We start from the raw sequence: 128,443 nt of genomic DNA on the forward strand, positions 1-128,443 counted from the left end.
GTTTGCCGACCTCTTGAATGAGCCCGTCAAAGATTGAACCAATTAAACCATTTTTTGTTTCTTTATCCTACTTGTTTACTTTGTATATTCTAATTGGTTTACTTTCTTTCAATTCTTCCTTTCCTCTATCAAAAATCAATTAATAACAGAACAGATTCTGCCAATTAATAAACTAATTTAAACTTACGAAATGAAAAATAAAAAAGAAAAGAAGTCTCTCGTTATGATTTAACAAGAGGGTGGGAAATTATTTGTTTCTAATTGTTAAAAACTCGCTTTTTCTTTTTCTCTTTCTCTTTAATTGGCTGAGTAAAACCTCACAAATTTCGTGCTAAATTTTTGTGTCAATTGCATTAGTATGCCGATTGTTTCTTAGCTAGAAGCCTGATGACTTTATGCACGTCTCACTTCAATCAATTGTGCTTACCTTTTTCAATAGAAATATAAGCTACACGTAAATGAAGGGCAACCTTACATGCAATTTCTGCGAGGTTGTTTAAGTAATGGGTAATTTTTAAAAACCTCCCCTGAGGTTTGGGCTTGTTGCAAGTAGATGGCGAGAATTGATTTATTTGTAAAAAATCCCCTATCGTCAGTTAAGTTTAACATTGACCGTTAGTTGACCGTGCAAAGACAATATTACCCTTAACAATAGTTTATAAACGAAAATAACTAAAAAAAAAACCAAAATTATTAGCTATTTTACACTTTTTAAATTATTGATATTTTCTTAAAATTTCTATAAAAAAGTTAAAATTAAAAAATTAAAAAATTAAAAAATCCTCTTTAAATTATTGATATTTCTTTAAAATTCCTACAAGAAAGATAAAATTTAAAATTTAAAATTTAAAAATGAAATAGTCATAATCTTTAACTATGATATTGTAAATTTTTAGAATTGATAAGGATAAAATTATCAAAAAATAGGGTTTGTGCTTTTTGCACCAATAATTTTAGTTTTTTTTTAGTTATTTTCGTTTACAAACTATTGTTAAGGGTAATATTGTCTTTGCACGGTCAACTAACGGTCAATGTTAAACTTAACTGACGGTAGGGGGTTTTTTACAAATAAATCAATTCTCGCCATCTACTTGCAACAAGCCCAAACCTCAGGAGAGATTTTTAAAAATTACCCTTTAAGTAATTTTACTATAACAGGGGTTTGATAAGACATTTTCTGGGCGTGTTAAAGGACGTACTCTATTCAATCAGCGGGCCCAATACTCAAGATTTTACAGATTTTATAAAAGGACTATGATGTAGTGAATAGCGATCTACAGATATGGTCCATATATTAAGGTACCAAAAGATATATATATATATATATATATATGACTAAGTTACATGCATGTACCTTAGAACCCTCTCACATAAATAATAAATGATGTGGATTCACTCATTATTCATGTGAGAGGATTGTAAAGTACATGCATGTAACTTAGAGGGATCTTATATATATATATATATATATATATATATATATATATTTCATTTAAGCAGAAATACAAAAAATGAAGAGCAAATTGGCAACATGGCTGAAAGTGACGTCCCTTATCAATAATAATAAAATCTTTAAGCAATATGTTTATTATCGTTTTTTGTGGACATAGTATGAATACATGGCCGGCAGCTCACCATTTTGATAATGGTGGCGATTGAAAATATAGAATATTCAACTTAATCGGTTACGTTACCAACTAAATAATTCCCACCTAAACCAATAATGCCAAATTTTCAATAAAATTAAAAATCACCAATAATTCCAAAGCTAGCCCTAAACTCGTCGAATCATCATTAATTTTGTTGAATTCATCCTTGACAAGGAATAGTCAAGTTTTATTGCATCTCATGATCAAATACATACATCAAATACATGGTCAACAAATGGAATTTTCTCGAGAAAATGGCTGGGGGTTTAGGGTTTGCAGAAAAGGAAATTCACAGTGATATATGTGTATTATAAATATGCCACGTGCAAATAATCAAGCTTACTTAACACGAAAATAAATCACATAAGATTTTGAGAGAACCAAAGAAGAATCAGGCATTAATGAATCCATGAATAATGGAAAGAAAAGAAACCAAACACAAATCTTTTTAGTTCTCTAGTTCTTGATATACTACAACATATATATCCAATACAATACATTATGTAGATAAAACCCAAAAAAGGAAAAAAAAAAAAAAACATTTAAGGGGACACTCATGTAATAATTATGTTACAAAAATTGAAAAAAAACATTATGACCTAGTAGACTTACGCTTATGGGATTTTAGTTTATGGGCAGCAGCTGGTTTGCCAAAGAATCCACAGAAGCCACAACCGTAGAGTTTAGGAGAAGGTGGGTCCAAGGCGGACGGCGGCTCCTTCAACGCCCGGTGCATGCGGCCTACTCCTCCTCCTCCTCCGCCGCCGCCTTCTGATCGGCTCCGTTGCATCATTACCGCGGCGGCCTTCGGTTTATTGATACGATCACCGGCTTCTTTATTTTTCTTGAGACGGTTCAAGTCTCCGGATAAGAACTTGTCATCCCATACCAATCCTGAAGAGCCTTGTCTCCTAAACGACGTCGTAGACCTCGATAAACCTTCCATTATATATATATTATTATCAGCTCGATCGGCTGCTTGGTTCTCTCTGCCTGGCTTACTATTACGGGGTTTCCCTTTATTTGAATTTGGATTTGGAGGAGATGCAAATTTGTGGAGTCGAACAAATTATGGTGCTTTGAATGTTTATAACTTCAACTAAAAGGAAGAAGAGGGGGGGGGGGGGGGGGGGGGGAGGAAATGACAAATGAGGAATATGAAAAATAATTCATAAATTGGAATCTTACATGTTAAAGCATGCAAAAAATAATAATTAAATTCGTCATCATCCTCTTTGATTTGATGTCTTGTTATTAATTGGAGGTAATAGTAATTTTGAATATTATCACCTCTATTTTGTCAATATCTTAGGGATCATACCTAACCAAAGACCAGAACAGAAAGCCGTCCTGATCATGATTTGTAAATGTGTTTCCAAGCTCAGTAGTTTTGGTCTTCGCAGCCAAATTTTAATTTATGGCTGTCGCATATACATAATGTCTCAAAGGATTATGATACTTAACGAGGAGAGAGAGAGAGAGAGAGAGAAAAAAAGAAGAAACCTTCTGTGATAATCATTGGATGGTAATGCAGTGGTTTAGGCCTTGTTTGAAAATTCTGTTAAAATTAATGTTAAAAACTGATTAACAGAGGAAGTTTTCTGTAAAAATTGTTTGTTATCATGTACTCATAATTTTCTTTTTTTGTTTGTTATAACTTAATAACCCCTTGATGGTTTGAGAATATAGTGTATGTGCATCGGAAATTTAATCTCATGTGCCTCATGGTTGTTATATCATGGTCACAAAACTTTATTTATAATTTGTAAGACACAATAATACATAACTGTCGCTTAATTCAGTTTAAAAATGAGGTAGTTAGCTCAATTTATAGAACGTTTCTGAGTGGTAAAAAGAGGTTTGGGTTGCAAACCTCGTTACGTTGGTGACGACAGAATTGGATTGTTATTAAGTTATAATTAAAAATTTAAAAAAAATTTTAAAAAAAATTAAAAAAAATCATAAATCACTCTTATAATTATATTTACCAAATTTTATATATTCAATCTTTATTGAATTATGCCATGTAATTGTCTAAATTTTAGATTGAGTTTGTTAGTGAGATTACTTTATAAAGTGGAAATCTACCCCTTTAAACAAATGAAAAAATTTGTGATCGGCTAAGAAAGTCAATAATTAACAACGTTTGTTGGTTTCCCCAGACCATGCACGAATCATAACTCTCTACTGTTCTAATCAACCCAACATCAGACAAACCTCAAATTAAGATAATTTATCAGGCATTTGACCCTTGTCTACCCCCAAGAGACACGAAAATGATAAGGCATGGTAGAATAGAACTGTTCTTGCTGTGTTAATTACGTGATTAAAATTTGATTATCTTGCAACTGGCTTATTTTAACCGCCATCATCTCGGTAATTCTCGATCACGGGTTTGACTACTTCCTCTCAATCAGCAAAAGAATTAGCACCACACGGTCATCGGAATATAAAACACTAAGTTGTAATCCAAAACTGCTTAGCTAATTAAATTTTGCTTAAAATATCCCATTGACGATAGTAACCAGCTAAGGAGCTGAGGCAACATGCAATGACAAAGTCAAATGCCTACGAGCTAACAAGAATACACTAATGGCTTTGGAGGTCCTCAGCTTGGTTTTCATTGAATAATGGTTAACAGAGGGCGGTACTTTCATATTAGAGTTGAAACTTTAAACCATCTGGTCCATAATCACGCGGGAGCAATGAAAAGAGTGTGGCAGTTAAGGAAGGCTCAATACCCTTACAAGTAACAGAAATGAAAGGCAAACAGAAAACCTTCTCAAAGTCCTGAGAAATCGATCATTGTTATGCAGAGATAAGAGATCTCTGCTTGAAATTGTCATCCCAAACGCAGTGACCAGTATGTGCACCTATATACATGAAAAATGAGACAAGCTCAAGATATTAACAATGTTAATAAGGTTTCTTACAGACGGCTTGAGGCAGACACCTGCCAATTGCTGTTTCCTAGGATAAGATTCTCGTTCAGTAACCAACAGATCTGGGAACTACTTCTCCCGAGGTCCTCGCTAAACACTAATCATTATCTTCATCACTAAATGGATCGCAGCATATTAAAGGATCATAAGATGTGCTAAAAGTTCGTCTCAAGTCAAGTAAAATTCTTTTTCATCATCATTCTCTGCAAAATTTATCACCTTCTAAATGGCAATTCGTTTGGCCCCATTTTTCAACAGCTCCAAGTATCTGCATCACTCACAGTACCTGGCCTCCTCTTTTCCTTGAGTATTTCACTCAGAGGTTTTGGTCCCTGGAAGTCTGTCAATGTTCGGCTTAAATGTCCCACTTTCCCAAAGTGACCACCAGATTCTTCAGCCTTTTTCTTCTCTTCTCTAATCTCAGCAAGGGACTTGGGTCCTGTAAATGCAGTCTCAGTCTGACTAGATCTTCTCTCACTTGAAAATGGTTTCCTCGAGATGGCAGATAAATGAGACTTCCTTTTAAGCAGCCTTTTTCCTTTATGATGCTGCCTAAGTATATTAGATTTTGAATGCCTAGCCCACCCATGCTGGTTGGCACCATTTGGAAGAGTTCCCTTGTGTCCATGTGACTCAATATAGTTCTTTCCAAATTCTGATGCCAACCTACCATGCAACAGCAGACCTCGGTGCCTTCCCTGGATTCGACCCATCAAACGAGATGATTCATGCCTTCTGGTTGAATGAACAATTGAATGACCATCAACTACCCTGCGTTTCCTCAGATAATCTCGAAGATCTGCATTACAGTCATCTACAGAGACTTTCATTGGGAAGAGTTTTCTCTTTCGAGACAACATTGAATCCAATATCCTCTCTCTTGCACGGCCAGGGTATTCTCTGACCTTATCTAGAATATGCTCATTATCCAAATAATAATGAACATTGTATGTCTCGCCTTCATGTGGTTCTGATTCTGGATACATAGGGTCATACTCAATCGGACCTTCAAAATCATAACCCAAGAAATGACCATTCAGCTCTCTGTGCTCCCTATTAGTAGCAAGTAAGTACTCTGAATCATCCTCAAAACCCAAATTCTCCGCTCTATTTTCATTATCCACAAGAACATCAAATCCTGGGGATGATTCCAGTCGCTCCTCAGGTTCAACATGGTCATCCGCATGCTCATCAGAGCTCCAATCTGTATATAGATGAGATTTAGTTTTCATAAAGCCTTCTGCTGCTACCATGGAATCTGACTTGACAACGGCCACAGTTTCACCCTCAGATAGAGATATCTGAGGGGAGGCACGTCTCTCTGGGATTCTTTTGGGTGCTGATTGCAGTAGGTGACCCTTGGGCTGGACTCTCACATCCACTGCTAGTTTTAACGGAGCTTCAGATGGATTGGGACGTATTTCTGTTGGTGGTGACCCAGTGCCATCTCCTGCAGATGTCTTATTTTCTGATAGAAGGGCATCAGTAACTGCAGAAGCCGATTTTGAAGATTTCCCATTGGGTGCAATACCATCAGGGCCATGCAAAAAGGAGCATCTATCTCCTCTGCTGCAGAATCCATTGAAGTAAAAATAACATGGAATGCTAGTCTTGTTCACTGGTATAGAAGATTGACATGGCAATGAAACGGATTCTGATGGTGCTTCAGTCACATGCGCATCCAATGGCTGTGAAAACAACAAACAAATTTATTACCGGACTCATTGACATTGATGATAACATTAACAGTTTAAAAAACACAGCCACCAATCAGAAAATAATTCATAACTAAGGAACATAAAAGTTTGCCGCAAAGAAGTTTTCATGACACCTGAAAGGCAATGTATCATTGCGAAAGAAGGTATTAATTGTCTAACCTACTAATGAATAATAAAGGTTTCTAGCATACAACCAATCACAATTTTCTGAACCATTGTTAGAGTACAAACTAATTATTAAACATGGAAGAAAAATACCAATAACAAAATGTCTGAAAGCAAACTGAAATGTTTACAGCAAGCAACTAATGTGAAGCTCCAATGCGCTAATCAAACATTAGGTAGAAGCAAAGAATTTAATATATTTATGCGCTTACAGGATGTCTGAAACCACATCTGGGATTGATACAGTTACCAGCCAACCAGTACCAGCAATCCCTGGGGTTGAGCCTGGCAATTTCATTGTGACGATATTCACAATCAAGCCCCTGAAAAGAAGCGCAAGAAACACAGAACAACAAACTCAATTACTCAACGTATCAAAAGAAATCGTAGAATTTAGCTTTATAGAGTAAGCAAAGAGAGCACTGTTCAGTTGGAATGGAAACAACAATAGAACAATGTAATTATCGCAGTATTATTATCACATTCATAAATTAACGCTAGATCAAGCAAAATATTAAAATCAAAGGCTAGAGTAAGAAAGATCGTCAAAATGTAGGGTTAATTTCAAGAGTGGCAGGTTGTAGAACAGTGATGGAAGCCAAAAGTAAGATCATTTTCCATTTCTTGCGTTTGGAAAACAAAACAAAACCAGAAGACGATTAATGGAAATTAACAAGAAGATTAGTTAGTTAGCTCATAATCGATGATTACGATGACGAAACTTCACCTTCTTGCATGTGAGAGGAGAAGCGAGGAAATATACGCAATCTGTGTTACGCTTTTGAAGTTCTTCTTCCATTTTCAATTTTGCTGCAAGCAAAAAAAGAAGAAAAAAAGCGAGACTCAGAGCGAGAGAGAGAGAGTGATCAAGGAGCTTCCGTGAGACGAGATCACTGTTCGAAATTTTTACTTACATTGGCGAAGGTATCATTAGTTGGTAACTCGGCGATCGTCAAAACAGATCATGGCCCGCGTGCCGTAACTTTTAATCTATTGTTATCAGAGAAATTATCCGCGTGCGCTCGTTTTTTTAATTTTTTAAAAAATATATAATTCTTCTTTTTTTTTTCGCTCGAATTCAGCTGAAGCTACAATTTTTTTTTTTTTTACTTTTCTACTTCTATTTGGAGATAGTTAAAACAACTAATAGAATATTATATAAATAATTTTTTTATTCTCAAATATAAAAATTATCCGTAACTTTTAATCTATTGTTATCAGAGAAATTATCAGCGTGCGCTTGTTTTTTCTAATTTGTTTAAAATATATAATTTTTCTTTTTTTCGTTCGAATTCACCTGAAGTTACGTTTTTTTTTTTTTTTACTTTTTTACTTCTATTTGGAGATAGTTAAAACAACTAATAGAATATTGTATAAATAACTTTTTTACTCTCAAATATAAAAGATAAATTATCTACCAACCACTTATTTTTTTCATATTTTTTAAAATACAAAATTATTAATTTTTTTTTTGCTGAACTCCACTTAAAGTTATATTATTTTACACTTTTCCACCACTCTATCATTGTGAAATAATAATTTTACCCATATGATGTTAGTAAAGTTCTAACGGTATTACAACGAAAGTAAACCAATGAAAAAAATGTAACTTCAAGTGGAACACTGTAAAAAAAAATTGTGTATTTTTATAAAACGGTGAAAAAATGGATGGACGGTGGATAATTTCTCTTATTATTAAAAAAATTATTAATTATAGTGTGTAATAAATATAATTTTTAAATAATAATTTTAATAAAAATATTACGTAGCTTTACCAATCTTCTAAAAAAACTTCATTAATTAATTAGAGTTATTGTTCTGTCAAAGTTACCCTTAATTCATTCTTAGTGTACTGCATAATTCTTATTCTTCTTCCTCTTTCTCTCCAATTATAATCTCTTTTCTTCCTCTATTTAGCAATTAAATTGAAAAACATTAAAGAATCAACAAGTTTTGATTGTGCTTGTTGCCCTTGTATCAACTTCTTGAAATGATAAATTTTAGATTATTCTCTTATGAATTAATTATCTTTAAATTATCTCTCATTTTAAAAAATTAAAAGTTACCTCATTTTTATTCAAAAGATAAGAAAAAAAATGATAGTGACTTGATAATTTTTTTTAATCTTCTGAACAAAAATAAAAAATAAATTAAGATTTTTAAAAATAAAAAAAAATAATTTAAAAATAATCAATTCACGAAAATAATCCAAACTTAACCCTTCCAAACTATACCATTGAACAATCTTGCACCACTTTGTGGTTCATTTTGTTTATTCGATGGCCTCTCAGATTCATCTAAGAAAAATGACAAGTTTAATTAAAGAGCTCGATTATAATAACAATAATAATTAAGAAGATGAAGATGAAGTCAGTAAAGCAATTCTTTTACACAACCAAACATATCGTACAAATGCAAAATTCCCGTGGAAAAGCTAGGCGTTGCCATTTACTAAGAAACTGTAAGCTTCTTACAGAATGAAATCCAGAAAAGTGTAGTTTCTCTCATCATCAAAAGGTTTCTTTTGCATTCTGTACCATTCATCCCGTATTATTTGATATCTTGGGAGGATTTATGTCCATTTCGACAACGTTATTCAAGATCAATTTTATTACACAAAATTTTGGCTGAAAAAACATAGGATGTCGCAGCTGCTTCTATAATGTCCCTCCATCCATCAAAATTTGTAAACCATTTGCTCAGTGTATCCTAGATCTTTGAGTATCCCAGAAAGCTGCAACAAAACAGTCAATAAGCAGATTAACACAGGAACAATTTTTTTTTTTTTAATTCATTCTTCACCACCAATGGAAAACCCCAACATGCATTTTCCATACCTCTCCTTGTGAATAGTCTTTAGCCTTTTCACCAGATACATGTTTCATCATTCCAGGGGGTCCGCATACCTAAATAAGCACAAAGAGGTGATCAATGTTCAAAGTGAGTTAAATCTCTGAATTTGAGATGCAAAACAACGCGACCCACTTACCAGGATAAGAGCATCATCACTGGGGCTTGGCAAGCCTTTTAGGGCCGTATCCTTAGAGATGTATCCTACGCCTCCTTTCCAATTCTTTGTTGGATTGTCTACAGTGTAGAACACCTGACGTTTTTATCCCAAAGAATTAAATAAATAAGACTAATTCAAAGTTATCTATTTGTAACTACTACTGCAAAACTTTCATCAGAAGCAGTTTGTACCTTCAAATTTGGATGGCTAGCTGCTAGTATGTCAAGCTTCTGTTTGAGTAATATATCATCTGGGGATATATTGCCATACAGCAGTGACACCTGTTGACATGGAGGCCCCCATAAAATGTCAAATAGAGCAGAAAGTTTTAGTCAAGAACTTTCTTTTTAGTTAAAAATGATAAATAAAATGTATGTTACCTGAGTGTTGTCATCTGGATTCTTCAGTATAGCCTCAATTACCTGAAGCATAGGAGTTATACCTGTGCCACCAGCTATCTGGAAGAAGAAAAACACAGTCATGCAGATGACTTTTGACAATTTACATTATGACACACTTAGTGGATGGCATGGGTAAGAGGAACAAAAATTTCACGCAGCCTTATACCGAATTGTCATTACAAGAAAAGCATTTGTGCTTTATAAATCAATTGTCTGTTACTTTGACCTTGACAAATCAAATTTAGCATCTAGATACTATCTCTTACCATGCCAATGTGTTTCTTCATATTGGGAGAGTATCGGAGCTTTTCAATGGGTCTGCAATAAATAAATGCACTTGAACATGAAAACAGTGTAAAGCGTAAGCTCAGCAGATACCTGTGAATGAGAATAACCTACCCTTTCACTTCAACTACATCCCCTGGTTTTAAGCTAGCAAAATGCTGACTCATTTTACCCTCAGGATAAACCTGCATGAATTCTCGAAGGAATGAACAAAAGCCATTTGTAGAGGAGCATTACATTAATGGTGCAACGACGCAAGGACATCTAAAAGAAATAAGCTGAATAAATTAATGAGAAAACATGCATTTTTAACAACAAACCTTAATTAACAAGTCAAAGTGTCCCTTAGCTTCTGTATCTGATATAGGAGTATACCTGAACAAAGAAGTCCCCAAAATTGAAGAAGGTTCTTATCAAGTCAAATAAATATATAAATCATACAGATTGGTGGAACAAGTTCTGCATGGGCAATGCTAATAGAAACCATAAATATATTAAGGAACACCATTAGTCATTTCAGAATAAGCACAGCCGAATATATGGTATTCCGTAACATGTTTTCCCAGGTATTGAAGCCATAGAGGATCCTAAGTCAGTTGCTTCGACCACTTTTAACATAAGTAGATGTGGCAAGAAGGAGAGAGATGAATACAACTTGAGTAAGAATACAGATAAATTTTAATTAATATTGACTTGGCCAAGGCAATTCATCTATTTTACAACAACTTCAGGCAGCCCCACGCAACATATAAAATTAATATACATATAGTTGAAAGCAAACAAGTATCAAAATCAATAAACAAGTGCCACAAATAGAAAAAATGAATTCAAAAAAAAAAAAAAATTGACAGGAAGACTTACGGCCGTACAACATATTTTGTATTTCCTTCAGCATCTTGTCCTAATGGAGCCCTGCAATTATAACAAAACATAAGCAATGATTGCAAAGGCAAACTCCATTTAACTCCTATCCAGCACCCCCTCTGAATTCTGAAACTCAAATTCTTCTAGAAAATCCTTTGCAGTTCAACACCAAGCACCATCAATATAAACAGCGGAACATACCTTGTAAGGATGCATGAAGCAACATCCAAACCCAACTTGGCAGATGGATCAAATGAAAACCTGCCATTTTTGAGAAAATAAAGAATTCTGAATGAAAAGTATGAAATTTACCGAGGAAACATGGTAACATTCAAATGGATTCACTTTAAGAATTATAATGCAAGGAACTCCTCAAATCCTACAAAGATCTGACTGGTCCCAGATAGTAAAGCATTGAGATGAACATACTGTGTTGATAATAATGAGTTCTATTCAACTACCGTACAAAACAAAAAAAAAAACAATTGAGCCAAGAAGATATACCTGAACAAATGACTATTGTGGCTTACCCTTGCAGTGTCTTGCAACTTAAATCCAATCCACTTGTCCGGATTGAGAGCTGAAAATAAATGAAACATCCATTGAGCTCAAGTGTGTATTAACTTCATATTTAAATTGAAACATCTAGAGAAAAGTTCACCTCACTAAATCAATCGACAAAAGCTTTACCACTCAATCAAAGATCTAAATCAATTCTATAACACATTTTGGGAAGAGAGACTCACCAATTTTTGGATCCGTCTCTTCATTGATTTGATCTAGATGAACCTATAATTAAAAAAAAAAAAGTCACAAATATGGTTCACTATTTAGCATAACTCACTCATTGGTCCAAAAGAAAGCTACATATTCAGCTCACCGCACAATTCACAAACTAATACTTAAACTCAAAAAAAAAAAAGCAAATACTCTGGTAGTCCACATTGATAAGCGGTCAGATTAAAAGACTACCCAATGGGATTTTCAAGCGAAATTACCAAATTTGGGGATGAAAAGTAACAGTAATAGGAGACTCCACCAGCAACAGCAGCGATTGCTCCAAAGGGAAATCGAAATTTGTTGAAATCGGACTTGGGTTGCCCTCCAAATGCCTCGTTGAATGCAATTGGAGTAGCTTTAACCAGTCTTCTGAAGAAGGTCGTAGCCATTTTCTAATGTTGGAGAAGAAGCAAAGCAAAGAAAAGTATACCACTGAACCTGGTGTGAGGGTTTTTGAAATGGGTAATGTTTAAAACCTACATAGGGTTTGGGTTTGTTGTACAGACGGTGAGAATTTATTTATTTGTAAATAATTATCTATTGTTAGTTAATTTTAACATTGATCGTTAGTTAATTGTGTAAATATAATATTATCCTTAATAATAGTTTGTAGATTGACATAACTAAAAAAAATTAAAATTATTGGCGCGAAAAGTACAAATTTTATTTTTTAATAATTTTATCTTTTTTAATTCTAAAAATTTATAATATCATAAGTAAAGATTATGACTATTTCATTTTCAAGTTTTTAATTTTATCTTTCTTGTAGGAACTTTAAGGAAATATCAATAATTTAAAGATGATTTTTTAAGTTTTTAATTTTATCTTTTTTGTAGAAACTTTAACAAAATATCAATAATTTAAAAAGGATAAAATAGTCAATAATTTTTTTTTTTAGTTATTTCTGTCTAGAAACTATTGTTAAGGGTAATATTGTCTTTACACAGTCAACTAACGGTCAATATTAAAATTAACTGACAGTAAAAAAATTTTTATAAATAAATAAATTTTCACTATCTATTTACAACAAATCTAAACATCCGGAGAGATCTATTTACAACAAACCTAAACATGCGGAGAGGTTTTTAAAAATTACACTTTTTGAAATTCCCCTATTTTTAGGGAGAATTGGAGATGACATATGCTGCGGGCGACTTCTGTTTAACGGAATTGATTCTACTGAAGTGGAGGGGGACCATTGGCTGTGGGATGACATGTCATTACTCTTAGCCAGTATTATATTGCCACGTGAATCGATTCTGAGAGATTATGGAGGAACGTTCCTTGAGGTGGGTCCCTATTCATGGGTCCTATGTTATTGGGCATGCCGTGCAGGTCCACTTTTGAAGTGGGGCTCAATTGCAATTGGGCTGATCTAGTCGCCTCAATTTGGTATCCCGCATTTTGAAAATACCAAATCTTTTAATAGAATTTAATTATGTAGAAATTCTTACAATGAAAACTATTAGCCCCACACTAAGTTTGTGAATAAGTGTAATAAAAAAAAAAGTTTGTGAATAAGTGATTGTCTGTTAATGAGCAAGAAAAATTCGTCTTTCTGCTAAATAATATGTATTGAACTCATAATTTATGAAATACTTTTTATAAATGTTAAGTAAGTATCGTAAGTAAATTGTTCTTGATTATTCTATCATTTGATAATCAGAGTCATTATTTGATAAATGACATTATGAGCAAAACTTGATAGAATTTTATCAATCCTTTTTTCTATCATTAAGGTTAAGGTGGAGAACTGAATCAAGAATAATTTTTCTTTATCATAAATCACTGTTCGCGGCCCAACATTCTATTTTATCATCAATCCAACCACCGTTCCCTTTTTTTCTTTTTATGATCAATGAATAGATCTCTTTACTTATATGACTTAGATGTCTTCTATGTCTTCTATTTACTTGTATGACTTAGATGTCTTATATTTCTCGAAAAAAGTGATTTGGTCGATGGGATTTGGTAGAATACTTATGATTTTGGTGATATCAATGAGATAGATATTGAAATCTTTCGTCTTATAACGTATTAATTTAACCCTATTCATGGGATCGCCACCCCACAACATGTTGCCGCCAAAAGTAGAACCCTATATTTCGTCTAGAGAATCTCTTAATTGTTCCAGAGCAACTAAAAAGAAATTTTTTAACCATAAATAATTCAGTTCATATGGGATGCATATTCAGAAGTTTTCGCAATTGAATCATGTAAGGCGGAATCATCAAAGATTTGACTTTTTTGAACTCTATCTTCATTTTTTTCAATGCAGACATACTATTAAGCAACATGATTTAATAGAATCATTTTTTAATTACAAAACCATGTGGTTTAATAACGTGTCTCACCAGCTATATTAGACCATATGACTTAATAGCATGTCCGCGTGAAAAAAAATTTGAGAGTGTCCGCATAAGAGAATGACTATATGTATATATATATATATAAGCACGCACACATAACATTTTCAATGAGGGATCCCATATTTTATTAAAGTAAGAATTCCTTCAAAGAAAAAAAAGTACATACTCTAATATACTATATTGGACAAAATATGTTCCATTTGAATATATATTTTTCTTATCTTCTAGCTTATCATTTACTTTAAAAAAAGGGGTCCCATATTAGATAAATCTCATATTAGATAATGATTATATATATATATATATATATATATATATATATATATATATATATATATATATATATATATATATATATATATATATATATCCTAGATGCATGCGTCCTCATTTTTTTAGATGTTGACACCTTATTAAACCATATGGTTTAATAGTGTATCTGCACTGACTCTATTAAATTCTATGATTTAATATTATATTCATATGAAAAAAAAAATGAAGGCAACTACATAAGAGAATGACTATATATATTAGATAATGTTCCAATGAGGGATATCATCCTTTATTAAAGTAAGGGATATTATCATTTTCCCACCAAAAGTATTTTCACACATCATGTCAGTACTACGGTTTGGTAAAACCATCAATTTACCACCAAACGTTTAAATTGTTAGTATTTTCCCATCATTCCGTTAAAACTCAGTTAATATGTAACGAAAATTTCAAAAAAGGTTAATTTTACCCCTGGAGCGTAAAAAACCATGTAATTAACATTTTATGAATTTTGTAATTAAATCATCATTTGTTGTTCTTTCTTTTTAAAGGGCAAAAATTATCTTTTATGAATTTTGTAAAATTGACCTTTTAAAATACCATGTAATTAACATTTTATGAAGTTTGTAATTAAATCATCATTTGCTGTTCTTCCTTCTTAAAGGGCAAAATCGTCTTTTACGCTCCAAGGGTAATATTAACCTTTTATGAATTTTCTGTTACGTATTAACCGAGTTTTAACGGAATGGTGGGAAAATGCTAACAGTTTAAACGTTTGGTGGTAAATTGATGGTTTTACCAAACCGTGATACTGACATGATGTGTCAGAATACTTTTGGTGGGAAAATGATAATATCCCTTAAAGTAAAGGATCTCCTAAAAGATAAGAAAAATAAACACTCTAGCATAAGACAAAATATAGTATATTAGATTATGTGTTTTTCTTTTTGGTTTTTTAGTTCATCCCTTATTAGATAATGACTATATATATACACACATACATATTAATCATTCTCTTATAAGGATGCCCATATTATTTAAAATGTAAATTTAGGATTTCACAATGGTGTCAAATATTTTTACAATATTATAAGCTGCTGAAAAATTATTTTATAATGTTTTAAAAGTATTTGATACTATTGTGACACTCCAACTCTATATCTTAAAAATTACAGGCACATGCATATATCTTTGAATTTGTTAAAATCTGATAAACCTATTTAGTCATATGGTTTAACATTATAGTGTTTAGGAAACTTATCAGGCACTATACTATTAAACCATATGACTTAATATTTTTTCTAAACTTTAACAAAATCCAAAATCCTAAACAAGATCAATTATAGATATACATAAATATCAAACATTTTACTGTTATAGCTTTCATAGTTGTCTAACCAAAATAACAAATAGATTTTAAGATAATCAGATTACGAGAATTAATTACTTATTATTTAATATGAGTGATCCAGAATTTGCAGTCCATAAATATTTCAGTTATAACATTTTGGATAAAAATTGATATAACAACAATGTTATGATATCCCGAATTCCAATTCCCAACTGATATAGCAGTGGTAGTTGAAATCAAAACATTTTTCAGATGTTCGAACCATGGATACCCATAATCAGTCTTCCACCTCACGAGTTATATAATTTTTTTAATGACTTATGATTATTATTATTAGTTTTTTTTTTAAATCTCAGTTCTGGTAAATTTGTAAAAATATTTGTCATGTTGCATCGATAGCAGTTTATCAATATGATAGTCACCAATAACCACGTTATATTTTGGTTGGAAAAATCTCATATCAGTAGAGGTAGAGTTATCAATAAACCTAGGTGTTCCTCTCCCACATAATTTATGTTACCTACTTGACATTAGAGATGGGGTTCATTATTATTCATCATTTCTCTGGAAGAAAATTAGTTTAGACGCAAAGAAAATACATTAATTCTTCTTGTGAAAGTCTAATGAGACGGCTTGAGCCGACCTTCTAGTCATTGCTTGAAGATATTTACACACTAATTAATCTCTTGTTGAGTTACTAATCATTTTTGCATCGGCTTAATAAGACAAATTCGATTAGATGCCCCGATGATTAAGACGATTTGAGAAAGACATTTGAAGTCGTCACACTGCCTGTAAATGCATGCGTACGTGTCGTAGTGCCATAGACTGCTGGCCCTTTTCGTTGTCTAAGAAAGAAACATTTCTTTTCAATAATTTAGTACAGCGGATGGGTTACGGAAATTGAGGATAGAATTTGTCATCCACTGACCAGCTAGTCTATTTTGTTTATAATTCAAATAGCGACCCCTACGCTAGGAAATAAAAATATCGGAACATCAAACAACCCCACCTTACAATTATTTTAATACAAAGTTTTAGACACTGCCGTTTTTGTTAAGACAGACGTTAAGGTATGTTTAATGTAATTTGCGTCTCTCACAGTAATAATATAAATTAGGTCTTTTCTTTTATTAATGATAGTCATTACTTATAGATATATATGCATTTGAGGCTTAGCTCTGAAATATTCGGTATGATAATAATTGTATGTAGGAATTTTTTATTTTTTATTTTATTCTTTGAAAATGATGTAATAGCGTAATGAACCACTTTTCACAAGGGCTGTAACTTATCTAAGCGGCCATGTCTTTTTATCAGACCTTTTCTGATTAGCTCTCCCACTAACATCATGTCTCCTCATTGGATCAGCATATATATATCCCATCACAAGCTCTCCTTCCGAAACAAGGTGAGTTTTTATTGTCGTCTATATTACAAGCTGTTCATCATTTAAACCCGGACCGCAGATTTGAACTCCAACATGATAATACGGGCATAGAGCATGAATAATATGATTAAGTGCTGACCAACCTATGGACATTAATTTCTAGAGTCCAGTGCCAACTTTGTCATATTTACTAAGAGAAAAAAAAAAAGAAAGGAAAATGTTATTTGAACAACAGAAAGATCGCAAAAAAAACAGTATTATAATATGAATAGTATTATTATTTTATATATTACAGCGTCACTGGAATAAACAATACTCATATTTCTGTCTCTCTGTACAGTGCTCTAAATAAAATTTGATCCAGGTGAGGGATATATATGTCTTTACACTGAAAAACGGACATAATGCAAACGGCAATTGGCAGAAGCTGAATAATGGGGTGGTAAGTTTTGTAAATTCTTTCCACCAACTTAATTGTGATTGGTCATTCAGTGTGATATAGACTTATATTATATTGTATCTATAGCCTCTTCGGAGCTTGATGAGATACCTCCTGTTCCTTTCCTGTGTATGTATTGAAATTCGCTGGTTTATATTGTACAGAGCAACCAGCTTCATTCTCAGCAGCTAAAGTATGTTTGATGGAAGCATATCCATGTCTTTGCAAACACCAAATTGCCCACCCTTTTTCCTGAGTACTGTATATATTAACAAGACTCTCTCTAGAACAAGGCCAATTCTTTCTGCGGTTGTACAGTCATCTTCACTTTTGGGACAATCTCATGAGAGTGGAAGTCTACATGAATCCAGGAAGTTTCCAGGTTCAGCCGCAGCATCTCTATTGAGAAGTAAGTCGCCTGATTCTCTGCTCAACCAAGCAAATACTATTGGCATCATCGGAGGAGTGTCTGTTTCTTCTACTCTTAATTTCCTGGGAAAGCTTGTGTGGTATAGCGCAAAAGATGCTGAAGAATGCCCCCCTTTTGTCGTCTGCAATGACCCGGCATTAAATGAAGAACTGTTTCATGCTTCCGTTCACTCATTAAAGTCTAAAACTGTCCAACTAGATCATATCCGAGGTGCAGTTTCCCAGAATTTGCGGCACAAAAGGGCATTTCTTGAGCAAGCTGGTGCCCGTTGCATTGTTATGCCTTGCCATATTTCACATGCTTGGCATGGCGATGTATCCGAAGGATGTTCAATTCCTTTTCTACATGTTGGTGAGTGTGTTGCCAAGGAGCTCAAAGAAGCAAAGTTGAAACCATTAGAAGCTGGAAGCGGTGTGCGGATTGGGGTGCTTGCCACAGATGCCACCTTATCTGCTGGATTTTATCAAGAGAAACTACAGAATCAGGTATTGTGAAGCGCTTATTCCCTCGGTCAATTTAACATTTCATCAATGTTAAGTTATCTGATAATCCTCATAAAACTTGTATGTGCAGGGCTTTGAAGTTGTCTTGCCAGACAAGGCGACCATGGAACATGTTATAATTCCTACAATTGAAGCACTGAACCATAGGGACATGGAAGGGGCACGGAATCTATTAAGAATTGGGATTCAGCTTCTTCTGGTCAGGGCTGTAAATGCTGTGATCATTGGTTCAGATGAAATGCAAGGTGTTTTACCAAAAGATGATCCTCTTCTTAAGAAATGTATTGATCCCATGGATGCTTTGGCCAGGTCAACTGTAACATGGGCAAGATCTAACAAGAAGGTACGCAACACAACCTAAATGCAACAGTTTTGCCTATTATATAAAAGTGAACCCTCCTGTTTTATATGAATGTGTCAGTGAAGGACTCTTACTTCTTACAAGAAGAGGGTAACAAAACACTATGCAAACTTAATTTTGCGTAGCCTGATGTTTTAATTCAGAAGATCATACACGGCCGTCGGTTATAGCCCCGCATATTACATTTTCTTAGTTCACTTGAAAGCCTAAGCCAGTAGAAATCATATTGCATATTTTCAATGAAGATTAAATTTTAAGCACCACCAATGGTTTATTTTAGAACATTGGAATTCAGGTAACAACAAAACGCCCAACAGCTCTAATTACATTTCTGGAAGTTGTTAAACAATGACAACAGGAAAATAATAAGTGTTACACTAGCATTTCCGCAGAATTAACCACAAACTACCTTTTACCACCGAAGGAACAAAAATGATTACAAACATAACAGATATCATAAGGTAACAATCTTTTTTTTTTTGGGGGGGGGGGGGGGGGGGGGGGGGGGGATAAAGAACAAAAACTCTAGATTTATAACTGCTTTAGGGCAAAACCAGGCACAGCTACAAATTTGACATAGAAGTGCTAGATGGTGCTGTTTGAACTTGGACGCCATCTGGCGCATCCTTATAAACCCAGGAGGAGATCAGGTGGTGGGCAATTGCAAAAGGTCCAGGTATAAATATTGGAGCGAGTTCCCCACTTTCTACATTAAAATCGGCTGCTAAGCTCTGTCCTCTCTCAACTCCCTTGCACATCTGCTCTACTTTTGCAGCTGCTGTTCTTTGTGCCTTAATGTATTCAGCAAACGTCAATGCCTTTTTTACATCTTCTCTAGAGTGCCACCGAGCATCTTAGCAAACAAAGAAGTTCTTAGTTAATGAAACCAAAGTGAATGATTACTGGGGTGCTGAGCTAATTTTTAATCCTCTTAAGTCAAAAATTTATGTACCTTCTAACTCTTCTTTATCCACATTTATCTCAAACGATTTTGCATATGCGTAAAACCCCACCATTAACTGGCATGGCATGCTATTTGGGCCGACTGAAAACAAATCAAATAGGATCAGTAAGTTGATTCACACAGAGAAAGAGAGACACAGCAAAACATGGAAATTTGGATGACAAAGTATGTCATAAGGATATGAAGTAGACTGTGTAACACATGTTTCATTTAAGACACAGATATTCTTGCTTTTGAACACAAGTACTACTCTTTTTTCCCTTATGATAAATAAAATACAAGATGTAACCATAAAAGCAATCTTTTACATTGTTCAACTTCTATGCTTCCAGAACAAAATAGAGGCCAAATAATAATCTGAGAGTTGGCAACAATCTAATCAGCCATGACCTTAAAGGATTGATACTGTCAAAGAAAATTTTGTGAATATTCAGCTAAAATTGCTTAATAACATATAATGAACAGTTTTGTAGATAAGGAATGGTATGTTCAAAGTAAGAGGATTTCAGGGATACTGTCCTCGAAAAGCTTTGTGAATATTCAGCTAAAATTGTTTAATGAAAAAAAAAAGGAATAATTTTGTAGATAAGGAACGGTGTGTTCAAGTAAGAGGATTTCAGAGCCGAGGAAAGACCAAAAGGGACATCAATTGACAACTTCAAGGGGCAAAAATGATTGCACATGTTCAGAAGACAAGCTCACCCTACATCGTCTAAGGCTATAAAATAAAGTTTGTACAACAAAACATGTTTAATTTTATCATATAAAGAACTGCCAATATTACATATTCTACATGTATACAAATTAATTATCAAGGCTACTTCAGACTTCACATTTATCACTCTCCAAACTATAAGATGAAAAAAAAAAAACTTTTAGGCCATTACACAATATGTACAAAACTGATACCTGGCCATGGTTGAGAAGTATGATAGACAACTTCCCCAACTTCAATGCCAGTCTCTTCCCATGTTTCTCTCCTCACTGCTTCTTCTAAGCTTTCTCCAGGCTATGGACAAGAACAGAATTTAAACTGATGAAAAGTTTCAACACAGGTACGAGTGAACTTTTGAAGTAGAGAATAGATAAGAGTCTAATGGCATAATGTTAGCCTTTTCTACTAAATTATATATATATTCGTTTTAAAAAGGCTGATTTTCAGTCTTCTCATCTTCATAATTTCATAAATAACAAAATAAATTTTTTCATTGAGATTCTAGGGCATAAATAGACATGGCTTCTAGATATGGTTTAAGAAATAAAAGACAAAAGGCTCTCGGTGACGGGTCTAAAAGGGGACCCTTAAATAAATTGAAAAATACATGACAATCATATTCTCAGTGACTGCCACCACCCTTTTTTTTTTTTTCAAATAAAGCATTGTCTACCACTGTCTAACAAACTTAAAATTGGCAGGATTTATACCTCTATAAAACCAGCTATGCAGCTCCACATTCGTGGGACAAATCTTGATTGTCTGCTTAAAAGTACACGATCATTCTCTCTGTCAATGACCAACATAATGACCACCTGTTGCAAGGAAAACGAGCCAGAAAAAGCAATGTGCGGTCAGTATTCTAGAATGGGAATTCCAAAAGTAGAATTAGTTGAAAGGAAATGCGAGAAGTGAAAAAAACAGTAATAATCACCATACTGGATCAACACGAGGGTAAATCCTCTTTTTGCACGATGCATTTGAGCACTGCTTCAGTTTCCCAGCTTCCTTAGGGATTGTTTTTTCCCCACAATGTCCACAAAACCGTGATACATTATGCCACTCTAGTAATGCCCTGGCCTGATTAAATGCCACAACCCAATGTAAATATATCCTCAGAAATTAAAAATTGCAAATCCAATGGAATAACAAATTAGCTGTATTCTGAAAGGCGAAGGCACACAGCAGCAATCATATAAACTTTCTTATTTTTTTTTATAGGAGCGTTCAAACAACTTGAATGAGAACTTGTGAAGTAATAGGGAAGAGAAGATTACAAGGTCTGTTGGTAACATAGCCTAACAGAGATAACAAGAACCTCATTCTAGTTGAGTCAACGAAAAGCTCGATATGTGCCAATGCCCTAAAAACATGCAATTATTAAACATAATTGAATCACCTCGCAAGTTAAACTATTGCTCCTCCTTCATATACCCTACCTCACAAGCTTAAAACATATCCGATGGTAACCTAAACATCCCCAACACGTAAGCCCCCCTTTTATCCAATAATGGCACCATAACAGCATCCATTATATAATTTAAACAAAAGCTCATAGTTACTTAAATCATATTCTTATCCTCAACTGGTTGATTGACTGATAGAAAACTTGGTTCAAGGATATTATCTTTCCGATAAACCAAAGTTATAACAATCAAACTCTTACGCAGACAAAATTCACCCATCAATTGCGACAAGCCAAACTCTTACGAAACATATACACTAAATCAACAGTAAAGAACACAGCATTGCTATAAGAACAAACACCATGGGAACTTACATGACCGGCAATAGCCAAATCAGCCATAGCCCGCTGATCAGCCCAATCAGTAGCCACCATAAGCGTCCTCAGCTCCACAAAGCATAATTGTTTACTACCGAATTCAGAAGCCAAGCTATCCCCGTCAGACACATCAATTGCCCAATAAACCACATCATCCGCAGACCGAGAACCCAGATAAACCAAAGCCTCTTCCTTCAACTCAATCCCAGAATTCGCCAAGAAAATCTTGCAATCACCCAAACTGATCCAACCCAGATGCCAAACCGGCGCCGTCTCACCAGGGCCAGAATAAGTCAAAGGCCTGCCCTTTCTGAAAGGCAAGACCTTGAAATCAGGAGAAGAAGAAGAAGATGATGATAATGATGAATGGTGTTTTTGTGGTTGGCAGTGAAGGGTATTGTCTAAAAGTCTTGTTTTGAGTGATTCAAGAGCCGAAGTTGGGGAAAATGGGTCAGTCGATTTAGGGGTCTTGGATCTTATAGGGTTGCCTGCAAAGGCCTGGGTTTGCAAATTTGTGGACATGGTTGCTGAAAATCTGGTGACGTAACAAAGAGTCCTGGTTAAAGTGAGAGGTCTTGGGAGGAATAAGAGCATGGCTCGCTTGTTCCATTGGGTGGTTGATTGGGCTTAAAGGGACAGCGGCTTTTTTAAATAATAAAATCAGCACCGTTGGATCCAAATTCAAAGGGCGGTTAGTTGGTGACTGTTGACTAAGGATTAAGGAAGCTTCACATAGCGACATGTGTCTTTGATTCTATTATTTACCCGCCACCATAAGTTAAGCTATATCCTACTTGGAGTTCTCCAGGCCACGGCTTTATTATTTTAAACGCTCGTGCGTCAGTCACAAGATACTTTCTCTGTGAAGTCTGCGAGCAGATCAACCAACGGCATGTCACCAAGCAAACAAAATATCTCAATTCTCATCTACTATTTCAGTTCCTACACTCTTAACTCCACCACACGCCCTAATACACAAACACAAATTAAGAGATATATTGTTAAAATTGTCAATCTAACCACCTACTTGTTCTTCTTTTACATCTTTTCTCATATTGTATAGAATTTATTGCAATGGATAGCTGTATTTCGGAGAGAACACGACATGCGAACCTGTGGAAATTTTAAAAGTTGGTCACATATTCTGGATGATCTTTCCAAACTAGTAAAATTCAGAACTGTTGAATTGAAATTTCCTCTATAAATATTGCACGAAATGATAGATGATATATTCTTGGCCTTTTGGATGACCAAGATTTTGGGCTAAATTTTTGATAGACTGGCCTGACTCCATGATTGCCGAGACTCCTGCTATCATTGTGTCACATTTATGAGAGGTTGTTGACAGTTCAATTATTTGGCTAGCTAATGTTCATCAGAAAAATGGATTCTACTTATGCTGACCCCTCCGTTGATCTTTTACATGTAAATTGTAATAATTTTTGTTCTTATGATTTCTTACAGAAAAATGGGATTGTTAATTAACTTGGTGTTATCAATTCTTCTTTCTCCAGTTAACATTGCTCTTGGATTCTCAGAGTTCCGCAAAACAGTGTCCTCGTGAACAAAGTTCTGCATTGCTGCAGTTTAAACAACTCTGGAAGATTCTTTTTTCAGTTGTGGTGGAGAGGATCATTCCTACCCAAAGATGATGCCCTGGAAAAAGGCTTCCGATTGCTGCTCATGGGATGGAGTAACATCTGATGTGGCTCAGGTAATGTCATTGGCTGGACCTTAGTTGCAGTTGTCTTCAGGGCAGTATCCCTTTCCAACAGTATCAAGGCCTTGGATAATCCACAAGAAGCACCTGAAGCAATAGTCAAAGAGGCTTCATCAAGAAAAGGCCTTCATGATACTTCATGTGTACAGAAAATGTCGAATAAGTCCTTGAGTTCAGCCTAAGAAACAACGTACCATACCTTTATTTGGTTGTTTGGAAATCAATCTGTCAAAATCTCTCCCTTTTGTCTTTTCCATTTGTGCTAGTAGTAGCGCTGTTGAGGCTATTTTTATTTTATTTTATTTGTTAGTATTTCCAAGAGCTTATAATATCTGTGTTCCCTCATCTGACCACGAGGATAGTCAGGAATTACTTGAAAGAATGGAGGAAACGTAAAAGCCAATTGGTCTTCAAAGCCTATATAGCACTTGAATGACAAGATTCCATCATGCTACGGCAGATAAAACTCCAACAGTGATGGCACAATTGACAACCCCATGAATTTTGCAGGAAATTGAAATAAGAGAGCAGACATCCGAAAAATTGGGGTATAGATATATGGTTGTTGGAGGGTTAATAGTTTATCATCTCATATTGAGGAAACTTGTCTGGCTGCAATATCCTGTAGTCTGAGAGTTATCGCTCTCTTGTGGGCTTCTAACCCTTCAATTTCCGCCATGGTTGCCAATGATTGCACTGTCACGTATTTCAAGAAGGAATCAAGAGACACACCCCCATACATCCGTGCCTACCCATATGTGGGAAGGACATGATTTGTCCCACTTGTGTAATCTCCCACACTCTCTGGAGTCCATTCTCCAAAAAGCATCGAGCCTGCAATGGCAGTTGAGCACGGTTATTTTTTATTAATACTTTTTTAGAGTTACATTTAGATGACAAAATGCCCATTGAGGTCTCAACTACACTTTTTGATACCAGATCATAATATATAGTCAGAGTACTTCAATTAATGATGGCGAGGAAACATAAAATAAGGCTCATTAAAAACAAGGATAGATGAAAGGAAGAACTTCAGAATTGTACCTGCATTCTCGATGATGGACTCCCATTTTTCAGTATCCTTTGCGCTGACAATTAGATGCTCAGGTGCATATAAATTTGAGAAGGTGATCGCCTAAAAGAACCAATAACAATGGTACGTTTGAAAGTAATATAATTTCAAAGACCCACCGCATGTTAACATGTATGATTTAAGATTTTCACCTTTTCGGAATTCTTCAAAATGATACCAGACGTCTCTGTTATCGTATTTAGCACTAATCTTTTGAGGTTGAGTTCTTTGTTGAAGACTGTTTTCAGATACAATACTGATATTTGGTTCCAGATAACTAAATTAAAACATACAAAATTTCTTCAAGTAAAACCCAAAAGACAAAAAGAGCAGTCTCATCAACAGGAAGCAGGCATGGGTAGTACAATATTTATTAGCCAGTTTACATATAATAATAAGGTACTACAATATTTACTTATTAGTGCAGGAAGAGCATTCTATTCTACCTACACTGGGATTCCTCAATCCTAAGCTCTTTACAAAAAGAGTGAAAATAACAAGAATTATGCTAATTAACTTCATCTAAGTTTGAAAGTACAAACACAAAGAAGGAAATTCTTGACTAACCCGCATTATCTCACGAGCAAAAACCATGAAACTGTGGCCCAGTGCTTTTGAAGCCAGCTCTCACTTTGGAAGGCTCTGGCACTGCATCCTGATTTCTTCCTCAATAGCTTTTATATCTACTCCATCCCCAACAATTACTAGGACGCCTTGACTGTCAGGTCCACGCTCAGCCAAAGTGAAGAAGAGACATCAAGTTACATAAACTATTGAAACTAATATAAAAGTTGAGAAACTCATTTCTTATTCATGCATATGTTATGCAACTAGAGTTTGTAATTTGAGAAATTGAATTCTAACAAGGAAGCAGTATGAGAGGGGTGACAAAATCAGCATACAAAAGAAAAACTGGTCAACATCTTTCAGTGAAGTGAGTTGTAGATTCCTAAGATCATGATATCCTCTTCCTTTCAAGTGAAAAGAGTGACTCCTAGCTCTATAAAGACAACAATATTGCATCAGCACTAGTGTAAACCACACCAATTTCTTCTTTCAAGAAAACTTTGTTCATTATTGAGAAAATAATAATTTCAAAATTATATAATTTCCCTTGTTGCTTAACTATGGCACCGTTAATGCAATAGTTCTTGCAATGATAAAAAAAGTCTAAAAGTCACAAAGCTTTTCTAAATGCCTCGACAACATAGAAGGCAAAACTGTGGTCACTTCATGCTTAATAATCAGGGTGAAATAATAAATAATTCCATCTAAAAACTATAAGAAAGACTAGAAATCAAATACCTGAGAAAGCAAATCTGCAGCTACATGAAGAGGACTGGGATATCTATCAGCAATGACCAAGACTTCTGAAGGCCAGCAGGCATGTCAATTGAAATCATTGCTTCACTGTTCTGTTGAGCAGATTATGCCATATAATGAGCCATGTTAAATTGGAAAGAGACGGGCAGTTTGTACTTTATCATGACTTTTCTTTAATATGGCTGGAAAGAACTGTAGCTATATAAGCAATAACAAAGACATTCGTACTTGGAGAATCATTTTTGCAGCTGTAACATACTTATTTCCAGGCCCAAAAATCTTCTCAGCCTCCAATTTAATGATGGAAAAAAAAAAAAAAAACACTTCCGTATTGGAGATTAAATGAACAAATATATAAAAAGACAATAATATTGTACACTTAATAAACGACTACTTATTAAATAGTTTGCATCTGAGCATGTCCTTTTCTACAGCATAGTTATTAGCACAAGCTTGCATCATTTTATGGGATTGAAGCACTAGAATGAAAAAGCATATCAAAAGCATAAATAGTATGTTAAACAAAATAGCTGATATAGCCTGTCAAACAAAAAATTGACAAACTTTATGCATTATACAATCTAAACCAAAAAAAAAAAGGTAACTGGGAGAGAACCGCATTCCCAAATGCATGAGCGCATGGTAAGAATTGTTTACAGTATTCGTACCTGAGCTCCTCCAGCCTTGAGACATGAGTGACACCGGCCTTCTCGGTGCAATACAGTACTTCCTGTAGTGAAACATTGAAGTGTTGTGCATGGAATGCGAAATCAAGCGCACCAAATAATTATAAAAAAAATAAATGACACAAGAATTACGTGGTTCGGTAATTAAACCTACATTCACAGAGATAAGAAAGAATAATTGTTTATTTAACAATTAATAGAGTACAATATTTGAGTAATGAATCTCACTTTCCAGAAATCTAAATATACCCAGTACTCTCACACTCTGCAGGAAAGATAAATTCCCCAGACACACTTCTCTCACTTCTCTCAAAAGCTTAGAAACTTATAAGCTTAACAATTTTGGGATGATATCAAATTAATGAAATCCTTAGCTATTTATAGGAGAAATGAATTACTATACAAAGAATAAAATAATTAAAAATATAATTTTTAATTATTATAATTTTTCAAATTCATCCCTTTTGTCAATTCTTTCTTTTCGGCTACAAAATCAATTTTGATTTTGCTTCTCTACAATTGTTGGTGCAACCAACAATTTGTTGACTTCAATAAATCTCCATCTCGGTGAAAATTTTTCAAATCTGAGCCGACTACCAACGAGCCATCATCCCCAAAATGGCTGCATCTTTATGACTGCCTACGTATCCAAAATTTGAGATCAAGCCAACTATAGTTCAAAATTCTCGAATGACATATCTTAACACAATCGAAGGATTTGAATTAGTTTCAAGCAATGTTGAAACTTAACTCCAGAAACTACATTCGTCAACATATCTGATGGATTATCTTTGGTATCAATCTTTCTTAACAACACAACACCGCTCTCGATAATCTATCTCACATAATGATATTTCACATCTATGTGCTTCGTCCGAGCTTGATATGTTTGATTCTTCGCAAGGAATATCGCACTTTGATTATCACAAAAGACCGCAATGTTCTCCTGGATTACTCTCAAATCACTTAACAAGCCTTTCAACTAGATAGCTTCTTTTACAGCCTTAGTTGCTGCCATATACTCTGCTTCCATAGTGGACAAAGTAATTGTTGATTGTAGAATCGACCTCCAGCTAACCGGACCTCCACCTAATGTGAATACGTAGTCCGTTGTTGATCTTCGCTTGTCAAGGTCTCCAGCGAAATCAGAATCACAATACCTAACACATTGTTGACCACAATCCTTTTTTAACAATAACCCAACATCAACTGTCCCATACAAATATCGGAGAATCTACTTTACCGCAAGCCATTGATTTTTACCCGGATTGTGCATGTATCTACTAACCATGCTCACTGGTTGAGATATATCGGGCCTTGTGCATACCATAGCATACATAAGACTACCCACAACACTAGCATATAGAACACGAGCCATGTAATCATGCTCCTCTTGAGATCTAGGACATGAAGAAGAGCTTAATTTAAAATGAGCTAGAAGTATACATACCGGTTTTGTTTTGTCGTCCATATAGAATCTTTCTAGCACTTTCTTCAAATAAGACTTTTAAGTCAACCATACGCTCTCATTCTTCTTGTCTCTACGAATCTCCATTCCAAGTATTCTCTGTGCATCACCCAAGTCTTTCATCTCGAACTCAGAAGCCAGTTGCTTTTTTAATCTTTCGATCTCATCTCTATTCTTCGAAGCTATAAGCATATCGTCGACATAGAATAACAAATAGATGAAAACTTTATCTGGTAGTCTTCTAAAGTAAACACAATGATCGTGTTCACTTCTGGTGAATTTCCGCCCTTGTATAAATTGATCAAATCTTTTGTATCACTGCCTTGGCGATTGCTTCAGTCCGTACAAAGATTTAATCAACCTACACACATGATTTTCCTTTCCAGCAACTCTGAAACCACAAGGCTGAATCATATAGATTTCCTCCTCCAAATCTCCATGTAAGAATGCCGTCTTAACATCCAATTGAGCCAACTTTAACTCATATTCTGCAACTAAGGTAAGTAGGATACGAATGTAAGTATGTTTTACAATTGGAGAGAAAATTTCATTGTAGTCAATACCTTCCTTTTGAGCAAAACCTTTTGCCACGAGCCTTACCTTGTATCGAGGAGTTTTTTGATTCGGAGATCCTTGCTTTTTGGTGTAGACCCATTTATTGCCAATAACCCTTTTCCCCTTTGGTAACTTTACAAGTTCATAAGTCTGGTTTTGATAGAGAGTTTTCATCTCTTCCTTCATGGCTAACTTCTACTGATCACTTTCACTGCTGCCTAATACTTCACCAAAAGTGTTGGGGATGTCATCATCAATAACTGGAAGTGCATAGACTACCACCATATCTTTAGTAAGCCATCTGAGTTTCTTTATCTCTCTTCTTGGCCTCCTTGTTGCTATAAAATCATCATTATCTACATTATCAATTGTTTCTTCATTTTGTGGGACATCAGAAGAAACAACATCTTCTTCAACTCTAAGTGTTACCTCCATAATTGAACCATTCTTTGATGTATAACTTACTGGTACATATGAAGTTACATCAAACTCCACCTGCTGCAATACCTCTTTGGTCTTGTTCTCTACCTGCTGAGAACTTGAAGATTTCATCATTGAAGCTTCATTAAATATGACATCTCTGCTACACACAAACTTTTTGTCTTCGAGATCCCAAAACTTAAAACTCTTTACTCCACCTTTGAATTCCACAAAGATAGCTTTTCTAGCACGAGGATCCAGTTTACCATATTTGACATGATAATAAGCTAGACACCCGAATATACGAAGGGAATTATAGTCTTGTGCATGCTTTTCAGACCACATTTCCATAGGAGTTTTACCTCCAATTGCAGTAGAAGGCAACCGGTTTACCAAGTGACTTGTGTAGCTCACAGCTTCAGCCCAAAACTTTTTATCTAAACCAACATTAGATAACATACATCATACTTTCTCTAATAAAGTACGATTCATACGCTCAGCCACACCGTTCTGTTGCGAAGTATGTTTCACCGTGAAATATTTTTTAATACCCTCGTTCTAGCATACTTGTAAGAATGGATCAGAAGTATATTCACCCCTATTATCGAATCATAGTACTTTAATCTTTCTGCCAGTTTGAGTCTCCACCAATTTCTTCCATTTCACGAAAATCTCTAGAATCTCATCATTTGCTCGCATGGTGTACACCCACACACGTCTAGAGAAATCATCAACAAATATAACAAAATAATGGCTTCCACCAATTGATGCAGTCTTGGTTGGTCCTCATACATCACTATGAACATATTCAAGGATCTCACGAGTATCGTGATTAACTGTACCAAACTTGACCCTTGTTTTCTTTCCTATTACACAATGCTCACATAAATTTAATTTACAGGTTTTGGTACTTTTTAAGAGTCCATGCCTCATCAGAGTTTGCAAAGACTTCTCTCCAGCATGTCTCAGTCGTACATGCCATAGCTTGGTGGTGTCACTATGCGCCTCAACAACATTTGCTTCATTAGTTGTACCTCCCTTCAAATAGTACAGATTGTGACGCCAAACCCCTTGCAGAATCACCATAGCCCTATGTGTAAACTTCATTATACCATCTTCAATGGTAATCTTGTAGCCTTTAGCTTTTAAAGTACCCACATAAATTAGATTTTTCTTTAAAGTTGGAACAAATCTAACTTCTTTGAGTTCTCTGACCATTCTATCAAACATTTTGAGCCGAATTGTTCCTATCCCCATTGTGCGACAAGGTTGATTATTCCCCATCACAACTGCACCGGATTCCAAATTATGAAAATCCGTAAACTATTCTTTAATAGGGCGCAAATGATAGGTTGCTTCAGTATCAAATGATAGGTTGCTCCAGTACCAAGTATCCACTCGCTCGAACTAGCCACGTATGCTGCAGGAGTAATACTTAGTGAATAATCAAAGTCTTCATCTTTCCGTGCCATGTTTGCTGCTGCTGGTTCCTTCACATCTCTCTTTTGAGCCTTTGGACAATCTTTCCTCCAATGGCCCTTTTCATGACAAAAGACACACTCGTCTCGCGCTATATTTCTGCTTCTTGATTTGGATCGAGAATTCTTTCCACCACGCTTCTTCTGTTTCTCCATCGCCCAATCTCTGATCACCAAAGCTTCAGACGATGCTCGTTCAGAATTTTTATCATTATTCCGAATCTCTAAGCTAGTCATTGTTGTGCAAACATATTTAAAGACGATCACACTCTTCCCATATATCAAAGCAGTCATAAAATGGCTATATTCCTCTGGTAGTGAGTGTAACAGAATCATAGCCTTGACTTCATCCTTAATATCTTCATCAAAATTCTTCAAATTAGCAAGTAACTTTTCAAATCTTGAGATATTATTGTGCATTGACACTCCAGGCTTCATTCGAAAACCATATACTTGGCTCATTGCATGAAGGTGATTTTCAGGACTTTTCACCAAGTACTTTTCCTCCAATGTACGCCATAAAGTCACCGCACACTATTCATCTTTCACTAAGTATTTCACCTCATTGGTCAAATAAGATCTGATTTGACCACAAGCTTTCTCGTTCATACAATCCCAAATTTCTTCATCATACAAGTGTCTTTTATTTTTCAGAACAACATTGAGATCGATTTGAATAAGGGCATCCATAACTTCGCGCCTCCACATGCCGAAGTTGATTTCCCATCAAACTTTTCAACATCGATTTTTTAGCCTCTTATAACAGGTGCTGAATAGCGATTTGACAAATCCCGCCTCCCACCTGAAATGTCTCCTAAAATAGTCTCATTAGATCTCTCCCCAATTCTAGAAGTTTTACCTTCTACCATTTTCTCAACGAACTATTTCCACTTGAAAAACAGTCTCTATGATGTTAATTTCGCGTGAATAAATGCACCTGAAAAGTTCCCAGGAGACTGGACGGGAACTCGGTCCCAATTAAAAATCAGAATTCTTAGACTCTTATTGCCTTTGTTGACAGAACTTTCCTATACATGCAAAAATACACACTACTTACAATAGATTGTCTCCCAAGTACAAATGGTCGTCTCCACCGTATTCGTAAATAGTACCATATGTGAACAGTACCGTATACGTGAACAATACCGTATCCCTCCAAGTACGAACTGTCGGCTCTGATACCACTTGTTGTGCGTGGAATGCGGAATCAAGCGCACCAAATAATTATAGAAAAAATAAAGGACACAAGAATTATGTGGTTCAGTAATTAAACCTATATCCACGGAGACAAGAAAGAATAATTGTTTATTTAACAATTAATAGAGTACAATATTTGAGTAACGAATCTCACTTCCCAGAAACTAAAATATACCCAGTACTCTCACACTCTGCAGAAAAGATAAATTTTCCAGATACACTTCTCTCAAAAGCTTAGAAACTTATAAGCTTAACAATTTTGGGATGATATCAAATGAATGAAATCCTTAGCTATTTATAGGAGAAATGAATTACTATGCAAAGAATAAAATAATTAAAAATATAATTTTTTTTTTATTTTTCAAATTCATCCCCTTTGTCAATTCTTTCTTTTCGGCTACAAAATCAATTTTAATTTTGCTTCTCTATAATTGTTGGTGCAACCAACAATTTGTTAACTTTAACATGAAGAGCACTCAGCAAGTAATATTCATAGTATGGTTCAATACGTCTGAGAGGAAACCTTACACATGCTGCCATGCCAATATGCCATCTTGACTTGATGGGGTTGCAAGGACAACCGTTTTACATCCAACAATCTGTGCAGGCTGACAAACAGATAAACTAAAATCAAATCCAGTCACCATCAACAATAATGGTCAATGATATGGATGGTAAACCAGGAAAAGAAATTGATATAATACATCTCTTCAACTTACTACTCAAGGCATCAGAGCTGTTGAAAGTAAAACAGCAGTTTCCTCTGGTACATAAAAGACCTATAGAACCGATGCTCCTTGCCACTCTTTTGCATCTAACAGCCTGACAAATTTATAATACAAAAAGGTTCATACATAACGCAAAAACAGCAAGCATATATGTTGTCGTACGCCGCATCAAATGCTTCTTTAACAGCTGCATCAAGCTGTGGAACGAAAGTTGCTAGGATAAGAGAGAATAATTCATGGGGTAGAGGAAGCAAATTGCATGTAGATGTTTTTGGATATAAAATAAGCAATCTATAAGCTAATAGAGATAAACAAAACGAGAGACCTCCCGGGCAGGAGGAGGCTTAGAGACATTTTCAACTATTTTTTCCAGTTTAACTTTGTCAGATCTTCCACTACAATCGCAAAAGAAATATATAATGATGGTCAAGTGTCATCATGAAAGAAACGAGAGAGCTTTAACTCCAATGTTCAAAACAGGTGCACAAATTATCAAGAAAATAGAAGGAATCAACAAAACGCAAACTATTTAACTGAAGCATCTCCTCTATTGCGAACATCAGTGACGATTGGATGGACCTGACACACAGTGGATAATTCAAATTATCAAAGTACTTAGCATGTTATATGTACATACGAAGTGAGAAACAGATTCTTCACACAAAGGGCTAAGAAAAACAAAATAAAGACTGATCATGCTGCAAATATAAGAGATATCAATACGAGGACGAGCCTTCAAGCTTTGCACCTCGGCATGAGTTAGTTCTGATAGTTTATGCGACTTCATTGAACTCCTATTATAATACCGTCACTAGTGTTAAAAAGTTACAGAATAATATATAGTAATAAATTAACAAAATTTTCATAATTTCATAGTTATTTCTTTCACAGTCATACTTGTTCTTTTTTATTATTATTATATTAAATCTTTAAAATATTTCACCCTTCTCTATCAATCATGCTCTTCATCGTCTTAATTCGCTATAAGTATTCGGATAGTCTATGCACAGGGCGCCTGTACTTTTGTCACATTTTCCATTGTTGGTAACAAGTAGCAGAAATCTTAGTTTGTCTCTTTGTCTTCGAATTGTAAGGACCATTAACCGATGCAAACAATTGATATTTTTATGGTCTAATAGATGGCGAATGATCGTAAATGAGCCATTTTATCAAATTTCATTAAAAACTTCAAACACAGAGTTAGGTTCGGGAGGCCTTTGTGCCTATTTCACAATTCTTCCCAGAGATACATAGGCAAACTTCAGTGGACGCCGAAGTTTCAAACAAAAAATATGCACAATCCTCGAGTATATATCTCTGCAAATACAAACTGGAAAGTTGCTACCATAAAATAGACTATTGCTTTCAACGACTATTTTATTTGATATTTCAACAAGAATGACCAAACAATGGCGAATTCCAGAACTGTTACATATCTTTAACATGAACAATATTACTCTCAGAAAAGAAAACCAGAAGACAACTAACGGTACGGCATCAAGCAAAGAAAATCTCTCATCTACTGTTTTCTCTAAAGAATTAAAATCCCTTGATCGGAAGGCAAAAATGATTCTGACGTAACATGAACTCAGCTCTCTACTTGGCTCGGCAAGTTGTGCGCTAATGGCATATCGTCAAGCCAATCTGCATAGATCCTATTGATTTTCTTGGGTCCCTTCCATTTGAATAGGCACTGCTTGCCCTGCCCTTCTTTATTCAAAGTAGGCAACACAGCTGTGGGAGATGAATCATTAGCAGGGACCAATTGAGGCTTTACCGAAATGAAACTTGGATTCCCTGCTTCCCCTTCAGTTCGTCCACCAATTACCTGTAATTCTGATTACAGAAAAAAGGCCAAGATCAGTAACAATAAATAGCAAAGACACAAGTTCAGTCAACATTGCAACAAAATTGTTTATATGTAACAATGTCATCCAAGCAAGAAATACACAATACAATTCAGACACACTCTCTCAACCACAATACAATTCCCAATATACAGCTTTTGTTGGAACTTACATCAAAATATTAATATGTTAAAGAAAAAAAATCCAGTGGAAACATGTCTCAAAAGCTTTACTATTGCTTTCATTCAATTTTTATTTCTTTATTTACTGTTTTTATATATGTAGAGATGGCTAAGCTTTCTTTGCACAAGCAAATAATGTAAAACAACTTAATTATCATAGTAACACAACTCATAAATCATCCGTTAACAATTTATTATGGAATCCAGTTTTCAATAAGCTCGTTCTGGCATGAACTTCATAATTATTGTTGGCCCAATACCATTTCTCTCTAATGAAAGAAATTATAGAATTTTGGGGAAGCATTCAAAAGTTCTAACTTCCTGAAGATTATTCTACTCCTAGGGAATAATAAAATCAACATACAAATTGTGCTAAGAGAAAGATCTACACAAGAACTGATTCCACAATCATGCAAAGTGGAAATAAGGTGGGCGCACCTACAAATTAACGCATCCAATTCCAAAGGAAATTAAGGTTCCTCAAATCACACTAAGAGAGGGTCACTTTTTCCCACTCTATAACAATTCTTTAGTCACTTCTGCATTCAATATAATACCTATTGTCAATGTAAGAGGAAAAGTCTTCAAGTAATCCCATAATAAGCCAATCTCCAATAAAAAGTACAAATTAAAAGAAAATCCTAAACTTGCACAAAGAAACCATAGTCAGTGTAGCAAAATATAATGATCTAAGCAACATAATATACCTGATTGCCCATGAGCAAAGTGACATTTTTCTCCAAAGGGACATTGACCTTGCGTCCACTTGATGCACAACTTTGTCTTCCAATAGACTGGTTTAACACAGTTGCTGCCCACTGGCCTATTACCTTCCGCTTGATTAGAACAGCTTCCTGTTACCACCGGTGGTCCTGTAGTACCAATGCTTATAGCTGAGCTCTCTCTGTACCTACCTGAATCATCCCTAAACTTCGCTGGATCTTCATGAAGAAAATTACATCTATCACCATAAGGGCATTCTTCTCCATTATAAAACTTCTTGCACAGCTTCATCTTGTGAATGATCTTCTGATCATCATCCCAATTACCACCAGATGATCGATCCTCCTCAGCACGGCCACCTCCTACAAGTTCTTGCCAGTTGGGAGGAGGCTGCCTCAAGTCCTCCATACCATGTGCAAAGTTACAATTCTCACCATTTCTACATGCACCATGCTTGAATTTTGCACATAAACGGGTCTTGAAGAAAATGTTGGTAATTCCTTTATTGATCGGGAGGTTCATTGACGGGTTCATCCTAGGATTCATTGGTGGGTATGTTGCAGAGTTTGATTCGTTATCCTCATAATTTCTAGGTCTCTTAAACGGAGGTTGTTGATCATATTGTGAAAGTCTGTCATATTGTTGTTCATCGCTCATTGAAAATTGAGGCCAGACACCAATGGCATCACTGCCTGCAGAATAAGACTGTAGCTCTTGCGCCAAGAAAGGAGAGCTAGAATTGGGGAAACTCATTCTCGTCAATTTAGGGGCTTGCAATTGAGATAAATGCTTCTGTAACTATACCTAGTAATCAAATGAATCAAGATATGCACTTTGGCTTCAAACTGAAAGAATCAACAAATATTGTGAAACCCAGATGATGATCAAAGAATATCAAAGTAAAATCAAGCAACTCTAATGAACGTATCTGAAAATTTTCAATCTTTTGGAAAAAAAATCAATAAGCCCAGATAAAAAATTGATTGATACTGACCAAAATTCAGAGAAAAATCAAGACTTTATATACGGACAACCGAAAAAAAAAATGCCAAACAAAATGAAAGGATGATCCAAACCTAAACGAGCATTCGTTCTATAATGAATCTGAAGGAAGAATAGAAAAAAAATCAAACCTCAAACTCTAACTTTGAATGAAAAAAAAAATAAAAATTGATCAAAAGTAGAGAACTTTAAGGCTTATATCTCATAAAAAGGAAACTTGAGACCTGTATTTTGGAAAGAATATATAGAGTGAGAGTAAAAAAATACCCTAGCCGCCCACAACAAGCCCTAAATTGAAAAAGGAGAAAATTTTGTGAAACCTAAAGTCCCAAACCAAAGAGGACTAGGATCCGAAACGGCTAAACCCCTCGCACATCACAAAACCCTATTGTTGTTTTACTCAATGGCGGTTTGTTTTTGTTTCCCCCAGTTACGGTTCCCAATCTAAAATAAACAGTAATTAATTCACCGGGTCGGGCCTACAGTTAGGTACCAATATTTTGTGCAACTGCGCTCAAAAAGTTGGTCATGGGCCCAATAGATTCCCCAATAACTTCATCCTCTTTCACCCACTACCGGGTCGGCCCAATAGTCATTCTGTTGCCCAGCCTGGCTATTAGCTAATAGATTTCTAATGATTCGGCCTCACTTTGTGTGTCAAATTCTAACAATCATGTGCGAGTGCAATTTCCTCGTTGACGTTTGTGTTCCTTTATTGTTGAGCTTGAGGTTGAGGGTCTTTTAAAGAAGATTTTGTTATTAAGCTTTAAATGGGTACCATCAGATTATTGATCTGGATTTCAGTAGGCTGCATCAAGGCAAATCCCCTTCTTCACGGAAGATTTCTCGAGTAGGCTCTAAATATGCTGCATAAGATTTCAAGTTAAGCTTCAAATGAGTTGAGATCAAGACAAGTTGTATGCTTAAAGCACTTGTAATATATTTTCTCTAGTGGACTTTAACTGGGCTGTTACACATTTCAAGTCTACGCTTAAGATAGGCATTAAGGTAAGTTTTCTTTTCCTTATATCATATTTTTCCGAGTGACCTTCAAGTGTACTACATCAGATTTTTTCTGTTAAACTTTAAATGAGCTTCAACTCGAATAAGAATTCTGTTGTGCGAGTCTTGACAACAAATAAATATAATATGCTATGCTTCTTATTTCGGCACCCCATTCTTGGGTAACTAAGAAACCAAATGAAAGGGAAAGTTGACTGAAAGTAGAAAACGTCATTCATTATGGGCAGCTATACCTATATTCTTGCAGCAGTCTGGACCCTGAATGATGTGCTAAGGAAACTAGTTCACTACTTGCTCAACATCTCTCTACATGCAAAGAGTTAACATAAAGATAGCTGATGGGAAGCCATGAAAAGATTCTCTTAAAAGCTAGGTAATGGAGTCTTGGGAGGAGACAATAACATACGAGTGGTTAGTTTGTCTTTTGACAATAATGTTTATTTATGCACGTATTCAGCTTGCCCATTAAGTCAATGACAGTAACATAAAAGTGTTTTTGAAGCTGAAAGCTCAATTTTTAAGTACTTCCATTAAATTTTAGCTTTTGTTTATCAAACTTCATTGTAAACCAGTTTAAAATGAAAGGGAAAAGCAAGGACGGATGAGAAAATTCTATTTGACTCACTTTGAACTCGGGCATTGCATCTATGGTTTTAAAGCAGAGAGCGCATCTGGTTCTTTATCTTCATAATTATGTACATTTCTATGAGATTTGATGCTTAAAGGGATTGTAAATTATTGCTGTGAGAATGCTTTTCTTTTGAAGTGAACTAGTCATTGTGATGATTCCTTGAATCTTATATCTGAGTTTCTGCATGCACTTTGTCAATCTTCTCCTCCACCACCCCCCCCCCCCCCCCCACCGAATAATTTCATTTTGCATTGATTGAATTCAAAGCTCTAGCTAGTGGCGGTCCATGATTAAGACTTTGATTTCTCTATTGATTTTGGCAACCACAGCCTGTCATTCGTTGGACCACTTTATATATAAATTGCTGTTGAATTATAGATGTTTCCCACACTACACACCCGAGGTGTGGACACACAGAGATGGAGATAGGAAGATGACTTTTCATGAGGTGCTAGAAAACATAGTGTCTTCATTAATTAAGCGGAAAAAGAAAATTACAAAAGAGAAGAGAAATTTCAAAAGCTTCATGTTAGAACAACAACATGCACCATACGATAAAGCCAGAAACCCTTAAATTCTTCCACTGCATGTAGATTTCATGACATGCTTGTGAAAAAGGACAGACCTTCAAGCCATGATTAACTTAATAGCCTACATTGCACCACCTGAAAAGTACAAGGGGCAAAAAATTTAAGATTCAGAGCTAAATATTACATACAACTCAACTCAAAGATATTAAGTTATGATTTATAGTATATGAGGATTCGCTTCTTACTTTATTCCCTTGGTGTTTTGCATTTGTAGCACACCATCCTGCTAGCATAATTGTGAACTCCACATCCCATTCTGCTTAACAAATTAAGATGCATACATATTACTTTTAATTTATGGTAGTCATATCTGATTTAAAAACCCAGACATAAATGATTCTAAATGTACATCCATTTAATTAATCATGCATGTGTTATCATCATCATAATCATTTGAGACAATGCTGCCCAATGAGAATATGAATGCAACAGTTAATGTGCCATCTTGAAACAATGCAGACTGGTATCTGGCCTTGTTACTTATTTAGGAACTAGGAGTATGAACTCTACAATTATTGGATTTGTATACTATATATCATATAACAATTAGTCTAGGCATGCATAATTTCTTGAAATAAAATGTCATTGTGATTCACCTATTGCAAATCCAGTCACCCGATTTCCATCCTGGGGGGACACTGCCATCAGTTCCATAAGCCATCATGTTAGCACAAGCATAATCAGTCTTCGCAGCCCCACACCTATAGCAGTTTGGTCGGCTGGCATAATTGTGAGCTCCACAGTTCATGGCGGTGCAATACCAGTCTCCGGCTAGGACCTCTGTCCTGTTACACAAGTAGGTTGATACATCGGGGCCCCCATACTTTGGGTACCCGCAACGCTGGCATGCTTCTCGCTTCTTGAAATTCTGGTGTTGGCATGCAGCACACATCCAATCTCCTCCTGGCAAGCTCATTTTTTTATCCTGACATATGACACGTGCAAATTTGGACATATTAAGCAGCAGTTAATAAACAACTAATCACTTTCAATATGTGCTTGTACTCTTATATATGAAACTTTACAGCAAGCTACTTCCACCAATTCAAGAAAAGATTTCTTTAAGTCATACTCTTGGTATCAGTGCTCTTCTAACTATAAGCATAAACAATTAAACAAACCACGACTAGCTGTTTGATATACAACTTGCTGAATTTTCAGTAGAAAATTAACAAAGCACGGAATGGAGAAGCTCACCTTAATTCAGAAAGGCTTTGAAACAAAAATCTAGTGCTGATGAGCAGTAGCTGTTTGTGACAAATGGTCAATGCAGTTGGTATTTTGGTGTTTGGGTGGGGGCGCTATATATACTTGCCAGGGCCTCATGTGTGGGGCCATGAATGGTGCTCTATCATTTTTATAACTTTTTCAGATGGTTCTTTTTTTTTTTTCAATGTTGTGATGCACAAGTGGAAATATTTCTGAGAGATTTAGATAAACCTCTTCTTTTCTGCTGTTTCTTTCACTGTTCTTTGGGAAGAACAGGCTTGTAAAGAGGAGAAATAGTAAGCCTATGAACATACATTTTTCCTACAAAATTCCAAACTTACCCTCTCTTTATATGATTCCCTTCAGCATTATTGCAAAAGAAAATACTTTGAAGTATTCTCCATATCTATTTCCAGTAAGGTGGGTGGTATTGGGGAAGATGTTATTTGAAAGCTGGCTAGCTGATACAACATTTTCCCTCCTATCTCTTAGTAGGATTGCTCCCACGTGCAAAAGTAGACGTGGATTAAGGATGGCAATGGGGAGGGGAGGGGAGGGGAGGGGACCAGTATCCCTGCATCCATCCCTGCACCCATCCTTGATATTCTATATATATCCCCGTTCTCTCTCCGTCCCCATTAGAATTGCCTAAGGTGATCTCCGTCCCCTCCTCGAATAATAAGAGGGGATCCCCGAAAGATCTTCAATTTCTGAATAACTGATACATTTTTAAATTTAAATTCTGAACTTGATTTAATCATATTAAAATAAAAATTTAAACCAAAATAAGGTTTGACAATATATCTTACACTAACATTAATCCATTACAAAAATCACACTACAAAATACAAATCATCAGAATAATTATCTTAGTCAATCTTCATGATCTTATAATAAAAAGAAATTATTTTTATATTAATAATGAAATAAATGAAATGGGTATAGATACTAAAATTAATATTTTTAATAAAAGCATTTATTCTTACACCTCATGCTCCTCATGTTTTTCCTAGAAGAATGTGACAAATTGAGAGAACATTAGGTTTCAAATCTAAAACAATAAAAATAATATAAGTAATATGACTCATAATTTAAAACATTTTTGGGCCAAGGCCTTTAGAATAAGGTTTGGTCAAATAGTAATTCAAGACTACAACTAGTTAAGTAGGCTCAAAATTTTTATAGTAAATTTATATAAATATTTTGATATTTGTTATTTATACTAATATTTAATATAATTTAAATTTCATTATTCATTTATTAATAATTCTAAAAAATAAAAATAAAATTAAAAATTAATACGAGGAAATAGGTAGGGGATGGAGATTCTACCTCATCTTCGTCTCTTCCCCAAATAAGAAATTTGGTAAAAAATTATTCCTGTCTCTTTCTTGAATAAGCAATTGGTTATAAAATCATCCGCATACCCTCCCCGAATAGAGAAAATCCCTGAGGGTCTCCGTCCCCGTCGGAATTTTTGCCATCTCCCTACCGTGGATGCCCATGTTTGTGCAAACGTCGTACGCATACGTGGAACTGTCCAACTTGCAAATACACTTTCCTGGAGGAGGTTTATATAGTCCCGGTGCACATGGGACAGTAAAAAAGCTCAAACAACTCTGAAACATTTCACTTGGAATCAATTCCTTATGATGCACAACCATTGCCAAATTCTTTTCTTTCCTTGTTTCGATTCCTTTTCTGCAATAATTCAAAAGCTATTTGAAGATTCATATCCCTTTGCTCTCCAGCTCCCATTTGTTAATGTGTGTATGCACGTCTATATTCCAATGTGACTTGACCAAAGCCTCTTTTGCTCGTGATTGAATTCTTAAAAACATGTGTGCATAAACCACAGACTTAAAACTTTCTCTGGCTCCTGCCAAATGTGGACACGTCAGGTTCAAAGTTTAGCAGTCAAATGGCTGGCAAAATTTTAATCAACTTCCATTTAAGGTTTTACTAAAAAGCGAATGTTCTCAGTTGTTTAACTGGAATAATAAGATTGCGGCGGCTTGACGCTGTCAAGAATGGGCTTGAGAACCTGGTATGCTAGTTATCTGAAAAGTGGTACATTGCAGGTGGGCTCCTTTTGAACAATACTGAATAATTTTGCAATACTGTAAACAAAGATTGAATGCAAGAATCATATTCTTTCTTAACTATAAAATAGTGTTAACATATATTTTCTTGCTTGTCAGCACTCATCTAGAGGCATGCCAATTGCCAAAGGCATTGAACAAGACTCTGTTCATAAGCATGCATATTCACATACATGTCTCATCGGCTTAAATCAATTCTTCCTGCACCATGCCTTGCTAGTTGACAGTGGCCTGATTGGTCACCACTTTTAGTTTAGCCCCTTCTGTGAACATGACACCGAATATTATTATATTTTATTAGCTCCTAATTAAGTAAAAAGTTATTGTGGTAAAGTACCCATTAATTTTTCTGCCCCATCTCTCCAATGTGGGCACAGCAGGAAATAAAGGTAAGAATAGCATATTATTATTTTTTTTGCAATTGCTAGTAGTAACTTCCTTCAGAATATACTCAATTGGGGCTTCTTCACAAAATAAAACCATAAGAGGACCTTCTGACTATGGGATGTAGGGTCACTTTTGCTGACATGGCGACATATTCAATCCCACGTTGGCATAGATGGTTGCGTGTTGACCTAGGGTTCGATAAGGAGGAATCCTAATCACCAGTATTGTACCAGACACAGTGCATATTCCACAACACATAAAAAACCTTAGACAATGCATCAACTTCTTTATTCTCAATTTGTGATGGTTTTTTGAAATGGGGCCATCTCTCCTCAATAATACTTGCAGAATCCACATCCATAAGGGGATTACCCATGAAAATAGCCGTTGCTTTTGAATTTTTGAATATTCTCCCCTTCCTGCCACATGATTGAACAGGGGCACTTAAACCTTATTATACAGTAATCATTGTCGGCTTGTCGCATCAATCTTGCACATTTCAGATGCCTTAACAGATATTGTAGCTATTAATTTTATCATACTCAGCTCACCCATCAAACTTGATTGGAGAATGACTAAGAACAACTAAAGCCACTTTATGAACTTTACATAGCAATTTTGGATTGGTGGGTGACTCTTCTATGGGTGACAGATATTATCATCATAAAAGCTTCTGAAACTTGGTATTCTTTTTTCTTTCTTTCTTTCTTTTTGCTATTATCCTAATGACCATGAAAGCAAGAAAATAACCGGTGCATCTTTTAAAATGGGTCAATGATTGGACCAAAATGTCAATCCATCTAGTGCTATAAAGAATTGGGATTTATTTTCTTTTGTTTTAACCCGATATAACAAAATGCTCTCTGGATAAGGCTGCTTTCTTTAATTCCAATGATAAAGCTTCATCAGGACAGCATTTGCTTGTTGGAAAAATATAATAATAAGTTGCTATTTGAAAGCATAATTTTGACTGGGACTTATTTAGTGTAAGTAGAAGGTTAAGGATGATTTGAAATTTTCTATATCAGTACTTTAAAATGATGTATTTATCTACTGAGATAAATGAGAAATCGATGCTTAAAGCACACCTGCTGACTGCATGGAATAAAAGTAAGAGTTATAGAGATTGTAGCAGCTAGTTAAACTAATTATGTAATCAATTTCAAAATTTATTATTTATAATTACTAATTAAATTCAGAATTTATTCTCAAATTGTAACGGTCAATTAAACTTGGATTTTAGTATGAATTAAATCTAGAATTTAATGTGTAGTTAATGAGATTATGGTTATACTTTGAATTAAATTCAAGATTAAATAAAATGTTTAATAAGCAGTACTTACACCTTTAATTAGAAATTAAAAGCAGTGATTACAAGTGCATTTGATAAGAAATTAAATGCGTTAGCTACAGAATTTATAATATTCAAATTTATGGAAGAAAATGTCCCTTATTGAATTCTATAAATTGACATTTTTCTTCATTTCAAGGAAGTGACAAGGAGAGAAAGAGACATATTAAATGTCCAAAAAGAAATAATATATGAAAGAATAGAAGATGATAATCTTTAATTCCTCATTTATCATCTATTTTGATATAGTTCAGACAAAATGGAAGTTCGTTATAGAATACTTGGTGTTGCACTAGAGGTATCTATTACCATTATATGCTAGAAAATAGATGTCGTTTGAATCTTAAAGCACCCAGAGTAGGAGGCGAATTTATTTTAAAGAAACTATGGTATCATACAAGCCTTGGTTTACACTCTATTCTTTTGTCTTATTTTATGTTATTATTTTGTCACAATAATTTCTGTAAAGTCCTAATTTGTGATTTGTATTTTCAAAATCTATTCCTCCTACATCGTGTATATCATGTGTTTTCCCAATAGTGTTAAGTGAATAATATCAGTGTGTCCAATAAGGATGTAATATATTTGTTGAACTAAGATTATATTTTTTTATTCTAATCCCCCAAGATTACACTCCACACACTGATCTTTATATCAAGAATGATTAACAAACCAAATCAGAAACTAGGGATGACATATTTTTCTAGACACGGTCCGAACCTGGACAAATTTAGATTATTCGGGTCGGATTTAACCCTTACTAGATGCATTAATAATGCATATTCGGATTCATTTTTTAAAATCCGGACGTATCTAGGTTTGATTCTAGGTTTGGCTCAACCCAAATTTCTGAAACCTGAACCCGAATTATAGCGATTTATAATTAATTAATTAATTAATTATTATTAAATATAAATATAAAAGCAAAAAGTTAGGGGAGGGGGGAAAAAGCAAAGTAAACTCTAAAGCCTTACAGAGCCGTTACCTCTATTTTCTTTATAAAGCCTTACACCAGCTACCACCTCTCTATCTTCCTCATCCTCAACATCAATTCAATATTTCATGATTTCATTTTCATCAATACATCATCAGTTTAAATCATCATCATTTCATCGTTCATCATCATCAAGAGTATCTATGACGCCGTCAAATTTGATCTCACCTCTCGCCAAAGATCAAACTTTGGTGGTAGCTACTAATACTGTCTCGCTGGACCTCTCATTTCTCATTAGACTTAACCACCCATTGCCACTTTGGCTACCACTTAATCAATCAAAGTAATTTTTTTTTCACCTTTTCTGCTTTTCTTTTTTGCTTCTGTTTAATTTTTGGTAACTAAAGTTTTGCTGTTGTGAATAGCCAAATGCAACATTTTAACACAGAACATCAATATAATTATAAAATTTATTCTTGAAGCAAACAAATTTAATTGAGATCCCATGAATTTGCTCTGCTTTTTACTGTTTCTATAAATTCGAAAGAGCTAAAAGTGTCTTACATGAAGACTTTATCGCTCCGGCCTTCAGCCAACTATCCAAGTTCAAAACCCGCAATTTAGATACCCAATTTTTTTTTTATTAAACTCAGATGGACCTAAAGTTTAAAAATCTGAGTTTTTATTTGGGTGCAGTAAGATAAATTGTCATTCAGGTCTGGAACTGGAAAGGCCAAACCCAAATCCGGACCTGCATTTAGCCATCCTTATCATAAATATAAACGAAATAAATTGTCAGAAAATAAGAGTAAGAAAAGTAAATAGATGGGTTTTAAAGGTTTAATTATAGTGGCCCACGTCCTCTCAAGAAATATAGCAATGGCTTCTTTATTGACTCATATAAGATTACAAGCTTAATAAGAATGTTACAAGGAACCAATTAAAACAAATCACAGCCTCTAAAACCTTATATATAACTCTAGAATGATCTCATGATTTGGATAAAAGGCTAGCTTTCCCGCCTTTTTTAACCGTCATCAACAGATTTCATCATGTTCATGACATATGAAAAATATAAGTGAGTGAAACAACAATCTTCCATATAGTAAAGTGTTAACAAAGTGCTCATGAGAGGATGACAATGAGGATAACATGATAATTGTTTTATCCTTATCTCTACCTTCATGTTTATGTCTTCAAGATCTAAAATGATATTATTGAAGGCATTAACATGAACAAATAATGAACTGCCTTTTTCCATTTGGAGGGTGTAGAGTCTTTTTTTTTTTTTGTACTCAATCTCTCAGTGAGAGTTTTTTTGTGTATAAGTCCTCAAATTTCTTCCAAAAACCTGCAGCTGTAGTCAGATCTCCCACCTCTTTGAGTACTCCATCACTAAGATCAGGGGTGGCTTTAGGTATAGGCGAACAAGGCAGTTGCCTAAGGCCTCATATTTTAAGAAGGCCTCATATTTTTAGTATTTCTTTAATAATTCTTTAATTAATAAAAAATTTTAATATGCATTTTAAAAAATCAAAAAGTTTATTAAATATCTATCTATTCTTAATTATCCTACAATTAAGAAATATTTTTGATAAAAAAAATCTATATTTGGGAACCTTAATTTTAAAGAAATATAATTAATAATATGATTTAACCATTAGTTCATGCATTATTAATATTTCCAAAAAATTATTTACCTTTTTAATTATGCAATGTTAAAATCTTGACTTTTAGTATTTCTTTTAATTTTTATTAAAAACCTTATAATCTCAAGAATTAGTAAATGAAAAAAATTTATTGTTCTTTTATCTACAAAGAAAATTATTATATTCATTGGTTAAATTAAAATAATTAGTTTCTTAAAATATAAAGTCCGTTTTTATTTTTGAACATCAATTTATCATTTTAAATTTTTATATTCTATCATTCTAAATATTCTATTTGAAAATAATATTGTCTTTATTTATTTGTTTGTTTGTTTTTAACGGTTTTAATGGAATACAAAAATATATCTTCTTGACTATTTTTTAGGTTCTATTTTAAAAATTTTTTTATCATTTTTTAATTATTGTTGAAATTCAAGAATAAAAGATGAAATAAATTTTGATCCTTTTTATATATCTTTGAATATTGAAATTTTAAAATAAATAAAAGCCTCATAAACAAATTTCGCCTAAGGCCCCTGTGACTCTAAAGCCAGCCCTGACCAAGACTTACGATTATGGTGCTGTGTGCTTTGTCCATGGCATCTTGCATATTCTTATGTTTGATCTTGTTGATTTTCTTTGAGCTTTGTGCATCCCTGATGACTTTTTTAATTCCCTGATGAACTAATAATGCCCTTATCTCAAGTCTCCAAAGATGAAAATCATTTTCCCCAATGAATTTCTCCACGCCCAGCTTCTGTGTTACCATTCTTAATACAAGAATCAGATATGTGAGCTTTGTTACCAATTTGTTGAAGTAAGATTAGATTTCTTTAATCTAATCCCCTAAAATTACACTCCACTCACTGATCTTTATACGAAGAATGATTAACAAACCAAATCAAAAACACAAACGAAACAAATTGTCAGCGAAGAACAGTAAGAAAACTAAATAGACAAGGTATAAAGGTTCAGCTATGGTGGATTACGTCCTTTCGAGAAATAGAGCAATGGCTTCTTTATTGACTCAGATCAGATTACAAACTTAATGAGAATGTTAGAAGGAACCAATTAAAATGAATCGCAACCTCTAAAACCTTATATATAGCTCTAGAATGATCTCAAAATTTGGATAAAAGGCCAGCTTGAGTTCTGGGTTTGCTGGAAAAAACCCAAAATTTTCCCGGCCTTTTTAACCGTCACCAACAGCTTCCATCAGTGCATGACATGTGAAAAATATAAGTGAGTGAAACGATCCCTGTCATTTTGAGCTTCTTATGGTCATAAGGCATGTGATACACACATGCTTAACTAGCTTCATTTGTATGACATGAACTGGATGTTATACGCTCAGTTAAAGCTCATAACCAACAAGTCGTTCCACACCTACTGAATCAACCGACAGTGTCATTCACGCTAGAACTTTGATTTCGGTTCATTCTACAATAAAATTTATTTCATTTATTTGCAAATATCTAAATACTAAGATAATAATCTTTAAAACGTTTATCTATAACACAAAATAGTTAAGACTGGTAGCTTGTAACTCCTTTACGACTTGTAACAGAAAAAATTAAAGTTTGGTTTGCTTTCAAGGTGATATTTACATAATATGATAAAATCTCAGGTGCTCCCAGTATATACAACCTATTGAGTTATATTCTTATTAGCGCATACCTTTCAAATTACGTAAAAATAAATACTTGTATGACAAAGATCCAACAAATGGACGAGTATGCAGCAAGAGCCCTAAGATTTTTTTTTTGTCCCTTCATAATTTCTATTGTTTTGAGCCTTCTAATAAACCAAAAAAGACACCTTGCATTAGTCATTCCAACATAGGACATTAGAACAACTCCTCCAGGTTTTCTTCGTTGCATCTTAACTTTTAAATCATCAAGATTTTCTTTAAGCGGGGTAAACAGAATGGCCCAAGAATTTCTCTCTAGAGAATTATAACAAAACGCCCAACATTTTATTGCTTCAATTGAATGTTTTACAAATACTTTTGTTAATTGCTAATATTTATCCGTTAAAAATCTGTCCTATTTTCCCTCCGAAATGCAGGAACATACAGGACGATTAGCAGCATTGACTTTTCAAAATTGTTCAAAACTGTCACATTTCCAAGTTCCAACCAATCAGGCAATCATATCGGTCAAGGCTAATGGGTTCGATAGGTTTGATGGCACCAATCAATTAACCGTTGCAAAACATGTTAAATTAATTAGTAATCCCTCGGCAGATATTTTTGGCGGGTGATGCAAAGCATTAACTGCCAGCCAACTATATTTCAAAATTCTCCATATCCTTATCCTTCGCTTCATCAATCTTGTATCGCCTTGGAACGACTATGGCGCTGCCTCCATCTTCACTTACTCTTTCACCTTCCATTCTCCATTTCCCTCCGTCTTCAGACCCTCCATACAAGCTCCTCCAAAACCAACCGTCTCTGGCTCTCCTCTCTAAATGCACGAACATGCAAAATATCAAACAAGTCCATTCCCAGATCATCAAAACCGGTCTCCACAATACCCAGTTCGCGCTAAGCAAGCTCATCGAGATTTGCGCTGTTTCTCCTTTTGGAGATCTTTCTTATGCCCTTTTAGTTTTTGAAACAATTCGAGAACCCAATCAAGTGATTTGGAATAATATAATCCGGGGACATTCATTGAGCTCATCGCCTGTTGTAGCTATAAAGTTCTATGTTCGCATGATTTTATCTGGGTTTGTGCCAAATACTTATACATTTCCTTTTATCTTGAAATCTTGTGCAAAAATTTCGGCTATAAGTGAAGGGAAACAGATACATGCCCATGTTTTGAAGCTAGGGCTTGAGTCTGATCCATTTGTGCATACTTCACTTATTAACATGTATGCACAAAATGGTGAGTTGGAAAGTGCTAGATTAGTTTTCAATAAGAGTAGTCTTCGCGATGCTGTTTCATATACGGCTTTGATCACTGGTTATGCTTCAAGGGGTTATTTGGATGATGCTAGGCAGCTGTTTGATGAAATGCCCGTGAGAGATGTGGTTTCTTGGAATGCTATGATTGCTGGCTATGCTCAAAGTGGTCGATATGAAGAGGCATTGGCAATCTTTCAAAAGATTCGAGAAGAAAACTTTGTGCCTAACGAGAGTACAGTGGTTACTGTCCTTTCGGCTTGTGCTCATATGGGTTCTCTTGAACTGGGCAACTGGGTTTGTTCTTTGATTGAAGGACATGGACTTGGTAGTAATCTTCATGTTACTAATGCACTAATTGATATGTACTCAAAGTGTGGTGATTTGGTCAAGGCTCGTGACTTGTTTGAGAGTATCGAGAAAAGGGATGTTATTTCATGGAATGTTATGATTGGTGGTTACACTCATACGAGTGACTATAAAGAAGCCTTAATGCTATTTCGGCAAATGCTGCAATCAAATATAGAGCCTAATGATGTTACATTTTTAAGTGTTCTTCCGGCTTGTGCTTATTTAGGTGCTCTTGATCTGGGAAAATGGATCCATGCTTATATAGACAAGAACCATCAGAAACTAAACAATGTCTCACTCTGGACGAGTCTTATAGACATGTATGCTAAATGTGGAAATATAAAGGCAGCAGAACAAGTTTTTGATGGTATGGGTTATAAAACCTTGGCTTCTTGGAATGCGATGATATCTGGGTTAGCCATGCATGGGAAAGCAGATAAGGCTCTCAGCCTTTTCTCAAGAATGATCGGTGAAGGACTCCAGCCGGATGATATCACATTTGTTGGTGTCTTATCTGCTTGTAACCATGCTGGTTTGCTTGATATTGGACGCCAATATTTTAACGCAATGATCCAAGATTACAAAATTTCACCAAAACTGCAACACTATGGATGCATGGTGGATCTTTTAGGCCGTGCTGGATTGTTTGATGAAGCAGAGGCTTTACTCAAGACTATGGAAATGAAGCCAGATGCAGCAATTTGGACATCTCTCTTAGGTGCCTGTCGAGTCCATGGGCGTTTAGAGCTGGGTGAATCTGTAGCCAAGCACCTCCTTGAATTGGAGCCAGAAAACCCAGGAGCTTATGTGCTACTATCAAACATGTACGCAGGAGCTGGTAGATGGGATGATGTAGCCACAATAAGAACCAGGCTAAATGACAAGGGGATGAAGAAAGTTCCTGGCTGTAGCTCCATAGAAGTGGGTAGTGTTGTCCATGAGTTTCTCGTTGGCGACAAAGTACATCCCCAGAGCAAACACATATACGAAATGTTGGATGAAATAGATGCACTTTTAGAGAAATCTGGGTTTGTGCCCGATACATCTGAGGTGCTTTACGACATGGATGAAGAGTGGAAAGAAGGGGCTTTGAGTCATCACAGTGAGAAATTGGCAATTGCCTATGGTTTGATTAGTACAAAACCGGGAACAACAATTAGAATCGTGAAGAACCTTCGTGTTTGTGGCAATTGTCATTCAGCCACCAAGCTAATTTCAAAGATCTTCAACAGGGAAATTATTGCTAGAGATAGAAATCGTTTTCACCATTTCAAAGATGGTAATTGTTCATGCAACGACTATTGGTGAAACTCTTGTCACTTGAATTGTATAATATATACTTGCTCTGTGTTCATTACTCACTGTCTTAAGTTGATCTCTAGGGGGAAAAAAATTAAAAAAATAATAAAAAAGATACTCACTTGCTCTTGGAATGGAAACCCATCTTTTATTTATACGTAGATAACGGATATACATCCTAAGTTGGTTATTGGAATATGATGATAACGCAGTACAACATAAGCGAATCATATAATCATTTAATTAGCAATTCAAAACCTATGCTTCCATGTTAGAGGCTTGCTGGAAGGAGTTTTTTCGTGCTGTGGCCAGAACAGTCTTGTCAGCCACAATGAAATATGCCGCTCCAGCCACTACAAATATTGGATCAACAAGTTTCAGTAACAAACACAAATCACAAATAAACTGTATGATGGTATCAATAATAACAATGAAGATGACAACCTGTTGAGATAATAAGAGCTTGAGCAGTGTGATTGAGGTTGGCTCTAGCCCAAGGAAGCATCCTCACACTCGCGAGCTGCATGGTTAAGGGAAAAAATAAGCAAGAAATGCTGGAACTTAATGATAAAACCAACAGATGAAAGAGTTACCGTTGGAATGGCAGTAGCAACCGTAGCAACAACAGCTGCCTTAGCTCCCGCAATTACACCCTCTGTTCATTAATCAAAAGAAATAATTAAACAAAAATCATCTTATCATTCTTGTCAGTCAGTTATTCAAAATGCTTATAAAAAACAAAGAAAAAGAAAAAGAAAAAAACTCTATTTTGATATTAAAGTATTCAGGGTAAAAAGAAAAGAGCGCCGGAACCCATGATGAATCATGGTCCACTGGTCCACCACCATTAAAGGGGCCATGCAATCTTTGTATTCCAAAGAAAGAAAATCCTTTTTTTGAGCATGGAGACTATCATATGCTAAAATCTTTTTCAAATAATTAGGATATTCTAATCACTATGGCATCAAGAAACTTAACATGTTCAGCTCATGATAGCCTTGATGAAAAAACCCAGTTGCCAAAGAAAACATCAAAAAGCGAATGCTGAACCTTTAAAAAATGAAATAAAAATAAAATACCATGAGAGCAACGCTTAGCCATAGCCAGTTTATGGTCAAGTGAAACCAAGCTGGTCCTTTCAAGAGGAGACTGAGCTACATTCTTTGCCATTGTTTGAGAAAGTTAAAATGGAGAATATGTTAATAATGAGCTGAGGAAATTGACGAGGCTGTGTTATATTAGTTGATCAATTGAAGCTTAGAATGAGGAGACAGTGAGATTTGGTTTGACATTTTATAGGGAAGTTGGTGGGGTGGGTTGGCGAGAAAGAAAGAGCCCTACGTGTAGGGACAGTTGATGGTTTTGTAAGAATACTGAGGTCAGGAGTCGGTTGTTTTCACTTTTCACCTGGGTTTCTGTTAATTTGTCGGTTGATTCATGGGCTCTGTCCCCCGTATGCCCCTGGTTTTTCAATTTTCAGTGCCAGTAGATTTCGTTTTCATAGATAAATTAGTAGGAGCAAAAAGAAATCGATGCATTTTACTCTTTATAATATTTCTAAAACATTAAGAAAGAAAAAATCCATTGAATTTGTTGCAACTCTCGTTTATTAGACGTAAGGACACGGGTAAAGTAGCTTTTAGCAGTAAATTTTTCACCTTATTTTCAAGTACCGCACAGGCGCACACAATCTTCATTTATTACAGAAATCATGAATTCGTTCGACTTTTACTTATTTTCTCTAATTACGCAAAAGTAGTTGGCGTTGAGAGACCGACAATTTGAGCATTAACAATCAGAAATTCACCACAATCTCATTAATTAACTGTACATTTTGACTGGTCTTATTTAGGGCAAAGCTTATGTTACAGTAGCTGTATATTACAGCCATAAATTTTTAGATCCTTAGAAAAAATAATAATTACTGAAAAAGTTAATGAGTTTTAAGATTTTTCTTTAAACCCCAGGCTGCAGCTAGTCAACAGTACAACCAATAGCTCAATTTTTTTTTGAAGTTTTTCATTTATAGTTGTAGCAAATTTAATACCAAATTACTCAATAAATTTTTTATTTTATTTAATTAAATTTGTAACTTATTTAATATGATATCTATTGAGATTTTATTCATTATATTAATGATCTCTTATTTTAATATATCATGATCTTCAATGTTGAAGTCTTTTATTAATTATTTAACTTTATTAAATTCTTTACTCAGTTGATCTCTTAACTTTTTAATTTATTTTATATTTTCTTCATTCAAATTATTAATTTCTAATATATTTTTTTACACTTTCTATACTATATATAAATAAATTTGGATTTTCTAATTTATTTAATAACTATAGTGACATTCAATTTAATTGATTATTTCTCCATATCTAAAACATTGATCAGATCAAAAGATTGAAATCTTCCATAGAAAAATTCTTTTTGCCTATAGCTAGAAGGTGGTAACTTATTGATTTTTATGTTTTGTGAAATTATTAGAGGTTCGGGTAATTTATTCGTTGTATCATCTTTTTAATAATTCATTAGATTCATAACATATTTATCACATATAATATCTCTTATAATTCATGATACTAAATTTAAATTTTTGTGACAACTTGATGGTATGTATTTAGGATGGGAAAATAGATTGCATATGTGTGTGTGTGCACACACGCGTGTATATTAGAAGAAAAATCTAGTTTATGTCACAAGAGACACAAAATTATAAATGCAGGTGAAAAATACATTCAAAATTTGTGAATCTTTATGAATATGATAATCATTTAAATCTTTATAAAAATATGGTAAAAACTTTATAAAGCTTTAAAAATAGAAGTAGAAGAGATGGACAACAAAATCATTTAGTTATACAAAATCAATAAGGACTTATTTGAAAAACTAAGTAAATATGTGATTAAAAATAAAATTTTCTATAAATTACTATCACACCTGTATTTGGTTTTATGTTAAAATTATTTTTATCCATTGGATTTAAGAAATATCAAAATCAATGACGTATATTTATTGATTGTTTGTTACGTTATTTGTAACATAAGCTTTGCCCTTATTTAGTTGCCTACTTAAGTTTAAATTTGAAAAAAATAGAGCCGGGTATATTTATTTGAACTAGATAAAAAAATTTAAACGAAAACCAATTAACTCCAAAATGCGATTGATTCCTTTTTTTTTTTTCTTTTTTTTTTGAGAGGAACGTTATTGATTGATCTGAAATATATTTGATCTGAAATATGTTGAATATATATATATATATAAGGTATTATTATTTTACCATAGAATGTTTTTTAATATATCACTTAACTACTAATTTTTTTTGAAAATTACTTTTTTCTACTTAATGTTTTAATTTTTATAATTTTACCACCAAACAATTAATTCCATTAATAAATTGTTGATGTCACAATATTATTTTAAGAACTTCAGTATATTGAATATTTAAAGAATTTCATTATGGTGCAATATTTACAATTTATCAATTAATTCTTTTAGATATATACAATAATCAATTGATAAAAGGTATTATTTCTTTGTATAAAATTAATTTTATATTTTGTAATTTAAAGGATTAAATTTTAATTTCATAGATCAGGGGTAAAATATATTTATTATATATATATAGTGGCCTTATCCGTTCATGTGCTTCACGATGCTATAAAATTAATATAAAAAAAATCAATAACGTTTTTATTTTTCACATCAATCTTTTTCCTTTTCCAAATATCGGTGAAACGGGCAAATATAATAATATACGGCATCAGAGCTAGAAACCACCGGTTTAATGAGGCAAAGGTGACATAAAACCATGGGTGGGCATTCACGTGACCCGCACTAGTATATGAGATTTGAACGCGTGTCCCAAGCCAACGGCTTGGATCTTTCGGTTGCCTGCTGCTACAGACAGTGGTGGAGACTGCACATGTAATAATAGATTTTGGTTTTGCTCTAGTTGATGGTTTCTTGTTGAGTGGGTGGCTGCTGGATTTTAGTGGGACTGACTGTTGCAGTTTCATCCCTTTCAACTGTTTGTCGCCTTTACTTGATGTATGTTGCTTTCTAGCTGCAAGCAGCTGCCCAACTTCGCCAATATATAAGTGGTGTTTGGTACGAAAAAAAAAATTTTCTGGTCTAGTTTTTATATTTTAATTTAAATATATGTTTAATTCATATATTTAAAAAATATTTTAAAATATTTTAATAATTAAATAAAATATAATCTTATCCTTTTAATTTCTTTTTATAATAATACTCTTACAATAATATTCTTGACGTTATTTAATTTATCTACAAAAAAGTTAATAAACAAATTAACTAACAAATATCAATGTGAAAGAATTAGTATCTTTTGTGCCGTGTAATGATTTTATTAATAATTATTTTTAAATAAATTAATATCTGCCAACTTAAAGTAATATTTAATATTCTTACAACAATCTTACAAATAATTATTTTATAAACACCTAATTAATTCTAAAAATAAAATAGTAATAAAAATATTTATGTTATTTTTAAGGTTAATTTAATAAATTATTATTTTTTCATTAATATCCCCAAGAATATTATTGCCAAGTTATTACTGTAAAAGAAAAGAAAAAAAAAGTAATGGCACGAGTAATTATGGCCAATGGGTCGTGTCGGCCATCAATTGTCGGTCCACAAGGGCTCGTGGGCCGGCACGACCCACCAATTTGGTGGGCACGGCATAGCCCACCAAATTGGTGCTCGTGTCGTGCTGTGGGCTGTGCAAAAAAAAAACCCACTAATTTTTTGTTTTTTAGCGTGCTTTATTATTATTGGTGAGCTTAAAAAAGCACGTCAGGCATGTGGACTTTTTTAAGCCCACCAATAATAATAATAATAAATATGAAAAGTATTTCATTCACAAATGAAGCATATCTCTATTAAATATTAACTAAGTTATGATTTACTATTAATATGAAAAATATTTCATATAAAAAATATTTTATTATTAATGTTGTAAAATATTTTATTTTTTATTTATCATTTACAAATTTATGATATTTATAATTTTATTTATTAAAATCATGATATTTAGTTATTTACTTATTCATTTAATAAATTATAAACATAAATAAATATCATAAATAACATTATTCATTTAATAAATATCATAAATAAAATTATGATATTTATAATTTTATTTATTAAAATCATGATATTTACTTATTCATTTAATAAATTATAAACATAAAAAAATTAGAATATTTATTTAAACTAAGATTTAATGATTTAAATTAATTTTTAAAAGTCTATGCTAAAAAATATATTAAAACATTTAATTTCAAGATATTTTACTTTAATTTCATAATATTTGTATTTACTTTTTATTAAAAAATTTACTTAAATATATTTTGGCCCACGTGCTATTGATGGCCCATGGGCCGTGTGCTAGCCCACAAATAAACCGTGCTTATTACATGTTTTTTCGCGTGCCGTGCTATTAAGGCCCGCGTGCCTAAAATTCTAGGCCCGGTATGGTTCACGTGCGTGTTGTGCCGTGCCTCGTGCCCCACCGAAACGTGCTAGTGCCGTGCCGCGCCACGTGCCGCCCGACCCATTGGCCATCTCTAGGCACAAATATAACATATTTGGCAATGGTGGCACCTTGAGTTTTTTTTTTTAAAAAAAATTCTACGAACTAAATAGACATTGAACTCAAAATATAGAGATTAAACGAATATTTACCCGAGAGAAAATTATATAAATGTGAAGGTGTGTTTTTCTTTAGGTGGTATCATTTAAAATGGAAAACTTCTCCCTTTTGTACATGTTTGTTATTTGAGAAATTATCTCTACACCACCTTTATTTTGTCATATGTACATCTAATAATTATATAATTTTGATATTTTTTTGCACCATCTTTATTTTTAAACTTGTATCAATAACCACTTTGACACTACGAATTTAAATAAAATAACTATTTTACCCCTAAATGAATTAAAGATTAATTTATCCTATAATTTTTTTTTAAAAAAAAAATACCATATATCTGTTGATAAAATATTATTAAAAAATTGTGTGTGTGAGTGTCATTTAACTAATTGATAAAATATTATTGTTTTTTTAATTCATTTGACCTAAAAAATGTGTAATTCTCATCTCAAACACTTTTTTTATTTATTTTTACAATCACAATTATCAAATGATTTCTATTGTTTAAATTAATCACCAAAATAATAATAGTCTAAACCAACTTTGAATAAAAAAATTATAATTACAAAAATTATAATTTAAAAAATATAATTATGAAAATTAACATCTTGGATTTTGAGATTTATTTGTTTTATTAAATTAAGAGGTACTCTTATAATTATAATTTTTTTTATTTTTAAAAATTTTGTGGGATAAAATAATCTTTTAATTCATTTAGGGGTAAAATGATCATTTTATTTAAATTCTTAGGTTCCGTTTGCTACAACTTTTCAAGTAGAACTTAATTTAAGTAGAATTTTTATTAGTAGAGCTTTTACAAATAGAATTTTTATTTAAAAATTTTAATTGTTTGGTTGTCAATACGCTTTTACTAAAAATTCATAAAATTACCTGAATAGGTAAGTTTTTTAAAATTATGTTATGAAAAGAATAAAAGAAGATTGCCAAATAAGTAGAAAATATTTTAAATGTTTTAATATTTAAAAAAAATTCAACCTCTACTCCTAAAAGCCCAAAATATAAGTTTTTGCTAGTAGAGTCAAAATAACTTATTTAAGTTTCAAAAGCTCTATTGAAAAAAAAAAAATCAAACAACAACAAAAATTATGATAAGAGCTTATGAGATTAAATAAAGCAGTTATGACTATTAGATAAATTGTACTAAATAGATACTTAGTGTCAAAGTGGTTGATTGATACAAGTTTACAAACAAAGGAGTTGCAGAGAACATATAAAAATTTTGTGGTGGTTAGATTTACATATGGTAAAACAGAGGTGGTGCACATATAATTTCTCTTGTTATTTTGAAACAAACCATTATAATTATGAAGACACTCCAATGCTTAACTGAGATTTTAATATTTATTTGAGTATAGTGAATTTGGAGAGAATTTTATTGGGGTATATAAATTTCAAGATAAATGAATATTCTTATCTTTTGATCCATCACTTTTATGATGAAAAATTTATAATATCTTTATTATTTTTGTATTCACATTAATTATGTACACTTGATTAACTTTTAATACATACTTATGATTTTTTTTCTTAACAGTTGCAACTTAAATTAAAAGTACTTAATCTCAATACTAAACATGGCCTTAATTTAAAACGTAGTTGGAATTGATGAATTGTGGCCTAATTAGATCACAATTGTTGTGGATTGAAACACTAATGTCAAATTTATGTAGAGAGGGTGACAGATGAAAGATTAGTTCCCATGCACGTAAGAGTCGATGTTCCCAGAGTCAAGCTGAATCCTGCAGTTGCAAACATAGCTCTAACTAAAGGTGACACTCTGCCGCTGAGTTATGTCCCTTCCCTGCCCCCACCTCCGTTATGGCCGGAGTACTGTTGAGATCAAATCCTCTCTTCCTCTTATAGCATCAAAATTGCTAGCATTATTTAAATCAAGTAGCTAGCACTATCTTAGGATTTTGATGTCACTCCTTGACCACATCATTTAGAATCCAAATCTAGTATTTTATGGAGGAACTCTAGGGTGAAGGTTTTGGTTAATAAAAAAAAAAGGTAAGAGTAGGAGAGCAACCAAAGCCTAATTAACCCGTCAGAAACAATCATCTCCAAATATACTTAGAAACATCAGTACTATTCAAGTGTCATCGATAAATTTTTGAACCCATCTTCTTTTGGTTTCTTTTTGGGGTTGGTGGGATGGAAATTGGAGCTAATAAAGCAAAAACGTGCTTGCATCATGATGACTTAAAACCAGGCAGCCTCATATAAGAAATCAGAGAACATAAAGCCAGCAAGCCCTTTCTTAGATCCTTCTGACTTTTCCCTCTTTCGGATTCCCATATACAAGTTCAATATAAAATACAAAATGTTAAGCAACCAAATTCATGAATTAAGATCTCTTATTAAAAGAAAAAAGGAAAGAAAAAGTAGTAATCTTAAAGAAAGTTAAAGAAACATTCTCAAAATTAGAATATTTACCAATTCGATTCGATCATCGACATTTAAAGAAAAATAATAATAAAGTAAATATTTTACTTAGAATGCGGATGGAGCAAAATAATTTATACGCAGATTTTATTGCTTGTAACATAGATTGGGAATCCTGTCACTCTCTCCATGCAGCTGCAGAACCAAGTGGGGTGTTGAATGAAGAAACTCGCGTGCTACTGCAAGCTGACGCTTAAACGGTCCCAGTCAAAATATCCATCAATGGCTTTGGCAATTTGGTCTTCTCTCCAAATCCAAAGAAACCCATTTCATCCTACTGTATTGACCCTTCCTTTTTTACATTTTTAATGGGTTACTATTACTTAACTCCCTATTACTTGCAAAAAGTAAATCAGATTTTTTTAAACCGTATTATATAATAACCCCTTATTTTTAGATTTCATCATACAGGTCCTTTTTTTTTTTTTATGAGAATCACATAGGTCCTTTAATTGATCTTGTTGAGTGTTGACCGTCAATACTTTAAATTATAAATAAAGAAATTTTTAAACTTATTAAAAAGATGAAAGATAAATCATTAACAACCATAAACAATGACGAAATTTGGCATCACACAATAAATTGACACAAGGCCAAATTTTTTAATACTGGTAATTCATCTTAAAAATTTAGGTTCTAAAGTTGAGAATAAATCAATAGATCAGTGATATCTATAATTATTTCTGGGTGCCAATTAATTTCATTGATAAAATTTTTTAAATGAAAATAAGAGTTTGGAATTCAAACTTTGCTCGTATGAGTGGAAGAAAATTCAGTCATCACTAAGTTATAACTATAAAAAAAAAAAAGAGATAATTATTTGTATTCAAAATATCATCATTGTTCCTAGAATATAGGTTCTTAATAGTTGAAGGTATGAAGGCACTTTAAAGAAGGAATCTACAACTACGAAGGACTACGGAGATGGTTTCTTGAAACCTGAAGGTTTTGTCGCGTGTTTTACCAACAACAGGGATCTAGGTAGCAAATACTCTTTTTGTATTTAGACCGTTGACTGAATGACCTCCAAAGTTTGACTCAAACCATCAATTTTTTTTTTTTTTGTTAGGGACTCAAACCATCAATTTAGTAATAATAAAAATAACCAATGTGACAATTTTCTTGATTATGGTTTTACACACTTAATAATTATGCAATTCCTTTCAGAGTGGTCCAGACATATTACCATCATACCTATTTGTACGTAACCACACAATTTTTAATCCAATTTTCAATTAGTAGTAGGCAAAGGCCCTAAACCTAAGCACAGCTTTTATGTTAAATTATATCCTCCAATAGATTTTAATTAACTGTTTTATTTTACTGCAATTTTACTAAACAAAAGGAGAAATGAAAGATGGCGTTTTTTTTTTTTTTGTCTCCCTCTTCTTCTTCTTCCTTTATCGGGTTTGTATGTTTCTTTTGATTTGATCGGTGAAAAGTACATGGGATATCGTGGCTGTGAAAGTGCCCATTACGTGGAAAAGTAAGTTATATTAAAAAAAGCTATAGGATGGCTTTCATTTTTAATTTTATTATTTTTACCATCATCGCGAGTCATTATTGTCACCACATGTATTCAATAGACTGCTCATGAGAATCACATTGGAACCATTATGGAATACTCCCCTTTTACACGTAAGGGCAGATGCTAGTTACTAGAAATTTTTGCACAGTTAAAAAGAGAAATTGACTTGATAACTCCTAAACAATCATTAATCAACAGATAAAAAAACATTTAAATAAATAAAAACAGAAGAAAATTAGAAAACAGCTCTCAAACTTCTGCTTTCTCTATTTTATTTACATTTTACATCTAGAAGTAATCAAAATGATGAGTGGGTATCTGATATGGAGCATCTCGCTCTTGCTTGCTTAGTTTTGGTACGTAAACTTTCTTCTTAATCTTGCAATAAAGATCATTATTAGGAACTTCAGGTGGTTTAATGGACCTAATTAATGCCCAATTAATACCTTTGAAGAACTCATGCCGCTTAATTTCGACAGAACCCTTTAAGCTTCCGATTCTTTTCTTGGGATTCTTCACCAGAAGTTTGCTTATGAGATCTTGTAATTTGACCACTTCTTCAAACTCTTTACTGCTGCTAACTCCAATTCTTGGAAACGTTAATGGCTTTTTAAGGATGTTAATGAGCGTCTTCTCGTTGTTCTCGCCTTTGAACGGCGTCGTCCCGTAAAGCATTTCGTACAAGAACACACCTAGAGTCCACCAATCCACCGCACTTCCATGGCCTTGCCCTGAGATCACCTCCGGGGCCAAGTACTCGTGGGTCCCCACGAAGGACTTTGATCGAGCGTTAATTGGTTCGGCCACCACTTCTGGATCATCAAGTAATTCTTGATCATGATGATCACCATCAACTTGTTCTCTGATTGTTGTGACAGTAACTGCTTTCTTCTTATTCTTCTTCCCGTGCGATACTGATGAGAAACAAGAAAGCACCGGCTGCATGGGCGTAGCACATGAAGGAATTGAACACTTTTCGTACTTTTCAATAGCTTCAAAGCTGAGTTTCGGCCTCAGAAGCTTTGGAACGACGTCGCACTTGAAAGAAAGGTCAAAATCCGAAAGCATGATGTGCCCATCTTCTCTAACCAACACATTTTCTGGCTTCAGGTCTCTGTAAACAATACCCATCATGTGTAGATACTCTAGAGCTAAGAGGGTCTCCGCAGCATAAAACCTATAATTGAAAAATAATGTCACATCAGTGTGTACAAACCCTAAGTTATTATAAAAAAAGAAAAAAAGAGAAAAAAAACAAACTTAGCAGAGGAAATGCCGAAGCGCTTCCCAGGCTGACGTTGGCGAGCAGCGTACAAATCTCCTCCAGGGCAATACTCCATAACCAAGCAAGAGTAATGGGAAGCCTCAAACTCAGCGTACAAAGTGGGCAAAAACGGATGGTCAAGCATCGTAAGAATCACCTTCTCCATGTCAGCTCTATGTAGTTTCTTCCTTATAGCAAGTGCTTCTCTGTCAACCACTTTCATGGCATAAAAGCACTGTGGCAACCCCACCATAGGGTTTCTGATTTGACAAAGATAAACGTTCCCTATGTCTCCGCTGCCAAGGCGGCGGAGGAGGCGAAAATGGTCGAGCCCAACTCGACCCTGGGCTCTTCTAAGCCGCTTCATGGCTTCCCAAGCTGCTTGGTTGGCCTTGTGCGGCTTGTGGGAATTGTAAAGAGAGGTTTGATCGGCTGCTGATGAGGAGCACAGAGAGATGGAGCTACGGCGGCTACCGAAGCTGAGGTTGCTCATGAAGCTTCGACTCGAGTCTGGAACCGTTATTGAGGAGGAGCTGCTGTCGTAGTCTGATTCATTTGTTGCTGTTGCAGCTACCATTGTCGTTGCTTTTGTTGTTGTTTGTGGTGGCGCATGTAGTGATTAGCTTAGTGAGTGAGGAGGGCGATGGATTCTCTCTTTTGCTTTGTTTCAAGGCTTTTTATATACGGCTAGCTTAATGTGATGTGAGTTTAGAAAAGTTACAGAGTGTTACTTTTTTGCTAATAGTGTTAGAGAGAGAGAGCTTTCTTCAACAAAAGGAAATGAAAGTTCTTTGGTGGTACAATTTGATCTGCTTACAAATTTAAAATTTAATCGATGTAGCAAAAGAGTAAAGTAATAAATTGATGTGATCTTATAAAAATTTTTTAGGCATGGTAACTCTACTGACACAACCACTATGCTTTGTTTGTGTCAGAAGTGGGATACAGAGAGGAATGTTCATGCATGTAATTTTTTTTCCTCAGCTAATGTTCATATTTCGTATTATCTCATCTTCTATGAATTAATTAACCGAATACAGAAGATTTGTTTTAAGACAAAAAGGATATGACTTTGTGAGAGATGACGGTCAAAAGCTCTTGTTCTTTTATGCTAAAAAGCTTGTAACACCGATTTTGATGATCTGTTTCCCAAGAAACATATTAATTAACTAACTAATTAATTAACTAACTAATTAAAGGTAATCAAAGCAAAGAGATTTTGCTTATTCATGTTACAGCTAAACGACATCAATTGCCTATAATATCTTGACGGTCCTAATAAATCACGTACATGATTTACACAGCTAGCTTCTTGCTTTTGAATGGTAGTTGAAGTTTTCATATGGAGCTGTAGAAAGCTGGAGAATGCACGAAGCACCCGTGCCCCAAATTCATTTCCACCTCAAAGATAAAACCTTGTGGAGGTGGCGATCTTTTATATCTGTTTTCATAAAATTAATTAATGTTTATGATGTTCTTGTCATGCATGTGAACTTGCATATGTGTTTGGGGACCTGTGTTGGGTCCATTGTATTTCTATATTTGCCCGTGGCTTTACACGTTCCGATTTCAATTGGTTTGATTAATTTATTGCTAGAAAGAAACACCTCACGGTATCTCAATTATGTTTTGAATTGAACTTCATCTTCTGTTGTAAGTTGAATACATAAATCTTTCTTTGTTAGAGAAAGGTGAAAAGTTTATAATTCAGAATTTCGGATCATTGGCCGAGTAATAAAAACTCTTTCTCTTGTCATGAAAGAATGAGTTTAAATTCTCATAGACAACTCATTATCTTTGTAAGTACTTGCAAGTATGGATAAATCTCACCTGTATTCAGTGTAAAATTTAATTTACACTCGGTAGATCCCAGATTGCATTCTACTTCTGCGAATTTAAACTCTCACTGAGTCACTGTAGCCATGATTGCAATGTAGTCAATAATTATATTCACTCAATTTTATGGTGATGATGACGGTCATGTGCAACTATAATTTAGCACAAATTTTGGTCATCATTGATCATAAAAAACATCAATGAATCCCAAAAGAAAACTGGACGAGAGTGATATAACAAAGAGGGATTTAAATTGTAGTAGGTATTGGAGGCAGATCAAACCAAAATCTTTTCCACATTTGATGGGATTTAGGCTTTGTGAAAGATCTCCCAGATTTCCTCTTTGGTACTATTCAAATAAAATATTGCAATTCTATCCATTTTTTTTTCTTTTTTCCTTCATTCCTTTCATTGCTCCACTTTTCTCTGCAAGATCTTATCATTTTCACTTTTGGTTGCATTTCCTGGCAGCAGACCCAGCAAAACTTGCTATTCTGCTGAGTGACAAATATATAGGAATACTCGCTGCTCCATCACTTGCCCCATACATTCTTCTCCCCATTCCCACAATAACATTCATCAAAGTTAAATCTTTGTTGCTCCATTTTTTCACTAATGCATGAATTTTGAGTTGCTTCACATTTTGTCTAAACATCATTGTTAAAAATAGTTGGTGGCAGGGCAATCAAACAAGATAAAAGATGTGAGTAGAAACAACCAAATCGACAGGGGAACTCTTGCCCTTCAAACTTCAATAATAAGTGAAAATACACTGAGCAAACGTGGCCAACCTGACAACCCCACAACACATTATATACATATATATAAACCCTAAAGGTCAATAGAGAAACATTCAAAGCAAAAATTTCAGTGAAAGTGGACCAAATTCAGAAAGGGGATATGGATTCATATACTGAGGAATTGCATCTAATCTTTTTCTGTTCTTTTATATGGCGGTTGTCTCAGACAGATTATCATGGGCAGCTCCAACTCATGGGGTCCAAGACAAATATTTTGTTTTATTCTATAAGTTGCTCTGAAACTTTGAATAATGCTTAATCTTAATTGTAATCCTCCACCCATGTGCTCATATCTAAGAAAATAACTTTAAATAAAGTCGAAAATGTGCTCAGCATTTGATGCTACAGAGATAATCAATCACACCATGCAAGAATGAATTAACATTCACACATGGGCGAGAATAATTCTTCAATATTAAATAAATGTTAATATACATTATATATAATGTAACAATAATTTTCTTCCAATAATGATAATGATAAAGCTGATTGTACATGGTTCATTCTTGTTGTTAAGACTTTTCATTTTCCGAATAATTTCGTAGAATGCTTAATGCAGTTACCAGACTGTCTAGTTGGTTGAGGGACATGAAAAGTGCAGAGGAAAATTGGTCAACATAAACAATAGCAGGAAAGGAATTTAAATTAAAAGAACTAATTTCTTAATTTGAGTCAACCATGACTTCAACTAAAATCTAAAAGCTTAAGAGCAGAAGAAATTGAATTTTCTTTCACAAGCAATCAGACAACACACTTTTATACCGTTTATTTAATTATAATTGAAAATTTAATGATAATATCGAGTTAGATATCACATCAATTGATGCATAAAACCTTAACTGACTATCCTAATGCTAGAAGTGAAAGAAAATTGTAATCTGCATTATAATTTCTAATTTCAAGTGGCGATCAGTTCCTTGAGAAAATAAAATAAGTAAGAATTATACATGCTTTGGCAGTTGAAACTGACCTTATATTCCTTCATTTCTGAAACAGTTAAGAACAAATTTCTTTTGAACTGAAATCAATCATCTTTTCAATTTTACAACAGATCAAACCTTGTCTCTCTGACAAAGTGAATGATTCTAAAAGAAAATGGTTACAGTATACTTACACGTCAAGCCCAGCTGTACTACGTCAGGCCCACGTTATTTGAAACCTAACAGTTTCTTCTTAGTAGTTGAACCAACCGTAGCTGAAGCACAGCCCGAAAGTGATACAGGTGCTGGCTAGATTTTGAAAATCTATTGCAAAATATCAGAAGCCATTAACGATTCATAACTATACGTGGAGATATTTACATGACAAGGGTTTCAATGGGCTAAATAAAACTACAGTTATGGTAACTATGTATCATATAAAGGGTCGGTGTTAAAAAACCAAAATACAGGGAAGGTGAAATGTAATGCTTCACCAAGAAGAAAAGGTCAAAAGTATCGAAACTCACTTCAGGTCAGAATAAATATGAGAAAGCCTGGTTGAATTTTGCCTCCTTTATCATTTCCTCAAATCATTTCAAAGGAAATAAGAACAAGGTATTACTGTAAATTCCTTTCCAATAAACCAAGAGTATAATTAGTTCCCCCTATTCAGGGTCTCTGATGTTTCCAATCTACATGAAGTTACAAAGCAATTGCCCTCTCTCTCTTACTGTTCAGATATTTCATTTCAGATCCCAGACATTCTGCCATTCTATAAATCTCCTCAGATCGTGGGTGGGTATTGTCACCTGATGAAAACCCATGCAAACCATCAATATCACCCACATCCGCCCAACTAAATCCCACTTCCTTCCTCACTCCCTTTGACTTCATCCCTTTCCTAAGTATTGCAACCATTTCCCAGTCGCCCTTCTCAGCATACAAATTGGACATCAACACATATGAACCTGAACCTGCTGGCTCCATCTTCATCAAAGCATCAGCTATTCTCTCACCCATCTCCACATTCCCATGTATCCTACAAGCACCTAGCAAGCTTTGCAACACAGACAGTCCTGGCCCTCCAGGAATCTGACCCACCAACTCCTCCGCTTCCTCCAGTCTCCCAACACGGCCCAACATGTCTACCATACAAGAATAATGATCTGGAGAAGGCTCAATATGATAATCCTTCAACATTGAGTCAAAAAGCTGACGTCCTTTATGAATCATTCCGTTTCTACCACATACTGTTAACACAGAAAGGAAAGTAATTGAATCAGGTCTGACCCCTTTGTTCTCCATCTCCTTAAACTGATTCATCACGGATTCATAGTCTCCGTGTCTTGCAAGGGCAGAGATTATTGCTGTCCAAGCAAATTCACTTTTCTCTTGTGTCTCATTGAAAACTCTTTGAGACTCAAAAATGCTCCCTCGCTTTCCATACATGTCAAGGAGAGCACTACCAACGATAGGATCACTGTCCAATCCAACCTTTATTATATGGGAGTGGCATCGTTGGCCGTGTTTAAGAGATATATCCTCAGCAGCACCAACTGCATTCAAAACACTGCCAAATGTGTATGCATTCGGCTTGGATTCCTTAATAACCCCAAAAAATGCTTGCACCGCTGCCAGAGACAATCCATTTTGAGCATACCCAGAGATTAAAGCATTCCACGAAATAATTTCTCTGCAGCTAAGCTCATCGAAAACCTTCTCTGAGTCTTGCATGGACTCAAACCTGGCATACATGGTAATGAGGCAGTTACAAACACTTGGTTCAGACAGGAAATTAGTCTTTATACATAGCCCATGAATCATTCGCCCTTCTTTAACCAAGTTCCCAATGGATATGGCATGTATTAGCCCAATAAATGTAACATCATTTGGACAGACCCCATCTAATCTCATCTCCTTGAAGAGAGACACGGCATCTTCTCTATTCATAGAAATCATTGTGGTCCAAGAAATTACATTGCGATCATGCATCCTGCGAAATACTTTATTTGCATCTCCAGTTACCTCACACTTTGAGTAAGTCGACATTAAGACATTACCAACAGAAACATGTGTCCCGTATCCCATTTTTATACTCACGCCATGTATCTGTTTCCCCAGTTCTAAGTTTTTTTCATGACCACAAGCTGAGGCTGCACTAGTGAATGATACATGATCAAGCCGTAACCCTTTTCTCATCATCTCAATCAATGCCAAAATAGCTTCTACCCCGTAATCTCCATCCTGGGTATACCCTGACAGTATCGCATTCCATGAAACAGAATCCTTATTTGGCATTTCATCGAACACTCTCCTAGCCTCCACTAAACGCCCCCATCTTGAGTACATTGTTATAAGAGCATTCCCTACATAAACCTCACTATCCAATCCAAACTTCACTATAAGAGAATGCAATTGCAAGCCAAACAAAAACCCTTCATGGTCCAAACAAAAAGAAAGAGCAGTACTATACGTCACAGCATCAAAAACAACTCCAATTAAATTCATCCTAAGAGCAAAACTCAATGCATCATCGCTCTTTTCAAACCCCGAAAGAACAGTGTTCCAGGACACAATATCAGGATTATTCAAGTTGTTAAAAATACACAACGCCTTATCAAATTGACCAGATTTACAGTACATATTCATTAACGAATTCGAAACTGAAATATATGAAACAAACCCCGAAGTAATAGCGAACCCATGGATTTGGCGCCCCGGTGTTTGGTCCCCGGTACATGCCTTGAGAGCGATCGCAAGAGTAACCTCATCGATGTCGTTGAGAAAACCGAATTGCAGATGCCTTCGGAAGATCTCAAGAGCCTCAAAGGGGTGTTTTGCTGTTATAGCACTGACCATTAAACGATTAATGGGTAAAGCATTTCGGTGAGGATTATTGTCGAGCTGTTGGTGTGCATGCTTCGAAGAGTGGAAACGTCTGAGGTTAATTGACAGTTGATTGGATATCCCGTGGAGGGTTTTCGAATTAAGTTGGCGGGTAATCATGAGAATGTAACAACGAATCTTTTCAACATGAACCCCAACAATAAAAGTATTAAACTCTGCCTCAAAAATGCATGCATGCATTTGTTACAAGTAAAATAAAAAGCGCGCGAGCGCAAAGTAGAGGGTGATGCTAAATAGACCCCAATAGTTATCTGCTGCACCCTATTTTGTGATTAAAAAAATTGTTAAAAATAGGGGTATTTAGTAATGAAAGAGGTGTATACACATTTAGTCCAAAAGAATAGTAAGCTGGGCTTAGCTATATGATATGTATTAAATATTAGCCCAATAAATGTAATGACTATTAGGGGTGGGCAAAATCGGGTTCAGATCAATCCGATCGGATTTTGGGTTGATCGGGTTGGAGAGAAACTCATCCGAACTCAACCCGAATTTTAGATCGGATCAGATCGGATTGGGTTATATTCGGGTCGGGTCGGATCGGATCTAAAATTTGGATCAATTTCGGGTCAATTCGGGTTAAGGACAAAAAAGAATCATTTGTGTTAATTTTGGGGTTGTTTAATAATTATTTAATAATTACAAGATCACTTTTATGCAATTAGTTCATTTTAGTCCATTTCCACTTCATAAAAAAAAATATAAACTGAAATAGAATTGAAAAAGTTGTGAGCTTGGAGGACTTGGTGTCGTGAATCTCAGTCTCGGTCTCGTTGGAAGAACAACCATGGATCGCTTCGCGCGGGTCAAGCGGCAGCCGATGGATCAAGCGGCAACGAGTTTCGTCTATGGCTCATGGCTTCACGGGTTTTGACGGTGGCTACCGAAAAAGCAGATCCGATCGAAGTGAAGTGCAGCAACCGTCGATGCAGCAGCAAGCAGATCCTGTCGTCAGTGCAACAGATCTGGTCGAGTGGTGTGCTGCCTATGGCCCGCTGCTATGCTAACTGTCTGTAGTTTTGTTGTTGCGAGAAAGAAGAAAAAGAAGACAATGAAGAGAAAAAAGAAAGTTGTTTGTGTGAGTTATGAGAAAGAAGAGAAAGAAGAGAGTGAAGAGAAATAACACGGAGAGTGTTGGTGTGAGGCTGTGAGCCATAATGAGTTCATATATATTCTGTTTAGCCATTTAGATTTTTTTTTTTGTTTAAGCAACCCGATCGGATTGTCGGATCGAATCGGTTTTGACCCGACCCGATCACAACCCGATCGGGTTTCAAAGATTATATCAGATCGGATTTTATTCATTATCCGATCTGATCTGAACCCGAAATTTTTCGGGTCGGATCGGGTCGGGTATTTTGCCCACCCCCAATGACTACATCTAAAACTCTTCTAATCACCCATCATTTTTTCCCACAATTTTCGAGTCCTCACATCGGGGACTCAATTTATTCTCTCTCCCACTTATTAATGAGAGGGTAAATATTTCTTCCACTTATAAATATACTATTAGAGATTAATATCTCTAATTGTAATATATCAATATTCTTTTTTTTTTTAAAAAAAAGTCAGTCACCATTCCTCTTTTTTCTGGAAAAGTTGTATGTGCTCACCTTGAAGAAAATAGAGTGGTGTTAGCTATTAAAAGAAAGAAATGATGTTTCTAGTTATTGTTGAGAATGTCAAATAAAACGGCATTGAAGGAAGTTTTTAAAAACATGATCCGCACTTGTCAAAGGCATGATCTGCACTTGTCAAAGACACGATCCGCACCAAACAGATCGACACATTTTCTTCCGTAATCACATATGTAATCTTTGAAAAAAAATGTAGCCTTTGCATCTATAAATAATGCTCAATGTATAATGTTTTATTTTGAGAAATGAAAAACAAGTTTCTTTATGGTATCAGAGTGAGGTACGCTGCTTTGTTTGTAACAAAAACAAAGGAAACCAACTCATTCCCACAACCATTTTTTCACCATTTGTATTCCTTAAAATCATTCCTAGCATTACAGAAACCCATGCCAATAAAAAAACAAGCCACCCATACATAAAAACTTGAGTTTACAAATCCATCACAAGTCCATCAACAGTCCCATAAATTTTCCAAGAGAGTGACCTTCAAAAACAAAGAATACGATCAAATTTCTCAGTTTCCATTAAGCAAATCGTAAAAATTTCGCATCTAAACACAGTCACACGCGCTTTCCAGAATCACAACCAACCACCACGCACCTCTATCACCACTCACGCGCCCTCACACGCTCCAGAGGTTGAAGAAGACTACAAACGACATGTCGGTTTTTATCTCCAGAAGAGCAGCAGACGGGACAATGACTTGTCGTTTTTATTCCACCATAACCAACATGTTGGTTTATTAAGCAGAAACAAAACGACATGCCATGTTATTCTTAGAAGTGCAGTAGCCTTAAAAACGACCTGTCGTTTTTATTCCATCATAATCGACATATCGTTTTCTTAAGTAGAAAAAAAACGACTTGTCATTTTTGCTCAAAAAAATTATTATTTCCCTTGTTTGAAGCTATACGCCAAAAAAAAAAAAAAAGAGAAGAAAAATGAAGAAAGAGAAAAAAAAGAAAAATGGAGAAAATTTCAACTGAATCTACTCATGTTGTCATTCAATCTATTCAATCTGATGGGGTATTTAATGTCAGAATTATCCTTACTGAGACAAACTACGATGTTTAGTCTCAAATAATGGAGATGCATCTCACAGAAGGAGAAAAACTCTCATATATTCGTAGCAGCACAAAGCCATCTGATGAATCGTCAAAGGAATATGAGAAATGGTATAGTGAGAACCAAAAAGTAAAAAGATAGTTACTCATATCCATGTCTCCTGAGATCATGAAAAGATATTTACGAATTCCTATAGCCTACGAAATCTGGAATGCATTATCAAAAGCCTTTTATGATGGAAGCGAGGAATTACAAGTTTTCACTCTAAACTAGAAGACGTTCTCTACCAAACAAAATAGACGATCACTCTCTAAATTTTACGAAGAATTGATCGAAATATTTCGAGAACTTGATCATCGAGATAAAGTGGTCATGAAGGATCCAGAAGATGTTGTAATATATAGAAAGTTTGTTGAAAGATTGAAAGTGCACATTTTTCTTGCTGGGCTAGATGAAGAATTTGATCAAGTTCGTGGAGAAATTCTACGAAAAGATATTATCACAGACTTAGAAGAATGCTGTTCTTTTATCCGAAGAGATAAAAGAGAAAATGTATGGCAAAACAAACTAAACAAGAAGGTCGACTCAGAAACGTTTGCTATGATAGCACGACAGCAACCTCAAAGGAAACTTATTGCAAGTCATCACTCAATTGCACTCATTGTAGGAAGAAGGGTCATACGAAAGAACAATGCTTTGAAATCAGAAACGTTTGCTATGATAGCACGACAGCAACCTCAAAGGAAACTTATTGACAAGTCATCACTCAATTGCACTCATTGTAGGAAGAAGGGTCATACGAAAGAACAATGCTTTGAAATCATTGGATATCCTGACTGGTGGGATACTCGAAAGAAGAACACCAAGCCGGGATCAAAAACTGCAATAGCTGAATCCACATCCACTACAGATCTTAAAAAAGAATCTTTAGAGCAAATTGCAACCTGTGTCAGTCCAAGTAAGGCCCTTAAAACAATTACACATGTTATTAATAGTACATGGATAATTGATTCTGGTGCAAGTGATCATATGACTTTTGATTCTCGATAAGTGTTTCTATTGAAACCATCTTCACAAAACATAAGTTCCACTGCAAATGGAACCACAACCTCAGTTATTGGGGAAGAATCTTTACCACTTACAGATAAATTAAATTTAGACTCTGTGTTAATTGTTCTATCTTTAGATTATAATCTTTTATATGTGTCTCAAATAACCACTTACTTAACATGTGTTGTAATTTTTTGGCCAGATCATTGCGTGTTTAAGGACATCCAAACGAAGCAAATGATTGGTTATGGTATTAGACGAGGCAACTTGTATTACCTCGAGATGACATCAACAAACACTGAAACACTAAGCCCTGTATTAGTAGTAGAAAGTTCCATGAAAAAAAGGAAATCAGAAATTTGGTTATGGCATGGACGTTTAGGGCATGTGTCATTTGGTTACTTAAAAAAATTATTTCCTAGTTTGTTTTTGAAATTTGATGTTTGTAACTTTAAATGTGATGTTTGTGAACTTTCAAAAAGCCATCGAATTACTTTTCCATTATCATTAAATAAGAATCCAATTCCTTTCATGGTAGTACATTTTGATGTATGGGGACCATCTAAAGTTTCTACAATTGGAAAAGCTCATTGGTTTTTTACATTTATTGGTGATTGTAGCAGAATGACATGAATTTTTTTTTATGGAATCAAAAGACGAAGTAAACTCTTTATTTCAAAATTTTCATAAGATGGTGACGACTCAATTTCAGTCACAAATTTGAGTTCTACACACTAACAATGAAGGCGAGTATATGAGCACAACAATTCAATAGTTTTTGAAATCACAAGGACCTGTCCACCAAACCACTTGTGTGGGCACACCCCAATAAAATGGTGTTGCTGAACAAAAAAACAGACATTTACTAGAAGTTATTCCAGCATCACTAATTCAAGCCCACATGCCACTATATTATTGGGGAGAAGCACTGGCATCCGCAACATACTTGATAAATCGAACACCTTAAAGCTCCCTTAGATTTCATACTTCTTTCTAGGTTTTAAATGAAGCAATTAACTCACCAAATGTGCTGAATTTACCCCCACATGTGTTTGGTTGTGTTGCCTTTGTTCATTTGCCGCAACAGGACAAATTATCTCCACGAGCACTACGTTGTGTGTTTGTAAGGTACGCCTTACATAAAAAAGGTACCGATACTATCATCCTCCATCAAGAAAAATATACATAACCATGGGTGTCGTCTTTTATGAAGATATCATGTACTATCTATCAGAGTTTGAATTTTAAGGGGAGTATAATGAAGAGGAAATTCATACTCTTACATATCTTCCACCTGAAGAAGATCAATAATCCATTGAGGTAGTAAACCTTCAAGATACTAGAAAAGAAAATGACGATGATTCTCAGGCTGAGATAAGTGAAGACATATTTAGGGAGCAAAATAACTCATACACAACAACAATCGAAATCGGGTCCTATGAAGAACTATATGAAGAAATACCTAACCAATCGTCTGTAGAGGGTGTTCCTACCACAAGTCCCAGTCTAATCAGAAGAATACTTCCCCAGCGTCAAAATAGAGGTATCCTTAAACCCACATATGAGTCTGACTTCTCTAGTAGAGTCAAATACCCTGTGAGTCATTTTGTGTCTAACCATCGCTTGTAAAAATTAAATCAATCATTTATGAATCAATTGTCTACTGTATCTATTCCTAACAGTGTGCCAGAAGCCTTAAAAGACCCAAAGTGGAAAACAACTATGAATGACGAAATGAGATCTCTTTAGAAAAATCAAACATGGAAACTAATTGATCTTCCACCAGGAAAGAAACCAGTGGGTTGCCGATGGATCTACACTATAAAATACAAGGCAGATGACTCCATTGAATGATACAAAGAAAGGCTCGTAGCTAAGGGTTACACCCAAACCTACGGGATATATTATACTGATACGTTTGCACCAATAGCAAAAATTAATATTATTCGTATCTTACTATCATTAGCAGCAAACTTGGATTGGCCAGTGCAACAGTTCGGTGTAAAGAATGATTTCCTTAATGGAGACCTGTCTGAAGAAATTTATATGAATCTACCACCAGGATGCATTGGACCAGAACGACTCAATCAGAAAGTATGCAAATTGAAGAAATCATTATACGGGTTGAAGCAATCCCCAAGAGCATAGTTCGGGAAATTCACAAAGGCTATGAGTGTTTTTGGCTATAACCAAAGCAATTCATATCATACCTTGTTCATTAAAAAATGGCAAGGTAAAATCACTGCCCTTATCGTCTATGTGGATGATATAGTAGTTACAGACAACGATGAGGAAGAAAAAGAGGCTTTTCAGAAGTATTTATTGAGAGAGTTTGAGCTGAATGATTTAGGAGCCTTAAAATACTTTTTTGGAATTGAGGTTTCTCGATCTAAGGAAGGAATCTTCTAATCTCAAAGGAAATATGCCTTAGATCTATTGCACGAAACAGGAATGATAGCTTGTCAGCTTATTGACACCCCAATAGAAGAAGGACTGAAGTTTTGTATCACCTCAGACTAAGTTCCAATAGACAATTGAAGATATCAAAGGCTGATTGGAAGATTGATGTACTTGTCCCACACAAGGCCAGATCTTACTTATGCATTGAGTGTTGTTAGTCAGTTTATGCATAATCCCAAAGAACGACATATGGAAGCAGTAATGCGGATCCTGAGGTACCTGAAGTCAAATACAGGAAAAGGAATCCTATTTTCCAAACATGAAGATTACAACAACATAAAAGTTTATATTAATGCGGATTGGGCCGATCAGTTAGTGATAGACGCTCTACCTCAGGCTACTGTACCTTTGTGGGAGGCAACATTGTCACATGGAGAAGCAAGAAACAATATGTCGTTGCCCGTTCGAGCGCTGAAGCAGAATATCGAGGCATGGCCCTTGGGGTATGTGAAGGGCTATGGATAAGCTTTATCTTAAAAGATTTGGGCTATCCACACAACAACCAATACAACTATACTGTGACAACAAAGCTGCACGAGATATTGCTCATAACCCAGTTCAACACGATCGAACAAAACACATCGAGGTAGATAGATTTTTCATCAAGGAGAAATTAGATGAAAAAATCTTAGAACTGCCGAAAATTCAAGCAGAAGATCAACTTGGAGATATTTTAACTAAGGCCATTTCAAGCAGAGCATTTACAAAATTCCTAGACAAGCTGGGCATGCAAGGCATCTATGCACTAGCTTGATGGGGAGTGTTGAGAATGTCAAATAAAACGGCATTGAAGGAAGTTTTTAAAAGCATGATCCGGACTTGTCAAAGACACGATCTGCACCGAACGGATCGACACATTTCCTTCCGTAATCACGTATGTAATCTTTGAAAAAAAATGTAGCCTCTACATCTATAAATAACGCTCAATGTATAATGTTTTATTTTGAGAAATGAAAAACGAGTTTCTTCAATTATTTGTAGTTGGTTTAATATAAAACTCTTTACACCCATAATTTGTTAGTTGCTATACACGTTGGGGATTTTTATGAGTGAATTGAGGTCAATTATTTTAGGAATAAAGCAAGGTGGTATGGGAATAAAATGATATAATTTTCAAACGTTTTAAGAGAGTTTTCAGTACAACACGAACACCACAACAGAATTTAGCATCAAATATATTTGAAAATGAAAATTTTGAAAGATACACACGGCACACATACATACAAATATTTTTATAAAAAAATTAAATCTCGTCTTTTCGTTTCATTTCTTTTAGGTTGGTATGTGGTAATATTCGTAGCCTAAAAATGGTCCCGGCCACATATTGAGGAAATCCAGCAGTAGCACATATAGAGGTTTGAGTTTTGTATTTCAAAAGATATGTATCTTTAGGTTGTAAGGTGCTTGGATGGGACCATTATTTTCAGGGTACTTAGCTGAAGGGCATGTCACTCTGGAAAAACTTAAAACATAACTCGAACATTGCTAGCCATTCAATTTTTTGAAGTCTTTTCTCAACCACATTTATCAAAATTTACTAGGACGAAAACAAGCGACAAATTTTGGTCACAAATTCATAAATTTAAGTTCGCTCAGGTTGAAAGGAGCACGTGAAATAGACTCTCGAGACTTCTTGAACAGGAATTTGGATAACTGGATTCTCTTTAGGATTCGGAGTTAATATAGCCTTTGGGTCCCTGAAAATTTTCATTTTCATAAATAAGGGAATATTTTTCCATTTGATCAAATTACCCCAAAAGTTCTCTATTTAAAATTGGTAAGGGTTTGATAATTAAAGATGTGTGATGTAGATGCAACTTGAACTAAAAGAGTGCCTCATGGCCTATCCATTTGGCAGGGTGGGTACACACACCACTTTCTCCATGGACGCGGCTTGGGTCCTAAATCTAGTTCCTTCCTTCCACCAACAAAATGTGGGGGTAATATTGCATGTCCACGTAAAATTTAACCGGTAGAAATATCCATATCGAATGTAGAACATAAATGATTTAGAAAAATGATATTCACCCTCACCAATATTTAACTAGTCCTAATGGAATCTTAATTACAAATATCTGTATTTATTAAATACAGCAAAAAAAAAACTTAAACCAAAGAGTATTACAATAATTTCAATACCCCATAGAGACCCATCTTATTTTAATGGTAAATGACCAAATCTGAGGCATCTGGATACTATTATCCTAAGTTGAAAAATAAATATCTTTTCTTCTTTGCGAATTATCAATTTCAATCTTGATTTTGATATGAATTTTAATGATGGTAAAAAAAAAGATCTCTTGTGTTAAAAATAAGCGATTTAGGATTTCAATTCTATTTACGTGGGTAAAGAGAAAATTAAGTTGTCGTTAGACTAAAATTTTTTTTAAAAAAGGGTCAAAAGCGGATCAATATTTAAAGAAGAACAAAAAATGGTTGCTTCGTTGAGTGCACATTATTGTGCAATAATTCATACTTTGCCTCCCAAAGTAAGTTTAAGAAATTAATCACATTAAGCACGACATGAGTCCTTTCATTGGAAATTTTATTTCTATAATCCATAATGGTCATTACTTTTTGATAATCATTGAAAAAGATATCCTTTAATATTAAAACAAAACGTATTTTGCTAGCTTGCCACTTACTTTAAGGAGCAAATCACATTAAATACGATAAGTCTCTTTTGTCAAAGTTCCACTTTATGGAAAGTTCAAGGAAGATTAATAAGATAAATAAGGTTGATTGGGGCTGGTATTATATGCAGGCAACATCTCATCAAATAAATGGATGATAATGGCTTTGATTTGGTCCAGATAAAATCGACGTATGTTGGCAATATAGCTGAATTGTGTACAACATAATATCTAACAAAATCAAAAGTAATTCGACAAAAACGAGTATTAAACCCCCAATATTTGATGAAATTAAGCAAAACTTTTTCGATGTTTTAATATAAGTTAAAATCTCTTTTGCAGTGCCAGTTATAACGGTGTGACTTTTATTATTTATTGTTTTATTACTACACCCTTGTTATGGTGTTAGCCTTAGAGTTTATGACTTCATGTTTTGGAAAATATTCTATCTCAAGAAGGGAAAAAAAATGCAATTTTCAGATCTAAAATAAAAAAAAAATTCATATTTTTATCAACAAACTATTAAGTGAAAAACGAAAAATAAAGATAAAAATTTAGAGGAAAATTTCCAAAACATAACCATAAATCCAAAAGTTGCTGAACATCTGAATCCAAAAAACCAATTGTTGTCAAATCCTAACCCTAGCCCTATACCTAATTAACATATATTCGACAAAAATATCAGGAAGGTTATTTAGGGTGGCTGCTTGTGATGAGATATGTTTGTTAGATAAATTTGACTTCAATTTTCAATTGATAAACGAAGGTTAGAATAATAAAATAATTAATAAAGTTAAGACTACTGTTATAAGGACGGGAATTTTAATTTATTCTAAAATATCAGGAAGATCGACTTCACTTAATTCCACCAAAGAATAACGAATAATACTCATTTTATCGATACCTTTATAACACTGGAGTGTCATTTTATTTATTATGCATATCTAGATGATATGCTTGCCAGACAATTGCGAAACGATCCAAAATTATTGAAAAAAGAAATAATTATAATGGCGGCTGGTAACTGGACGGCCAAATGGGTTTCTTTAGTGAAGATAACAAATATTGCTCATATACCCTTGTATGATAATGAAAGTTTTGATATGTATCATCTATATATATACAAGTATACATTAGTTAGTATTAATTGATTTAACTTGTACGATCTCTAAAAATAATATGATGTCGGACATCATTGCATTCATGTCAATCCATTAACTTTAGGCAACTCGTGTTAGATTTCGATTTGAGAAAATAAAACTTCGTTTTGAAGTTTTTGATGACAAAAATTAAATTTATCATACACTTGGTAGTGATGTCACATTTTCTTTAAATTCTATCATTAAGGGGTATTACAAGAAGTGTTGCAAGAAGAATCAAACTGAGTAAAATTAGTAACCATAGGATGCTGTTCTCTACGACATGAATACCATTAGATTAGATGGTCATATCTTAATGATTTTCTAATCCACTGTTGATGACCAAAATGTATGAACGATATCTTTCCGTACCCTAATCGGAATAAATTTAAATTTTAGAAATTTTTTATGGTTTATATGTTTTGGTAGGGAAGTCAATTTGTATTCCATTTTTCTTTTATATTTTGACCAGTTAAGAGTTTAGTAACTTATTTTGAGTAAAATTATGTACCCTTCCCTTCACAATAAATTGAAGTCGCTTTAGGTTCTTGCAACCACATAAAAGGGCTAATATTAATCAGTGTTGTTTAATTGTTTATCAACCTTTTATCGACCAATAAAATTTATTATTATTATTATTTATATTCATCATGATATATAAATGATCTTTTATTTGAATAAATTTACTAACATTGAAGTTAGACAAAGAGATATAAAAAATAATGAAATTATAAACAATAACTAATTGAGAGCAAAAATTTGAGTTGGAATGGCGGTACTGCGAAGTGATGAGAAGATGGAACTACCTGTATCTTTACTATGGATATAATGGATTGGTCAAACAAGTAAATTGATCAATAAGGCCAATAACTTGGCTTTAAAAAAAATAATTTATATATATATATATTGCTATCACTCTCCTTGACACTTGGAGCGTCAACACACTCACAGGACACTCAAATAGATAAACCTTAGAAGTAGTTGTGCTATATCATGTATGAGGCAAAGAAGTCAAAGTCGAAGAATAAATTATTAACAACATATATTCTCAAGCATTGAGCTGCATTTTAAGTTTTAAATATAGTTAGTGGACAGGAAGGAGTAAAAAGAGAGGAGTGAGAGGACCCATATAAGATTGTCTGGTGATAGGTCATTGTAATGTTAGGGGCCTTTCATTATTTTGTGTACAGTGATTTTAACAGCTCTCTAACATGTTGCATGTTCGCACTAAGGTAAGGACAATGGGCGGCGGATCTCATCTGAATCTGATCGATCAGTTTTGTTTCTTATTATTTGAGTGCTGTCTGTTAGTACCTTTGCAGGGTGTGGTTGCATCATTACGATCAAATACAATGATGGCACGTGTGTATCACATGGCCATATTTTGGGAGCACTTTTAGTTCAGTAGTTGTAACTTGATTGCACGTATTGCAAAATGCCGCATTGGTGTGTGTTGAGTGTATAAGTGATGAATGTTTCTTTTCAACTTTGTAAATGACCCTACTGAATCATCATTGTAATCCTAGTCAACTCCTTTTAAATAAATGTTATATATATATATATATAAAGGATAAAGATAAATATTCGAATATTTATTTGATAAGATCAGTGGAAACGCTTTCAAAATGAAAGGATGTTTTGGTAAGATGTAAGGAATGAAGATGATTGAGTGAATAGATTATACATTTTAATTTTTTTTTAATTATTACAAATGATGTGATATTCATCAATTAATTGGTGAAATTATATATTAATTCACTTGAATCATGTAAAAAATTATCAATCATTCAATAAATGACATATCATTTGGAATGAAATTTGAGATAAAAATTTGAAATGCTCATCATTACTCTTTTCTTAAACAAAAAAACAAAGGAAGAAATTTCAAGTTAAAAGAATTCTTGATAAATGAACAAATTTAGGATTCTTTATGATAAAAATATGTGTAAATAAAAAAAAAGGCGTAATATTTTCTTGACTAAAAAAAAAAAAAGGAATGACTTCCTAATTTATTGTATTATGTATACTTGAAAGAGCCAATAATGGAAAGCAAAATCAATGATTTAATCTCAAGAAAAATATTTAAAGAATTTTTTTTGAACTCTCACCTTGTCTTGAGATGTAAATCTTGATTACTTTCTCTTTCAAGTGTCATCCAACAAATTATGAAGCTTGAGGAGAAAAATCAAGGATTTATTTTTCTTAACAATTATTTAATTTATTTCCCTAATATTTAAACTTGCATGACTCGTTAAAAGAAACTATTTGAAAATCAGTCGATCAAGTTCTTAGAGACTAAAGGCATATGTATTCAAACCGTGTGATATTATTGAATTCCCTAAAATTTGGTTTAATTTCACATTACTACATTAATCTACCCAATAGTAGTACGCCTTCCTGTTTTGTCACGTATATAAATAATTTCACATTAGTTAAGAGACTCTCATACCATGATAAATGCCCTTAAACTTTGAAAATGGAGGTACGCAATATTAGTAGATGTCATTGTCGTTTGACGATTTTTTTTCTTTAAAGGGCGGGTGTGTCATTTGATGAGTTTAGTTGATATGAAATATGGGTGGGATTTTTTGAACTCGCTAAATTTCTCACTGCATCCTTTTGTAAGTTAAAAATTTTATTGTGAAAATATAATTTGATCAATTACTTATTTGAACTCACTCTCTCTCCCTTATCTCCTTCCTTTATCAAAAGTTATCATGAAATATGAAGTAAATATTACATTTAACAAACGAAATTGTTCAAAAATTAACAAATTCAAGCCTATTGTAATCTAGACAAAATGAAAAGGGATAAACACTAATCATGTAAAAATAAAAAATTTATGTGTCACTTTGAATATATTGGAATTTTTTTGGTCAAATTTCAAAAGTACAAACTTTAAATGATAATAATAGGTAAATTTGATAATGTTATAGTGAAAATTAAGAGAAAGATAAAGTTGATATATTAAGAAAGAAATTAAAAAAAAAACAAAAGAGAGAGAAACTAGTTCAGTTTTTAACATTGTTATAATAGAGAGAGAAAGTAGTTAATCAAGTGTAAATTTTAAGAATTAATGAATTAAAATAATAAGTTATAATTTGATAATTATTTTAGAAATGGATATATATAGATCCATATTTTATTTACCATAGAGTCCGTCCTTCCCATCCCAAATTAAATGTATCGATTTGGAATTGAATCCTTTGTTGCGGAAACGTGGGTTGAGCAATTACTAATACTGTAACTTCTAGAGAAATATAAATGTGGTGATAAACAAATGCAAAGAAAATAGGACACAATAAATTACGTGGTTCGGCGTAATGCCTACGTCCACGGGCAAAAATTGGAAGATAATTTTACTAACAAATTGGAATTTACAAAAGTGGGAAAAACTCACAAAACCCACAACCCCAATACACCCAAATGGAACCTCACTAGAACACTCAAGTGGAAGCTCTATCAATTTCTCTCAAAGAACTCACTTGCAATTGCTCTCTACTTCTCTCAAGTTGGGATGATTAACAAATGAGGAATTGTCTTCTATTTATAAAGAAAAATGGGGTGCACTATTGCACAAACCCCAACAAAGTTGTCAACATAAATTAGGCACCTACCTTGTGAATTTGTCTTCAAATTTGCTTCTCCAAAGTTGAATGCATGCATGGCAACAACTTGTCAAATATTTGTGCCACCAACCTCTAATTTGTTAAAAAAAAAAAACCGTGTGAAAATAAGCTTTGTGGGCTGACTTTTCAACAATTCTCCACCTCGGCGAAAATTTAGTAAATCTGAGTCGATTATCAACAAACTACCTTCCAGTTTCTGCCTTCTCTAGCTGCTTTTAAACTTGTAGGATGTTGATCAAGTTTAGACAATGCTCAAACTTGATCGTCGTCACCACCTTAGTGAACATATCTGCGGGGTTCTCTGCAGTCTTGATTTTCTGAAAAAGAATTTTCCCCTCATTAACAATTTCCCGCACAAAGTGAAATCGTACATCGATGTGCTTCGTACGCGCATGATAAACTTGGTTCTTCGTTAAGTGAATAGCACTCTGACTATCGCAATACACATTAATGTGCTCCTGTGCCAATCCCAAGTTTTCAAGCAAACCTTGTAATCAAATAGCCTCTTTAACAGCCTCTGTAATTGCCATGTACTCGGCCTCTGTGATCGACAATGCAACTGTAGACTGTAGTGTAGACTTCCAACTAATTGGCCCTCCAGTAAAAGTCGGTGGTTGACCGTCGTTTGTCCAAATTACTAGCATAATCAGAATCAACGTACCCGATCACACCTTGACCAAGTGTATCGTCTCTTTCAAACAGTAAATCAACATCCATGGTCTTCTTAATATACCGTAGAATCCATTTCACAGCTTGCCAATGTCCTTTACCAGGATTATGCATATATCTGCTCACTATACCAACTGCATGTGAAATGTCAGGCCTCGTACACACCATTGCATACATCAAGCTACCCACTGCATTTGAATACGGAACTTGTAACATGTATTCTCGTTCTGCATCTATTGAAGGAGATAATTGTGCAGAAAGCTTAAAATGAGAAGCCAACGGGGTACTCACAGGTTTTGTTTGCTCAATCATACCAAACTGTTGTAGTACCTTATTCAAATATTGCTTCTGAGACAAGCTTACTTTACCACGAGCTCTATCTCTGCATATTTCCATGCCAAGAATCTTCTTAGCTTCACCCAGATCTTTCATCTAAAACTCTTGGTTGAGTTGAGTTTTCAACTTCTCTATCTCATATTTGCTCTTCGATGCTATTAGCATATCATCGACATACAATAGCAAATAAATGAAAGATCCTTCTTGTAGCTTGCGAAAATACACACAATGATCAAATTTGTTTCTTGTGTACTTTTGCCCTTTCATAAATTGATCAAATCGCTTGTACCACTGCCTCGGAGATTGTTTCAACCCATAAAGCGACTTTGTCAATTTGCAAACCCAATTTTCTTTTCCAGCAACCTTGTATCCATCTGGCTGAGTCATTTAGATTTCCTCTTCCAAATTACCATGTAAAAATACAGTTTTTACATCAAGTTGAACTAGTTCAAGATCAAATTGTGCAACCATGGCTAGCAAAATTCGAATAGACGAATGTTTCACAACTGGAGAAAATACCTCATTGTAGTCTATTCCTTCCTTTTGAGCGTAACCCTTCGCTACCAATCTAGCCTTGTATCGAATTTCATTTTTACGAGGAAATCCTTCCTTTTTTGCATATACTCATTTGCACCCAATTGCCTTCTTTTCCTTGGGCAGTGTAACTAACTCCCAAGTTTCATTTTTGTGAAGAGACTGCATTTCTTCGTTCATTGCTTTCTTCCACTGTATACTTTCTGGATTACTTATTGCTTCTCTGTAAGTGGAAGGAACATCATCATCTACAATTGGAAGTGCATAGGCCACCATATCAACAAAGCGAGCAGGTTTGCGAATCTCTCTGTGTGGCATTCTATATGCAATTGAATCATATTGCTGTGAAGGTTCTTGGGTTAGAACCTCTTCATCATTTTCGGTCGATGGAGAATCACTATCCATTTCATCGACACCAGCTGGATCAGCTTTAACTTTTTCAAACTCCACATGTTGTAAAGTGCTACTAGTCTTGTCATCCTCTTGAGAATCTTTTTGTTTCAACATGGTTGATTCATCAAAAGTTACATCTCTGCTGAAAATAATATTTTTCGTAACAGGACACCAGAGACGGTATCCTTTTACTCCACCAATTATACTCATGAAGAATGCTTTATTTGCTCTTGGGTCTAACTTAGATTCTTTTACATGATAATAAACAGTGCAACCAAAAACATGTAAAGAATTATAATCAGTAGTAGGTTTACCAGTCCACATCTCCATGGGTGTTCTACCCTCAATTGCAGTTGATGGCAAACGGTTGATCAGATGGCACGCATATACAACTGCCTCAGCCCAAAACTCTTTGCCCAATCCAGCATTGGACAACATACACCGAACTTTCTCCAGTATAGTCCGGTTCATGCGTTCTACCACCCCATTCTGTTGTGGTGTATCTCGAACAGTGAAATGTCGCACAATACCCTCATCTTGGCATATTTGAAGAAATGGATCATTCTTGTACTCACCACTATTGTCTGAGCGAAGTCTTTTGATCTTTCGACCAGTCTGAGTCTCGACCATTTTCTTCCATTTCAGAAATATGCCCAAAACTTCATTTTTGTTCTTCATCAAATACACCCACACTTTTCTTGAATAATCATCAACAAAAGTAACAAAATAGTGCATACCTCCCAAAGAAGCTGTTTTGGTAAGTCCCCACACATCACTGTGAACATAGTCCAGAATTCCTTTTGTATCATGAATTGCTGAACCAAACTTTACCCTTGTCTGCTTGCCCAGAACACAATGTTCACAAAATTCTAATTTGCAAGAATTTGTACCTTTCAATAAGCCTTGCTTCGCTAAAGTCTGCAAAGCTTTTTCACCAGTATGTCCCAAACGCATATGCCACAACTTGGTTGCTTCTAAATCTGCATCTTTTCCAGAAACTATTGATGCTGATCCAATAACTGTACTTCCTTGGAAATAGTACAAGTTATTTCTTCTTGTGCCTTTCATTACCGTCAGCGCCCCAGCTACTACCTTCAACAATCCATATCTTAAAGTGATTGTGAGCCCTTTAGATTCTAGGACTCCTAATGAGATGAGATTTTTCTTCAAGCTTGGTACATAACGAACATCTGTCAAAACTTGAATTGAGCCATCATGATTCTTTAATTGGATTGTACCTATTCCCATGGTTTTACAAGCATTGTCATTGCCCATAAAAACAACTCCACCGTCTAGCTCCTTGAAGTTAAAAACCAGCCCTTGTTAGGACACATATGATAAGTACAACCTGAATCCAAAATCCACTCATCTGAGTGACATATCAATGTCATGCCAACCAGACTAAAGTCTGACTCCTCATCATGCTCTGCTACACATGCATCAGAAGTAGCCTTGCCCTTTTGTAACTTAGGACAATTCTTTTTCCAATGCCCTTTCTCGCGACAAAAAGGCACATTCATCTTTAGCAGGTCTCCCTTTAGACTTGTTCCTTTTTCCAGGTTTGCGGCTTTGCGAACGACCTCTCGCTGTCAGTGCTTCTGTAACTGTATCTCTGTGATCCTTTCTATCTTTCTTTCTGGTCTCAGAGTTGTACAATGCACTGCATACAGCATCGAACGTGACACTGTCCTTCCCATGAAGCAAAGTGGTGGTGAGATGATCATATTTATCAGGAAGTGAATTCAACAACAACAATGCCTTATCTTCATCTTCAAATCTCTCATCCAGATTTAGCAAATCCGCTAATATCTTGTTGAATGAGTTCGCGTGGTCATTCATTGACATGCCATGTGTATATGTAAATCGATAGAGTTTCTTTTTCATATAAAGCCTATTTTCAAGACTTTTCTTCATATACTTTTCTTCTAGTGTCTCCCATAATTTCTTTGCCGATGTCTCCCTCATGACAGAGTATTTCTGATCTTTAGCCAGACATAGGCGAATAGTACCACATGCCTGTCTATTGATTTTTATCCATTCCTTGTCATCCATCACGTCAGGCTTTTCTTCAAGAGCAACGTCCAACTCTTGTTGACATAAGACATCCAACACCTCACATTGCCATATACCAAAATTATTGGTACCATCGAATTTCTTCACTTCAAACTTTGCATTAGTCACAGTAGTTCTCACTGATGAAGACAACGACGATGCCTTTGTCATCCTTTTTATCTCAAATGATCAGTTTCTGCAACAACTATTTACACTTAAAAAACAGCCTCTATGATGTTTATTTCGCGTGAATAAATGCACCGGGAAAGTTCCCAGGAGACTGGACGGGAACTCGGTCCCAATTAAAAACCAGAATCCTTAGACTTTTATCGCCTTTGTTGACAGAACTTTCCTAGACATGCAAAAATACACACTACTTACAATAGACTGTCTCCCAAGTATAAATGATTGTCTCCACCGTATTTGTGAACAGTACCGTATATAGAAATAGTACCGTATATGTGAACAGTACCGTATACGTGAATAGTATCGTATCCCCCCAAGTACGAACCGTCGGCTCTGATACCACTTGTTGCGGAAACGTGGGTTGAGCAATTACTAATACTGTAACTTCTAGAGAAATATAAATGTGGTGATAAACAAATGCAAAGAAAATAGGACACAATAAATTACGTGGTTCGGCGTAATGCCTACGTCTACGGGAAAAAATTGGAAGATAATTTTACTAACAAATTGGAATTTACAAAAGTGGGAAAAACTCACAAAACCCACAACCCCAATACACCCAAATGGAACCTCACTAGAACACTCAAGTGGAAGCTCTATCAATTTCTCTCAAAGAACTCACTTGCAATTGCTCTCTACTTCTCTCAAGTTGGGATGATTAACAAATGAGGAATTGCCTTCTATTTATAAAGAAAAATGGGGTGCACTATTGCACCAACCCCAACAAAGTTGTCAACATAAATTAGGCACCTACCTTGTGAATTTGTCTTCAAATTTGCTTCTCCAAAGTTGAATGCATGCATGGCAACAACTTGTCAAATATTTGTGCCACCAACCTCCAATTTGTTAAAAAAAAAACTGTGTGAAAATAAGCTTTGTGGGCTGACTTTTCAACATCCTTGACCTCTAGTAAATATATGAAATTGAACTCTCATTCTCTCTTGCTTCCACTATAAAAGGACAAATCAATTGAGCTACCCTGTAGATATTGAATATCATGACAACAAACATTTATTTCGCGTAATGAACTTTCGACTGTTCACAGTTTAAAAGTGAGCCGAACATGTTTCAAAGTTTGGGGGGTATTTATGAAATTCTGAAAGTATCGGTCTGATATGAAATTAAGCCAAACTACAGGGGTATCGGTATATCTCTTAAATTAATTTGTGCATAATATTTAGGAAGCTAATTATATTACTTCCTTTGAATGAATGGATATAATTTCCTCTAAGTAAGGTGCAGACATAATGATGGCTGCATTGCAGGTCAACTATATTACCTCTAGCTAGTTATAAACCATTCAAAATAAAATTAGTTGGAAAAGAGAAAAAGAAGAAACTCAATTAACTACCCTATAAAGAATTAATTACCTAATTAAGTCAAGGTAATATGGATTTCGCTTTCTGCATACTTTACCCACCAAAGACCGGATCTTCATCTATATATATGTATGATTCATGCACAAAGTATTGTAACTACTACCCCCAAGTCGGCGCAATATCCTTTTGCTTTTCTCAAAATTGACGGTTCAATTTATTGAAGGCTCATAAAATCTATACTATTTCTGGTAAAAGATAGAAATTATTGAACGTTGAGCTTCTATTGAACAAATTAGAGCCCTTCTCCGTGCCCTTTCTTGTTTCTGCTCATACAGAAAGATAAAGGTTGGAATTAGATTTGGGGTCTTGTGGGGTAGCAAAAGCACTTGCAATGCCTAGGGTGCTGTGGCTCACAGCGTTCGCAAACCAATACCTATCCATTATTATACCACAAAGAAGATGCAATCATTATGAGAATATGTACAGAATGTTGTTATTGGTGTTGTGTGTTCCAGATTCTTAATTTGACACCCCTTATTGTTACCATCCTCAATCAACATCACCTTTTAAATCATTTTCACTATATTTTTAATTTTCTTGCAAATATCTTACTTAAAATACAAAGTTTTAATCAGTGTACCAGAACCTTCCAACAAATATGCGATAAACCTAATCCCTACCTTTATCAAGAACAAGCAGTGATCTGTCTTTATTACTTAGTGGGGGGTCAATTAAATTCAACACTGATTAGACTCTGCCTATAAAAGGTCAAGCTCCCCACACATTAGAGTTGTGAGTTGAAGCATCGTCCTTAGTTTGTTTAGTTTAGCTTTCATTTTCAGCATCTTCTGCTCTTTCCGCTTTTGAAACTTTGAAAATTATGGTTAGTAAACTTAACATAGGTTTTCTCATTACTCTTTGAGAAACTTGTCTGGTCAATGGCAATTCAAAGCTTTTAGCATTATTAACTAAGTTTAGACTGCTAAAAGATTTTTTGTTTCTCAGGAGGCAAGATGAGTTGGGCCGTCGCAGATGCCGTTGACTACAAGGGTTCACCTGCTGACCCGTCTAAAACTGGTGGGTGGGTTCCTGCTGCTCTTGTCCTAGGTTTGTTCTCTTCATTTCATTATAAATAAGGAATGCATTTAGAGTAAGCAAACATTTAGAGCTTGGTTTCAAAAATACAATATTACGTGATATGAACTCTATTGAAGTCGTCCAAAGTTTACTATATATCCATTTCCCCACATGGAATCATTTTTTCTTATTTTTATCTTTTATATTAAGATAATTAGGAGATCTTTTTTTCAAAAATATTTCTATGTATACATTAAATGCGAAGAAGAGTTTCTGTTGATTGATACATGTACAGCAGAAACAAGTGCTTTATGCATTCTTCGTGAGTGGTTTTATACTTATACCCATAGCATGAGCAAGTAAAAAGCAGGTGTTTCATGCAAAAGTGATGGGTTTTTTTTAGGTCTATAAACAAATGCTTTACAAGGAAAGCAAAAGTAATCAATTATTTAGTTATTAGAAGATTTTTTTAATTACCACTATTTTCTTCACTAAGTCAATATTTTTCATGACGGTCAAAATTCGAGGTACATAAACTATTCTGTAAGATTCATTTTTAATTATGGGTGGAGTATGGGCATACGGCGAGAGAAGGGGACAATCTCATTGGGACCCCTTCAAAACTCAAGTTAATCCCTAATACTTCTAATTATGATAATATTCATGTCATTTTCTGTTTGGATTTTGATGGGATAAAAAGCAGATATTCTATCTAGGTCATCCATGCACGTGAATCATTGAGACGTTTTCTCAAATTTTATCACCAATATGTTTTCCACTTCCTTGTTATGCCATATATTTTATAGAACCACTTTTAGAAAAGAAAGCGTCACCACTTTCTGCTAACATTCCTTTGCTATGCCTAGAATATTATAAAAAAGTTCTATGATTGATTATATATGTTTTAATTTAATTTATAACAAAGCATCAATTTTCACATGGCTGCCCATCTTACTGTGCCTCGTTGCACAACTTTCCCCCAAGAGTTGCCCGTACCACACACATCTTTTGAACATTTTAATTTATTAAAGAAATCGAAATTAAGATCTTTCAATCTTCATTAATTTGCTAGCAATTAACTAATAGTAAATACTTTGTAAAACATTTTGCAGGGATTGAATTATGCGAGAGGCTTTCAACAATGGGTATTGCAGTCAATCTTGTGACATACTTGGTGGGGACGATGCATCTACCAAGTGCAACTTCGGCCAATATTGTGACTGATTTCATGGGCACATCTTTTCTTTTGTGTTTGCTTGGAGGCTTTCTTGCTGATACATTCCTTGGCAGATACAAAACCATCGCCATATTTGCCGCAGTACAGACACTCGTATGTAGTAGAAGATCAATTCTTTGTACCTCCGTTATACATACAACTATCTAATGGAATCATAACATGTGTACCTTTAAAAAATAAAATTATTTTAATTGTGTTATTGAAATGGTGAATTAGGGTACTGGCATGTTAGCGATGGTGACGAAGCTACGACAGCTACGTCCACGTCCATGCAAGGAAACTGCTACACATACGTGCGAGCAAGCCAGTGGATTTCAAATGGGAGTTTTATACATAGCTTTATATCTAATTGCATTAGGAACTGGGGGCCTAAAGTCAAGCGTTTCAGGATTCGGAACTGATCAATTTGATGAAAAAGATGAGAAGGAGAAAACCCAAATGGCGTATTTTTTCAGCAGGTTCTTTTTCTTTATAAGCCTTGGGACTCTAATGGCGGTTACTGTGCTTGTCTACATACAAGATGAAATTAGTCGAAGCGTGGGTTATGGAATTTGTTCAGTCGCCATGTTTATGGCCATCATAATATTCTTAGCTGGGACTAAAAGATATAGGTACAAGAAAAGCTCCGGAAGCCCCATTGTTCACATTTTCCAAGTGATTGTAGCGGCAATAAAGAAGAGGAAGATGGATCTTCCTTGCAATGTTGGCATGTTGTATGAGGATACTCCTGAGGCCTCAAGGATTCATCACACAGAACAATTTCAGTAAGTTCCTGAAATGCTATAGAGACGCAAACTCATTGTATAACCTAACGTCACGACATAACAGTATTGCATACGCTTTTTATTCTGTTGCAGTTTCTTGGACAAGGCTGCCATAGTTGCTGAAGGAGATTTTGAGGCTGGTTCCACCCCAAACCCTTGGAAGCTATGCTCGGTGACAAGTGTGGAAGAAGTGAAAATGGTGGCTAGACTCTTGCCAATTTGGGCCACTACCATTATCTTTTGGACCACTTACGCTCAGATGATCACCTTTTCAGTTGAGCAAGCAACCACCATGGAAAGATCAATTGGGAGATTCCAAATCCCAGCTGGCTCTCTCACTGTCTTCTTTGTTTCAGCTATATTGATCACCCTCGCAGTATATGACCGTCTCATTATGCCACTTTGGAAGAAATGGAAAGGCAAACCAGGTATAATATATATATATGTATAGTTCCAATTAGATTATATTAATAGGAAAAAAACACAATGTATACTAACAACAAAGTAACTCTGTTATAGGTTTTACGAACTTGCAGAGAATGGCCATAGGCCTAGTACTATCAATAGTGGGAATGGCAGCGGCAGCACTAGTTGAGAGGAAACGGCTTTCAGTTGCAAGAGCTGTGGGACTCACCACAGCAACACTGCCCGTAAGTGTGTTCTTATTGATCCCACAATTCTTCTTGGTGGGTGCTGGTGAGGCTTTTATATACACCGGTCAGCTCGATTTCTTCATAACTAAATCACCCAAAGGAATGAAGACTATGAGCACCGGTCTGTTCCTCACGACTCTGTCACTTGGGTTCTTCGTCAGCAGCTTCTTGGTAGCAGTTGTGAAGAAGGTGACAGGAAGCAAGGGAGGTGGCGGATGGCTAGCTGACAATATTAACCGTGGAAGGCTTGATCTTTTCTATGGTCTTTTGGCTATACTAAGTATCATCAATCTTGTAATATATCTTATTTGTGCCGTGTGGTACAAACCAAAGAAACCCAAAGCTGGTATACAGATGGAGACTTATGTTAAAGGGTCCTCTGCCGAGGAGAAGTGCTAGCTAGTTTTTAAATTAAGTTATGGTTTTGATTTCTTTAATTAATGCTGTTGCCTTTGTGAAATATGGGATGATTTGGATGTTTGATTGCTTATTTCCTGAATCTTAATCATCATTTAATCAAGTGACTTGTTGAGAATTCGATCGAGATTCATCATCTAATCTATATGTTGGCATTTTTTTTCCTACTTTTATGTTCTGAAGAATTATTATTATTATTACTACTACTAATATGTCATGAATTTATTATTTCCCATTGTCTGTGTATATGTTGGAACAACTTTTGGTTGGAGTGCGATTCAGTGCTGGCTACTTGGCACATATATTTTTTAATTTTAAAGAGAAATAATTTGAGAAGGTTCAATTGTCTGAAATAAATTTCTCGATCATCTGTAGATTTATTTTTCTTTTTTAAAACTTCTTTAAAACCTCCTTGGATTGGCTATGACGTTGCTTGTTATTAATTAAATTCTTTAGTCGGACTTTGCTCACGAATTTAATTATGTTTTGCTCACAGTTTTCGGGAGTTGAATAGTGTTGATGATCATCAATTAGCTAACAAGCAAAGACAAATAAATTAAACCATGTCAGATTTTTTTTATATTGTAGTGAAATTTGAGATTTTTTTTTAAAAGAAAAAAAGTAAAATCATTAGATATAAATTTATAAATTCACTAAAACACAAAATTTTCATCATGGTTTTGTTGTGGTTGTGTTCCTTAATCTTTTTTTATTAAATAAATCATATGAACCATGTAGTACTTCTATTTCATTCAACCAATTATGTTATGTCATATTAATTTATATAAAAAAAATTTATAAAAAAATTTATAAATATATCATTACTCACGTGTGATGCAAATTTAAGAGATGAGTACTCCATCGTTATACCCATAAAATTCCTGGAGACCAATAATCTAAGCTGACTTAAATTCAATGAATCATTAAACTTTTATTTCTCCTTGGCTGCTATCATTTCGGTTTTGAATAAGGCAAATGAAGTAAGTAGCAGTAGTCAGAAACTAAGGAAATATGAATTAATGATAAAAGTGGAATCTTATATGGTATCTAAAATCTTATGATGCGTAATATATATGGCTACATTGCTCAATGGAAGTCAGTGGATTCTGCGCCCCATGTTTCGAATCTTAAGACTTAGGGTATTGGACTAGTCTACTTCTACTTATTGCACAAAATCACATACGAACCAAACGCCATCAACTCAAAATTAAAGCATATTCTTATGAGAATGTACATGAAAACTCTTTTAAGTGGGGTCAAGTGGATATAGAATGAAAGGTCTTGAGCCTGAGTCCAATTTGGGGTTTCCTTCAATCTTGTCAAATTGGAGGGGCCTTGCAAAATTATATCATCTATAACTTACGGTCATTTAATATTATTTAATTATTTAATTTTAGAATAAAATTGATTATCAAAATTATGTTGGATGATTAATTTTAAGTTTTATTTTATATTATAGATAATGTAACTTAGAAGCTATCTAAAATTAAATATAAAAATATAACAAATTAAAGAATAATTAAATAAATTCCTCACTAATTGATATTTTCTTTTGAGTAATGGTATACCTTTTCTCTCTTGTATAATACATTAAGATCACCTGACTATATAGTTAAGTAATATATAAGAAACCATTGGACAATAGAGTTGATAAAACAGGTTGTCGAGTCATGTTCGTGTCGTGTCAAATTTACGTTGATCCAAACACAACTCATTTAATAATCGTGTCAAAATATTGAGACCCAAACCCGACACAGAAAATAAACGGATTACCCAATAACCCGTTTAATAACTACACATTTAACAAATATTACAAATATGCACAAGCACACATACACACCCACATATATACACACACCCCCAAGGTATTACACATTTACACTATTAAAGGTTTTAATTATATATATGTAAATAATACTATATATCAATGTCATAAAATATACACGTGTACCAATATTTTACACACTTACACTGTTAAAGTTATAAATCTATATAAAATTTTATAAATAAAATACTGTGTACATATCTACCCTTCCAAAAAAAGAAATTAAAAGAGAGAATCATGTACAATATTTGAGTTTTAATGATAAGAACCTAAAAATTAATTTAAAAAAGAAAATATAATAAGCTATTGATCGGGTAAATGGGTCAAGAACTTTAACCTTTTCCCCGACACAGAAAAAAATCGTGTCAACCTAGACTCGACCCATTTAATAATCGTGTTAAATTTGACAACCTATACCCATTTATTCGTATCGTGTTCGTGTTAGGTAATTGAGTCACGTCAAATTTTGCCAGCTCTATTATATATTAGTAAATGAACCCATACAATGGGAGAAAGAGAAATTTTAAAATACATTCAAGGTACCATGTTAGTCATATAAAAGACAAATGATACTATAATATGTGTGCGATTATTTTAAAAACTATTATGTAAGTGGTGATTATATTAAATTCAATAACATATTTACACAAGTCATACATGCATTAGTTGGTTATATTATATCTGATGTATTTCAGAATTCTTCATACAATAGAGGAATTTTAGAATGCATTGGAGTTCCACATCAAAAATCTGATGTGGAACCACCGACTAATGAGATTATACCACGTGACCTGAATAATTTAAGCCTTAATTTTTTTTTAATTTGTCGATGCTTCCTTCTTTCCCCAAACTTTGAAGCCCAATTTCTCTTTATTTCCTCTTCCTTTTCTGTCTCAGTCTATCATGTTGGCTGCCTAATGATCTCTATTTTATTTTTGATATCATCAATTTATGCTTATGATGCTTAGAATCTTAAAAATTTCTCTTATTTTTTACAATGTCCACCACCTGTTTGTTTAATGTTCCAGTGATTATATCCAATGATGCCTAACAACTTAGGCATATTTTTTTAAAAGAAATCTAGAGCCTGTTGTTTTTAAATTTGTATTTTCTGATAACAAAAATGAAAATGAAAAATGGTGTTTTGTAGTTGCTATATTTCGAATTTTAATATGTGTGTGGTATCATTTTATGTATCTTGTATTTTAAAACTGAGAACATTAATATGTGTTCGGTAGACACAGTAAAAAATGATAAAGATAAAGAACATGTGTTCGATAGTATTGTTTTCAAAAACAATTTTTACTAAGTATTGTCATACCTATAGTTAGAAAATAATTGTTTAGCTAATACATACACAAATATACCATAATAATTTAAATAAAATAATTATAAAAAATTGCATGATGATAAAGTTTTAATATTAGCATTAATAAAAAAAAAGTTTTACATTGTCATTGTTTTTACACTATAATTAAGATATATATTTCAACACATATGGTAGACATTATGCATTACGTGTGTAATCATGCCACATAGAAGCTGCAATTCTATCCCTTGTAACATTCATCTCTGCGACACTTGCTGGAGATAAATCAATATTAGTAAATGGCCTACTAGTATCTCCTTCTTCGTTGGTAACCAAATCTTACACATCAAAGTCCCTAGACAACCTATCACTTACATTTTCTCATCGAATAAAATTATGTAAAACATAACATGAAATTGGAATTAGGCGTTGCTTTTGTAAACTATAATTATGCATATCAAAATAAAAAATATTCTACTACAAATTGACCAATTCAAATTAAGACCAAGCTCTTGACCAATTCGACTACAAATGATATTATTGGAGTGATAGACAACAAACTGAACATGTGCATCAACAACAAAATGGCATTTGCACAATCTTAAGGCAACAAAATCATATTTACCAAATAAAAAATAATTATTAAATATTGGAGAGAAGAGGAATGATACAAAAAATTCATTGTAAAACAGAAAGATTCTTAACATTCATTATTTTCCAATACTTAGAAAAAAATAATCATAATACACAAGAAAAAAGATTATCTTGACTTTGACCATCAATTTCCAGTAATATAGGATTTTGACTATGTGATTATAATTTCCAGTAACATTCACACCTCGTTTAAGATGAACAAACTCAAGTTTAGCCAAGCATGGAAAGAGAAAACAAGCTTGAATATGAAGGCAAATTAAAACTTAATGGATAGCTAAATTCAATTGTATGCATCCCTTAAACAAAATAAATATCAGCAACTCACAATGACAGAGATAAAGCTGAGAGAGCAGCAGCAATTGAGGCAGTCAGTTAAAGCAGCAGTGGTTGTGGTGAAGATGGCGCACCAGCAGTGGCGGAGATGAAGCAGTAGCGGTGGCGACCGAGATGAAACAGCAACAACAATGGAGATGAAGTACAACAACCAATATGGGCACTCTTAAAGAGAGTAGATTCGGAGAGATAAAGACAGAGAGAGTGATGTTGTGAGTAAATCAAGAGAGATAAGGAGGGAGAGAAAGCACTATTGTGAGTCCTTCGTGAACGATGAAACTAAAGAGATTTTTTGGATTTTGTTTTTTTATTTGTTTTTTAGTTTGGTTTTGTAAATGTAGAGAACATGTTAAACATGTTTTTACTTTACTAGTTATAAAAGATGATTTTGAATTTCTTATTTTGTAATATATTTTTGAATTCAACCCACCAAACATGTATTATATCTAGAATTAGCACAACGAGTTGTCAGATCATGTTCGTGTCGTGTTAGCTTCGCGTCGTGTCAAATTTAGGTTGATCCAAACACAACACATTTAATAATCGTGTCAAAATATTGAGACCAAACCCGACATAGAAAATAAACGAGTTACCCAATAATCCGTTTAATATCTACATATTTAACAAATGTTACACACACGCACAAGCACACATACACACCCACATATACATACACCCCCAAAGTATGACACATTTACACTCTTAAGTTTTTTAATTATATATATGTAAATAATATTATATATCAATATTATAAAATATACATGTGTTACAATAACCCGTTTAATATCTACATATTTAACAAATGTTACACACACGCACAAGCACACATACACACCCACATATACATACACCCCCAAAGTATGACACATTTACACTCTTAAGTTTTTTAATTATATATATGTAAATAATATTATATATCAATATTATAAAATATACATGTGTACCAATATTTTACATATTTACACTGTTAAAGTTTTAAATCTATATAAAACTTTATAAATAAAATATTGTGTACATATCTACCCTTAAAAAAAAGAAATTAAAAGAGAGAATCATGTATAATATTTGAGTTTTAATGATAGAACCTAAAAGTTAATTTTTAAAAAATATAATCATGTTATTGATCTAGTAAATGGATAATCGAATCGTGTCAAATTTTGCTAGCTCTAATTATATTTGCACTCTGAACATGAAAATGAAAATGAAAACAATGGCCCAAAAACGCTACTGAACGGGGCTTTAATTTTTGTAAAATCTTATGTTTTACTAGCCAATTGCTACAATTTTTATTTTGTTTTGAGTTTCATTTGTTTGATTAGTCATCAATAGCTCAACAGAAGAAACTGATAATCACCTGACATGCAAAACAAATTAAAGTGGCTGAATGACAAGATTGTGACGATGACAATTGATGAATGACATTTTATTAGTACTAGAACAATAATGAGAGGTGCGTATTGAAGAGAGAAAAGAGAACACGAACTCATACCCAAAGCGTAAAAAAATTGAAAAAATAATTAAAATTTTGGGTTTAAATTAACGAGGCCACATGTCATAATCCTATTAGTTGGTGGTTACTCATGCCATCCTTAACGAATTTGATTTTATCTTCACGATTTACAAAAACCATTCCTAAAGTTTTACAACATGGCTTTTTGCAAGCAAGTCTTACCCAGTGAGAACAATCAGAGCCAAGTCGCTTAGCTCTTTTTTTCTTAGAAAATGTACTTTTACCAAAACCAGGCATGTAGGAAATGAACGGATCAGAAAACTCACCTGCCAATCGGACATTTGCTTCAATTAACCAGCGAATGTCAGCAGGAATCACATTGATCATTAACAAACGCAGTCGTGCATAACGAGCTTTGTAAACCTTCTTAAGAGCATTTTGAGGGAAAAAAGGAAAATGTTGATGCAATTTTCGTTGTATTTCTTCCATACTTGACATTGAGATTTCAGTTATTGTGGGAAACTGAGAATACCGACTTAAAAAGTCACGGAGTACCGTTATCCGCCATTTATACGAGAGAGTGAATCAAAACAAAACGAATCAAATATGCAAAATCAAATCAAAAGTGAAGAAGAACAATAAAGTAAAACAAAAACACACAAGGAATATAACTCACCTTCGTCATTTTATTGAATTTACCTCCAGTTGCAATTGCATATTATAAATATCATCTTGTATTTCCTTGAGTTATCTTTTTAGATCTTTCACGTGGGATACTAACTCTAGTGGTTGTAGATCCCAAATGGGATGTGATTTACAAAATCTGAGCAATTTCCTCAGGTGAAATTTTACATGTAAAAGCGTTTTAAGATGATCGAAAAGGAAATTTCTCATGGAGGTACTCATGACAAGTATAAAAATTTGGTGAACTAAATCACAATTGTCAAACAACACACAATTAAAACAATGCAATGCACTCCATTCAAGACATAGGGAAAAGGAAAAGGAAAAAAAATCAAACAATTAAAATGATAGAATAACAGTAAATCAAATTCACAAAAAAGTTAAAATTAAAATGCTTAATTAAAATTTGGTGGGTCACTCAAATTGATTTCGGTATCTGCTTCACGTGGTTGGTATTCCAGATATGGTTTTAATCTTTGGCCATTAACTTTAAATGTGACATTATCCTTTGGATTCTCAATTTCTACAGCTCGATATGGATACACATTTTTTACAATAAATGAACCATTCCACTTTGACTTTAACTTCCCTGGAAATAAATGAAGACGAGAATTATAAAGCAACAATTTTTGACCAATTTCAAATGTTTTCTGAAATATTCTTTTGTCATGAAAAAATTTAGTTCTTGCCTTAATAATTCTAGAATTCTCATATGCATCATTCTTTAATTCCTCAAGTTCATTTAATTACAATTTACGTACATTGCCATCATCATCAAGATTTGAATTAAAAACTTTAATGGCCCAAAATGATTTATGTTCAAGTTCAACTGGTAAGTGGCAAGATTTTCCATAAACAAGCCGATAGGGTGACATTCCTAAAGATGTTTTAAAAGCAATACAATACGCCCAAAGTGCATCAGTTAATTGAAGAGACCAGTCTTTACGGTTTGGATTAACTGTCTTTTCTAAAATTTATTTTACCTCCCTATTTGCTAATTCAACTTGACCACTTGTTTGAGGATGATAAGGGGTAGCAACCTTATGTGTAATTTCATATTTCTTCATTAAGGACTCAAATGGCTTATTACAAAAATGCTTACCTCCATCACTAATAATGGCTCGAGGTATTCCAAATATGCTCAAAAGATTTTCTTTTAAAAAGTGGATCACAATCTTGTGATCATTGTGCTAACAAGGAATCGCCTCGATCCATTTTGAAACATAATCAACAGCAACCAAAATGTATACAAATCCAAATGATGATGGAAAAAAGGGCCTATAAAATCAATTCCCCAATAATTAAATATTTCAATGACAAGGATGAGGTTTAAAGGCATCATGTTTCGCTTTAAAATAGACCCTACCATTTGACAATCTTACACATTTTACAGAATGCATGTGAATTTTTAAATAATGTAGGCCAATAAAATCCACACTGCAATATTTTTGCATCTGTCTTTTTTAAAGAAAAATGGCCACCGCATGCTTCAGAATGAAAAAATTGAATGACCCTACTTACCTCATCATCTGGTATGCATTTTTGAAAAATTTGATCAGAGCAATATTTGAACATGTATGGATCATCCCAGTAAAAGCTTCTCACTTTTGTTAAGAATTTCCTCTTGTCTTGAGAACTCCAGTCATATGGCATTTCACATTTTGCAAGATAATTAATAATATTAGCATACCAAGGCATTTTGTTTGTAGAAAATAAAAATTCATCATGGAATGAATCATTGATGGGTGTTATTTCAATTGAAGACTCATTTGTAAGTCTTAAAAGATGATCTGCAACAACATTTTCAACGCCCTTTTGTCCTTGATTGTCAAGTTAAATTCTTGAAGTAGCAAAGTCCATCGTATCAACCTTGGTTTGGCATCATGTTTTGACATTAAATATCTCACAGCAGCATGATCAGAATAAACAATAGTGGATGAACCAATTAAATACGAACAAAATTTATCTAATGCAAATATTACAGCAAGTAGTTCTTTCTCAGTTGTAGTGTAATTCATTTGAGCATTATTCAAAGTTCTACTTGCATAATAGATGACAAAAGGCTTACTTTCCTTTCTTTGACCCAGAACAGTGCCAACGGCATAATCACTAGCATCACACATTAGCTCAAAAGGTAAAGACCAATCAAGGGGTTGCATTATTGGGGCTGATGTCAAAAGAGTAGTTATTTTTTTCAAAAGCTTGTTGACAATCTTTAGTCCATTCAAATTGTGTGTCTTTTATTAAGAGGTTACAAATTGGTCTAGATAAGACACTAAAGTGTTTTATAAACCTCTTATAAAATCCTGCAAGTCCTAAAAAAGAACGGACTTTTCTAATTATCTTTGGTGAGGGTAATTTTGAAATGACTTCAATTTTAGCTTTATCAACTTCGATTCCTTTTGACGACACGACATGGCCCAAGACAATTCCAGAAGTGGTCATGAAATGACATTTTCCCCAATTTAAAACTAATCCTTTTTCTTTGCACCTTTTCAAAAAATTTTCTAGATTATCAAGACATGTGTCAAAAGAATTATCAAATACAGTTAAATCATCCATAAAAACTTCTAGACAATTTTCAACCATGTCACTAAAAATGCTTAGCATGTACCTTTAAAATATTGCAGAAGCATTACAAAGTCCAAATGGCATTATCCTAAATGCAAATGTCCCAAATGGGCATGTGAATGTGGTCTTTTCTTGGTCTTCTAAGGCTATAGGGATTTGATAATAGTTAGAGTAGCCATCAAGAAAGCAGTAGTAGGGATGTCCAGTTACTCTTTCGAGAATTTAGTCTAGAAATGGAAGAGAAAAATGATCTTTTCTAGTGGCATCATTTAATTTTCTGTAATCAATGCACATGCGACAACTAGATGGAATTCGTGTTGGGATTGGTTCACCTTTTTCATTTTTTACAACAATTATTTCAGATTTTTTTTTGTACTACTTGTGTTGGACTTACCCATTTACTATCAGAGATAGGGTAGATAATTCCTACATCTAGTAGTTTAAAGACCTCATTCTTTATAACTTCTTTCATATGAGGGTTTAGTCTTCTTTGTGGTTGACAGGTTGTTTTGGTATTTTCCTCTAAGTGTATTCGGTGTGTGAAAGGATTAATGTCTTTTATGTCTTTTAAGGTCCAACCAAATGCAGTTTTATGTTTTTTTAGTACAGATAACAACTTACCTTCTTAATCAAACGTGAGCTGGGAAGAAATTACCACCAGATATATGTACTATTCTCCAAGATAGACATACTTCAATTCTTCTGGTAAGGGCTTTAATTCGAACTCTGGTGCTTCCTCTTCGTTTGGTTCTTCAGGTTGTATCGTATCTTCAAAGTTCGATTGGTCATCGTCACCTATAGGGACTTGTATAGAATCAAGTATACGACATATGTTAGCAGTATCACAATCTAATTCCTTACTTGATTCAAAAGAACCAGCAAAATAAATTTCCGCAGAGTTTGTAAAATTCTCATCCTAAATGTGTTCCTTAATGATTGGTTCGATGAGATCAATCTCCTCATTCTCATTATCATCATCTTCTTGATGGTGAGGTTGTTTACACTGAAATGCAAGTTATGCAACCCAAGAGGGGGGGTGAATTGGGATATTAAAAAATTTATGCAATACAATTCGCACAATAATTTAATCTATTGCCTTAATCAAATCAAAACAATAAATTCATTCAAGCACAATATTAAAAGAGTAAGGGAAGAGAAAACGAACACAAGGATTTTTACGTGGTTCGGCTATCTCCGCCTACGTCCACGCCTCCAAGCCAACCGAGCTCGAGGATTTCACTATCCAAGCCTCCCAAGGCTTCAAATGTTTACAATTGACTTCCAAGGTGTCAATGAACCTTTACAACAAGAGATTATATCCCCAATTTCTTCACCCCAAGTGTTTCCCACACTTACACACTCACAAATTGATAAGAGATGAAAATTACAACAAAAACTCTCTATAAGAGTAGATATGCAATTAATAGCTCAACAATGATTCAATCAATGATGATTTGCGTTTTGGAAGCTCAATATATGTTGTATGATCTTATATTTTCGTGCAAGGGTCCTTAGAAAGAAGTTTGAGTTGAGTTTTTATAGTGAAAGCCCAAAAACTAGCCGTTATAGTCAAAAACCCGTGCTCAAGCGGTTAGCCGCTTGATTAACCGGCTAGCCGCTCAGGAACAGTAATATTACCGTTATTTTTGAATTTTGCTACAGTAACATTGTTCACTGAATTACATTTTGACCTAAAACTTTCTATAATTATATTATGACCCAAAATGTCAGAAAACTTTACAAATATGTCCAATTTTAAAAATAATTATCTTTCCAAAACTTTCTGAAATTATGATATGACCCCAAAAATTTTATTATTTCACACAAAGGTCCTTTTCAACACAATACTTATATTTTTCAAAGTTCTCAAAACCTTTTACTTTAGTTCAAAATATTCATAAATTATAGTATGGCCCAAAACATTTAAAATATTTATAAATACGTCCAACTCCGAAATTTAATACTTATTAAAATCAAATATTTCAAATCTTAGTATTTAAATCCAAATTACTTAAATTCACAAAATACTTTTCTTTATAAAAACAAAAACTTTTAGTTTATGAAAAGTATTTAATTAAATTAATTTCTTGAGCTTCTCAAATGCTAAATTAAACATCAATTAAATCATACCGGCTTTACAATAATTTATTGCACTAATTTGTTCGTTGAACTCTAGACTATTCTTGATGTCGCCGTTGTCCGTTGAGTGTCTTCAATCTTGATTTCACTTGATTCACTTGCATAAATATTATCCTTCAAAAACTAGTGAAAATGTGAAATACAATATTTATTAAATCACTCAATACATATGTTTGTTATCATCAAAATTACATTATGTATAGCCCTTTAGGCTAACATACACATGTTGAACACATTAAGTTCTAGTGTAATGTTGCCAAAAGATAAATTCATTAATCCATTCATGCAATTTATCAAAGTATTAGCAGTAGCTAAAAATGGTCAACCCAATATAACAGGAATTTGTTTGCATTCATTAGCAATTGGTTCTGTTTCCAAAACAATAAAATCCACAAGATATATGAATTTATTGATATGGACTAATACATCTTCAATTATTCCTTTTGGAACCTTAATCGATCTATCAACAAGAAAAAGAGTAGTAGAAATTGATTTTAACTCACCGAGATTGAGTTGTTGGTACACTGAGTAAGGAAGGAAATTAATACTGGCACCAAGATCAAGTAGAGCATGTCAAATTTTATGATCTTCAATAGTACAATAAATAGTTGGACAACCAGGATCCTTGTATTTCAAAGCACTATTGGTTGAGAGAATATAACTTACCTGTTCTACTAGAAAAGCTCTCTTTTGCACCTTATGTTTCCTTTTCACCGTGCACAGATCTTTCAGAAATTTAGCATAAGAAAACACCTGTTTAATGATAACCAGAAGAGAAATGTTGACCTTTACTTGTTTAAAAGCTTCATAAATTTCTGGATTGTGGTTTGATTTCTTTGGGTTGATTAGTGCTTGAGGAAATGAGGGTACAAGAGGAGAGTTGGTTATTTATTCATGGGTTAAAGGTTCGACAGACTCTTCCCTATTTTCTGAAATTGAATCCTTAATAGTTTCACAAGGGTCCACAATATATTTTTCGACCACTTTACCACCACGAAGGGTTATAACCGATTTGACTCGACTCATATTTTGGTTTCCTAAATTTCCCATTTGAGGATATTGTTGACTCTTGGGGTTTAGTTCAGGTTGAGCAGGAAATTTTTCTTTTTCATGTATGGTCTGAGCATATGTAAGTTTGAAGATAGTTTCTGTCAAATTGGTTAAGGTTTGCATCATTGGGTTATTGATCGACTCTTGTTTTTCAATAAACGAATGCAATATGTATTCCAGAGTTTTTCTTGGTAGTAGGACATATGGTGGGTAACTCTGGGAGTTTTGAAAATTTTGACGTGGAGAAACTGGTTGTGAAGGTTGTGATGATTGTCAATTCTCCAAATGAAATTTGGGTGATTTCTCCAACCAGAGTTGTAAGTTTGGGAGTATGGATTTGGATTTGGCCTTTTGAAATTGTCAACAACATTTATATGTTCGTGCAAACTTTTTCTCAAAGCTGTCAAGATTGGACAATCCTGCGTAGAATGGTCAGTAGAATCGCAAACATAACATGAAATATTTTGAACAGACTTTACATGATCATTCTTTTTCAACTCTAATGCTTCGACTTTTTTAGCTAAAGATGCAAATTGGGCTTGAAAATCATGGTCTTCCTTAAGGTTATGCATGCCTCCACTGGATGAAGATGACTGGGGTTTACTTAATGACTCATAAGACCCAACTGTATCTCAGTGTTGTGCATTCTCTTCTATATAGTCAAAATAATCTAATGCATCTTCAGGACTTTTATCCCTAAACTCACCATTACACGTCATTTCAACAACTTGTCTACCTTGGGATGTTAATCCCTCGTAAAAATAAGACACTAATCTCTATGTTTCAAAACTGTGGTGTGGGAAAATGTTAAGTAGTTCTTTAAACCTACCCCAACATTGGTAGAGTGTTTCTCTTGGTTTTTGAGTGAATGTGGATTTATCTTTTGAAAGAATTTGTTCTGTGGGGTGGGAAGAATTTTTTCAAAAATTGTGCTTGCATTTCATCCCAAGTTCTGATAGGTCCTAACCTAAGATTTTGTAGCCAAGTTTTAGTTTTATCCTTTAATGAAAAAGGAAAAAACTTAAGCCCGATTATATTCATGCTACAATTTTGATCAGTACATATGTTACAGACTTCCTCCAATTCTCTTAAATGCAAATATGGATTTTCACACTCAAAACCATGAAAAGTAGGAAGAAGTTAAATAATACCAGGTTTGAAATTAAAGCGTGATGCATAAGGAGGGAAAACTATGCATGATGGTGACCCTGTTCTAGTAAGATGCATGAAGTCTCTAAGAGTCCTAGGTTGTTCATGAAGATTTTGCAAGGCTTGGTCATTTTCGTACTCCGAAAAATTTTCAGCTCATGTGTCAGCCATATCTAAGGGTGGTGAAGGTGATCTTCTAATTAATCTGCTACTATGTGTACGAGACCAACGACGCATGCAATGCTAATGATGTGTGTTAAACCAATGATGCATAAAACGCTAAATAAAAATTACAAAAATAAAAATAAACTGGAAATTAAATAAGCAAAATAAAAAAAAAATTAAAATTAAATAAATAAATAAATTAGGCAGTGAAACCAGCCATAAACAAAGAAATTAAAAGAAACAGTTTAGGCGATATTTTAAAACCAGCCATATAATCAAAAATAAATTAAATAAATTAATGTACAAGAATAAATAAACTGAAATTAAAATGATAGGCGGTAGAACCGACCATATAAAGAAAAATACATAAATTAACAAAATTTAAATAACTGTCAGGGGGTAGAACCGATCATTTAAAATAAATGTAAAAAGTAAATTGCAGAAATTTAAAGAAATAAATTCGATTTGGGGACTGATTTGCAAAGGTTTCTGGGTTAAGATGAAGTTTCTCACAAATTTTATGGATAATGTTAAAGTTTGAAGAGATGAAGGGTAACTAAAGTTTTGCAAAAAGAAAATAAAATAAAATCACGAAAAGATAGTAACGACAAAAAAAATAATAAAATAAAAATAAAGTAAAACAAACTAACATTAAATTTAGAAAACTCTCCGGCAGAGGCCCCAAAAACTTGACACGACTCAAAAGTGTATTATTCTCAAGTATAAGAGTATCTAGTTATAATATAACCCGGTGAGTCCGGGGTCGAACCACGGGGAATTTTAAATCCAGTAGTTAATTTAAAACTAAGAAAATTAATTGTGGGGAAAAGAAATTATTTGAAATCAATTTAAAAATATGCTAAGGTTCGGGATCCACTCTCTGTATTTAAACTAAAATTTTAATACTCTCTCATTTATATTTTGCCTTCACTTTTACCAGTTAATTATTATATTATTTAATTTTATGTGTGTGGATAAATATAGAATAAAGTACCTAATGTGCCACACTATATTAATGTGTCGACATTATGTCAAAATACCATAAATATCCAAAGAAATTTATAAATTAACATACATAAAAATAACTTTAAAATAATTATAAAAAAAATTTAAAAACTCATTTGAGAAAATAATAAATTTAATAGTTTGAAACATTGAGCTTCACTTTTAACCTTAGCTTAATAAAATTAGTCACTCATATTGAAAGAAAACACAACACTCTTTTTATTTGATAAACTTTTGAAATATGTTACAAGGAAAATTGATACAAAATGAAACAAGAAAAGAAAAAAAAGAAAAATAGAAATTCTTCAGTTCCCTCTTGGCTACAACTCTCTCTCTCAGAAATCGGCTTAACCTTCTCAAAATAGCTTCCTCCCCCCTTCCTTGTATTTCCTTGCCTTTTATAGGCAAAGAATTGCATTATCTTTATTTATTTTATTATTATTTTATACATATATTATATATTGAAATGTGTGATGGTCAAGAGGCGTGATGGTCAAGAGGCGTGATGGCCTCCTGACCATCACCAACATGATTTTGTTATTTTGTTCTTTTTTTATTTATTATTACATCTCTTCAATTATGTTCTAATAGTTCTTCTTTGTTCCCGCTTTCAATTTCAATTCCATCTTTATTCCTGAAAAATATTTACAAGATAAAAATTAACAAATTGTGAATTAATTTAACATAAAATATATTTGGGGAGTATTCAAATAATTTAAAAATAATGAGCGCATTAATCTACACAATAAGTGTAAAACTAATAATTTTATCTTTATTACACGTACACTTTTTAATGTTAATCAAAAGGCCTTCTATGTGTGTCTCATGTTTCTACAAAAGATCAACTAGCTTATGCTCTCACTAAACCACTTTCTTCCTAATACTTTGATTATTTGCGGTCCAAGATTGGCGTTCTTAATGGAAGCTTAATCTTGCAGGGGCATATTAAGGATGAATTCTCACCAAACATATCTCAATGATTATGGTCAAACATATGATCCCTATGATAGAATCAAATTTTTATAGTCTCCATGATTATCGCCAACATATCCCAATGATTATGGTCTCCATAATTATTGGCTTTGACTTATTAATTTCTAGCTTGTATATTGATCATTATTATGTAAATAGCTCCTGGAATATAGCTTGTCTATAGCAAACTTTCCTTTTTTAATTTACTTCACTCGTGTATATATAATGATGAAAACAATTGAATAAAGTTGAAACTTTTCATTATTCATTTATCTTTTACATGGTATCAGAGCATCAAAGCTCCAATGAGCGATTCAAACCTAATTTTATTATGGTTGAACAAATTGCCAATACTACTTAAAATTTTGAGATCATCACTCTAACAATTGAGGCCACTTCCAACATCCACCTAATTTTAATATGATTTTCAAGGCTCAAAAGTGCTATTAGTAGCATATATCTATCTATCACTAAAAAAAATTGTTCTAAAAAATGTTTATTTTTTCTTATTTGAGGTTATATTATAGATTGAATAAGAAACAAGTAAAATTGATATATGTAAAATCACGAAAAGGACTGTTGTAAGTTCTATTTAGACTTCAATTAATTATGCACATACCATAATTAAATTAGTAACGTTTATTTTTCTTCATTCTTATTTTGATTTGCTTTATATGATCCATTTTAATTGACAGAAGTCTGTACTTGAAAAAGACGAGAGAGAGAGAGAGAGAGAGAGAGAGAGAGAGAGAGAGAGAGAGAGAGAGAGAGAGAGAGATAAACATGAGGGAAAAGAGAGAGGATAACATGAAAAAATAAAAAGGAGAGTGATTAAGTGGGGTCAGCAAGATGCAAAGCATGTTGATTTTCAAGAAAAGGCTTCTAGAAGCAGCTCATTTTGAAGATCTAAAAGTTGTAAATGTTTGAAGAAGAAAGAAAAAGAAGAAGAAAGAAAAAGAAGAAGAAAGAAAAAGAAAAAGAGAGAAATTGTGGAACATGGCTTTGACAACCACCAACATTGAAAAAAAATTAAACTAATAGCCAATTTTGGTTATAAATAAAGGGGCTCACCCCCTCATTTTAATCATCTTATTTCGTTGGATCCTCTTCTCTATTTTAAGAAAGGTAAGAGTTTGAGAGCTAAATATATTTGTTCTTAAATTGAGAGTGTTGGGTATAATTAGGGGTTTCATGAAGTAAGAGTAGTTTTTCCTAACTATAGAAAGAATATAATTGTTTTCTCTTATTATTAGAGAAAAGTTGTAAATGTCCCAATATAGTAAATCAATCGTCATCCACAGCAATTGGGTTGAAGACATTGATAGAGATGTAGACAGGAAAACCAGCTGATTACTCTCACTTACATACATTTGGATGTCCTGTATATGTAATGTACAATGCCCAAGAAAAAATAAAGTTGGATCTAAAATCTAGAAGATGTATTCTCTTAGAATATGTTGATTGAGTGAAGGGGTATCGCCTGTGAGATCCTACTGCCCACAAGATAGTCATCAGTAAATATGTTGTTTTTATAGAAGATCAACTGCAAATGAAAGATGAAAATGTTAGCACTATGAAGAAAAAGTCAAAGACTATACAGGTATATGTGGAAAATAATCTAGAATATTCAGATTCTTCTGAAGCAACACTAGAGCACGAGAAACAAGAACCAATTAAGTCTGAGGCTCCAAAAGTTCCTCGATCAACTCGTGAGAGACAACCGCCAGCATGGCACTCGGATTATGTCATAGAGATCAATGTTGCATATTGTCTTCTAACAGAGAATGAAAAGCTATCAACTTTTCATGAAACTTTAAACAGCTCAGATATTGCTTTGTGGATGACAGTAATGCAGGAGGAAATTGAAGCTCTACACAAGAATAAAACATGGAAACTTATACCACTACTACATAAAAGAAAAGTCATTGGAAATAAATGGGTCTACAAGATCAAGCGTGATGGCAATGACCAAGTAGAACGGTATCGTGCAAGATTGGTGGTAAAATGATATGCTTATAAAAAAAGTATTGGGTTCAACGAGATATTTTCTCCGGTGATTCGACTCACGACAATTAGAATGGTCTTGGCGATGTGTGCTACATTTGACCTACATCTAGAGCAGTTAGATGTGAAGACTGTATTTCTTCATAGAGAACTTGAAGAAAAAATTTATATGCTCCAACCAGAAGGTTTTGCTGAAAATGGTAGAGAGAACTTGGTTTGCAGGTTGAACAAATATCTATACTGTCTCAAATAGGTGCCAATGTGTTGGTATAAGAGATTTGATTCCGTTATTATAGGCCTTGAATACTACAGACTCATTTCAGACCATTGTGAATATTACAAGAGGTTTGAAGATAATGCTTTCATCATTTTACTACTGTACGTGGATGACATGTTAGTAGCAGGCCCCAATAAAGAGCGAGTCCAAGAATTGAAAGCACGATTGTCTAGAGAGTTTGAAATGAAGGACTTAGGACTAGCAAACAAGATTCTAGGGATGTAAATTTACTAAGACATAAATAATATAAAGATTTGGCTTTCTTAGAAAAATTACTTGAATAAAATCTTACGGCGCTTCAACATGCAAGATTGTAAGCCAATTTTTACCCCACTTCCTGTTAATTTCAAGAAATCATCAAGCATGGGTCATAGTAATGAAGCAGAGCGGAAGGAAATGTCTCGAGTACCGTATTCGTATGCATCAGCGGTGAGAAGTTTAATGTTCGCTACGATCTGTACTAGACCGAACATTACACAAGCAGTGGGAGCAGTCAATCGATACATGGGGAATCCTGGTGGAGAATATTGGAAAACTGTGAAAAGGATTCTAAGACACATCAAAGGAACCTTAAATGTTGAATCATGTTACGGAGGATCAAAGTTTATTGTCAGGGGTTATGTGGATTCAGATTTTGCAGGAGACCTTGATAAAAGGAAAGCAACTACTAGCTATATGTTTGCACTTATAAGAGGAGTTGTAAGCGGGGTTTTGAAATTACAGATCGTTATGGTTTTATCTACAACAGAAACAGAATATATGGTAGCTACACAAGCTTGCAAGGAAGCTATTTGAATACAAAGATTAATAAACGAGCTCGGGCACGAACAAGAGAAAATTTCTGTGTTTTGTGACAGTTAGAGTGACTTGCACATTGCGAGAAATCTAGTCTTTCATTCTAGGACAAAGCATATAGGAGTTTAGTACCACTTGGTTCGAGAAGTGATAGAAGACGGAAGTGTAGATTTATAGAAAATCCATACAAAGGAGAACATAGCATATGTAATGACCAAAGCCAATCAATACTGACAAGTTCGTATGGAGTAGATCCTCTCATGGCTTAGTATAAATGTAAGCAACATGACAATGACGAAGCAAAAAAAATGGTGTGGAGATTGATTGGTTCTCAATTAAATTTTCAAGTAGGAGAATGTCAAGAAAATGCTTCTAGAAATAGCTCATTTTGAAGATGTAGAACTTGTAAATGTTTGAAGAAGAAAGAAGAAAGAAAAAGAAGAAGAGAGAAATTGTGGAACATGGCTTTGATAGCCACCAACATCGAAAAAAAATAAACTAATAGCCAATTTTGGCTATAAATAAAGGGGCTCACCCCCTCATTTTAATCATCCCATTTCCTTGGTTCCTCTCCTCTATTTTGAGAGAGCTAAGAGTTTAAGAGCTAAATATATTTGCTCTTAAATTGAGAGAGTTGGGTATAATTGGGGTTTCAGGAAGTGAGAGTAGTTTTTCCTAATTATAGAGAGGGTATACTTGTGCTATCCTATTATTAGAAAGAAGTTGTAATTTTCCCAGTATAGTGAAATATTTTCCTTCTGTCTTCACCCGTGGACGTAAGATAAAAGTCGAACCACATAATATTCTAGTGTCCTCTTTGTGCTTGTTCTTCATTTTCTTTCCAATTTCATTTTAGTTGTGGCCCTTTTTCACCCACCATCGATTTTCTAACATTGATATCATTTTCAACCCACTAGAAGTACCCCCACGAATGAATATAGGACATATATTTGAATGCTCACTCAGGTTAGCGGGGGTATGCTAAATCAACATTATCAAACAAGACATTTCGATGAAAGATATAAACAAAAGGGTTCGAGAAAACTCGTGCTTTCTAAATTATATAAAGCCTGCAAGCAAACTGCGAATCCATGGTTGTTTGAGCTGGAATACTAAGAAAAAGCAAAACACTTGATGGACAAATGGGAAATCCTTTTAAAGAACATGTTCTTTTGTGAGTGCGTGTGTGTGTGTGTGTGAAAATGAACGAGCCATGAGAGAGAAAACATATTGTTAAGAGCATGAATTTTGTTGTTTAATATGATTACAAATATTATTTTATTACCTATTTTGCTTTTCCTAATCTTTTGTATGTTTTAATCGATTTTATTAAAGTATATCTAAAATTGGAAGGAGGACTTGCATATGAAACTATGGAAAGAGTACAGACAGATTGAGCCATGGGAGAACAATTAGAGAAAAGGAGAAAAGGTTGTACACATTTCTAGATAGTGCTATCGTTGTTCAGTGAAAATGTAAGGTAAAAAAGTAAAGGAGAAGATTACCTCTTTTTAAGACTATCCTTACTCAATTATTTTCCATAATCGAGAAAGGAATTAAGTTCTTACAATTTTTTACGGAGACTCGAACCATTACCCTCACGATCGTGAGTTCAAAATTAGAATGCCCTACTAACAAAATCTTGCGAAAACTCGTAATCATGATTCATTAATTACCGATATATTAAGCCCGGCAAACAACTGTATAAGTGCCTGTTTGGTATGGCTTATTTAAGAGTCATAAGTGCTTATTTAATCGTATAAGCACTTTTTAAAAATTTTTATGGTGTTTGGTTATTTTTTTAGTAGAGTTTTTTTAGCTTAAATAAGCTAATTTACCTCTACTAGCAAAAGCCCAAAATTTGAGCTTTTGGAAGTAGAGGTTAGAGAACTTTTCTAAAAATATATAATAAAAAAATATCATACAGTTTAATGGTTCAAAAGTACTTTTTTATTGACAACCAAACACCCAATGACTTTTTGTCCAAAAGCTCTATTGGTATAAGCTCTACTGTTATAAGCTCTATTTAATAAGCTGTACCCAACGGAGCCTAAGTAAATAAAATTCTTTCCTTTTAATCAATGTGAGCATATGGACCGCATGTTTATATGTTCAAAGTGCAAACAGCGTTAATTTATTTGTTGACTTCAAATCCAACTTGCCATGAATGAATCAAATTGATTATATAAATTTCAATTTTTATTCAATATATGTAAAAGTGAAATTGATTTTAAATTGATGGATTCCGCTGATTTCAAATGTGCTGTGCCATATTTTTGAGAAGTACATTCAACTTTCTGCCTACATTATTCAAATGCTTCGATATGATGGCTGCCTACGCCTATACTTAACTCCTTTGATTATTAATATTTCTTTTTTCCCAAAGAATTTAAAAATGAAATATGCGAGAGGCTTGGGGCAATGGCAATTGTGGTTAACATTATAACGTATGCTGTTGGCAGAATGCATCTTCCTAATGCAACTGTTTCCCATGTTGCAACAAATTTCGGGGGCCCATCATGATATCTTTTGTGGTTGTTTGGTGAGATACTTGCAGATAATTATAGTAAGCATTTCATGAAGTTTTCTACAATCAGTAACAATAATTTTCTCAATTATCGCCTATGTATAGATAATATTCAAGTCTTAGCTAGAGAATATGAATATCATAATCAGACCTAAATGAATACATTAATATGAGGCATAAACACAAATTTTTATTCACCGGGGCGGCAGCGGCAGGGCCCATTCCATGCATGTTGGCTATCTCTACAGCGCTGCCACAACTGCGCCAGCCTACTTGCCACCCTGCTGCTGATATTTCCTGCAAATGTGAAGAAGCCAGCAGTTGGCAAATGGGTGTCTTCTATTTGTACGGAGTAGGAATTGGTGGAATCAAGTCAAGCGTTTCTGGTTTCGGAACAGACCAGTTTGATCAAACAGATGACAAGGAAAAGGCCCAAATGGTGAATTTCTTCAACAGGTTTAATTTTTTTATCAAACAGCTGTCACAGTTCTTGTTTATGAACAAGACAAAGTGGGTCGAAGTTGGGGTTATGGGTTAAGTTCAGCTGCAACGTTTCTTGCATTTTTGGTGTTTCTGTCGGGGACTAAAAGATACAGATACAGGAAATGTGTTGGAAGTCTAGTAATTCAGATTCTTCAATTTTTGGTAGCTGCTTTAAGGAAAATGAAAGTTGAAATTCCAACTCACGTTAGCTCACTGTATGAAGATTATGCTAAAGGAACAATAGTTCTTCGTACAAATAGGTACTGGTACGTAGTTTTATTTATTGAATACATAGTTGTTTTTTTTTCCCTTAAATCTTCTTCTATCATCACACAGTTGCTTGGACAAGGCATCGATCATCAGTAACGTTTTTGAAATAGGGGGCAATTTGATTCAGAAATGGAATACACAGATATTTGGGGAAATTCAATATCCCTGGAGCGGTGTTACCTCTTATTAAGTTTTTGAAATAGGGGCCAATTTGATCACCCTCGGTATCTATGATCATAGATCGCATTTTTATGCTTCTGCTCAAAAAATTTAAGAGGAAAGAGGGTACATCATACAATCTTAAATTCAGTTAAATGGTTGATCCTGAGTCAAAAAAATTATCAGTTTCTGTATTCTTCCGGGGTGACAAGCTTACAGAAAATAGGGATAGAACTCTTCAGTGGAATAATGAGAATGGCAGCAGCAGACATAGGTTGCTAGAGCCAGAGAAGGCACCATTACCGTAACTCTACCAATAAGTGCATTTGATTGGGCCCCTCTTTCAAAAGCATAGTAAGAGGCCGCAGGGATATTGAATTTCCTTGAAAATCTGCCCATGGTAGAAGCTTGATGCACTGAGAAGCTGGACATCTGTGCATATACCAATCAAAATGTGATCATTGCACCCAAATTGGCAACATTCCATTGACATCCTCACTTCCTCTACCCTTGTTATGGACAAAGCCGCCACGGATAAGATGTCAATTCTTCATTGCTGATGATCGATGCCTTGTCCAAGCAGCTGTCACAAAATTTTTAATGATTGCAGATTGGATTCATTTTACAGGCTTGTAGCTGGCTTGGACCTCATCAACTTTGGATTTTTCCTGATATATGCCATTGAGCATAAGCCAAATCCTGGTCTAAAAGCTGAAAAGACAAATGGAGAAAATGATTCTGCTGTTTCTTCTACTCTTAAAGAAGAAAATAGGGTATATTTGTGGGGCAATTGTTGTAGTTTAATTTTGCTCTCAGTATTAATCTGAATTAAAAACTTATGAGTAGCCTCTTTCTACTTGATTGTCACATTTGTTGCTTCATTCGTCTAAAACAAGTCCTGAACTCATATTAACAGATTAGTCTAAACAGGAGGATTGGAAATCAGAGACCATGAGTTGCCAAGGCAAAAAAAATTCCAAGCTCACTCAAGGTCTCGCCTGTTTCTCCTTTACGAAGATTTACAAAATTTATGTACACTACAGCAGCTCTTCTCAGCTTGCATATACACTACCAGCCCCCTAACATGATAAACTCGTGGCCATCAATCTTTCATCTTTCATATCAGACATGACAGTGGACGACACAACAACGTCTCAGCTTGCCGAGTTCCAAAGGGTCCTTGTAAATTTACATTATATGCTAAAGGAGTAATAGTTTGCTGGGCCTATGGCTCAGCCTTTAAGTCACTTAATGTTCATGGCTGCTGCCATGGCCCGAAGCTCTTTTGTTATCTCTGAGAAGGCTGGCCTAGATTTGGGATCTGATGACCAGCATCTTTCCATCAATGATCTCCAGGTTGGTTCACACCAGCTTGGGATTTTAGGTCCGAGATTGCCCTTTATTATGCCGGCTAAAAGAATCCCCAAGAATTGAATAAGTACATGCGAATCAGCCAAAATGATGTAGAAATTAGCAAACAAGTAAATGTTAAAAGGGATAATTCTGCCAAAAAAAATGTTAATCTAATTTATTACTTTTTACACCAGTCAGCACAGTAGCGTGAACCCTATAACCATGAGAAGCTACCCAAAATACTATCTGTTTGACAGAATTCAAAAACATCAAGGCTGAAAAGGTTAGATCCCTGGCCTCCTGCCCATAACATCTCACCAAAAACATAAACAAAACAAGTTGTCAAAACCCACAGCTAATGATGGGATCTGACAAAGTTTAGTTCAAAACCATCTAACAGAGTTTCAATCTCTCAGATAAAAAACCAATAATATATGGAGAAGTTTGAAAATGATTACAAAATTGATAATAGCTCTCAAATGGCACTGTAAATGACAGAAAGGACACCAGAATAAAAGGAAAATGGAGAAAAAAAAATTATGAGAAGACATTTGCCGAAGGAACTTAAATCCCAGTCCCGAGAGCCATGGAATTGAGAATGTGTCCTAAAAAAGTACAGTGATGATGATAAGATATCATTATAGATGTATTCAGTTATATTATGTGAGCATATAAGTTAATAAGTAGTTCGAAACCATATTAATCCAATCATAAGAGTACCTATTATTTCCTCAGAATGCAAATCTGCATAAGGTTCCTCCCCCGTTAGAAGTTCCCACATGACAACCCCAAATGAGTACACATCAACCTACCAGAAAAAAAAAAGTCAATAAGAAATTAAATAAAAATACAGTGATGTGATTGGAATATATTCACAACTATAAAATTCAATTAGCGCATTTTACCTTCTCTGTTACTAGGTTGTCCTTACTTTTGAAAAGCTCCGGTGCCATCCATGGAATAGTTCCTCGTACTCCTCCAGAGATAAGTGTCTTCTGTTTAATTTTTGATAATCCCAGATCACCAATCTGGTAAAAGGGTTAAAGTTTAAAGTGTTTAAATGAAACCAATAAGTGAACACAGTTGGGTTCGGAGTTATTGATCAACCACTAGAAAAGAATGACAAAGAATTCACCCAAACCACTTAATTTTTTTAAGATATATACCTTGCATACTGGTCGTTGAGGATCCCTCATATTCACAAGGAAATTATGAGATTTAAGGTCGAAGTGGACAATATTCTTCTCATGTAGGTATTCTATACCAAAGGCTGCATCCATTGCTATTATTATCCGCTTTCGACGATCAATTGTTCTGTAAATTGGAAACTACATCTTTTATGAAAACTAAACACAAATGGGTGCCCATAAAGAACAGTTTGCTACAAGATTGCATAAGGGGATATGATGTCAGAACTAGTAAACTTCAAAAAACAAGTTTGCTACAAGATTGCACAATAAGTGCCAACAAGTATTGAGCATATCTGCATAAACGAGCAAAAGCAAAAAGACACTTGAATGAGATTGTAATACCGATCTTTCCTTCGAAGAACTTGTTTTAGAGAGCCATTAACCATGTACTCTGTAACTGTAGCCAAATTTGTCACAGGTCCATCAGTAACTACACCATAGAATGCCACAACATTTGGATGATGAATCTGACCAAGCATGTGTGCTTCCCTCCAGAAGTCTGCAATCTGCATGCATGTATGAAACAACAGAATGAAAAGATAAAGCGCAAGCCTACATTTGCCAAACAGTAGTACTGATGATCATATTACATCCCTTTGGGGCAAGATTGAGGATATGGACTTCGATACTACCATTGATTTAGGACAAAGAAGGGTTCAATTATTTTAGTAAGTTTTTAATACTTGCCAATTTTAAAAGAGTCTTGTTCAGTACGTTATGTAAGTCTTTGATTTCTTGTTGAGGCATGATTTATTTGCTTTATTTGATTGACTAAGGGAAGTAGTTGTACCCAATTGTAAATAAGGAGATTATGTTACTCGTTTTCAATTGTTGTTGATAAAAGAAAACTCCTCTCCATAAATTTTCCACTTCAGATTACATATTTTACACCCGTGTTATTGAGTTGTTTGAACTACAGTGATATCTAACCTCATATGCTAGAACGTTTACTGAACATCTAATCACTGCAAAAAGAACCATTGGGTTCTTTCCCAGGCTCAACAGCATGAATTATCACGCTTTCATTTCCCACTGCGTAAACCATTAAATGCCCACCTTCTCCTTCACGAGAGATTTAGATTTTTTCATTTATTTATTTTTATAGTATTTAAAATATAAACTTAAATCCGAGTTGTCTAACTTGAAGGCGGAATGGAGGGAATCAAGGAATGGTAAGGGTTCAAGCTTAAGAACAAGAAAAACATGAATAAGTAGCCTTACAGAATAATTGATCAGCAAATACGGTGTACCCAAATGTATCAAAAGAAAATATATTTTAAATCATTAACTATTGAGCTGTCCGCATTATACGTGTTAGAAGAATCGAAGACTTCAGAAGAAACTCCTCATGCAAAATGATCCTTATACTGGCATAGGAGATTCTAAATTCAAATCTTGGTTGTAAATGCTCCAAATCAGAATAACCATATAATAAATAAAATTTGATGATGAAAGTCTTTTAAGAGTTGATTTTCAGAGGACATAGGGGTAATTACCAGTCGATCCTCCTCCAACGAACCTTCAGCGAAGCAGCTTGGCTTTATCCTCTTAATGGCAACATCAGAACCCTTCCATTTTCCATAGAAAACAGTTCCAAATGTACCCGATCCAAGTTCTTTTATATATTCAAGATCCGAAGTTTTTATAGTCTGCAAAATGTAACAGAATTATAAGTTGTTTTCATATAAAAGACATACAATTTGCATATGTTTAATAGGATACCTGCAGTTCTGTATTGGCTGTATTAGTGAAGTATGCTGCCGATCTACTAGAGATTTCACCAATTACCTTTGAGCATTCACAAGTCTTTTTGGTCTCGACCTAAGAAAAGTCAGAAAACGGTGCTATTAGTCTGGAAAACATATGAATATATTCATTTAGCTCCAATCGTAGCATAGCTTTTAAGTAATACCTTTTCTTCTAAAGGGTCCAGATGAATTTCTTCTTTATGCTCATCATTTCTTTCTGTAGCTGCATTCTGCAAGGCAGAAATCTGGGGAGGTTCTATTTCTTTGGAGGATGACAAAGAAAGGTTATACAAAAGATCCATCGAAGACGCAACTCCACCTTGCAAATTTTTAGTGCCGTTCTTCATGTTGCATCCCGATGCTGTTCCATTTCTGTAGTTCATATTATTTGAAAGACCAGATATGTTAGCACTCTCCTCTGAGTCAATCAGTAGCTTTTCATTCTCAAGTTCAGGATGAATGGGTTTGCAAGTTATAGGCATTCCATGAAAATTCTCATATAGAGCCTGACATTGAACTTCATGTCGCTCAAGCTTAGAGCCAGTCAACATATCATCCTTTGTGTTCATTACTCTTACAAATGTTGATGGATTGTTAATAGCAGTATGCGACAGGAAAAATTGATCACCTGCAACATTACATGTGCTATGACAAGCTAAATGACTCTCCACCAGATTTGAAAGCCCATATTGTGAAATTGTAGGGCCACCATGTTCTCTAAATTTCTCACCATATTGGACATCAAAAGTGGAGATGCCTTTATTGAAGCAAGAACCCATCACACTCACCACTCCTTCTGAAGCAAGCTCAGTAAAACCAGCCCAGGGACTCGACAAATTGGCATTGTACAATCCCATAGACTTTCCTTGCTTTGAGATGTTTGACTTTGGCCTGATTCCAAGATAGCATTTCCCCGCTGGAATTTTCCCACCCAATCTAGCACCTCTATAGTTTCCCACTTCAACCAAATTGTTATTTTTTCTCGCATAATTTGAATAATTTCGCTGATATCTAGCATCATTCACAGCAAACCTATTGCCGCGAAGTCCACTTTGACAAGCACAACAAACTCTGTCACCAACACAGGAAGAATTCACAGGACAGCCACTTCCAACCGGCAGATTACTGCAAGAATGCACTCCCAAATGATTATTCACCGATCCACAAGTTGCGCCCCATGGCATGATATTTTCGCTATTGAAATTACTAAAAGGCATCTGCCCAGTGTTCCCAAAATCCCACTTACAATCAACACTGTTTCCCATCAATGTAGTATTTCCACCCCCATAACAGAATCCCTGAAAAGATCGCCCCACCAAGCATTCTACCGAAGCATTTGCCTCAACAGCTATGTTTCTAACATTCCCATCCCTCGGATTCAATGGCCGCAAACGCCCATTCTCTAATCCATTAGCCACATTCACTCGAAAAGGGTCATTTTTAACCACCAAATCATTTGGTTCTTCCAGGCCAAAATCTAAATCAATAAGTGGGCTATCACAAGATTGTTTGGCTGACAACTGTTGTTTCATTACCTTCTTCCTCAACGAATCATCAGCAACACCCTTCCCTTTAACAACCCCATTATTATTAAAACTACATTTATCATCATCACATAAATCAGTGCACACAAAAACCCAAAGCCTTGCGTGCTTACCGCACGATTCGAGCTTATCATACTCTTCGACCATGCACCGTACGTCGTCGTCGGAGGCGATCAAGACAAGAGGGGTGTCGTCGCCCTGTTTCCGGTCCGGGTTGAGGGGCAGCCGGTACTTCAGGGTAAAAGAGGGAATACTAGAGCAAATATCGGAGATCTTTAAACGGAGCTTGGGGAAAGAGATGGTGCGGTCCACGGAGATGATGCGAGTCTCGCCGCCAATGTACCTTAGATTGTTCGAGGATGGCTGGACGTGGAATGCCCCATTGAAGCTGCAAATTAGCTTCACTTTTGAGGCCGATTTCTTGCAGAAACGAGAAAGCGAAAGCGAAGGTTCTTTCATGTAGAATCAATTTTCTTTTTCGTCAGCAGTGTCACTGTTTCGTGGTTGTGTGTGTGTCGTATAGTTGTTGCATGCGTAATGTGTGTTCTGAATTAGGCTCCAGGTTTAGTTTAATTACGATGCTGCCATTACTTGATTCTCAGGTGTTTTTCTGTTGTGCCAAGCGAATCTTGGAGTGATTGCTGCGGCTTGGCGTGGATAGACATTCGGTTCAGTTTGACACAACTCAGATTTGTCAGTTCGATTTAATTCGATTCTGTAAGTTAAAAAACTCATCCGTTCTCGTCTCAATTAAAAAAAAAAAAAAAAAAAGTAAATATAAAAGAAAAATAGCAAAACACAAAACCCCGAAAACTGATTCACTCACGGCTGGTCACAGCCTAACACCACTGACCACATATAAGCGCTCACACTCCATGCAACCACCGTCAGCCCTTAGCCGTCCATCAGCCACAACCCGTTCGTCATCCTCACACTATACACACAGGCCGCTCCTCTCTCACACCACCCCGCGACAGTCGTCCGTCAGCCGCATTTGTCACAGCCCGTCGACTTTTTTTTTTCTTCTTGTTTCCTCTCCCTTTAATCCATTTTATAAATATTCAATAAAATTTAACATCAAAATTTTCGATTTACATTTTAATGTATCTCATTAATCTCTGATTATGTAAAATAGTTATTATTCGACGGAATTCTGGAATTGGTTAAATTTTCATAACAGTATCAAATTTTTATTTTGTTTCTTTTTTTTTTTCTTGGGTTTATTTGACTATTGCCGGTGCTTGGCGACCCCCAAGGGTAGGATGTGTTTGGTTATTGCGAAAATATTGAAATTATGGGAAAGTGTTGGAAATGTTGGAAAAATGGTGAAACCCATGAGATTCTTGGAAATTATAGAGTCCAAACCGAAAAGAACCAAACAAATCCGAACTAAACCGAACCAAATCAATAAGGATTTTAGTTCCGGTTTGCATTCAGTTCCTACTTCCTACATTAAGGAACCGATCCATTCAACTCAGTTCGCCGAGCAGGATATTTGCCCAACCCGACTTGTGGTTGTGGCTTCATTATTTTCTGAATTGGAATTTATTATCCTTCGGTTTATGCCTAAATTACGGTAGTACCCTTCCTTGCATACGTAATAAATTATAAATTATAGAAAAGATGAAATTGCTTTAAAAACAATGAAACGCTATTTAATTAATTTGAATAAATTGTACCTCAGAAACCCCTCTTCCATTGAAGCAGTAGTTTCCTTTAAAAACAAAAAAAAAAATTGCTTTAAAACAAGAAAAGAAAACATATAATTAAGCAATTGTACCTTGATGCCTAAAAAAACCTTCCTTGACCTCTGAAAATCAAGAAACCTTCTCTTCAATATCCTCCAATAAACCCCCAAATTAATTCTTTTTCCACTTATATGATCAGAATGTAAACTCTAAATCACTTGTACTTTCACAAAAATTTTTATCTAAATCGCTTGTACTTTCACAAAAACTTTTGTCTACTAAAAAATTATTATTATAAAGAAAGAAGAAATTAATAAGTGAAAAGACGCACAAGAATATACCAAAAAATTAGAATGAGCCTATAAATATGAAACAAAGATATTGTTAAGGATCCACTTATCTTACATGCATGTAAGATACATCCCCCTCACATAAACAGTGCGTGGACTTCACACATGCACTGTTCATGTGAAGGGGATGTATCTTATATGCATGTAAGATAGAGATTGTCTATTGTTAAATGTGTTGTGTGTAAGAACATATCACAGTGAGATAACAAATTATATGTTAGCTAATTTAAACAATAGTGTAAACTAGCAATCGGAAATAATAAATGAAGAACAGAAGAGGAAGAAACCGAATTGAAATAAAAAAAAACGGAACCCGAGGCCTGCACAAAAACAGTCTCCTTAAAACAGATTTACCACCTATTCGGAGTGCTTAAGGTTTGTTGGTATCTGTTTCCCAGGATGCAGCGGGTATGAACTTTCAGTCAAGCACAGGCTGGAAATTCCGGCGAACCACAACAGTGAACTCAATCAGAGAAAGACGAAGAAGAATGAAGGGAAAACAAGTGTGCTTTATGCTCGTTTTTGCAAGTGGAAAAAACAGAAGTGAAGGTGCCTTTTTATACTCAAGGGAGGATGTAACAGCTTTTGTATTGAATTTTCGAATTCAATACATTTTAATTAATTGTTATAACAGCCAAATCAATTTAATGAATTGATTTCAAAATTGAATTAAAAAAAACGTGAATAACAACTAAAAATAATTGTAAAAGCTGTTACCAATTCTTTGAATTCACATGAACTGTTACAATAAAAAATTCAAAAGGAATTAAAAACGTGCCTAGCTTGCATGGATGATTTTGGGCTGACATTCGTGTACACAGGACGCGCGGGCGCACACGAGTTCAACCAAATCGGGCTTGAATTCGCACCCCCCCTGCGCACGCGCGTGTGGAGAGAGCCTCTATCCTCATAATTCTTACTCATGCATGGTTAAGTATTTATATTTAAACACTAATTCCTATGCTTCTTTTTCCCATGTGGGATAAGACTCATTTTTTTTCAAATTTCCAACTTCAAGGGTGAACTTTGAGAGACAATTTCTCATTCACCCAAGCACCATTTTGAGAAAATAAAATTATACTATTGAAGTATCAACGGAGTAGAATCCGAACCTCACAATATTTTCCACTTTCGTTAAGTGGGACCCACTCAAAATGTGCTCTCAAAATAGCATGTTATGCTATTTTTTCAACAATCCCCCACATGAATGAAAATTGGCAGTAAAACAAGAAAACCGCTAAATTTTGACATCAAAACTATTTTTGACTCTTAATGATCGAGTTTATTGGATTGATACCTAGCACAGGATAGGTAGGTGTTATCCTTTGAACCTTCTCTTGTAATAGTATAATTACTTTACTAGCTTATCAGTAGACGTGATGTCTTTGAACTGTTCTGCCATTAGTGTAAACGATCATATACTACACATAGGTATTTCTCCTAACACTGTTGAGTTCTCATGATTATGTTCGTTTTGGCCTTGAACATCTGCCTGGTTCTGCAAGAGTTTCTAAGAGCTGAACCCTTTATAGCTCCCTTTGAAGTGGCCTCACTTCTCTCTCACATAGGTGATATCTTAATTAAGAGTAACCCGCATTACTATGCTCGAATTTTCGATGCATAAGAATCATTAAGAGTCTAGCTCAACCTTATTCCCCACAGGAATCACTGTTTCATCATAGGAATGGTTAATGAGGTAATCATCTCAAGAGAATGACCCCCACAGTGATCAATCTTTAGTCTTTAACAAATAGGTTATCCAATTGAACCTAGATCTTGGGATTTCCAGTCTACTAGGTTAGGTTTTCCTTCGTTATTGACTAATCAATCTATAGGTTTTAATCACATCCCCCTCGATGATTTTTCTACTAGCTCTCTATTTAACCCTTTGGTTAGCGGATCCGCTATGTTATCCTTTGACCTTACATAGTCAATAGAAATAACTCCAGTAGAAATAAGTTGTCTAATGGTATTATGTCTATGACGTATGTGTTTACACTTACCATTATACATATTACTTTGTGCCCTACCGATAGCTGATTGACTATCGCAATGTATACAAATCGTAGGCACAGGCTTTGGCCATTTTGGAATACCTTCTAAAAAATTGCGTAGCCATTCTGCTTCTTCACCACATTTATCTAATGCAATGAATTCAGATTCCAGTGTAGATCTAGCAATTACTGTCTGTTTAGAAGATCTCCATGATACAGCTGCACCTGCTAGTGTAAACACATAGCCGCTAGTAGATTTTGAATCTTTTACATCTGATATCCAGTTAGCATCACTAAATCCTTCTAATACTTCTAGATACCTAATATAGTGCAGTCCATAATTACGAGTATATCGAAGATACCTAAGTACTCTTACGATAGCTTTCCAATGATCAGTTCCCGGATTACTCGTATATCTACTAAGTTTGCTTACTGTATAGGCTAGGTCTGGTCTGGTACAACTTGTTAAATACATCAGACTACCTATTATTCTAGCATATTCAACTTGAGAAATACCCTCTCCTCTGTTTTTCGATAGATGAATACTAGTATCTAATGGAGTTTTAGACATAGTATTATCCTCTTTATTAAATTTCCCAAGAATTTTATCTACATAATGAGTTTGACTTAAAATAAGTCCATTAGAAGCCCTTGAGATTTTAATTCCCAAAATGACATCTGCAAAACCCATGTCTTTCATGTCAAACTTAGACTTCAACATATTCTTGGTAGATTTAATCATATCATCATTACTCCCAACAATGAGCATGTCATCAACATATAAACATAAAATGACATAGTCATTTTCTGTTTATTTGACATAAACACATTTGTCACACTCGTTGATCTTAAAGCCACTTGTGATTATCGTATGATCAAATTTCTCATGCCACTGTTTCGGTGCTTGTTTCAAGCCATATAATGACTTAACCAATTTACAAACTTTTTTTCCTTGTCCTGGAGCTATAAAACCTTCAGGTTGCTCCATGTAGATTTCTTCATCTAAATCTCCATTTAGAAAAGTCGTCTTTACATCCATTTGATGTATCTCGAGATTGCGCAAAGCTGCAATTACTATTATCATCCGTATGGAATTTATTCTCGTAACAGGAGAATAAGTATCAAAATAATCAAGGCCTTCTCGTTGCCTATAACTTTTAATTACAAGCCTAGCCTTGTACTTATCGATTGATCCATCAGCTTTCATTTTCTTTTTGAAAATCCACTTATACCCCAAAGGTTTACATCCTGGAGGAAGATCTACTAGCTCCCAAGTATGATTTTGTAAAATGGATTCAACTTCACTGTTAATGGCTTCTTTCCATAAAGTGCCTTCAGCTGAAGTTACAACTTCTTTGAAGCTTTGAGGTTCATTTTCTAGCAAATACGTCACAAAGTCTGGACCAAAAGACTTTTCTATTCTAGCTCTTTTACTACGTCTAACCTCAATTTCTTGTTCTTCTTCTTCTGGTGCTTGATCATTTTCTTCATTTTCAAGGGTTGTTTCATGAAGTTGTTCCAATTCTCTCAATTCCACTCTAGAATTGCAAGAAAACACATGTTCGAAAAACGATGCATTTCTTGTTTCTATTATTGTATTTTTGTGGACATCTGGAACTTTAGACTCATGCACCAAAAATTGATAAGCACTATTGTTTTGTGCATAACCAATGAAAATGCAGTCAACAGTTTTTTGTCCTATTTTCACTTTTTTATTTAAAGGAACCATTACTTTAGCAAGACACCCCCACACTCGTAAGAATTTATATGAAGGTGATCTACCTTTCCATAACTCATATGGGGTTTTATCTTCTTGCTTTCGGGGTATCTTATTTAATAAATAATTAGCTGACAAAATAGCTTCTCCCCACATATTCTGGGGTAACCCGGAACTTATCAACATTGCATTCATCATTTCCTTTAAAGTTCGATTCTTTTGTTCTGCAATCCCATTAGATTGAGGTGAATATGGAGCCGTGACTTGATGTATGATTCCACTTTGTTCACATAGTGACATAAACGGAACAACATACTCACCACCACGGTCACTCCTTAATTCTTTGATTTTTCTATTAAGTTGATTCTCAACTTCATTTTTGTAGAGAATAAACTTTTCTAAAGCTTCATCTTTACTTTTCAACAAATATACATAGCAATATTTTGTGCGATCATCTATAAAGGTAATAAAATATTTATTACCACCTCTTGTTTGAATAGATTTAAAGTCACAAATATCACTATGTATTAAATCAAGTGGTTGGGTATATCTTTTAATTATTTGGAAAGATGACCTAGTTAGTTTTGCCTCAACACAAGTTTCACACTTATGTTTCAAATCAATTTGAAAATTGGGAATATGCTTCATGTTAATTAATTTACACAAAGAATTAAAATTAACATGTCCTAATCTACCATGCCAAAGATTAGAAGACTCAAGTAAATAAGCAGAAAATGTAGCTTTATTATTAATTGTTGGTTTCAAAGTCATTACATTGAGCTTAAATAGCCCATCATCAACATAACCATTTCCCACATACATCCCATTTTTAGACAAAACTACCATATCTGACTTAAACACCATTCGGAAACCATGTTTATTCAGCAGCGATCCAGACACCAAGTTCTTCCGAATTTCTGGCACATAAAGCACATTGTTCAGAGTCAGTTCTTTCCCAGAAGTCATCTTCAAAATCACCTTCTGTTGACCCTCAATCTCAGACGTAGCCGAATTCCCCATGAATAGCTTTTCTCCATTGCTAACAGCTTCAAATGAAGTGAATAACCCTTTGTCCGAGCAAACATGTCTAGTTGCTCATGTATCTATCCACCATTCTCTTGGATTAGAGCCAACCAGATTCACTTCTGAAACCACTGCAGAGAGGTTTATATCTAAAACATGTTGAGTGATGTTTTCCACCACATTCGCCTCTCGCTTCTTTTTAGGCAATCTACAATCTGAAGCCTTGTGACCCATCTTATCACAATTATAACATTTTCCTTGAAACTTTGTTTGTTTCTTGGAAATTCCTCCTTTAGGGCCCAATTTTTTTTTTTTTTTAGGTCCATGTTCAACAAAATTTACCTTTGCCATAGAAATAGCCCATCTTCTTTCTGCATTTCTGTTGTCTTCCTCAATTCTGAGCTTAACAACCAGCCCTTCAATATTCATCTCCTTTCGTTTATGCTTCAAATAGCTCTTGAAATCTTTCTAAGCAGGAGGCAATTTTTCAATAATTGCGGTAACTTGAAAAGTTTCACTTAGATGCATCCCTTCCGCAAGGATTTCAGATAATATAATTTGAAGTTCTTGTACTTGACTTATTACTGTTTTAGAATCCACCATTTTAAAATATAGGAAGCGACCAACAACAAACTTTTTAGTACCCGCATCCTCGGTTTTATATTTTCGGTCTAAGGATTCCCATAGCTCCTTAATTGTTTTCTTTCCTATGTATACATTATACAAGGAGTCACTAAGGCCATTCATTACATAATTTTTACACAAAAAATCCGAATGGTGCCATGCATCAATTGCACTTGCAACTTGAATATCCGTTTCACCCTCTTTGGGCTTAGGAGCATCCTCGGTCAAAAACCTCGCAAGGTTCAATGTGGTCAAGTAAAAGAACATCTTTTGTTGCCACTGTTTGAAATTCTGGCCATTGAATTTTTCAGGCCTTTCCGCACGATTGACAGGAATTGCCACAGAGGCTGGTTCCTTCACAACAGATGGTGCAGCAACAGGGACATATGGAATGTCATCAACGGTATCAGTTGCCATCTCAATGTCAGGGTATAAGTCTGTTTTAAGATTGTAAGAACATATCACAATGAGATAACAAATTATATGTTAGCTAATTTAAACAATAGTGTAAACTAGCAATCGAAAATAATAAATGAAGAACAGAAGAGGAAGAAACCAAATTGAAATAAAAAAAAAACGGAACCCAAGGCCTGCACAAAAACAGTCTCCTTAAAACAGATTTACCAGCTATTCGGAGTGCTTAAGGCTTGTTGGTATCTGTTTCCCAGGATGCAGCGGGTACGAACTTCCAGTCAAGCACAGGCTGAAAATTCTGGCAAATCACAACAGTGAACTCGATCAGAGAAAGACGAAGAAGAATGAAGGGAAAACAAGTGTGCTTTGTGCTCGTTTTTGCAAGTGGAAAAAACAGAAGTGAATGTGCCTTTTTATACTCAAGGGAGGATGTAACAACTTTTGTATTGAATTTTCGAATTCAATACATTTTAATTAATTGTTATAACAGCCAAATCAATTTAATGAATTGATTTCAAAATTGAATTAAAAAAAACGTGAATAACAACTAAAAATAATTGTAAAAGCTGTTACCAATTCTTTGAATTCACATGAACTGTTACAATAAAAAATTCAAAAGGAATTAAAAACGTGCCTAGCTTGCATGGATGATTTTGGGCTGACATTTGTGTACGCAGGACGCGCGGGAGCACACGAGTTCAACCAAATCGGGCTTGAATTCGCACCCCACCCTGCGCACGCGTGTGTGGAGAGAGCCTCTATCCTCATAATTCTTACTCATGCATGGTTAAGTGTTTATATTTAAACACTAATTCCTAGGCTTCTTTTTCCCATGTGGGATAAGACTCATTTCCTTTCAAATTTCCAACTTCAAGGGTGAACTTTGAGAGACAATTTCTCATTCACCCAAGCACCATTTTGAGAAAATAAAATTATACTATTGAAGTATCAACAGAGTAGAATCCAAACCTCACAATATTTTCCACTTTCGTTAAGTGGAACCCACTCAAAATGTTCTCTCAAAATAGCATGTTATGTTATTTTTTCAACATTGTGAAACAGTGGGGTGGCTGTCTTCTACAAGAGCACTCAAATCTCC

The 128,443-nt window shown here is 34.4% G+C and overlaps 13 protein-coding genes and 1 long non-coding RNA gene across 25 annotated transcripts; 3 read left to right on the top strand and 11 right to left on the bottom strand.

Moving 5' to 3' along the window:
* Nucleotides 1-2,241: 2,241 nt before the first annotated feature.
* LOC102621478 (uncharacterized protein At1g15400) lies at nt 2,242-2,595 on the bottom strand. The gene has a single exon (XM_006475751.2). The coding sequence runs from the start codon at nt 2,593-2,595 to the stop codon at nt 2,242-2,244; it is 354 nt and encodes a 117-aa protein (XP_006475814.1).
* Nucleotides 2,596-4,399: 1,804 nt separating this feature from the next.
* LOC102621006 (zinc finger CCCH domain-containing protein 34-like) lies at nt 4,400-7,491 on the bottom strand. Of its 2 annotated transcripts, XM_006475750.3 has the most exons (4): nt 7,389-7,491; nt 7,202-7,284; nt 6,687-6,797; nt 4,400-6,279 (listed from the first exon to the last, which is right to left on the bottom strand). In XM_006475750.3, exons 2-4 carry the CDS (start codon nt 7,271-7,273, stop codon nt 4,843-4,845), a joined length of 1,620 nt encoding a protein of 539 aa, XP_006475813.1. In that variant the 5' UTR covers nt 7,274-7,284; nt 7,389-7,491; the 3' UTR covers nt 4,400-4,842. The 2 variants fall into 2 exon arrangements, with proteins under 2 accessions (XP_006475813.1, XP_006475812.1); XM_006475749.3 differs by having other exon boundaries at nt 7,202-7,428.
* Nucleotides 7,492-8,894: 1,403 nt separating this feature from the next.
* LOC102620717 (NADH-cytochrome b5 reductase-like protein) lies at nt 8,895-12,296 on the bottom strand. The gene is made up of 13 exons (XM_006475748.4): nt 12,033-12,296; nt 11,781-11,823; nt 11,539-11,614; nt 11,236-11,295; nt 11,032-11,082; nt 10,491-10,545; nt 10,285-10,355; nt 10,152-10,203; nt 9,865-9,942; nt 9,676-9,765; nt 9,464-9,577; nt 9,312-9,380; nt 8,895-9,208 (listed from the first exon to the last, which is right to left on the bottom strand). Exons 1-13 carry the CDS (start codon nt 12,201-12,203, stop codon nt 9,152-9,154), a joined length of 987 nt encoding a protein of 328 aa, XP_006475811.1. The 5' UTR covers nt 12,204-12,296; the 3' UTR covers nt 8,895-9,151.
* Nucleotides 12,297-17,548: 5,252 nt separating this feature from the next.
* Nucleotides 17,549-24,433, top strand: LOC102620268 (hypothetical protein). Of its 6 annotated transcripts, XM_006475747.4 has the most exons (4): nt 17,549-17,639; nt 17,801-18,551; nt 18,640-18,912; nt 23,907-24,433. In XM_006475747.4, the coding sequence occupies exons 2-4, from the start codon at nt 17,832-17,834 to the stop codon at nt 24,042-24,044; spliced, it is 1,131 nt and encodes a 376-aa protein (XP_006475810.1). In that variant the 5' UTR covers nt 17,549-17,639; nt 17,801-17,831; the 3' UTR covers nt 24,045-24,433. The 6 variants fall into 6 exon arrangements, with proteins under 6 accessions (XP_006475810.1, XP_015385076.1, XP_052293363.1 ...); XM_015529590.3 differs by lacking the exon at nt 17,549-17,639 and having other exon boundaries at nt 17,700-18,551; nt 23,931-24,433; XM_052437403.1 differs by lacking the exons at nt 17,549-17,639; nt 23,907-24,433 and adding an exon at nt 21,311-21,581 and having other exon boundaries at nt 17,701-18,551.
* LOC102624024 (nudix hydrolase 19, chloroplastic) lies at nt 19,227-23,013 on the bottom strand. The gene is made up of 6 exons (XM_006476033.4): nt 22,390-23,013; nt 21,549-21,689; nt 21,320-21,424; nt 20,804-20,903; nt 19,883-19,975; nt 19,227-19,783 (listed from the first exon to the last, which is right to left on the bottom strand). Exons 1-6 carry the CDS (start codon nt 22,984-22,986, stop codon nt 19,494-19,496), a joined length of 1,326 nt encoding a protein of 441 aa, XP_006476096.2. The 5' UTR covers nt 22,987-23,013; the 3' UTR covers nt 19,227-19,493.
* On the bottom strand, nt 24,052-27,699 carry LOC127901128 (uncharacterized). Of its 4 annotated transcripts, XR_008053232.1 has the most exons (7): nt 26,736-27,699; nt 26,490-26,599; nt 25,752-25,902; nt 25,337-25,461; nt 25,157-25,247; nt 24,312-24,946; nt 24,052-24,199 (listed from the first exon to the last, which is right to left on the bottom strand). It is a non-coding gene; the product is annotated as an uncharacterized LOC127901128 (long non-coding RNA). The 4 variants fall into 4 exon arrangements; XR_008053234.1 differs by having other exon boundaries at nt 25,337-25,440; nt 26,490-27,699; XR_008053230.1 differs by having other exon boundaries at nt 26,490-27,699.
* A 6,699-nt stretch (nt 27,700-34,398) lies between these two features.
* Nucleotides 34,399-37,183, bottom strand: LOC102619881 (zinc finger CCCH domain-containing protein 39). Its single transcript, XM_006475745.4, has 2 exons — nt 35,776-37,183; nt 34,399-34,875 (listed from the first exon to the last, which is right to left on the bottom strand). The coding sequence occupies exons 1-2, from the start codon at nt 36,542-36,544 to the stop codon at nt 34,628-34,630; spliced, it is 1,017 nt and encodes a 338-aa protein (XP_006475808.1). The 5' UTR covers nt 36,545-37,183; the 3' UTR covers nt 34,399-34,627.
* Nucleotides 37,184-38,896: 1,713 nt separating this feature from the next.
* On the bottom strand, nt 38,897-40,498 carry LOC102619395 (uncharacterized). Its single transcript, XM_006475744.3, has 4 exons — nt 40,235-40,498; nt 39,634-39,962; nt 39,223-39,293; nt 38,897-39,112 (listed from the first exon to the last, which is right to left on the bottom strand). Exons 2-3 carry the CDS (start codon nt 39,951-39,953, stop codon nt 39,224-39,226), a joined length of 390 nt encoding a protein of 129 aa, XP_006475807.1. The 5' UTR covers nt 39,954-39,962; nt 40,235-40,498; the 3' UTR covers nt 38,897-39,112; nt 39,223.
* An 8,277-nt stretch (nt 40,499-48,775) lies between these two features.
* On the top strand, nt 48,776-51,364 carry LOC102618797 (pentatricopeptide repeat-containing protein At1g08070, chloroplastic). The gene has a single exon (XM_006475741.4). The coding sequence runs from the start codon at nt 49,023-49,025 to the stop codon at nt 51,231-51,233; it is 2,211 nt and encodes a 736-aa protein (XP_006475804.1). The 5' UTR covers nt 48,776-49,022; the 3' UTR covers nt 51,234-51,364.
* On the bottom strand, nt 51,351-52,493 carry LOC102619100 (early nodulin-93-like). Its single transcript, XM_006475742.4, has 4 exons — nt 52,304-52,493; nt 51,818-51,879; nt 51,669-51,744; nt 51,351-51,577 (listed from the first exon to the last, which is right to left on the bottom strand). The coding sequence occupies exons 1-4, from the start codon at nt 52,392-52,394 to the stop codon at nt 51,483-51,485; spliced, it is 324 nt and encodes a 107-aa protein (XP_006475805.1). The 5' UTR covers nt 52,395-52,493; the 3' UTR covers nt 51,351-51,482.
* An 8,569-nt stretch (nt 52,494-61,062) lies between these two features.
* LOC102618519 (protein kinase PINOID 2) lies at nt 61,063-63,126 on the bottom strand. Its single transcript, XM_006475740.4, has 2 exons — nt 62,162-63,126; nt 61,063-62,078 (listed from the first exon to the last, which is right to left on the bottom strand). Exons 1-2 carry the CDS (start codon nt 62,740-62,742, stop codon nt 61,190-61,192), a joined length of 1,470 nt encoding a protein of 489 aa, XP_006475803.1. The 5' UTR covers nt 62,743-63,126; the 3' UTR covers nt 61,063-61,189.
* A 2,930-nt stretch (nt 63,127-66,056) lies between these two features.
* Nucleotides 66,057-68,880, bottom strand: LOC102618238 (pentatricopeptide repeat-containing protein At4g32430, mitochondrial). The gene has a single exon (XM_006475739.4). It carries the CDS (start codon nt 68,806-68,808, stop codon nt 66,424-66,426), a length of 2,385 nt encoding a protein of 794 aa, XP_006475802.2. The 5' UTR covers nt 68,809-68,880; the 3' UTR covers nt 66,057-66,423.
* Nucleotides 68,881-88,460: 19,580 nt separating this feature from the next.
* Nucleotides 88,461-91,999, top strand: LOC102616974 (protein NRT1/ PTR FAMILY 6.2). 2 transcript variants are annotated; one of them, XM_006475733.4, is made up of 6 exons: nt 88,461-88,613; nt 88,736-88,837; nt 89,920-90,137; nt 90,261-90,808; nt 90,902-91,236; nt 91,328-91,999. In XM_006475733.4, the coding sequence occupies exons 2-6, from the start codon at nt 88,744-88,746 to the stop codon at nt 91,858-91,860; spliced, it is 1,728 nt and encodes a 575-aa protein (XP_006475796.1). In that variant the 5' UTR covers nt 88,461-88,613; nt 88,736-88,743; the 3' UTR covers nt 91,861-91,999. The 2 variants fall into 2 exon arrangements, with proteins under 2 accessions (XP_006475796.1, XP_006475798.1); XM_006475735.4 differs by having other exon boundaries at nt 88,736-88,807.
* Nucleotides 92,000-114,603: 22,604 nt separating this feature from the next.
* LOC102616676 (uncharacterized) lies at nt 114,604-120,653 on the bottom strand. Of its 2 annotated transcripts, none has more exons than XM_006475732.4 (8): nt 118,155-120,642; nt 117,965-118,063; nt 117,739-117,891; nt 116,585-116,748; nt 116,219-116,366; nt 115,958-116,080; nt 115,773-115,860; nt 114,604-115,110 (listed from the first exon to the last, which is right to left on the bottom strand). In XM_006475732.4, the coding sequence occupies exons 1-8, from the start codon at nt 119,991-119,993 to the stop codon at nt 114,944-114,946; spliced, it is 2,781 nt and encodes a 926-aa protein (XP_006475795.1). In that variant the 5' UTR covers nt 119,994-120,642; the 3' UTR covers nt 114,604-114,943. The 2 variants fall into 2 exon arrangements, with proteins under 2 accessions (XP_006475795.1, XP_024952914.1); XM_025097146.2 differs by lacking the exon at nt 114,604-115,110 and adding an exon at nt 115,138-115,657 and having other exon boundaries at nt 118,155-120,653.
* Nucleotides 120,654-128,443: the final 7,790 nt, after the last annotated feature.

The sequence above is a fragment of the Citrus sinensis genome, chromosome 1 (assembly GCF_022201045.2).
Source record: "Citrus sinensis cultivar Valencia sweet orange chromosome 1, DVS_A1.0, whole genome shotgun sequence".
Taxonomy (NCBI): domain Eukaryota; kingdom Viridiplantae; phylum Streptophyta; class Magnoliopsida; order Sapindales; family Rutaceae; genus Citrus; species Citrus sinensis.

What these genes read in the sequence shown, in the direction of transcription:
- LOC102621478 (XM_006475751.2), bottom strand. Translation starts at nt 2,595, where the DNA reads ATGGAAGGTTTATCGAGGTCTACGACGTCGTTTAGGAGACAAGGCTCT.
- LOC102621006 (XM_006475750.3), bottom strand. Translation starts at nt 7,273, where the DNA reads ATGGAAGAAGAACTTCAAAAGCGTAACACAGATTGCGTATATTTCCTC. An exon ending in CTCCTCTCACATGCAAGAAG is followed by an intron (nt 6,798 to 7,201) that starts GTGAAGTTTCGT and finishes GCTTCTTTTCAG; the next exon opens with GGGCTTGATTGTGAATATCG. An exon ending in GATGTGGTTTCAGACATCCT is followed by an intron (nt 6,280 to 6,686) that starts GTAAGCGCATAA and finishes TTGTTTTCACAG; the next exon opens with CCATTGGATGCGCATGTGAC.
- LOC102620717 (XM_006475748.4), bottom strand. Translation starts at nt 12,203, where the DNA reads ATGGCTACGACCTTCTTCAGAAGACTGGTTAAAGCTACTCCAATTGCA. An exon ending in ACTTTGACTTGTTAATTAAG is followed by an intron (nt 10,356 to 10,490) that starts GTTTGTTGTTAA and finishes GAATTCATGCAG; the next exon opens with GTTTATCCTGAGGGTAAAAT. An exon ending in AAGACTATTCACAAGGAGAG is followed by an intron (nt 9,209 to 9,311) that starts GTATGGAAAATG and finishes GTTTTGTTGCAG; the next exon opens with CTTTCTGGGATACTCAAAGA.
- LOC102620268 (XM_006475747.4), top strand. Translation starts at nt 17,832, where the DNA reads ATGTTTGATGGAAGCATATCCATGTCTTTGCAAACACCAAATTGCCCA. An exon ending in AAGAGAAACTACAGAATCAG is followed by an intron (nt 18,552 to 18,639) that starts GTATTGTGAAGC and finishes TTGTATGTGCAG; the next exon opens with GGCTTTGAAGTTGTCTTGCC. An exon ending in GGGCAAGATCTAACAAGAAG is followed by an intron (nt 18,913 to 23,906) that starts GTACGCAACACA and finishes TTCTTTCTCCAG; the next exon opens with TTAACATTGCTCTTGGATTC.
- LOC102624024 (XM_006476033.4), bottom strand. Translation starts at nt 22,986, where the DNA reads ATGCTCTTATTCCTCCCAAGACCTCTCACTTTAACCAGGACTCTTTGT. An exon ending in TTTACCCTCGTGTTGATCCA is followed by an intron (nt 21,425 to 21,548) that starts GTATGGTGATTA and finishes TCCTTGCAACAG; the next exon opens with GTGGTCATTATGTTGGTCAT. An exon ending in GCATAGCTGGTTTTATAGAG is followed by an intron (nt 20,904 to 21,319) that starts GTATAAATCCTG and finishes TCTTGTCCATAG; the next exon opens with CCTGGAGAAAGCTTAGAAGA.
- LOC102619881 (XM_006475745.4), bottom strand. Translation starts at nt 36,544, where the DNA reads ATGAGTTTCCCCAATTCTAGCTCTCCTTTCTTGGCGCAAGAGCTACAG. An exon ending in CTTTGCTCATGGGCAATCAG is followed by an intron (nt 34,876 to 35,775) that starts GTATATTATGTT and finishes TTCTGTAATCAG; the next exon opens with AATTACAGGTAATTGGTGGA.
- LOC102619395 (XM_006475744.3), bottom strand. Translation starts at nt 39,953, where the DNA reads ATGAGCTTGCCAGGAGGAGATTGGATGTGTGCTGCATGCCAACACCAG. An exon ending in GGTGACTGGATTTGCAATAG is followed by an intron (nt 39,294 to 39,633) that starts GTGAATCACAAT and finishes TTTGTTAAGCAG; the next exon opens with AATGGGATGTGGAGTTCACA.
- LOC102618797 (XM_006475741.4), top strand. Translation starts at nt 49,023, where the DNA reads ATGGCGCTGCCTCCATCTTCACTTACTCTTTCACCTTCCATTCTCCAT.
- LOC102619100 (XM_006475742.4), bottom strand. Translation starts at nt 52,394, where the DNA reads ATGGCAAAGAATGTAGCTCAGTCTCCTCTTGAAAGGACCAGCTTGGTT. An exon ending in GGCTAAGCGTTGCTCTCATG is followed by an intron (nt 51,880 to 52,303) that starts GTATTTTATTTT and finishes ATTAATGAACAG; the next exon opens with AGGGTGTAATTGCGGGAGCT. An exon ending in TTGCTACTGCCATTCCAACG is followed by an intron (nt 51,745 to 51,817) that starts GTAACTCTTTCA and finishes TTAACCATGCAG; the next exon opens with CTCGCGAGTGTGAGGATGCT.
- LOC102618519 (XM_006475740.4), bottom strand. Translation starts at nt 62,742, where the DNA reads ATGGTAGCTGCAACAGCAACAAATGAATCAGACTACGACAGCAGCTCC. An exon ending in TTCGGCATTTCCTCTGCTAA is followed by an intron (nt 62,079 to 62,161) that starts GTTTGTTTTTTT and finishes TTTCAATTATAG; the next exon opens with GTTTTATGCTGCGGAGACCC.
- LOC102618238 (XM_006475739.4), bottom strand. Translation starts at nt 68,808, where the DNA reads ATGCATGCATGCATTTTTGAGGCAGAGTTTAATACTTTTATTGTTGGG.
- LOC102616974 (XM_006475733.4), top strand. Translation starts at nt 88,744, where the DNA reads ATGAGTTGGGCCGTCGCAGATGCCGTTGACTACAAGGGTTCACCTGCT. An exon ending in CATCACACAGAACAATTTCA is followed by an intron (nt 90,809 to 90,901) that starts GTAAGTTCCTGA and finishes ATTCTGTTGCAG; the next exon opens with TTTCTTGGACAAGGCTGCCA. An exon ending in GAAATGGAAAGGCAAACCAG is followed by an intron (nt 91,237 to 91,327) that starts GTATAATATATA and finishes ACTCTGTTATAG; the next exon opens with GTTTTACGAACTTGCAGAGA.
- LOC102616676 (XM_006475732.4), bottom strand. Translation starts at nt 119,993, where the DNA reads ATGAAAGAACCTTCGCTTTCGCTTTCTCGTTTCTGCAAGAAATCGGCC. An exon ending in CTCAACGACCAGTATGCAAG is followed by an intron (nt 116,081 to 116,218) that starts GTATATATCTTA and finishes CCCTTTTACCAG; the next exon opens with ATTGGTGATCTGGGATTATC. An exon ending in GCATTCTGAGGAAATAATAG is followed by an intron (nt 115,111 to 115,772) that starts GTACTCTTATGA and finishes GGATTCTTTTAG; the next exon opens with CCGGCATAATAAAGGGCAAT.